Source organism: Panthera leo, chromosome A2 (assembly GCF_018350215.1).
Source record: "Panthera leo isolate Ple1 chromosome A2, P.leo_Ple1_pat1.1, whole genome shotgun sequence".
Classification (NCBI taxonomy): domain Eukaryota; kingdom Metazoa; phylum Chordata; class Mammalia; order Carnivora; family Felidae; genus Panthera; species Panthera leo.
The window spans coordinates 16,503,207-16,615,017 of record NC_056680.1 but is presented as its reverse complement, the minus strand read 5'-3'; the positions used below and the strand labels follow the sequence as shown (position 1 = coordinate 16,615,017).

General features: G+C 46.4%; 2 protein-coding genes across 19 annotated transcripts; one reads left to right on the top strand and one right to left on the bottom strand.

Moving 5' to 3' along the window:
- Positions 1–1,719: 1,719 nt before the first annotated feature.
- On the bottom strand, positions 1,720–57,640 carry KLHL18 (kelch like family member 18). 4 transcript variants are annotated; one of them, XM_042929160.1, is made up of 11 exons: positions 57,284–57,371; positions 50,756–50,860; positions 24,345–24,475; positions 21,522–21,662; positions 16,995–17,193; positions 14,008–14,168; positions 12,655–12,791; positions 11,066–11,303; positions 7,811–7,915; positions 5,694–5,805; positions 1,720–4,956 (listed from the first exon to the last, which is right to left on the bottom strand). In XM_042929160.1, the coding sequence occupies exons 3-11, from the start codon at positions 24,407–24,409 to the stop codon at positions 4,570–4,572; spliced, it is 1,545 nt and encodes a 514-aa protein (XP_042785094.1). In that variant the 5' UTR covers positions 24,410–24,475; positions 50,756–50,860; positions 57,284–57,371; the 3' UTR covers positions 1,720–4,569. The 4 variants fall into 4 exon arrangements, with proteins under 4 accessions (XP_042785094.1, XP_042785091.1, XP_042785092.1 ...); XM_042929157.1 differs by lacking the exon at positions 50,756–50,860 and having other exon boundaries at positions 57,284–57,640; XM_042929158.1 differs by lacking the exon at positions 50,756–50,860 and having other exon boundaries at positions 11,066–11,288; positions 57,284–57,640.
- Positions 57,641–57,660: 20 nt separating this feature from the next.
- On the top strand, positions 57,661–111,480 carry KIF9 (kinesin family member 9). Of its 15 annotated transcripts, none has more exons than XM_042929143.1 (22): positions 57,771–57,872; positions 58,874–59,115; positions 62,524–62,621; positions 64,374–64,539; positions 66,306–66,412; positions 68,962–69,186; positions 75,883–75,966; positions 76,096–76,188; positions 76,960–77,107; positions 78,178–78,242; positions 80,864–80,941; positions 88,247–88,315; positions 89,067–89,171; positions 90,333–90,388; positions 91,390–91,480; positions 91,935–92,068; positions 93,394–93,585; positions 95,596–95,810; positions 99,640–99,816; positions 100,256–100,371; positions 100,781–100,885; positions 111,174–111,480. In XM_042929143.1, the coding sequence occupies exons 2-22, from the start codon at positions 59,079–59,081 to the stop codon at positions 111,222–111,224; spliced, it is 2,412 nt and encodes an 803-aa protein (XP_042785077.1). In that variant the 5' UTR covers positions 57,771–57,872; positions 58,874–59,078; the 3' UTR covers positions 111,225–111,480. The 15 variants fall into 15 exon arrangements, with proteins under 15 accessions (XP_042785087.1, XP_042785077.1, XP_042785076.1 ...); XM_042929142.1 differs by having other exon boundaries at positions 58,871–59,115; XM_042929148.1 differs by lacking the exon at positions 57,771–57,872 and adding an exon at positions 57,903–57,925.
- Positions 111,481–111,811: the final 331 nt, after the last annotated feature.

Below are 111,811 nucleotides of genomic sequence, written 5' to 3'. Positions count from 1 at the left end.
CCTGGTGGGATACAGCGGGGACAAGCACAGAGAAGGGGCACCAGGCTGACGAGAGATGCTTTCCTGCAGGGGTGACATCTAAACTGACACCCTGAAGGACGATTTCAGGGAACCTGGTGAGAAAAAGTGCCAGATCACGGTGGCCTTCTGTGCCATGCTATGGAGTTTGGGCTTTTATCCTGAACTGCAAAGCTAGTAGAAAAACAGAATAGGGAACTGAGCTCCATTACAGAGAAAAATAGCTATGTACCACTAAAGATGAAATTGGGAACAGCAAGTCTGGGGTAATCACTATGAGAACCCCCCATTGTCAGTTTTTGGTTGTGTCATGTTACGTGATCGGGAGCAGCAGCAGAAAACAGTACTGCTTGCTTTGGGGTGAAGAGGGGCAGGCTCTGCTGTTGGCTGTGAGGGGAGAGGAGTCCACGGAACAACGAAAGGACATGGGAAGTCAAGCAGATGAATCTAGCTGAATAAAGGTCACAGTCCACTCTTCACCCATGGGCGCTTTGGTTCTGAGCAAGAGGGTGTAGATTACATGGAAAGGGCAGCTCTTATTTTAGAGACTTTTCTCCCCTAGCACAGAGCCCACAGATAGTCTGGCTTCCTCTGCTTCAGCACAAGGGTGCTTGCCTCTATAATCCGATGAGTTCTTCCTTTTCCCTCACTGCCCAGTCTTCTCCAAGGTCCGTCACGGTACTAGGCAACCACCCTCCACACACAGCACGAGGCCGGATGGACTAGCTGCTTGCAAAGGTCAGACGCTGTTCCCTTCCGGCAAGCTGGACTGAGTGGAAATCCGGTCTCAATTCTTGAAAACACTACAAGTTAGCTGATGAATCAGGTCAGTTACTCGGCCCTTCTGAAGCTCTTTCTTTATGCTAAAATGAGCCACGCAACCTACCCTGTGGGGATTCCTGAGGGGACCTGGTGAGAATCAATAGTGTTTATGTGTGAAACGTGCTGGTGGGATGTACGTGGGAGAGACCTACCCTTCTAAAGTCTTGAAAAATAAAAGTTGCCGTTCAAGCATAATCCTTACCCACTAGATAGGACTGACTGTAGCTGGCTTTCGGGAAAGTGTGAATGAAGTTTCCTGACATCCACAACCACAGTGACCAGGGTGTAATCTCAGGAAGGCAGCTCTGGAATGTGGCTGTATTTGGAGAAGTGGAAATTAAACACAGGAGTCCACTTTGAGTGGGTCTCTCACACTTTGAGGAGTGGACAAACCACCATGGAAATCTGCCTGTGCCCGTGTGCCCGAGCTGCACCCCAGCCGTTGGTCCCACAGGAGGGATCTGTGAATCAGCGTGTGGTTTAAGAATTTGTTAGGGACTTTTATGTACGCCGAAGTTAAGCACCTCTGGCCCAGAGTTTTAAGGAGCCGTCTGGGTTCTCGGCAGTAGACAGGCTAGCCGCACTCTGCCAGGGAACTCTGGAGTTTTACGGCACTGAGCGAAGAAAAGGGGAAATCCAAGAAGAGTGCTGATCTGCACAGCAGCAAATACGCAACATGCTAGCGAAGACTTTTGTGTATTTTTCACCCGAACTCATTCTTATAAAACATACATGTGTCTCTCCAAAGACTGATTTTGCTATACATCTGGCTCTTCCCTTATTTTCACAGGAATGTTTTTACTTTGTCCAATATATCTTTTCACTGAACTTCAATAAAAACATGATTTACTTCTAATATTTAAAAAATACAACAAGAAAGGACAAGAAGATATTAGGAGTGTACTTTTTATTTTTCTTTGGTTTCTTAACACAAAAGACATGCGTTCTATAAATAAAAGGAAATAAGATTTTCTGGGAAAGGTTAAACTGCCGGGGGGTGGGGGGGCGGGAAGAATTTCTACCTACTTCCATCTCTGTGACCAAAAGGCTGGTCTTCAGCTCCCATCCTGGCTTTGATCTCAGGTGAAACCCAGAAGGCTCTGTGTGTTATCTGAGGAGGGGAAATGCCCAAGGACGTTGAGTGCCACAATCCCGTGCTCACAGCTGGGCTGGACCCCAAGGTCCACTGAGCATGACATCTCTCCTACCTCCTAGTTACACGCTTTTCACAACATCCTTGGGTGAGGACTCTTCTTTTCACAGGGCTACTGGAAAGGCTCCAACCCCAAAGCAAAGAGCCAGCCCAGTCATTTGCAAACACCCCCCTCAGACTGAGGAAGCGATGGCTGGAAGAGTGTGAAAATGTTGGTGTTGGCTCACTCGTGCTCACAGCCCACCCAGATCAAAGCACTGGCCTCGGGTGCAGCAGTGTTAACTTCCACACCAGGAGGTGGGAGTGGACTCAGGAAGGCCACTACAAGAGCAGCAGATGGTGGGGAAATCATCTATCAGCCTCAATGGCAACATTCGTGCCAGCATCCTGAGGGCCCGGGAGGCCCCCTCATTAGCCCACTGACTGATCCTTAACCCCTCCACAATCTGGGATAGCCAGGACTGCTTCTAGTTCATAAAAGGGCTTCTGATAATAAGAGGAGCACTGACACACGCCTCTCTAACAGGAAACGCAGACCCAACCGCCTTCCGAGTCTACTTCTGTAGGCAAACCCAGAGGGAGTGAGAGAGAAATGCTGAGGCTCCACCACGAGCCCAGGTGAAACTACATCAGACTGTTGGGTCTTTTGAAATAAAAACATCATTTTCAAGTGCTTGTAGCAGAGGCCCGGCTCCTAAGTGGCAGGTAACAAAGGTACATCCTTCTGGATACGTGGCGATTGCACACACTCGTAAACCTTGTGGTGTGGGGGTGGAAAAGACGTCTCAGGATCCACACTGTGCCTTTCTGAACAGGCTTCCAGGCCACCCTAGTAGGCAGCAAGGGACAGGAGACCAGCCAGGCAGAGAATGGGATCCTAAGACCCAGTCTTGCTTTAAAGGAACTGTGTCCTCATTTAGTCTGTGCTGGAAGCAGTTTAGAAAACCAGGTTTTGGCAGCAGCAACTGAAGCCCAGCCCCACTGCCCAGTGCACTGGTAACAGAAGTGTCCTCCTGCTCAGGCCCTGCTGTGTGACGTCAAGGTCCTGTTCAGGGAGGAGGAGGAAGGAGCATGGAGTCTCTTCAAGAGGTCATTTGCTAAGATCAGAAGAAGAAATATAAAATCTGTTCTTTGCAGCAGCAAGAGATTCTTTCGGCCTTTAGTTCTTTGCCATAAAGTCAGCTTTGCTTGAGTGTAAAGGTCCACCTTGCTGGTCAGTCTGCCAAGGGCTGGAGGGAGGCCAGACCCCTGGAATTGGCGAGTGGATGGAGAAGCAGTAGACTGGAGGGTAGACGAGGCTACTGGACCAAGCCAGCCATGGCTGGTGGAAGGACCAAGTCCCTGGTTAGGTTCTAGAGGTACAAATGGTCAATGTGCCCCAGAAGTATCGCAATGAGGAAAACTATCCGAGAATGATAGACGGGCGAGAATCTGGCCAGACCTGCTGTCTCCTTGCTGGTCATATGAGGAATGAAAGTAGGGGCGGAGAGTCTGAGTGAGCGCCATGGTGGCAGTGGGAGGTGACCACAGGGGCACCCTGGAGCCTCTGGCGACCAGCTGGAAACTCTCCCCTAGAAGAGTGGCCGTAATTGAGCCGATTCACTAAGCCTACGATTAAAAAAGTCCTCTGATGGTGAGTGTGAGTACAAACCCCATGAGCACCTTGCTAGAGGACCAGTGGAGAGCGTACTGACCCCAGACACGTGAGGGCTCAGAGGCAACCCCAAGTGCTGTGCGAGGCCTCAGGACCCTGGGACCCGAATGTGGGAGTGGATGCCGCCCTTTTTCGTGGTGGGCAGTTTTCCATTTAAACTCACATTTGCCTTTAGTGTCTTCTAATGCCTTCTACTCGCAAAAAATGTTCACTTAAAAAAAGGTATTTTTCTTTCCAGTTTCTTTCAACTGTTTCGTTGTTTAAATATCTTTCGGTTTCTTTCAAGTATCTTTTTTCTCCTTCTATTTCTCCTGAACAAGATGAAAAAGACCTCGTTAAAATTCCAAAATTCAGGAAAAGCTTCTGCTCTCCCTGGTCACCCAGCAATGAAGACGAAGTCCTCTGTGCCCTAAGATGGAAGAGGGAGGTGCTTGTGTGCAACGGGCATGTTGCTGTGGCTGCACCGCCACAGGCAACGAGAGCCCCTGGGGCGTGTCCTTCCTCCCCTAGCCACACCCCAGCTTCCAGCAGTCTTGGCCACTGCAGCTACCCCATTGCAAGCTGGCCACCGCGTGGCCAGAACAGCAGGAGCGTCAGATGGCAGGCTTTCTGCCAAGTGGCAGGTAGGAGGCCGACTTGGATGGAGCCTGTGTACGCGTGGACCAGCAAAGCAGTCCCATGCCACCAGCTGTGGAACCCGGAGGGGCTCGGTCCCACGCTGTGCATCTTGGTGACCTAGGCTTGACGGTCACAAGGGCAGCACAGTGAGGGAGGCTGTGAGCACTTGGAAAGGCTGTACCTCCAGCAAGCTCACATTTACCCCGTCCCCTGGTCTACCACCTCTCCCAAGGGGGCCTGTCCCTGGAAGGGAGTGCCTGTGCCTGTACCAGATCCCTACCCCGCCACATCCCCTGCCTCTGCCTTAGATGGTGAGGAGGGGGATGCAGCCCACGCCAACCCCTCCCTCGTGACACGCCATGGGGGCCATAAACGTCCAGCGGTCCGTCTCCGGGTCATACATCTCCACCGAGCTCAGGTTTGACTGTCCATCATAGCCCCCGACAGCGTAGAGACGCCCACAGCTGGCCACCAGGGAGACCCGACTCCGGCGCGTGTGCATGGGGACGATCAGGCACCACTGGTCTGCCACGGAGCTGTACACCTCAGCGATACTGAGGAAGCCCGAGCCATCGTAGCCCCCACAGACGAACATCTTGCTTCCCAGGGACGCGGCTCCGTGCCGGCAACGCTTGTTGAGCATGCTGGCCGCTGGATGCCAGGTGGCTGTGTGGTGGTTGTAGTGTTCCACCTGCATTTGGGACAGAGGTACGGGGGTCAGAGCCGAAGCTCAGTCCGCAGGGCGACCTCACAGGGCACGGTGACCTGCATGGTGTCAGACTCCAGTCAGAGGCCAGTGTGTGCCCTGGCTCCCATGCCCTGCTTCCTTGGCTGCGCACCTGCTCTGGGGCTTATGGGACAGGAGAGAGATCACTTAATCTGACCCCCTCTGTCTTACATCTCAGGGAACAAAGGGGTTGCCCAAGGATACACTGCTATGTAGTGACAGAGCTGGGATGAGAGCAGGGTCTCCCGAAACCTGTCCAGAGTGCATTCCGCCACAGCACCGAGCAACTCCATGGATCTACCACTAGATGGCGGTTGAGGGTTTTTTTGTTTGTTCGCTTTTTAAAGAATAAATGTTTATTTTAAAGAATAAATCATCCAGAATACAACTGTTTGAAACTTCACACTGTGTATAATTGCGCCTACTCTGGGCAGGGATTTTGCCAGGTCTCATGAAGCATTTGTGAACTGGACAGGGTGGGGGTGGGGCTGGCATGGCTATACTCTACCCCTCCTTTGTGTGCACTGGCTCCCATTCTCAGAAGAATTTCAGAGCACGTGGCAGATGGCCTGAAACCTCACTAGATGACGCTTTACCCAGCTACGGCAAGGCTGGAGTTTCTCCCAAAGAACTGCCTTTCAAAATCATTCTCAAAGATGGAAGGAGTGGGTACCCTTAACCCAGGGGGAGCCCAGACTTACACTGTTGAAGATCTGCAGACCGTCGTGGCCACCCGACACATATATCCTCCCCTCAAACACCGTCACCCCAGCAGCACTGCGACTTGAGCTCATCGGGGTCACCACCGTCCACCTTCAGGGAAGAGCCAGAGGAGGAGGGGGCGCCATGAGATTCGGCGTTGCTGTCCTCCCAGGACAGCTCAGAAGGGCTGGGGTGAAGCGTGGAGTGTTCCTTCTCACCCCACACAATCTCCCCACCTCTGCAGGCACTCAAAACCAGCACGTCCCAAACAAGGCCCCTCTCCCTTACAGATCTGCTCCTCCCTTGCACTGCCGTCTTGTTAATAGGACCACCAGCCACTGAACCGCCATACTCAGATTCAGTGTTTTCATGGTCTTTTCTCCCTCATCATCAACATTCCTGTGGTCACCAAGTCCCAGCTGGTTTGCCTTGGTAGTCACTGCTCGTTCCCATCCCTGCTACCGCTGCCCTAGCTCGGGCCTCTCACCTGGTGGCCTGCCACCAGCCTCCTTACAGGTGGCCTGGCTTTCAAACCCTCCCCATCCCAACCCTATGCAGCCCACCCCGGTAGTGGCTCCTTACTGTCTTCTCCATGGCAGAGTCCCAGTTCCCTATGCGGTTCTTTATCTCTTGGTCCCCATCTACTTCATTTTCATTTCCTGCCATGTGCCATGCATGCTGGCTGCTCGGTCACACTGAGCACTCGCTGTCCTCTGGGCCTCTATTTTTGCTCCCTGCCTACAATGCGCATCTCCCACTATCCATAATGGGTCTCCTCTCAGAAGTCAACCCTGACACCCTGCCTCTCCCTGCCAGCCATGGTAAAGATCAAGGTGCTCCCCACCCTGCACCCAAGAGCTCCAAACAGACGCCCCCAGGGTAGGATAATCACGATGCACCTGTGGCCCCTGCAGACCGGCTGCTAGGATCTCAGACACCCAGCCTGCTGCCTGATACATAGTAAGTTGGTTAAGTGAATGGAACATTGGCTGAAAAGCATTCTGATGAATCAACTAACTGGCTTATGAGAAGATTCAAATACTGAAATGAAAAATTTGGGCTAACCTTGCCAGTTGTTTTCCAAAGAGTATTCCATAAAGGAAGATGGTGACAGGCATTGTGTAAGATGAGATTGAACAGACTTCTTCACTGCAGAATTTTTCAGTCTTTAAAATGTTAATATGTTTTATGGAAAGATAGGAACTCTAGCGGTACATACATCAATGTCATCTAAGCTTATTTGACCATATAACTTTTTTTTTTCTCTAAATCACATCCTACCCGAGTCATACCTATCCTACTTTGGAAAGTGTTGTGCATTTATTTCTTATCCCCTTTCACCTGCACTTCCATTAAATGGGCTGATTCAGGGGCGCCTGGGTGGCTCAGTCGGTTGAGTGGCCGACTTCGGCTCAGGTCATGATCTCATGGTTCGAGCCTCACGTCGGGCTCTGTACTGACGGCTTGGAGCCTGGAGCCTGCTTCGGATTCCATGTCTCCCTCTCTCTCTGTTCCTCCCCTGCTCGCACTCTGTCTCTCTCTCAAAAATAAATAAAGATTTTAAAAAATGGGCTGATTTAACAAAGAGGTATAGATGATTAAATAAACATTTCCAGCTATCTACACAGGCTTATCTGTTTTAAAAATTTATTCAATCAATGGGTGCCTGGATGGATCAGTTGGTTGAGCGTCTGACTCACGACTTTGGCTCAGGTCATGATCCCAGGGTCGTGGGATCGAGCCCCATGTCAGGCTTTCATGCTGAGTGGAGCCTGCTTGGGATTCTCTCTCTCTCCCTCTGCCTCTCTCTCAAATCAAAAAAATTAAAAAACTAAATAAAATAAGCCTGGCTGGCTCAGTTGGTACAGCTTGCAACCCTTGACCTCAGGGTCATGAGTTCAAGCCCCACGTTGGGTGCAGAGCTTACTTAAAAAAATAAAGTAAAACAAAATTTATTCAGTCCTTCATTCATTTAACCAAAAGTTATTAAATACTTATTATATGCAAGGTACTATACAGGCTGAAAAGGCGACTAGGATATTCTCTATCCTGCAGGTCTAATTCTTTATACTCTGTTTAACAAGTTTCAGTTGTCCCCAGGAGCTGGAGTCCTTACTTGTCTGTCTCGGGTGAGTAGGTCTCCACAGAGTTGAGAGAAGAGTTGCCATCGTAGCCCCCACAGACGTAGATCTGCCCGTCCAGCACGACCGTCCCCATGGCACTGAAAAAGACAGAGCTGTCATCCAGATGGGCCTCCGACTTCCAGGGCCAGCCTTCATGCTCCCTGGGGGATAAACCTAACCATCAACTGCCTCTTTCTAGAGCAGACCTAAATCCCACACGTGTGACTAAGTAAAGGTGTAAAATTGAGGGGGAAAGAAAGAAGCTGCCGTGTGGTACCCCCTGCCAGGGTTCGCTCTGGGGCCCCTTCTCAGTCCTTGATCTGTCTGAAATGCTCACCTTCCACCTTGCTATGCTCAGGGTCTCAACACCTTTGAGGCCCAGGTCAAATTCCTCTTTCTCCTGCTCAAAAAGCCATCTTGGATCCTTCAGCAAGAGTCCATCCCTCCCGCACCTCGCTGCCAGGGACAGCTTCTTTATCACAGCTTGGTTGTGGTCACTCATTCACTCCTCAGATCCCATGAAGTACTCAGGAGGCTCGCATCCCAGGCACTAGATTCACAGTGCTGAGCAAGCCAAAGCTCCCACCCACAGGTGCTATACTCTGGCACCTGTCACCTCTCAACAAGTGGGGACCTCCTGGAAGACAGGGGTCTTCCTCTGTGTGACTCTGACAGTGCTTAGCATGGTGCTTTGTACGTGATAGGCCTTCAACATGTTTGTTGTGTTAGCCTGATTTTATTTAATTCGCTGTGAAGTTTGACAGATGTCTTTTCATGACAGATGTGGCCCCGATGGCCCCTACTTGTCTCAGTGGGTGACGCTAGTCTCCTGTTGTGCACTTATGACATAGGGAAGGTACTCTAGGCTTGCTATCTCCCACCCTCACCACACCCTGCAAGGAGGCACCACCATCTTCACCGTACAGATGAGCAGCTGCGGCTGGGGAGGTCGGGTGCTTTTCCAGACTGCCCAGGGAGAGGCATGCTTCTTATCTAAATGAGACAAGCCCACTCCCCTGCTGTCTACCATGCCCCACTCCCCTCAGATTAAAGATCCGGTGGTCTGGCATAATCACATAATCTTCCGTTCTACATAAAGCCTCATGAGAAACATGAGTGCCAAGCTGCCCGATTCACATTTTTCAAATCTGATGTTGGAGAAGATTAAAAATGAATTTGGGTGGCTGACAAACAGGAAAATAAAATATACCGGGCTAACTGCCACCTTTCCAATGTAAAATCAAGCTGATTCCATGCAATGTCCCTTTGAGGGACTCGGTAACAGACCCCCCCCCCCCACCCCGAACCAGCCTAGAAGAGGAAAAGGACTCTTGCCTCAGGCAAGGACCGTGGGAAGACCACAAATTCACTAGACACATCACTATCTTGCTAGAAGCAGACATACATAACAACACAGGAATGAGCTCAACAGCAATATGAGAGAAGAGGTGCCACAAAACTGCGTCAGGTTAACTGTCAACCAAATGGTAGAGACCAGCGTGAAGGGGGAGGGGGGTGGGGGGCACGCAGACCAGCATGGACTAGAATGGGCCACAAGAGAAAGCCTGAAGGGGAAGGGCTGACAGCAGGGAGGAGTTTGTCACCAACTGGCAAGACAGACTGCCATGTGGGGTGTCAGCAGGCAAGGGACTCAGAACATTTTTAGGCAGCCTGTAATTTAAAAGGGAGGAAATGGAGCTGGATCCACGCTACTAATAACAGGGCATTAGCCACAGTGAGGGAAGGGGATGCCCAGGGGACTCTCCTGCTGGACAACACTCCAAACCCGGGGACGTCAAGGCAAGGCAGTTGCCCAGAGCAGACACACAAGGAAGAACAAGTAGTTGCAGTGAAAGCAAAAAAGGCAGTCAGGGGTTGGGGAAATGGAGCGATGAGTCATTCGAGGCCACAGAAGGCCACAAAGCACCCAAGGAGCTGAAAAGGGAAGCACTGAGGCAGGGAGAGGGAGAGAAAGGAACCACAAGCCTGTTAGCTCAGGGTCTCGAGAGGAACAGATCGTGTATAAAAACTTTATTTTTCCCAAATGAGCCTAATTTGACCCTTTGTGAATCTGGTCTTATCGGTACAGAAGCAGATTCCTTCCGGTTCGAGGCCACGTACTAACTGCACGACGGGGCACATGTGCCTCCCGGCCCAACACTTCCACATGGTAAAGGTCTCCTACCCCGATTCTTCCTCCTCACCACATATGCAGTCACTTGATCTTACAAACAGAAAACCCAAAGCACAGCATCTGCCCCAGTGGATTTCAAACTGTCCCTTTCAAAAATAATTCATTTAACTTTCCCCCTAGAGTTGGGCTTCTGTCAAGGAAGCTCAGTTTATGAAAGAGAAATGCAGAACTGTTCTGGTTATACGGGTAGGGACAACTTCCTCTCCTCTGTCAGCCCCGGAAGAGAAACCTGAATGCCACTTGAAACTGCTGATCCGGGTGGCCCCATGGAGAGCAGAAGAACTTGTCCAGTTATCCCCTCCCACTCCAGAGCTCCCACCGCCCAACTGTGCACATGCTCCACACATGCCTGGTGTAAGGGAAGAGGCTGCCTGCGTCTTCAGCACTAAGAAGGCTGAATGGAGGTGCTATTTGGATGCCCTCGAACCCTTCTTCAGGAAATCTGAGCAGGCAAGCGATGGAGGAAACAAGTATCTGGAAGTTGTTAAGCGACATAAACTTGGTCCATTTCACAAATACCTATGTGCTCACACCTGGGGGTGGGGGCCCTGAAGTAAAGTGCATTGCTGCGGCTCACATACTCCCTGGGGTAGTGGAAGCCTGCGTGTGGCAGAGATGTGGGGGGGAAGAGAGTATAAGGGACAACATCGCTCATTTCCTTTTATCACTAATATAGTGAAATCCTACTCATTCTTCAAGTGTCGACTTTCATCCCACCTCTTCCCTGAAATCTTCCAGAGGTTCCCATCCAGTTTTTTCCCCTTCTCGAATCTTCCATAACGTGCATTTTCAGTCCTTATCTGACACTTAAATAATAATACAACTTCCACATGTCTGTGTCTCATCTCCCCAGGTTCCTCAAAGGACAAGGCAGGGATTTTAAAGCAGATGCAGGGGCTGGCTCCCGGGAGGTGCTGGCTGTGGCTGGCCTGGCCGCAGGAAACTCCCAGGCCAGCTTGTGTTTTACATTATTATGTGCCTCTGCTTGTCTCTCATGGTGCTCCCCAGATGTTCAGTGTGTGTGCTCGGGCTGCACAAGTGGCTTCCAGGATACCTTCTCTTGCTATTCATGCTCCCCACTCTGGTCCATGTGTCCGTCTCTGGGTTGTAGACCTCCACAGTGCTCAGCCGTAGCTGGCCGTCATACCCTCCGATGGCATACAGAAGCCCGTTCACCACAGCCACACCGACACGGCTGCGGGCTGTTGTCATGGGATGGCACTTCTCCCAGCGGTTGGCGATGGGGTCGAATACTTCTACCACATTCAGGGAATCACCTGCATAAAAATTTGCTACTCAAATTAAAACAAATGAGACCACGTGTTTAGATCACGGCTGTTGGGCATTGATTATATGGAACGTTTGACCTGACTCTATCAATTCTTCCCACAGAATTACTGGAGCCAGATGGCCCCACTACGACATTCCAGCTGTGTTAACCTCAAACCTAATTCTTCAAGGAAAATCAGAATCAGACAAGAGGCATGTACTTTCTAGAGAGGGCAGTTTTACAACTGCAGTGAGGTATTCCACCTGCTTAAAGCCAAAGATGGGAAATGGGCACACTATCCCCCCAGGGCAGGAAGCATGCCTGGAGGGAAGGGGTGGGTCCCCTGCTGACTTTCACTTACTACCATGTGACTCTGGGCAAGTTGCTTTGTATTCTTATCTTCTATTCTCACACATGAAATGGGGATAATCTCTGTGGCAGCTTTGTTGTCAAGATCAAATGACAGAATAGGCAAAGCACCTAGCATAGTTCTAAAACATACTAAGTTCTCAATAAACAGTAGTTACAGTAGCCAGGAGTGATTCCAACCCTATCTTTATACAACAGGTTTGTTTGTTTGTTTTGTGGATCAAATAAGAAAATCCACCTTCCCTGTGTTATTCTGTTGTGGGGTACCTCATACCGTCCACACTTCAGTGTGTACTAGTTAAGGACTTCCCTTCTCCAGGTCACATGGTTAACAAGCAGCAGAGACTTGTACCCACCTCTCATTAACCTTCAATTAAAAATGAAGCTGCCCAGGATTGCCCACCAACTCCCCACCTCCACAAACCGAGACTGACACTGTGAACCGGCCTGGCCTTCACCTAGATGACAATCTCACGCCACTGTACCACAAAGATTCAGGCGCCACGTTACAAATCTCTCCGGCCCTGCAGCAGTGCCTGGGTGGGCAGGAGGGCAGAGGGGCCCACAAGCTTTCCTGAAAACTTGACTGTGTAAGAGCTGCCAACAACATACAGATTCTGAAGCATGTGTGCTTTTCATTCCAGGTAGGAAGTGAAAACAGCATTATTGATAGTGGCAGAACCTGTGTATATGGAGAATTTTCCTTCTCATGGGGACATGGTCATAGTCTAACTCCAGAGATCCGTATGACCAATGTGATTAGCTTGGTAACAGAACTGGGTATTTAACTGAATTCTACCCAGGGCTGTATTTAGCTCTGATATTCTGATTCAACGGTATTAACATCCGACATGCTTTAACTGCAGTACAGTTATACAAAATCAAGAGGGACCAGGGTGGTGACACACGAGGGAGGGGAACCAGAGGGCCGGGCTAGGTTGTTTGGGTGCCTTTTCGTCCACAAAGTCCAAGACAGGGCGCTGCAAAGAGGAGCTGCAAGATACCTGCTGAGTTGAGGCCCCCCACGGCGTAGATAAGGCCAGTGATGGATGTGCAGCAGCGAGGCCTAGTTCTGAAAGCCGGCAGGTGGGGCCGGCGCTCTGGCATGAGGTGATAGTCCTTCGCTTCGTCTACCAGGTCCCTGGAACAAGGCACAAGATGTTATGACAGGAGGTACTCTCCCCACGTGGTCTACACGTGTATTTCCAATCATGGCTTCCCCAACCGAACTGCAGGGGAAACATGGGAGGAGAAGCCTTCTGGAAGGTTTGGTCTTGAACCCAGGTGAGTCCAGGGGAAACCATACACAGCTATTGAAACATGCTCAAAATTGGAGAGGCAGGGTGAGCAGAGCCCATGTCAGCAGGTGTAATCAAAATGAGTATCTTCTAACAAGCACACACCTGGCGGAAGAACAGGGTGACGGCCACAGCAGTTGGCATTGGGGAGGTTCAACAAGCAGCCTGCATCCTGTCACAACGGAGACCCAGCCCTTCCTATACCTATGGCTCGCACCCTGCAATTCGCTATTGCTCACCTAGACTGTGGCAACAGAAGCCGACTGCTCCTGGTGGATTTCTCTGCCTCCAGTCCTGCCTCTCCATTCCACCCTCCACACTATAGTCCAAGCTGTCTCTGTAAGAACCTCCGATAGCTACCCATTGCCTACAGAATGAAGTTCAAATTTAACAGCACCGTTGAGATTGCTGGTTGAGGGGTCCCACCTACCCGTAGCCACACTTCCACCCCTTGTCAAAACACACCTTCATACTGCTCGCACACAGCCACTGACCTCCCTTGAACCCGCTGGGAATATGACAAGCAGTTTGGAGGAAGGTGAACATTGTTCTTTGCTGCTCTGCTTTTATAATGATCCTCCTAAAGGGCTACCGCCTTCTGAGCTGTTTTGGGAGCTCTGCTGTGCCAGGTCAGCACTGATTTACCCAGGGTAAAAGTTTCAGGTGCCACAAACATGTCCCCCCACCCACTTGCCCATCACTTAGATGGGCCCAAACCCACCCAAGGCCAGTGCCCTAATGTTTACTGGAGACAGTAAGGAGCCCCAGGGAGTCGCCACCAAGTGAGCTCCTGGAGATGCTAGGAAATCTTCAGGCAGCATGGGGGAGGAAGCCCCTTCTGCCTTGATGCTCCCTCATGGCACATTTCTTTGCTCAAGAGGTCAGACTTGGGCTTTTCCAGGCTCCAGACAGAAGACAGATCAATCTGCGTGCTATAAATTAGGACTGATCACTCAATCCTTCCTCCCCTGAGCTGGAACATAAACAGCCTAAGTGGGGCCACGTCCTCTCCTCTGCCTGGACCCCGGCAGCATCCTGTGCAGGCTGATCCTCGCTCACCTGCATTTGTGGCAGCAACGCACCATGTCATCTTGCTGCACACGGTCCGACAGGAACTGGGGCCGGCAGAGGGGTAGGCGGATATTGGACAGCAGCTCAGGCAGGCAGGGCCCCCTCTGCTCCCGGTCGTATCTGACCCAGGCCAACGCAGCTTCAAAGACCTGCCGCGGCAGAGATGCAAGCTGTACAGTAACTCCTCTCTCCCCGGGCCGTACCCCCAGGCACCTCACCCAACCACCCTGTCTCCATCCCTCCACTCCCTATATTCAGCTAGTCTCTTGGGTCCGTCAATCTTTCCTCCTCCTTGTTTCCTGAAGCCACTGTTTTCTACCTCCCCAAGCTGCCCCATTTGGCCATCTTTTGAAACACAAGCCTCGTGACTATAACAGGCTCCTGGCTTTCATTATACCTTCCTAATGAAAAGCTAGCTGCCGGGGCACCTGGGTGGCTCAGTCAGTTGAGCGTCCAACTTCAGCTCAGGTCATGATCTCACAGTTCATGGGTTCGAGCCCTACATTGGGCTCTGTCCTGACAGCCCAGAACCTGGAGCTGCTTTGGATTCTGTGTCTCCCCATCTCTCTCTGCCCCTCGCCTGCTCATGCTCTGTCTCTCCCTCTCAAATTAATAAACATTAAAAAAAAAAGAAGAAAAGAAAAGCTGTCAATGGTTCCTTATTCCTTTCTGCATTCCACCCTGCCTGCTTTCCTCCTTAGCCCCCTCCCCCACCGCCTCCCAGGCTGGCTAGTTCTCTGTTCATACTGCCACCTTCACGTCACCTCCAAGTCCCCTCACCTCCTCCTCTTCTTCTAAACCCACTCCCCTTTTCTTAACGCCTGGCTCCAGATCCACGTTCTCTGGAGGTCTCCCTAACAGCTCTAGCCACAAGGGTACGTCCCTCTAAAACCCCTGAAATGTACCACTTGTAACTGAGCTGCCCCAGGTCACGCTCATTAGTGGAATGGCTAGAGAGGGGCTTGCTCTTGGGACGGAGATCTTCCCTGTGAATCACAGGGCCCACATGACCACACTCAGGGCCCACTTTCCCCCTGCTTTTCTGACATTAGGGAAATAAGCAGCCTCCTGGAGCCTGGGGCTCCTCCTGCTGAAGCAGAACTTCACGACAGGCCAGGACTCTCCACTGCAAATACCCCAAGCTGCTCTGCCCTGGACTTTGGTTAGGTTTCCCAACGACTGAACAGGTGGAGGCCTTGTCGGGTGGTGCTCCCGGTGTCCGGAGGGCCAGATCTAAACACCTCACCCCTGCATTCGAGCCCTCTGCTGTGCAGCCCTCGCCCCACTCTGTTCCAGGTAATATCTACTCCCAGTCCTCTTCAGGCACTTACACCCACCTCTGCTCACCTAAAGGGTCACCCTTCGCTCCTCTGCTAACACCCTGCACTCCCATTTATTCACATTCTTCTTGACCATTCCGATAAGAGGTCTTCTTTGTCCTTCGAGGACCCTCTGATCATCCAAAGGCTCCACCTCTTCCATCAATTTCAATCTCCCGGCACTGATCACCGCCTCCAATCCTTTCTGCTCGGTAACTGATGCCAATGAGCCTTTGACAGTGCTCCCTCTCCCCCAACCTCCCTCTCAGGGCCCCCTGCAGAGCCTCTTTCCTCCCCACTGTCATCCAGCACCGGCTCCATGAGTTATGATGTGGGTGCCCTCAGTGCCCATGCTGAGCCTATCTCCCTTAATCACGCCCACCTGGGAAAAAAGTCTCTACTCTAGTGAGGTCCAGCTCTTTAAGCTCACCCCCACCCGAACTCTGCAGCTGACAGAGTTGGCCCACCCATTCTTTTTTTTTTTTTTTTTTAAGTTTATCTATTCTTTTTGGTAATCTGTACGCACAGCATGAGGCTCCAACTCACAACCCCAAGATCAAGATGAGTTGCATGCACCTCCGACTCGGCCCAGCCAGGCGCCCTTTGGCCGGCCCATTCTAAATATGTGACTGCTAATCTCATCGGGGCCGCTTCCCACCAAGCCCTCTTCCTTCCTCTAGCTGCATCTCTTTTCCAGCTCCCACAGGGCTGGTGCATGCCTCTTCATCTGACCTCACGTTTTTACTACTCCTCCTGATCCCCATTCTCAGCTGAGAAAACAGAACCAAGCCAGAAGAGAATGTCAGTGGAATCTGCCAGCACCTCCCTTCTCACCCCACACCTCCCCCTTGGGTGCGGGGGTTCTTCCTCCTGTGGTGGCGGATGAGAACGGCTGGCACTTCTAACAGGTACACGCCTTGTGCCCTCTGCTCTGCCTCCTCTCGCTTACTGAGGACATTGCTCCAGCAGTCATTCTCCCTTTTCTCCTACATCACCAACTCTTCCCTCTCTTCTGGAAAATTCCCACCATCAGCCAAATGTACCCGTCATTTCTCTCACCTTAAAAAACAAACCAACCCCTCCTGACCTCATACTCCTCCCCAGCGACTGCCCCGGTGCTCTGTTCTCCTTTAGAATAAGATTCTTTCATGGCAGCATTACTTCCAATAGTAAATGCTGGAAATAACCCGAACATCCAATAAGGGATGCGATGTTGAAAAAATCAACTGAATGTTAGACACTAACATGGATACAAATGTTCATGAAAGATGTATGTAGTATAATAAAACAAACCCACAATCAACAAGCTGCACACACATCATGATCTTCATTAAAAAAATAACAACTGGGGGCGCCTGGGTGGCTCAGTCGGTTAAGCGTCCGACTTCGGCTCAGGTCATGATCTCGCGGTTCGTGAGTTCGAGCCCCGCGTCGGGCTCTGTGCTGACAGCTCAGAGCCTGGAGCCTGTTTCAGATTCTGTGTCTCCCTCTCTCTGACCCTCCCCTGTTCATGCTCTGTCTCTCCCTGTCTCAAAAATAAATAAAACGTTAAAAAAAAAAAAAAAATTAAAAAAAAAAAAAAAAACAACTGAAAACAAAGATCAGAAAGAGCAGTAGCCCCGTGTCACCTGCAGACCGCTGCCCTGCTCTACACACCTGCTCCTCAGATTTTACATTCAGCTCATCCCGAGACACCAGCTCAAGCACGTCTTCCAAGGGCAGGGCCAGGAATTCTTCTGACATGGACACCTCCACAAAGTGCTGGTGGATGAAGCTGTTGGCCGCATCGTACAGCACCGCGCACATCATCGTCTCAGCAAACTGGCGTACACCCAGGCAATTTTTGGGGTGGAGGCTTTTGGCGTAAGAGAAGATGAAAAGAAATAATTTAGAGGAAGAATGTTCTCTTCGATCATTCTCAGGCTGGTTCCGGGGGGTGGGGTGCTACAGAATGGAAAAAACCCCAGCTTTGCTGGAAACTCCCTGTGTGATCTCAGGGGTGCCTCTCAGCGCCTCAACTGTACAGGCTTAAAATTAAGACAGTTTATATCCTCAGAGGGCCCTGCCTCTTGGGCCTCGTGCTCAGTGTGTCTAGGTGGAATGAGTTCTCCGGGAAGTCCCGTGAAGCAGCCCTGAGGAGAGAAGAAGAGAGCACATACTGGAAAACCTGTTTGCTTTCCTTCAGCCGCTGGCATGCTTTGGTGAACATCTACCTCTGTTCCCCAGGAGGGTACTGAGGTTGTAGGATGAGACTTTAAACCACGTGGGGAGACGACTTCTCTAACATCGGGACCCTTCCACTTTTTCATCTTTTTAGTTGATCTAAAATCTTATTCTTTTACTTACTTTTTTCATCTTTTTTCTTTTTTTTCTTTTCTTTTTTTTTTTTTAATTTCTTTTTTAACGTTTATTTATTTTTGAGACAGAGAGAGACACAGCATGAACGGGGGAGGGGCAGAGAGAGAGGGAGACACAGAATCGGAAGCAGGCTCCAGGCTCTGAGCCATCAGCCCAGAGCCCGATACGGGGCTCGAACTCACGGACCTCGAGATCGTGACCTGAGCTGAAGTCGGACGCTTAACCGACTGAGCCACCCAGGCGCCCCTTTCATCTTTTTTAAATAGCAAGAAGCTCTATGGGTCTAATTGTTCAGACGCCCAGAAGTGACAGCAGCAGCTACTACTCAGCACCATCGGTGAGCCCAGTACTTTGCCAGGCCAGAGTCTCCAACCGCACTGCCAAGCAGTAATCGCCTCCATTTTTAGACGGAAAACTGAGGCTCAGAGAAACTAAGAAATGTGCCCACAGCCTTCTACAAGCAAGTGGCGGTGCCAGGCTGAACCCTGTGCGCGTTCCCGTGGCCCCAAGGCAGACTTGCCCTCGCTGGGGCCGTCTGGGTAAATCCGGGCCTTGCATGGCACCAGGTGACAGGGGAGGATCCCTCAAGTGCCACTAACAGCCTCACCTGGAAAAAGCCTCACCTGACAACAGCTACCCACCTCCTCAGGCTGTGGCCATGATTAAGCAAGAATGTGGCAAAAGCACTCAGCATGGTGGCTGGCATGAAGTCGGGGCAGCTGCCTTCATTTTTATAATGGTTTTCTTACTACTGTTGCATCTCAAATGAGCCCAAAGTGGTGCTGAAATCTTAGTGACAGCAGGAGATCCTGGGGGGATGGGGCTTTTCTTATTTTGACTTTGTGACTGATAATCCATGGAGGGAGAGGGTATGTATCAGAAGGTTTGCTCCCCCCACCCCGCCGCCATGTTGTTTAAAGTTCTAGGCAGAGTTGTACTCACCAACAAGTACCCCTGCCCCTCATCAGCAAACCTGAAGGGCAATCTCAGGAGTCTGGCTCTGGGATAGTCTAAACTCCACAAGATGTTGTTTCCCTTCCAGACTGAACTGGCTCTGTCTGTCCATTGCTTTGGAAACCTACATGCATTTCCACAAAGGCCAGGGAAGCATGAGCACTGAGCAACACTTAGGCAAGGCAGCATGTCCAGTGAGGAACACAGGGCTTAAGATCAGAATGTCAGCTCAGTCATCAAATAACGCCTTTCTCCTGCAGTGCTCACAGTGACTGAATGAGACTTGTGCACGTTCCCATCCGCTCCCTCTCGGGCTAGGATTCCTGCACCTCACCTTTGCCTTTCACTGGCTTGGCATTAAGAACAAAACACATCTTCAACTGAACTGGGCTTTGACATCTAAAAGGATGGGATGTGGGCAGCCCGCTTGTGAGGCAGCAGGTGGGGAAGGAGGAGGGAATGCTGGCACATAGGAGATGGCCCCGTTCAGGAGCAGGAAGAAGATAAGAGGGAAAATGAACCCAAAGTGTTGATACAGACGCACATCTTTCAGTGGACACTTCACGACCTCCTTCCTTGCTGGCACAGCTTGTAAGCAAGGAGGCCACAGTAAGATGTAATGCTTTATCAAAGTCAGGAAGCAATGACTTGAATTAAATAACTTACTGGCTTGGTTCACTGATGCATTTGATGTTCTGAGACGAGTGTTTTAGAAAATACACAGCTCCAACGCTCACCTAGACACAAGGAGGTCCATACATCTGAAGACTTGGAAAGGGGCCACAAGAAAAAAAATCAACCCAGTCTCATGAAAGAAAAAAAATCAGGAGAGGCTGAAGACCCAATAGGTGGAGAGACTTCAGGAACGACTGCTCTAAGAACTCTGATGGCTTTGCAGCTTCTCTGTGCCCTGGCACATCCTGTCTTTTCCACCACTGCTCAGAATGGTTTCTCTCAAGTCATTAGCAATCAAAACTTGAAAATGGAAGGTCCACATGCTTCCATAGGAAGGGGATACATAGGAAGGGGGCAGCTGGGACACCCTAACACACTCTGCAGCCAGGCTCAGGAGAACCACCCCAAGGAACAGAAGCAGTGATGGTAACTACTGGAAAGAAAATAGAAAGCAGGCCAAGCCTCTGGGGCCTGTGTGGAGGAATAAAGACAGGCTTCCCACATCCCATTCTTTTAGATGTCGAAGCCCAGTTTAGTTGAAGGTGTGTTTTTCTTGCAGGGCTGAATGGAAAAATGTCAAAAGACAGACATAACATCAGGCTTTGTGTTTAAGTATGTCTTCCTAAAATGTCACTGATGCATGTAAAAATTCCACTGGTCTAAAAATCACTTTTTAAGCATCTTTTGGACGACACTACTTTATAAAAGAGGCTGGTCCAGTATTGATAGTGATGACCTCAAAAGCCCCTAGGTGGAGCTGCTGTCCCCTTGTGAGAGTGGCCAGCCTTAATTCTTTCCAGAGTGCCTAATTAATCATTGAGTTCTGTGGGGACAAAGAGACAAACAAGAGTCTCATCTGTGTCCTTAAAAAGCTCACAAATGAGGGGAGCCTGGGTGACTCAGTCTGTTAAGTGTCTGACTCTTGGTTTCAGCTCAGGTCATGATCTCACGGTTCGTGGGTTCAAGCGCTGCATCTGGCTATGCAGCTGGCAGCACAGAGCCTGCTTAGGATTCGCCTTCTTCACCCCTCCCCCACTCATGCTGTCTCTATCTCTCCCAAAATAAATAAATAGACAAAAAAAAAAAAAAAAAAAAAAAAAAAAGGAAGAAGAAGAAGCAGCTCACAAATGAGTAGGAAAGACTGTGTGCCCCACACCCCCAGCATTCCGGGGCAAGGTCAGGCGGGGCTCTGGGGCTGTGCTCTCATTATGTGGTCTCCATCTATAAAACCTAAAACAGACCATCTACCTCATGATGAAACCACTCACTCTGAGCCCAGCAGAGAGCGCCTTGCATGCTAAGCATCATTACCACGGTTATCAAGACTAGGTGCACACACAGCAGTGCTCAGTGACATCCAAGAACACCGCATGGGCAGGACATGGACAGCAGGTGGGGTCCACAGAGCTGCTAAGTGAACTGGTCTGGTGGAGCAGGAATGGGAGGGGGCAGCTCTACGACGCAATGAGGTTCAGGAGGGCAGATCTGAGGTGGGAAGAATGCTGGTTTTCAGGTCAGGGACCTGTGATCATAGAAGCTCAGGCAGAAACGTTCTGCTTTCTCCCTGCCTATGTGGAGCCCAGTGCTAACCTGCATCCTCAAGTCTCTAGTGGTGAAGGCGCAGCTTTTACCCTGTGGCTAAGAGCTCTGCCTCCTGAGGGGGAGGAAGAGCCTTCTTATCTGCTCTGTCATCAAAAGGTCATTGCCAAATGCTGGACTTAGGTAAGGATACAGTCCATGATTGCTTCTGGGAGACGGAGGGAGACAGAGAATTCTAGGAGGTGAAATCTGGGTAGGCTCCTCAAGAGATGAAGGGAAAAGAAGCCAAGACACTCAAGGAGGGGGCAGGATCTACACAAAGATGGAGACAGGCTAGGCAACAGGTAGCACTGAACCAATCGGCTCGGTGAGAACAGTCAGCTAAATTAGTGGCTGGTCAAACTGAAGAGAGAGGACCAGAAGAAGAGGTACGTGTCAGGCCAGGGGGAGTGCAGGCGGGGGTCCGTAAATCGTGTCCCCTCAAATGTTCACCCCAAATAACTGGACACTACTTGACAGAGATCTGAAGAAAGGTTATTTCTGCAGAGTAAACTCCCTGGCTCACTCCCTTTGGAAAACTCGGCATGCCCCAAAGACTCAACAAATTCACAGGGGATTCCAGGAACGAAATGGGCCAGGTCCATCGCACGACCTCACCGTTCTCGGAGGAACGTGCAGCAGGCGTCTTTGATGCTCTGCAGCTGCAGGAAGCTCGCCCCCATCAGCAACGACTGCACATTTTGTTGGTCAATGGCAAGGTGGCCGTTGTAAGCAAAGTTGATCAGAGCCTCCAGGGCGCTAGAGGAAACAGAAAAGATACTCTTCAGAGATTCTGGCCCTAACCAAGCTGACATGCTGACCTGGCGAGTGTGTGGGCTCCTCTCTAAAATCCATTTTGCCCATGCCCTTTGAGAATCTATCTGAAAGGAATAATTACTTCACCAGGAGCCAAAGATACATTCTACTTCTTAAGCTGTCTTTATTGCTTAATTTTATTCAGAAAATTCTGAAAAAAGAAAGCAAGTGCCCATTATCTTACTACTGAATGAGTCAACGGTGGTTATTTTTCTAGGTTCATTTTCAGTCCCCATTTGCCTGCATGTAGAGATGGTATGGATATAATCATGTAACTTATCAACTCCTTTCCCATGTTGCTATACTGTCCTCATGTTTATCATTTTTAGTGACTGCTATATAGTATTTCAACACATAAACAAGCTATAATTTATTTCCTTTATTGGTAGGCATAATAGCTCATAGCATTCATTGTATTGCAATCATAAATAATGTTTCTTATTATTTCTTCGAGATAAATTTCCAGAATGAGATTCCAACAAACTTTTCTGCCTTTCTATTCCCACTGAGCATGAAATCCAAATTCTGTTTCTAGGGCCTTATGTGGTCTGACCCCTCTCCAGCTCTCTGACCTCATCACCTTCTACTCTTAGCCCTCACTCCATTCTAATATGCCAAACACACTCTCACCGCAGGGCCTTTGCACTGGCTGCTCCTCTATTTGGAGGTCTCTTTCCCCAGATGGCTCACTCCCTCACTTTAATTAAGGTCTCAGCTCAAATGTCACCTCATCACAGAAGCCTTCCCTGATCACCCTGGAACAGCACAGAAGCCCACCTTCATTTGCTTTACTTTTCTCATATCACTTTCACTTGCCAGCCATATGATGCATGTGCATGTTTATTGCCAGATGCTCACGACTAGAAAGCTGGTACAATAAGAGGTGCTGTCTTCTCAGTGCTATTCCTCAGTGTCTACAGCAGCACACATAACAGGTGCTCAGTCTACCTCTTTTAAATGAAGCGCGTGCGCTGTGCGTGCTGATGAGCACAGCTCCTTCAGACACAGACCTGAGAGAAGAGAGTGCATAGCTGCCCTTGCACACCCACTTCTGTGTCTTTCCTTAGAGGGAGCTGGCCTGAGATTTCTGCCTTGCACTGGGTATATAAATCCTCCCCATGTGCTGGGGCAGATCACCTTCTATCAGTCAGAGCGTACTACAGTTTCCTGGCTCCCTTACCCCTTCTTTCCATCACTGTGAGATTAAGAAGGTAGGCAACAGGGGCGCCTGGGTGGCGCAGTCGGTTAAGCGTCCGACTTCAGCCAGGTCACGATCTCGCGGTCCGTGAGTTCGAGCCCCACGTCAGGCTCTGGGCTGATGGCTCGGAGCCTGGAGCCTGTTTCCGATTCTGTGTCTCCCTCTCTCTCTGCCCCTCCCCCGTTCATGCTCTGTCTGTCTCTGTCCCAAAAATAAATAAAAACGTTGAAAAAAAAAATTAAAAAAAAAAAAAAAAAAAAAAAAAGAAGGTAGGCAACAAATGACAGGTTACTGGCTGACGTTTTAGAGTCCCTGTTTCGTTTATTATTTCTTCTCCAACAAGAATGTCATGGCCCTGAGTCACCCTGTGTGTTTTGTTCACTACTGCATTTCCAGATCTCAGAACAGTGCCAGGCACATAGTAGGTGTGCAGCGGGCCCCTGGATACAGCCTAGGTTATAAACATACATTCTCAGTTCATAGACTTGCATAGAATCAGTCACATAAACATCCATTTCCCTTTCGAGGCCCAAAAAGGCATACTATGGGATATGTTTACATAAAGTCTGCATGCAGTAATCAGGAAAGTATTTCCATGTAGAGGGTCCAGTAGTAAGCAACTCTACATGTAAGGACAACTTTAAGTAAGTGCCTAAATGGCATGATTTCAGGGGTTATGGTACTGCCTTCCGTCCCCAAAAATTCATCTAGCACAAATTCATCTAGCGGCAGTACTGACATTTGAGGCCAATAACTGTTTGCTAGGAAGGGCTGTATTGGACAGTGGAAGAAATTTAGATGGGATCACTTTTGGGCCTGACCTCTTTGGACATCAATGTTCTCAACCATCAAATAACCACAATCTTGCCATCTTCTGAATCTGTGTTGTCTCAATAGAGTAGTCACCAGTCACACGTGGCCATTTAAAAACTGTATTAATTACAATTAAATTTAAAACATTTTAAATTCAGCTCCTTTATCCCACTAGTTAAAATTCAAGTGCTCAGTAGCTATGTATGGCTAGTAGCTACCACTGTAGAGAGTACAAATGCAGGAAGTTCTGATGGATAACACTTCTAGACTGGTAAGGAGGGTAATGAATGAAGACACTTATTTGAAAAACTGTTTTGCCAGCTACAATGGCTGGCACAAAAAAGCACACAGAATAGTATTCCAGCACCTTGTACCCAGTCCTAGTTATAAAAAATATCTCGGTCTAGTTCCTATTAAATGTGTTACTCTAATAGAGTAAAAACGCATCAAAAAAACTCTCCTCAATTTAACCCTGTCTCGGGCCACTGGGCAGAGGTTCTAACTGGTTTACCAAATCACCTACTGTGTGCGCACAGCTGCGCTAGATGCCGCGTCCCGCTGCAGGCCCCCCAGTGGCACTGCAGGCTGTGAGACCTAGCGGAGACATGGAGTACCTTGGGTCCATTCCTTGCATTACAATCTCATCCTGCTTGCACTCCATCATGTCATTTGTAAACATAGCGTGGAAGTACGGGATTGAGGCCGCTAGGACGATCCGGTGGGCACTGAATTTGTGGTCCCCAATCTGTGGGCAGAGTGAAATATAAACAGAGACACTGAGGAACGCACATCCAAAACCCAAACTGCCCCTTCCCCCGCTTAAGCTTCTGCCCCTTGCAATGGTACTGGAGGCATCCCAGTACATGAGAGCTGAGCCTGTCATGGAGACCCTGAGATTTTCAATTCAACACACTCAGTTATAGTAGAAGAATGTAAGCAATACATCTTAATGAGGCATTAAAATGGTTAAAAAGTTAGAAGCCTGAATGCTTCCAGTGGTAGTTTTTACTTATATGGCAGTCTCACTGCACTGTTCCCAACTCGCCGCCAACTCAAACACCTGATTTCTCATGTTATCCTGATCCCGATTAAAGGCAGATGGAATTGACAAACTGTCCAAGAACCCTGGAGCTCCTGACAGCAGGCTCGAGAAGGGTAAATACACAGTGACAGGAAGAGATAAGGAGAAACAAGACCAGACTTGAATAGGGGCACATGTGGGGATGAAGGACAAAGCAAGCATTGTGGGCACAAATGTTGGGGGGTCCTGGGACAACAACCAGCTCAAATGGCTGGTGCTGTGTACTGGCAGGGGCTCTGCATGGCCCACAAGGCTCAGGCCACACAGGGACAGAGACTCTCTCCAAAGTGTGTCAAACCCTCACTAAGGAGACACATCCTTAGCCTGGGGAGTCCTATAAAGAGCTTTCCAACTATCTGTCAAAAGGATAGTCTTTTTCACAAGCTTTGCCATTTATAGCTTCAAACCACATAAACATTTCCACTTAAGAACTTTCTAGTCTTCAGAAAGAACAGTCTCCCCCCCACCCTCCCTGCCCAGTTCCACATTAGAGAAATGCCAGAGCATCTCACTACCCAATGCTCTTCCCCGGGTCACATTTATTTAAGGGTTCTAGTTCAGGTTCTGTCACTATGGCCTCTTTTGTACCACTTTAGGTTTATTATCTGGAAGCTGTTCTTTAAGATCACACCATCTTCCAAACACTGAAGGGGCCTCACTGATTCAGATTCTATGAGTTCCTCACATAATCTACGTGTTGCTCTCCTACTGGTGTTCAGGGGCATTAAATGGCTGTGTGCTCTGGGGCGGGGGGTCAGAAATTAAAAAAAAAAAAAAAGGAAATATATATATATTTTAAGTTTACTTATTTATTTTAAGAGACAGCACGTGGGATGGGACAGGGGCACAGAAAGAATCCCAAGGAGTCTCTGCAGGGTCAGCGCAGAGCCCAATACAGGGCTCAAACTCCTGAACTGGGAGATCATGACCTGAGCTGAAGTTGGACGCTTAACCTACTAAACCATCCAGATGCCCCTGGAAATATTTCTTAAAGTTGTTCTACAAGGTTTTTCACACCAGCAGTTTCTGGTTCCCTGATTCCTGCTCTCAGGGACAACTTCTTTCTTCTGGTATTTATCTCACCTTTCTTTCTTTTCTTTTTTTTTTTTTTTTTAATTTTTAATGTTTATTTACTTTTGAGAGAGACAGAATGTAAGCAGAGGAGGGTCAGAGAGAGAGGGAGACACAGAATCTGAAGCAGGCTCCAGGCTCTGAGCTGTCAGCACAGAGCCCAACGTGGGGCTCACACTCACGAACCATGAGATCATGCCCTGAGCCGAAGTCCGACCCTTAACCGAATGAGCCACCCAGGTGCCCCTATCTCACCTTTCTAAGTAATATCCCTATAATAGTTCTTGAGTTTTCATTTCTAGTTATTACTTGTGGCAGCCTAACTACAAACAGCCCCCAGTGATCTCTGCCTCCTGGTGCTCACACCCTTGTGCTGTCCCTCCTACACTGTCTCAGGGTTGGCTTGTCTGGCTGGGCCACATGTACTTCTGAGCAATTGGTGATAAAGTCGGGGCAGGGTTGAGGGGGGAGTATTCCCCACAACCCACTTCTCAGGTGTAATAATTTACTAAAATGGCTCACAGAACTCAGGGAAAATGGATTACCTACTGTTACTGGTGTAATCATAAAGGGATACACCATGAAGGGACAGTGTAAAGGGATACAAAAGAACAGCCAGATGAAGAGGTACATAGGGCAAAGTCTAGATGGGTCCGGAGCACAGGAGCTTCTGTCCTTATGTGTGCCACTCTCCTCACACATGGCTACCTTCACTAAGCTAGAAGGTCCCCAAGGGTCAAAGGGTGGGACTGAAATTCCAACCCTCTAATCACATGGTTGTCTCCTCTGGGAACCAGCCCCCATCCTGAAGCTATCTAGGGGCCCACAAAGAGTCACCTTATTAGCATAAACCCAGGCGTGGCTGAAAGAGATTTGTTATGAATAACAAAGGACACACCTATCACTCAGGAAATTCCAAGGGTTTTAGAAGTTTTTGTGTCAGGAACTGGGAACAAAGACCAAATATTATAACAAAAGATGCTTTTATCACCCCTATTCAGGAAATTCCAAGGGTTTGAGGAGCTCTGTGCCAGAAACCAGGGAAAAAGACCAAATACATATTCTTATTATATCAGAATATCATAGGGCATATGCACAATATGTTTGAAAACGTCTTTATTAGCCTTAAACCTGGGTGACAGTTTAGCTGGCTATAAAATTCTAAGTTGGGAATATATTTTTCTATCAGAATTCTGAAGGCATTGCTCCAATGTCTTCTACTTTGTTGCTTTTGAGGAATTTAATGCCCTTCTGATCACTAACCCTCAGTATGTGACTGCTCTCTCTAGAAGCTTTTAGTACTTTCTCTTTATTCTCAGAGTTCTGAATCTAACAGGATTATACCTTGCTCTTGGTGTCCTTTATTCAGCGTGCTTTATCAATCCACAGACTTGATTCTAGTTCTCAGAATACTTTTCCATCCTATTTCTTTGATAATTTCCTCCTCTCTATCGTCTATTTTTTCTTTTCCAAAATTTCTATTAGTCGGATGTTAGGCCTCTTGGAATGTGCCTATATTAAAAAAAAATTTTTTTTTAATGTTTATTTTTGAGGGGGGAGGGGCAAGGGGCAGAGAGAGAGGGAGATACAGAATCCGAAGCAGGCTCCAGGACCTGAGCTGTCAGCATAGAGCCCGACATGGGGCTCAAACCTATGAACCGTGAGATCATGACCCAAGCCAAAGTCAGATGCTCAACTGACTGAGCCACTGAGGCACCCCATGATCCTCTATTTTTTTCACCTGTTCCCCATTTCCCATCTCTTTCATTTGGTCAGTCTCCTGAGAATCTTCTTCAACTTTATCTTTCAATATTTCTGTGTTGTAGCTTTTTATAAGGCTATGGTGTATTTTTAATTTCCAAGAGGCCCTTCTTGTTTTCTGAAGGTCTCCCCCATCCAGCTTTTTACTGAAAGAATCTTATTCATCTTTCACAAATGCAGTATTTTCTCTAACCTCTCTCAATATTATAGTTAGGGGCACCTGGGTGGCTTATTTGGTTAAGTGTCTGACTCTAGACTTCAGCTCAAGTCATGATCTCATGGCCATGAGATCAAGCCCTGTGTGGGCTCTGCACCACTGGCGTGGAACCTGCTTGGGATTCTCACTCTCTCTTCCCCTCCTCCATGCTCTCTCTTTTCTGAGACTCTGAAAATAAATAAATAACCTTTTTTTAAAATGTTAAATTTTTTTCTTCTTTTTTTCTTCTTCCTCCCTGCTTTTACTGTTATTCCTCTGAGTTCTTTTCTCCCCCATTTGTTTTGGTCTCTGTCTTTTATGTTAGAGGCTTGCTTTAAATGCCTCGTGACAGTGGCTATCTGCTGATACTTTAAAAAAAATTTTTTTTTAATGTTTAAATTTTGAGAGAGAGACAGACAGAGTGTGAGCAAGGGAGGGGCAGAGAGAGAGAGAGAGGGAGACACAGAATCTGAAGCAGGCTCCAGGCTCTGAGCTGTCAGCACAGAGCCTGACATGGGCTCAAACCCACGAACCGTGAGATCATAACCTGAACCGAAGTCAGATGCTCAACCGACTGAGCCAACCAGGCACCCCTAACTGCTGATATTTTTAGAAACTGTTTGAAAGTTCTGTGTGGGAGAACAAGGCTTATCAACTTGTGGACTTCACATTGGGGTGACCAAGCAAGACCCTGCCATTCTACTGAGGACCCCTAAAAATAGTATCTTTGGAACTTTTTCTCTGTGGCAAACTTTATCAGAGATGGATCTTCCAATCTCTTGGATGGGAGTGCCCGCCTGCAGATATTCTGAAAAGTAGGTTAGAGAGGTGATGGTCCTACCACTCACTATTTAGACCTCTGCCTTAAAGCCTTTATTTTCAGTTTTGTACCATATTCCATCCCCTCTTCTATCCTTGGTATGCCTCTGGTTCAATATGTAAGACTGAAATTCTGGTCTCCTGGGAGAGTGGGGGAGGAGTTGTAGGCAACTAATTGCTTTTCACACAGACTTTCAACTAATCTTCCTGTTTTCAGTATTTTGTTTCTCTAATTCTGGAACTATTCCAGGGTTCTGCATTACAAATCCTCTTTCTTCTTAGTCTCTCCCCCTGGCAGGCACTTTCAGTTCCTCTGGCCCTCAAAGCTCACCACACTTCCTACTTTCTGGTGTCAACATTCCATTGACCTCTCAACTACTGATACCTCTTCTCCCTCTTACTATCATTTTAATGGGATTACAGCAGAGCACGGGGGTTAAAATGTGTGTTCAATTAGCTGTGTTAAACTGCCATGCATTTATTTTTCATCTGGGAAGTAGACAGAAGACAAAAGAACAAACGGTACATGTATAAACTAGGTGACCTGGTTTCCCCAAAAAGCTCAGGTAAAGAGAAGGCAGGCCTATCTTGGGATACGTTAGCCAGATTACAACTGAACTCTGTATTTTGTTAAAGGGGACAACAAATTTGTCTTTATCCAGAAGAGGGAGACCAAGCTGGGGGAAGGTCTGGAAGCTACATCTTAAGAGGAATGGCTAAAGGATAGCCCATTTGTAAAAGATAATTTGGGAAGGGGGACATAGCAGCTGTCCTCAAACCCTAGAAGGGCCATCACATGGATGAGGGCAGATCCAGAAATGACAGGGAGGCAGATTTTAGTTTATTACAAAGAATAAGGTCCTATCACCTAAGAATGTTTAGGGCGGTTCTTCACCAGTCCCAAACCTATTAAGGGATCTTCCAATTCTATAACCCTAAGATACCACATTTTTGTGAAAAGCTTTAAAAAACCCAAATACTCTCATTTGTAATCTCAGTTTTAAAAAATCACTTAAAAAATGAGATGATCAGGGGTGCCTGTCTGCGTAGCTCAGTCGGCTGAATGACCAACTCTTGGTTTTGGCTCAGGTCATGATTCCACGGCCATGGGATCAAGCCCCCTCAGGGCTGTGTGCTGAGTGTGAGCCTGCTTAAGATTCTCTCTTTCTCTCTCTCCCTCTCTCTCTCCCTCTCTCTCTCTCTCTCTCTCTCCCCCCTCCCCACCCCCCGCCTGCTTCTCTCTGCAGCTTGCGCACACTTTCTTTAAAAAAAAAAAAAAAGGAAAAGAAAGAGAGACAGAGATAGAGAGAGATGATCATTTACTGAATTCCTTTTTGTTAAGTACCCATTATGCATTATTTTCTCATTTTGGCCCTCATAGCAACCTGTGCATTAAGTAGCTATTGTGAATTCCATTTTGTAAAAGAGGAAACGAAGATTTAGAAGTTAAATAACTTGCCTGAAAATTAAGTAGCTATTATGTAAAAGAGAAGGAATTATGCTTGAGCTGTTTACTAGTGGAGTTTGAGAGGGACCCAGTAAATAAACACCTCCTCCCAGCTCAAGTTCTCAGCCATGTGGGAAATTTTTGAAAAAATAAAAAAACCTACACACGATAAAAAAAAATTAGATAGAACTAAACACACATATACACACCAGTGAATAAAAGTAAAGCTGGGGTTATCTGAGTAAGAGTGGTGAATTATATCAATGTCAAAATCTTAGTTGTGATGTTGTACTGAAGTTTTGTAAGATTACCATGGGGGAAACTGGGTAAAGGGTAAACAGGATCTCCCTGTTATTATTTCCTCTTTTCACTTATTTTTATTTTAGAGAGAGACAGCATGCATGGGGGAGGGGGCACAAGGAGAGGGAGGGAGAGTGGGGGAGAGTGGGGGAGAGGGAGCGAGGGAGGGAGGGGGGAGGGAGGGAGGGAGGGAGGGAGGGAGGGAGGGAGAGAGAATCTTAAGCAGGTACCATGCTCAGTATGGAGCTTCATGTGGGGCTCTATCCCATGACCCTGGGATCATGACCTGAGTCGAAATCAAGAGTAGGACGCTCAACCGAATGAGCCACTCAGGCGCCCTGCACTGTTATCATTTCAAATAACTACATCCAAATCTACAATTATCTCAAAATAAAAAGTTCATTTGAAAAAAAAAAAAAGGAATAAAGCAAGGGTGCTTTGGTGGCACCACTAGAACGGAATCAGACCATTAATTTAAAGTATTGGAAAGAGCTAGGTTCCAAGTCCAAGCTAGGGCAGAAGGAAAAAAGTAAATATGTGGTATAATGAAACACTCTGAACTGAAAGAGTTAAATGCATGACCACATATGGAGCTGCCTGGGTTGGATCAGGACATCAGGTCTTTGTGCACACAGCACACTCCTAGTGCCTGTGCTCACACTACTCCTTAGTAAGCGCATGGATCAGCACCAGCCACTTAACCGCTCTGGAATGGTATGCGATGACTAGCATCTACAAAGCAAATTAGGGGCAATCCCAGGACTCCCTAGGTACATAAGTGTGCTTCTGAGAAAAAAACACCAATTCCAACTGAAAACCCAACCAACTTCCACTAAAACTGCAGCAAAGACTCGGCACTCAGGCCATCTGGCTTCTACAAAGAGTGGAATCAGAACCTCTTTCTAAGCAGGGGCTCTGCACAGTAGGATCTGAAGAGACTGAAGCTCACCTATAGAGTTCCTCTGCATGGTGTTTTTTTTTTTTTTTTTTTTTAATTATGAAGCCCCTGTAACTTATAATGTCTGTTAATAGCTTTGTTGGGAAAATTAAGAGCTAATGGGGTTAAATGAAGGGGAAGAAGGTAAGGGTAACATAAATCCACATGTATTGCAACTCCTCTATACTTGGTTTTAAAAATCATGAACACACTATTCCATCGATAGTCGTTAAAAATCAAAGTGGCCTCCATGATGCAAGTACAGATATGAAAAGGAAAGTGATGTGATGTGAAGCTGGAAAAGTAGATAGGGCACTCAGAAATTCTACATTTTACTTTAAGAGTGTTAGGAAACCAGGAAACAGTACAAGGAAGGGTCTCTAAGGCCATGGGGCCATTCTCTGCAGGCAGAGCATGAACTGGGAGTTGCCATTCACTTAGATGAGAAATGACACAGAAGGGCTATGTTAGGGGTAGAAGATGGAGTCAAGTTTGGGACAAGCTGCCACTGAGTGCCTGGGAGGCATCCGAACAGATACCGTGTAGTAAGTGGATGGCTACATCCGGAACACAGAGAGATGGAGTCTAGGCTCAAATGACACTTTTTGGAGTTGTCAGTGTAGAGACAAGAAGAGGTCACTGAGGGAGAGCTTAGAGCGCAAAAAGGGTATAAGAAGCCTTGTGGAACTCTGACAGTCAAAGCCTACCTACTGGGGACGCATCTGCAAGGCAACAGAAGGAAAGTACAGGAAGGAAAAGAAAAGAAGAGAAGCAAGGAGCCGCCTGAAGGAAGAGAAGAGCGTGGGGGCAGCGGTGGCTCATGATGCCATGTAACCATAACACATGGCCACGTGACACAAACGTGCAAGCTAGAAGGCCCAGCCCGTGCTAGCAAGGTCACCTCATACAGGCCTCCTCCATGTTTGGCTTCTCAACTTATGAGATCGTCCCTATTCATCTGACTTATTAAGAGTTTTTAAGAAGATCAAATAGAAAGATGTACAAGAATGGCTGCTGCGAACGTCATTCGACCAAATCAGCAGGGTCACTCCAAATTCCTGAAGTTCTAGTGGGAAAAAAGTGTTGCCCTGTGCAGACCATGCTGATGTTACTGCCAATCCTGAGTCTTGTTGGAGGAATGGATCTGTGCTGATTTGTCCCAGCTTGGCCACCAATGGGACATGACTCAAGCGCACATTTGCAAACCTGATGTTGGTGCTCCACAACAGTAAATAGATGAATAAATCAATGACTAGATGGATGGGCTCTGGAGCAGATTGAAGCTATTTAGCTTTTTCTGAGCAGAGCCTCAGAATTGCAACACTGGTCTTATTAAATTAAGTGATAGTAGGTAATACATGTGAAAATACCCTAGCACACTGCCAGGCACTTAGCAGAGATTTAACAAAAGTTTGTTTTTACACCCAGCTGAGAGTAACAGCCATAGAAGGCTAAGATATAAATAACTAAAATCCTCACAAGTTCAGTCTGATTCATAGAGATTAAACCTTGAGTTTTAGAGCCAGCTCTACTACAGACATAAGCAAGCTGCCCAATTCTCCTATGCTTTGCTTCTAGGTTGGACTGGATTTCCAGGTAGGATTACTACTTAATGCTGGTATAGCAAGGAATACAGTAAAAACAAACAAACAAACAAAAAAACCCCCCAAAAAACACATTAAAATTCTCAAGAGAAGCACTATAAATACTGGTAAATGTTACAGTGATCAACCACTCTATTAGAAAGTACAGCGCAGTATGAAAGGTCAAAATATTTACCAATCGCTTTATCTGATCATCCCAAGGGAGACAGCACAAGCCATATGGTACATACAAACCGTGCCAACTTCCAGGCCAGCTGTTCTCTTTCTGTGTGACCAAGGCAAATCTCTTCCCTTCACCCCTGAGCCTCAGTTTCTTCATCTGTAAATAAGGGGCTCTAACTGGATCGGGTGTCTCAATAGGTAGTAACTGTATTAATAACAGCCATCTAACACGAATTCAGCAAAGCTTTGCTTTTTGCTCATGATGGTACCTACATATGTTTGAAAAGTAATTACGCCCACCTCTTAAACGTATCATTTATCTGGCTGACAGACTGGTGCACATTTGGATATGAGACCCCCTGGCAACAACTCTGCTGAGTCCCTGTGGCACAGGAACCTCTTCATCAGAGGTTAGTAGAATCTGAGACTATAAGCAAAAAGAACCAGAAGACCTGAGCACCTCATCATTTACCTAAATTTTGACTTGCTTTAACACACACACACACACACACACACACACACACACACACGCATGCATTCACACCTAGCTTCCATTTTTTTCCTTGGAAAGACTGGGAAATTTTCCATTCACAGCCCTGCTTTGGTGGTATCTTTAGATCAACAAGGATAGTGTAGCATGACACCACAAATTCTGTTTCCTATCAACAGACAGGTGGGGCTCAAGATTCAACCAGCTGCTTATTCAAGCAGGAAAAGCATCAGGGCAAAATCTGAGTTGGGAGTAATCTGAGACAGGTGTTCCCAAAGAAAGCAAAAGATATGCCCAGAATAGATTTCCCTTTGATGGAAAGCATTTTGATACTTTTGCTCCTACCTTCAAACATCTCACAAGGAACATAAATAAAACACTAAGGGAACAGTTAAGTGCCCAGCCTGTGCAGACAGATTACCCTTGGGATAAGCGGGATTTAAGACTAAGCTTTTAGGCAGTCACAAGAGATGCTGAAAGTGCATAAGTGGTAATCCATGATTTTACTGAGGCACAAATTTGAATCATAAAGGCTATGTAGGAAGCTGGTGCGTGAGAATGTGTCTACAAAATGGAAATGTAGTAGGGATGGATTAATCTCTAAAATTCCTTTAGGCTAGAAAATCAACAATTATAAATCCTTTAAGACAGATAGCATATCATTGTAGATAAGAGCAAGTACTCTGGAGCTAGAATACCTGGGTTCAGATCCAGGTTCTGCCATTTGCTAGCTGTGTGACTCTGGGCTAGTCACTCAACCTCTCTGTGCCTCAATTCACACATCTGCAAAATGTTATTAAACAGTACCTTTCTTGGGGTGCCTGGGTGGCTCAGTCAGTTAAGCATCCAGCTTTGGCTGAGGTCATGATCTTGCGGTTCGTGAGTTTAAGCCCCACGTCAGGCTCTGGGCTATCAGCTCAGAGCCTGGAGCCTACTTTGGATTCTGTGTCTCCCTCTCTCTCTGCCCCTCCCCTGTTCACACTCTGTCTCTCTCAAAAACAAATAAACATTAAAAAAAAATTTAAACAGTACCTTTTTCCTGGGGTTAATTGTGAGGATTAAATTAATCTCTGTAAGGCATTTAAAATAGTGCATGGCACATATTAAGTGCAATATAACTGTTAAATAAATAAAATGTCCTCAAATATAAGACTGTATAGAAGTTTTCTTAACTATTTATTTATTTATTGATTGATTGATTGATTTTGAGAGAAAGAGAAAGAGAGAGAGAAAGCACGAGTCAGGGAGGGGCAGAGAGAGAGGGAGAGAGAGAGAATCCCAAGTAGGCTTCGCACTGCCAACACAGAACCTGATGCAGGGCTTGAACTCACAAATAGTGAGATCAAGACCTGAGCCAAAGTCGATGCTTCACCAACTAAGCCACCCAGGTGCCCCTTTTTTTAATAAATATTTTATTTTTAAGTAACCTCTACACCCAAAACGTAGGGCTCAAACCAAGATCCAGAGTCCTTTGCTCCCAGCCAGGCACCCCCGATAGAAGTTATTTTTAAGATCTTTAGAGAAGGGGTCAGCAAACTATAGTCTATGGGCCCAAATCTGGCCTGCCTCTTGTTTTTGTGTGGCCCATGAGCTAAGTGTAGTTTTTCACATTAAAAAAAAATTTTTTTTAATGTTTATTTTTGACAGAGAGAGAGACAGAGCATGAGTGGGGGAGGGGCAGAGAGAGAGGGAGACACAGAATCGGAAGCAGGCTCCAGGCTCCGAGATGTCAGCACAGAGCCTGACGCGGGGCTCGAACTCACGGACCGCGAGATCATGACCTGAGCCAAAGTCGGATGCCCAACCAACTGAGCCACCCAGGTGCCCCATTCACATTTTTATATATTGGGGGGGGTGGGGGGTGGGAGGGAATCAAAATGAGACTAATATGACATGTGAGAATTATATGAAATCCAAATTTCAGTGTCCACATACAGTTTTATTGGAACACAGACATGTCCATACAATCTCAAAGTTGAGTAGCTATGACAATGACCATTGGCCTACAAAGCCAAAAATATTTACTGTTTGGACCTTTATAGAAAAAGTTTGCAAGGGGTGCCTGGGTGGCTCAGTTGGTTAAGCATCTGACTTCAGTTCAGGTCATGATCTCACAGTTCGTGAGTTCGAGTCCCATGTCGGGCTCTGTGCTGTCAGCTCAGAGCCCAGAGCTTGCTTCAGATTCTGTGTCTCCCCCTCTCTCTGCCCCTCCCCTGGCTCGTGCTCTGTCCCTCTCTCTCTCTTAAAAATAAATAAACATTAAAAAAAGAAAAAATAATAAAAAAAAAGTTTGCTAATTTCTGCTTTAGAGTCACAGGGAACACATATTATGAAGAGGGAATACATTCTCTAGAAAGGAGAAGATACCAATTGTAACTTAAGAACCCCCTCACCTTACATCACACCTGATTTGCTGGTATTCACAGACTCACTGAACCAGTATGAACTGTCTGCACTTTGTGGAATTCAACACTGAGATAAACAGTATCTTATACAAAATGCTCCTTTTAAAAAAGGAAATGAGCTAAGCCCGATATAGAAGCATTCACACTTGAGCCATTAATGGCCTGTTATAGGCCTACTCACCACCAATGTCATTTTTTTTTAAACTTCAGTTTCTTAATCATAGTTACACAATTATTCTCTCTTTCTGCCCCAACCCCCACCCCCATGGAGTTTAAATGCTAATCAGTTTCAGCAATAAAGCAGCCTTGTCCATTAGAAATGGAAGAGGTGGACTGAATGGAGATGCCTTGAAGCATCTGTTTTCCTACCTCAGGTATCAACCAAACCCCTATCTTATGCAGCAACTGCCAAACACAAAGTCAGCTCAACCCAGCTCTCTACCCCTAAACAAAATCTCATTCAGATTTTAGACAAGTAAGGCTATTTCATGTTGGAGATATGAAGCCTCAGTCACAAGCACTGTATTTTTGTTTTTACCCCCTTAGTAGACTTCAGACTCTTTGAGGGCAAAAAGGGTCTCCTACATCCCTCACATAGCTCAGTAAATAGTCATTGGTATTAAAATACCAACTCTATCCTCAACAGCGACTTAGAAAGTCAACAAACAATTCCCTGTGAAAATAAATTAACTGCACATTCAGAAAGATGGCAGTTTCACTGAAGGTTATAGTCAAAATGGACAGCAGGTTCTCTTGGTTAAATTTAGAAAAGCCTATCAAAAATTGAGCAGGAGGGGCGCCTGGGTGGCTCAGTTGATTAAGCCTCAGACTCTTGATTTCGGCTCAGGTCATGATCTCACGGTTCGTTAGGCTCCACGCTGACAGTATGGGGCCTGCTTGGGATTGTCTCTCTGCCCCTCCCGGGCTCTCTTTCTCTCTCTCTCTCTCTCAAAATAAATTAAAAAAAAAAAAAAAAGATTGAGCAGGAGGCATTATGATTTTCTATTCATGTCCTTCAAATTTTTCTTACATATATAAATAGGTACAGTAAGTCTGCAAATAAGTGTAACACTTGAAGGCTACTGCAATGACAATATGTTTATTATTATTATTTACCTTTAACTAGATATATGTCACTAAATAGCCATATAATTAGGTAACTATGTATACTAATAACATATATTAGCTATCAATGATCTGTAATATAACGATGATTTCTTACTAAACTATTTTAGGTTACTTGAAGGTTAACAGAAAACACTTGTGGCTTCAACACATGCCACTAAAAACCTTCCAAAAACATGACTAGCTATAGACTCCGTCTCGTGTCAGCTTTGTCTAGTGCTCCTTACCTTCTGGGAACTTCCACATTCATTCCAACCACACTATATAACATATGATTTAAACCCTAACAATGAGGCCCTTCCTCAGGACTTTTCAAATGAGAAAGAGGGACAATCCCCTCCCAGGATAACAAGGGCCCATCAGATGCTCCACCACCCTCCATGTATGAAAAACCAGTCTGCAGCGGGAGGAGCGCATTGAACATGCAGGGAAAGTATCTTGACAGCATTTCAGTCCCCGGCACATCATCAATACTGTCTTTTCTCCAGTTGGATTGCATGGAGCCAATAAATGGTTGGTCTTGCTGAGGGTAGTTCTGCTATTAAGAGCAGAGTTCTGAGCACTGTGATCCAGAGAAAGCCCTGGGGAAGATCAGAAAAGGCGGACCTTCTTTCCCGGCTTTAGTAGATGGGTGGCTTTAGCTCTGACTGGGCCCTTGTCGTGTCTCAAGGCCCCCATTCTGCTCACCAGTCAGGTCTTAAGGGATTACAACACTCAACACAGTAAAGAGAGGTCATTTGTCCCCCCAACTGATGTGTGGATCTGATGCAATTCCTAACCACAGCGAGATTATTTTTATAGATACAGACAAGATCCTCCCAAAATTCATATGATGGGAAAAAGAACTAAAATAATCTGAACCAATTTCAAGTAATAAAGTGCACGCAAATGGTCAATATGCACATGAAAAAATGTTTAAAATTATTAGTCATTAGGGAAATGCAAATCAAAACTACGATTAAGATACCACTTTACACCCACAATGATAGCTATTACCAAAACAAAACGAAACAAAACAAAAAAACAAAATAACAAGTGCTGGTGAAGATGTGGAGAAACTAGAAGCCTTGTGCACTGCTTGTACTGTTGGTGCAAATATAAAATGGTGGAAAAGTTTGGAGGTTCTTCAGAAAGTTAAACATAGAATAATAATATGACACAGCAATTCTACTCCTAGGTATATACCCAAAAGGATCGAAAGCATAGTCTCAAAGAGATATTTGTATGCCCATAAATTCACAGCAGCATTATTGACAATAGCCAAAAGGTGGAAACAGCCCACCCAGGTCTCCATCAATAGATGAACGGGTATACAAAATGTGGTACATATACATACAATGGAATATTAGTTAGCCTTAAAAAGGAATGAATCAAGAGAATGAGAAGATAAGCCATAAATGGGGAGCAAATATTTGCAAAGGACCTAACTGATAAAGGGCTGTTAATCAAAACAAAGAACTTTTTTTAATTTTTTAACATTTATTTATTTTTGAGAGACAGAGAGAGGCAGAGTACGAGCAGGGGAGGGGCAGAGAGAGAGAGAGAGAGAGAGAGAGAGAGAGAGACACTGAATCTGAAGCAGGCTCCAGGCTCTGAGCTGTCAGAACAGATCCTGATGCGGGGCTCAAACCCACAAACCAAGAGATAATGACCTGAGCTGACTGAGCCACCCAGGAGCCCCTCAAAACATACAAAGAACTCTTAAAACCTAACAATAAGAAAACAAACAAGTGAATTTAAAAAACAGGCAAAAGATTTTAACAGACATCTCAGCAAGAAGATACACAGATGGCAAATACGCATATGAAAAGATGTTCCATACCATGTCATCAAGGAAATGTAAATTAAAAAAAAAGTATCTCTGTGCATCTATTATGATGGCCAAAATCCAAAACACTGAAAACACCAAATGCTGACAAAGATGTGCAGCATCGGGAACTCTCATTCGTGCTGGTGGGAATGTAAAATGGTATAGCCACTTTGGAAGACAATTTGGCATTTTCTTTAAAAAGAAAAAATTTTTAAATCTTTATTTATTTTTGAGAGAGGGAGAGAGAGACAGAGCGTGAGCAGGAGAGGAACAGAGAGAGAAGGAGACACAGAATCCAAAGCAGGCTCCAGGCTCCGAGCTAACAGCACAGAACCCGAGGCAGGGCTCAAACCCACGAACTGCGAGATCATGACCTGAGCCCAAGTCGGACGCTAACCGACTGAGCCACCCAGGTGCCCCTAATTTGGCATTTTCTTATAAAACTAAACATATTCTTATCATACAATCTAAAATCACACTCCCTGAGATTTCCCCAAAGGAGTTAAAAACCTATGTCCGCACTAAAACCTTCACGTGAATGTTTATAGCAGCCACATTCATAATTACCAAAAGTTAAAAGGATATCCTGAAGATATCCTTCAGGAGCTGAATGGATAAATAAGCTGTGGTCCATCCATCCAGACGTGGAATATCATTCAGCGCAAAAAGAAATGAGCTATCAAGCCATGAAACGATGTAGAGGAACTTTAAAACGTATATTGCTAAGTGAAAGAAGCCAATCTGAAAAGGCTACATACTACAGGATTCCAACACTCAGGAAAAGGCAACCTATGGAGACAATAAAAGGATCAGTGGTTGCCTGTGGGTGTAGGGAGAGAGAGATGAAAGGTAGAGCACAGAGGGGTTTTAGGGCAGTGAAACCATTCTTTATGATACTATAGTGGTGCTTACATGTTATTATACATGTCAAAAATCACAGAACATACGCGACTAAGAGGGGACCTTGATGTACACCATAAGCTCTGATCATGATGTATTCGTGTGGGTTTGATTATGACAAGTGTACCACACTCTGGTGCAGGAACTGATAGTGAAGGGTGCTGTGTGTGCTGTGGGGGTAGTGGGTATACGGGAAATTTCTACACCTTCTGATCAATTCTACTGTGAACCTAAAACTACTCTAAAAAATAAAGCCTTTTTTAAAAATTTTAAGTAAATGCTGCCCCCAATGTGGGGCTTAAACTTATGACCCCAAGATCAAGAGTTGCATGCTCTACTGCCTGAGCCAGCCAAGTGCCCCAAGTCTTTTTTTTTTTTTTTTTTAAGGAATTAAATTAGAATACATACTACAATGTGGATGAACCTTCAAAACATCATACTAAGCAAAATAAACCGGACACAAAGGCCAATACTGTATGATTCTTACAGGAGAGGTCTAGAATAGGCAAACCAGAGACAGAAAAGGAGGCTCAAAGGGACAGGGGAAGGGGCAACGGAGAATTATTGCTTATTGGTTACAGGGTTCTGTTTTGGGTGATGAAAAAGGTTTGTAATAGACGGTGGGCGAGGGTGATGGTTACACATTTTAAGTGTATTTAATTGAGAGAGGGAGACTGAAGGATTCCATAAATATCTGCACTTTACTCCTTTTCCTACTTCTATTCTTGCTAGGACCTAAACGTCCACCCCACTTTACACAGGCCTTATAAAGCAAATAGTATATGTCCTCTTGTAAGTAAGGGACAAGGAGTTAATAATGATTTCTTTAGAATAGATAACATCTAAGGAAGGACCAGATGAGAATGGCTGGGAAGCCCTCATACGCACATTTCAGACCACCACAGCTCTGGACATCTTGACACCCGGGCCCTATGGCTCCTGGGAATAACACCTGGGCCCTCCTCTTTGTTCCAACCAGTTCCTGGATGCGTGAGTGGACACGTAATCCACCACACCACAGTCTTCAACAAAAACCCCAAGACCATGAGCAAAGACGAGACTCCCTCTTTTTCCTTCTGAGTCTCTGGGATTCTCTGTACCTGCACTCTCTCTATACCTTCAATAAACTCTGCTTTCACCTCCTGCTGGCTTACATTTTTTTTTAATTTTTTTTTAATGTTTATTTATTTTTGAGAGAGAGAGAGACAGAGCGTGAGCAGGGGAGGGGCAGAGAGAGAGGGAGACACAGAATCCGAAGCAGGCTCCAGGCTCTGAGCTGTCAGCACGGAGCCCGACACGGGTCTCGAACTCACAGACCGTGAGATCATGACCTGAGCTGAAGTCGGAGCTCAACCGACTGAGCCACCCAGGCACCCCCTGCTGGCTTACATTTAAAGTCCATCCATCCTCTGGGTCTCTGGACCCAACTTGCTGGCATCATAATGACAAATGAATTATACATTTAAAAATGGTTTAAAATGTAAATAATAATAATAATTAAAATAGTATAATAAAAGGATAATGTGGGAGGAATCACTCTCTCCATTTCAAGATTTACTATATAGCCAGAATAAGTGGTGTAGGGATAGGGACCTTGACCAATGGAAGAGAACTAGGAACCCAGAAGTAACCCCACCCAAGTATGACCAACTGATTTTTTTTTCTTAGTAGGCTCCATGCCCAGCATGGAGCCCAAAGCAGGGCTTAAACTCACAACCCTGAGATCAAGACCTGAGCTGAGATCAAGAATCAGATGCTTAACCGAATGAGCCACCTGAGCATCTCCCGCCGCTGAATTCTGACAAAGGTACGAAAACATCTGTACCTAAAATGGAGGAAAGATAGGTCTTTTCAGCAAATAGGGCTGAGCAATTGGAAATCCACAGGCAAAGAAAAGAACTTCAGCTTACACCTCAGCACACACAAAAATTAACTCAAAATGGATCATAGATTTTTAATTTTTTTTTAAGTTTATTTATTTATTTTGAGAGAGCAACCAAGCACAAGTTGGGTAGGGGCAGAGAGAGGGTGAGAGAATTCAAAGTAGGCTCGGCACTGTCAGTGCAGAGCCCAACACAGGGCTTGAACCCACAAACCAGGAGACCCTGACCTGAGTGGGGACCAAGAGTCGGACGTTTAATAGACTGAGCCACCCAGGCACCCCAGATCATAGATTTTTAAATGTAAAACTTACAAATATAAAACTTAGATGAAAACATAGGAGAAATTCTTCAGGACCTAGGGCTTGGTAAAGAGTTATCAGATATGAGACTGAAAACTACAATCCATAAGGAAAAGATTTAATAAATTAGACTAAATCACAATTTAAAACTTTTGTGCCATGAAACACCCTCTTAGGGGAATGAAAAGACAATCTACAGATGGGGAGAAATATTTGCAAACTTGCAATATAAATAAATTTTATTTGCAAATTAAATACAGGCCCAATTTCCCTGGGCCTCAACTTTATCTGCTATGAAATGGGGAGACTTATATTGTCTTTAAGAAAATATTTTGGGGGGGCACCTGGGTGGCTTAGTCAGTTGAGCATCCAACTTCAGCTCAGGTCATGATCTCATGGTTCATGGGCTCGAGCCCCACTTCAGGCTCTGTGCACTGACCTCAAAGGAGCCTGCTTTGGATTCTCTGTCTTCCTCTCTCTTCCCTCCCCCACTTGTGTGCACTCTCTTGCACACTCTCTCTCTCTCAAAAATGAATACACATTTAAAAAAATATATGTTTTTCAAAAAAGAAAGAAAATCTTTTTTTCAAAATTAAATGACACAAAAGAAATAAAAGCATTTTTTAAATTAAAAAGACACTCAGGGGTGCCTGGGTGGCTCAGTTGGTTAAGTGGATAAGTGTCCAACTCTTGATTTCGCTCAAGTCATGATTTCAAGCTCCACTTTGGGCTTCCCGCTGACATCGTGGAGCCTGCCTTGGACACCTGGGATTCTGTCTTCCCTCTCTCTCTGCCCCTTCCCCACTCGGATGCACATGTATGCACTCTCTCTCTCTCTCTCAAAATAAATAAATAAACTTAAAATACTTTATAGGGATACTCAGCAGGATCTCACTTAAGAGTTCAGATCTTGGATCTTGGGTCTTGTCCTTTCTCTGCAGGAATCCAAGGACAGGGGATCAGCAAAGAGTATGTTTTCTGTATGGTAGGAACAGGTTTCCCCAGAACTGAATAAGTGGCAAATTATCAGATTCATTACAAAGGCAGACTAGGCTAGTGTAGAAATCCTCTCACTCTGAGAGGTGTGGGATTGAAAGAAAAATGAAAGTATTGTTATTTGCAAATTACACTTGTAAATTTGTATTATTACTTGCAAATAATACTATTTAATAATAGGACTTGATGCTATTTAACACTGTATTTTTGACCTATTTGCCAAATGTGAGTCCATCTGACAAAGGACTCCTACATTTGCACAACAGTTGTCTAAATGCACAACAGTTGTCTAACAAAAATAATCCAACGAGAAAATGGGCAAAAGACATGAAGAGACAGTTCATCAGAAAGAATATACAGCTGGCAAATAAATACATGGGATGTTCAACCCTACCACCCGTTAGGGAAATGCAAATTAAAGTCACAATTAGATATCACTATATATTTAACACAATGGCTACTATTAAAAAAGTGGTAACACCAATTGCTGGTGAAGATGCAGAACTCAGTCACTCATTATATTAGTCAGGGTTCTCCAGATAAACAGAAGTGTTGTGTGTACGTATGGGGAGGGAGCCAGAGAAAGGAGGGAAGGTGGGAGAGGGAGGGGAGGTTGATTTTAAGGAATTGGCTCACACAATTACAGGGGCTGGTAAGTCTGAAATCTATATGGTGGGCTGACAGGAAGGAGATTCAGATCAGATTTGATGTTGCAGTCTAGAGTGTGAAATCAGCAGGGCAGGCCCCCAGGTGGGAAAATCAGACAAGGTTTTTATGTTACAATCTCGAAGAATTGTTTCTTCTTCAGGAAACCTCAGTTTTTGCTCCTGAGACCTTCAACAATTTTATGAGGCCCACCCACATTATGGAAGGTAATCTGCTTTACTCAAGGTCTACCAATTTAAATGCTAACCACATCCAAAAAAATACCTTCACTGCAACATCCAGACTGATGTTTGGCCAAACAACTAGACACCACAGTCTAGTCAACTTGACCCCCAAAATTAACCATGGTATTCATACATGCTGGTATGAATGTAAAATGGCACAGCCACTCTGGAAACTAGTTTGGCAATGTCTGCTAAAACTAAAAATCAATTTACTGGATGACCCAGCAATTGTACTCTTTGGGCATTTATCCCAGAGAAACGAAAACCTACCTTCGTGCAAAATCCCGTAAATGAATATTCATAGCAGCCTTATTTGTAGCCCCAAACTGGAAAGAACCTAAATGTCTTTCAATGAGTAAACGGTTAAACAAAACATGGTACATCCACACTATGGCATACTAGTCGGAAATATTAAGTAAAAAACTATCAGTACATTTAACAACCCGGATGGCCCTCAAAGGCATTATGCTGAGTAGAAAAAGTCAATCTCAAAACGTCACGTACTTCATGATTCCATTCATACAGCATTCTTGAAATGAGAGAAGCAGAACAAATTAGTGGCCGCCAGAGACCAGGGATGGAGGGTGGGAGGGGGATGGGTGTGACTATAAAGGGGCAACACAAGGGAAATCTTTGTGGTTACAGAATAGTTCTATACTGTGGAGGTCATTCTGTATGTGGAGGTCACGGGCAACCTTGACAAGAGCAAATGGTGGCGGCCTGACATAAGTAACTTACCTATCTTACTAAATCACGAGGTCTACCAAGGGAGCAATCTTTGTATGTTTCCTGGACTAGTTCTGGCAATGAACGCTCAGTATTTGTTGAATGAATAAAGTTTCTGAATAAATCAACTCAAAATATAATGGAGTCTGTCATGTCAGTCCCCATTTTGTTGGGCTCCCTATTGCCTACAAGTCAGATCCAAATCCCGAATTAGCCTCTATCTACCCCAAATCCCCCACCATGCCTTTCTTCTCAGCTCTTGGCAATTCCCCTAAATCACCCTATTTCCTCTGCTGGGATCCTTATCCCATATTTTTCTGCCTGGTGAATTACTGCTCATCTATGAAGATCCAGCTCAAATGCTCCCTCTTCTATGGGGCTTCCGAGACTCCCAGGCAGTGGGCATCCCCATCCTGTAGTGCCTGGTACAAGCCTCCAGCATAACTTGTAGCATTTTTATATTGTCTCTAATGAATGTCTCCCCATCCGGAACGAATGTTCTTCCCGCAGAAAGGAAAGGCTATGATGTCCTAGCACTTAACACAGTAACTCATTGCCAAGTGTACTTAATGAATCCCAGAGCCCATTTCATCTAAGAGATAGCTCTCAGTCTTTCATCTGAGATACAAACAAATAACAAAACTTCTGATGAGTGCCTCTCTTCTTTTAAACCTTCATCTTTTGGCTCAGGACTGACAGAGCTGGTGGGAGGAAGGCACTGAAGCATCAAGAGGGTTACTATCTAGGAGCCCCTGGGTGGCTCAGTCGGCTGAGTGTCTGACTTCAGCTCAGGCCATAATCTCACAGTTCGTGAGTTTGAGCCCCGCATCAGGCTGTCAATGTAGAGCCCGCTTCAGATCCTCTGTCCCCATCTCTCTCTGCCTCTCTCCTGCTCACACACTCTCTCTAAAAAATAACCTTAAAAAAAAAAAAAAAAAAAAAAAAGTTCAGTGGGTTACTATCTAACCTTATCTGGAAATTCAGTTAGCTGAAGTAAGAGGCTCAACAAAAAGATGGTAAAGCTTAGGGACGACCAGAGGAGGACCTGGTGTCCAGGCTGACAGTGCAGTCCCAACCCTAGAAGAAATAAACAAGCCACACTATGGTTGCCTTGTTCAGGTGCATTTCTAACAGGGTGGCATGTAAGGAAATGAAGGTAGGGGTGTGTCCTTTCATTTTGAATGCTGGATGACCTGCCCCCAGCCCAGAACATGGGCTGAGGGATGCCAGTCCATCCCACCAAAAGGAAAAATGATTAGTATCCCAAACCCACAAGGTTGAGAAGCAGACAGCAGGCATAATAAAACACACTGGGTTCAGTCTGGGGTTTTGATGGCATCTTAAAGCTCACTGTGTGAAACCCTCTATTGATGAGCTATAGGGAGCCCCCACTGGCTAAGTGACTCCGGAAGGGGGTGAGGGAGGAAGTGGCTGACCAGCTAGGACTAAAAAAAGACGTGGGCCATGGTCCCATAAAGAGCCAGTAAAGAGCCAGCTACAATATTCAGGCCTGTCCCACTGCTTCTAAACCCTCCCCTGCCTCCCACCATGTCCAGCAAGGTAGAATGGGAGAGAGGGAGAGAGGGAGACAGGAGGGCAGAGTCCCTAGAAACCACTGAACATCTAACTGCAACAATAGCATGTGATTTTCCAGTTCCTCACCCGTCCAGACTCCTCACCACTAGAATTCCAGGAGTTCAGTGCACACGCACGCACCTCCCCAATCACACCTTCCACCTCTACGTCTTACTTGTTCAAGGAACATCCTGTCTGTGCACTTTCATGCCTAGGCCCTTAAACAGGCTCTCCCCAGCCTGGAATGCCTCCTCCCACAAAGTCTGTTTGTCAAAGTTCTATTCATCGTGCAGGGCACCAATCGGACACTATCCTCTCCATGAAACCATCACAAATCCTATGAACTGGAAATAGCTGCCATTCCTTTGGCATTCCCTTAGGCCTCTGGTAACAGCTGGGCACTTACAGAATTTACCACACTCCACCTTGTCTCATAATTAATTATGGGTATCCATCTCACCCACCGACCTCTCAATGCCAAAGTTAGGGGCTGATGCCCACTCAACAGCAGGGTGCCTCGTGCACTGGGAAAGCAGCATGCACAGTTAGGCACTTCATTAATATGTTGACTGAAGGAGCATCTCAAACATAACACCAGGGGCCCTTTCAGATAATACAGCAAACACTTTTGAGCGCCTGAAACATGCTAAGAAGTATGCTGGATAATAGAGGCTTCACAGGCCACAGGAGCTCAACGTCTGGATGGGAAGAGTGAACACTCAAGCACGTCTACACTGTGTTCAGTATGGTAAGGGGTGCGAAGTGTGAAGGCAATGCTTCTCAAATTTTCATGTGCACAGGATGTAAGAACCACCAGATTCCGGTTCAGCAGGTCTGAGGTGGGGGCAGAGAGTGTGCATTTCCAACGAGCTCTCAGGGGACATGGAAGCTATCAGTGCAAGGGCCATATTGTCAGTAACAAGGGGATAAGGTACAACAGAAGAGGGAGAGATTGACTGCACCTGGAGGGATATGAGAAGACTCCAGACAGACGGGATTTCACACCACCCCCCACCGCAACAGGGCAGCGCAAAAGAGAGAAGGTGGCACAGGCCTGTGCCTCACAAAAACACAGATTGGCAGGGAGGCAGGAGTGCAAACTTGTGACCACAAGACAATGCTGAACAGAAACAATGCAGCGTGCCTTAGGAGAACAGAGGAAGGAGTGTTTGGCCACTTCTTTCCCCTTAATTGGGGAAAAAAAAAATATGAAAGGAGCCTTGCACACGGGTAAGAATGCTGGCAGATGTGAGCGATACTCTAAGCCAGAAGAATGCGGGAGCAAAGGCTTGGAAGTTGGAGAACACAGATCACAAAGACACAGTCGGCAGGAGGAGCCTACAGACGACTAGGAGAGAAAGGCAGAGAAGGGCCAGTCTGGTGGAATGTGTATATCAAGGATGCCGCTGGTGGCCCTAAAAAAGTCAACCAGGAGTAGCGGTCAGCACCAACAGGGCATGCTTAAGCTTCTCTTACGTCTCACAGGCACAGTGGCAGATTTCTGTGAGCAGCTTAGAATAATCAGAGAAGCATTTAAATCAGCAGTCTTTCCTCTAATCCCACCGAAAACCAGCCACCACCTGCTGCTCCTGCACTCCCACCAGCCAGTGGCTTTCCCCAGATGTCCTGCTGACTTAAAAGTACAGCCTATGGACAGGGGGAGAAAAGACAAGCTTTCCCAAACATGGGTAGGAGCACCTTTTAAACCACCAAGAGTTCTACTTCCTGTTCCCCTGACAAGTTTCTAACTTCTGATGTTCTCTGTGGTGAAGAGAAGTTACTTCAAGAACAAGCCAGGGGCGCCTGGGTGGCTCAGTCAGTTAAGTCTCTGACTTCGGCTCAGGTCACAATCTCACAGTTCGTGGGTTCGAGTCCCACATCCAGCTCTGTGCTGACAGCTGGAGCCTGCTTCAGATTCTATGTCTCCCTCTCTGCCCCTCCCCTGCTCATGCTCTCTCTCTCTCTCTCTAAAATAAATAAACATTAAAAACACACACACACACGCCAACATTGGTCTCTCTAGCTCTGGCCAGAGAGCTCATGTCTCCTGAATGGGAGAAGGGAAAAGTCCAAGTGAAATCCTGTGCTCTCTTCACCAGTGAATAATTCAGTCACAGTCCCTGCCCTCTCCCTACGCTTCTTTTTTTTTTTTTAATTTTTTAATGTTTATTTATTTCTGAGGCAGAGAGAGACAGAGCATGAGTGGGGGAGGGTCAGAGAGAGAGGGAGACACAGAATCAGAAGCAGGCTTCAGGCTCTGAGCTGGCAGCACAGAGCCTCATGCGGGGCTCGAACTCGCGGACCGTGAGATCATGACCTGAGCTGAAGTCGGACGCTCAACCGACTGAGCCACCCAGGCGCCCCTCCTACGTTTCTTATGTGTACCCCAAACACCCTGCCCTGATTCTAAACTCATAAACCAATAAACGAATAATTACTGTCTAGCTTCATTCATTCATTCATTCATTCATTCAACAAGTACTCACTGAGCCACACAAGGAACTATGTTGGGCCTGCAGATCTACCTCTCTAACCTTATGGTCTTCCACTTGTCACCCAGATCACTCTGTTCCTATCACACCAGCTGCCTGGTGTGTCCCCAAATACCAAGTATGCTCCTGTCTCAGGATTCTGTGCTTGCTATTCCCTCTGCCTAGAATACTTTCCCTTAGATATGCTCATGGGTCATTCCCTCATTTCATTCAGACCTCTACTCAGCAAGGCTGGTTCTGATCCCTCTGACAAAAACACCCTCAGTCCCCTTATCGGGCTTTATTTTTCTCCATAGCACTTATCACCACGGGACATTTTATACCTATTTATCTGTTTATTGTCTGCCACTCCACCTCCCACCAGAACGTGAGCTCACACTCACGGAGGCGCTGCCTACCCTGCCTAGGGCTGCTTGCTCAGCAGATGGAACAGTGCTTGGCAGGCGGAAGGCGCTGACATATCTGCTGAGCACACTGCTGAATGAGAATGGAATGGGAGGTCACTCACAACAGGAGAACGAATGATCAGACCAGAGCCTGGGGAGAAACAATCCGGCAGCTGCACAAGGACCATTCCCTAAAGGGTCTGTAAGAATTCTCTCAACACACTACTCCAGAAATCCTGGGTTTAGGGAAAAGATGAAGAGGACCTGAATTAGGACAGCGGCTTACTAGACACATTACATAGACACATCAGTGAATAATTCAGTCACAGTCCCTGCTCTCACGGAGTTATGATATTGTAAGTAATGTCATTATTATTGTGATAAGTGCCATAAAATATACAGAAGAGAGAGAGGATGAGCCAAAGCCAATTCCAGAGCTTCCCTTCTACCTGACTACATGGATAGTGTGCCATCCATACACAAAATGAACAAAAGGAGAGATAGTTTAGGAGGGAAAGAGCCTTCATTTGAGACATAATTAGCATGAGGATCAACAGGACAGGTGAAACGCAGGTCTAGTATTTAGAAGCAAAATAAGCAAAACAGAGATATTGATGTGAAAGCCACTGTAATTTACAGATTATGCCAACAAACCTTTAGTGGGAAGACAGGTTAGCACAGTATGTTTTGCTGGTCCTCAGAACAGCTCTGTCAAGGTTACAGGACATTTAGATTTTACAAATCAGCACAGGAAAAATAAGCTTACGACACGTGTGCATCACTTTACTATGTATCTCTCAGAAATCGATTCCTTTTAAGTGACCAGTTGAAGTGCAGCTCCAGGGCTGAGCTAATAAAATGTGGCTCTTAACAGCTGAGGCAGCACAAGAACAGGAGAGATCACCCCTCAGTATCTGTGTTTCTCCTCGGTGGGTCTGGACACAGAGCCAGATTCTATCTTCAGTGTCTCCACAATCACAGCACTACAAGCAGTCTCACGTGCCCACCTGGTAACAAGTCTTCTTGAGCTTATTAGCTTTTTAAAAAATTGTGGTAACATACACATAACGTAAAGTTTACCATTTTAACCATTCTTAAGTGTCCAGTTGAGTGGCGTGAAAGACATTCACATTGGTGTGCAACCAGCCCCACTATCTGTCTCCAGAACTTTTCCATCTTCCCAAACTGAAACTCTGTCCCCTCCTCCCAATCCTAAGCAGCCCCCACTCTACTTCCTTTGTGTACTCTGGTTATGTCATTCAAGTGGAATCTTATGGTGTTTGTCCTTTTATGAACGGCTAGTTTTCACTCAGCATAAATAAAGTCTTTAAGGTTCATCCATATTGTAGCAGGTGTCAGAGTTTCTTCCATTTTTAAGGCTACATAATATTCCATTGTATGTATGGAATATTATTCCATCGTGTATATTTCAACAAAATGGAGTAAATTTTATCCATTCAACAGTCGGTGCCCCTTGGGTGGTTTCCATCTTTCAGCTACTGTGAATAATTCTGCCGTAAATATATAAAAATATCTGTTCTTGAGCTTGTTCTTTGGAAAGCATTTTTGTGTTCTGATCAGATATGCAGCACACTCTGCCCAGATGTATTGGGCCATATGTGAACTGTCTACTTTGCCTGCCGGCGGGCAGCCCCAACTCTGGCCCTTACCTTCACGGCCCTGAACACAGCCGGTCAGGTCCACTGGAACACAGGAGCCATCACGGTCTCCTCTGGCCTGCCATTCTGCAAGCAGCTAAGCATCCTCAGCTTCAACTGAGACAGAAAGGGAGCATGGTGTCTTTAGTTAATGCTTCAGAAACAGTCTGGTTCAAGCTCCAGCAGAGCTAACAAGACTTTAGAGATGCAAAATTTAACAGTAACTTCTCCTATGTCAGTTATTCAGTCACCAACCAGGATAGTCCCATGATCCCCTGCAGTGAGCTGGAAAAAGAAAGTGCTTCACTTCGGGCTCATTTGTACTCTTTAACAAGAGATGCTTCCCACTGCTAGATACTGTGTTGAAACCACAGAAGTATATGCTGGGGCAATAAAGCAAGTGGAGCCTACTTCAAAAGCCTTTAACTTTACAAAGGCCATATCACTCTACAACAGGGGTCAGCCAGCCACAGCCAATGGGTTAGGCCTACACCTGTTTTTGGCAGATAAAGTTTTAACAGGACAAAGCCATACCCATTTGTTTATGTATTCTGTACAGCTGCTTTGGTGCTACAACATCAGAGTTGAGCAGTTGCAACTGAAACTGTATGACCTACAAATCCTAAAATATTTACTATCTGGCTCTTTACAGAAAATGCTTGCCAACTCCTGGTTCACACATCTTGGTTCATTCTCTTCTCCCCCGCTGGAAACGGGTGATGTGGTCAGTGGTTTGTGCGGAAGGGGCCTCCCCAAACTGACTGTGGGGAAACTGGCTGGCTCTACACCAAGGAGGCAACAGGAGTGCCAACACGCAACAAATCAAGAGTAGGAAGGGACACGCCATGCTTGCAATTTAGAAGGGGCGAGGAACACACCTTTAGAAAGATGTGATCTCATTTTCCATCAACCAGCCTCTAAGCTGAACCAGGTGTGGCCAAGGGGCAAACGATGGAGTCTCATGTACAAAATAATAAAGGAACCACCTGCATTAAGAAGCATCCCCAAAATAAGCTTCTTAAATTCACACAGCCGGCTGGCCAAGCTCCAGAAGCCTCAGGGTGAACCCCAGGAACACTGCTTGGGTGGTAACTGATTTTCCAGGATGCCTCCAACTCCCTTTCCCTCCCTACATCAGGCAGCAGCAAGTTCTCTCATCCTCTGCCTGGTGTCCAAAGGTAACAGCATTACCCACCACATAACTTGAGGAAGAAAGAGCAAAACTGACTTTTCGATGAATATGAATTCATATCCCAAGTGCACACGTGCTCTCAAGGAGCACACTCTTCCTCTGAGGTCTAACTGTTCACTAAAAAGAGGAGAGGCTGGAAATGAACACAGACGCCTGGAAAAAGTCAGTAGAAAACACCAGGAATGAACGATATTCAGAGGCTCAAGTTTTCCAATACAGTGTCATTTCAAATTCAAAAGAGTTCACAATCCATACGTCCAAAAGACTAGCAGCATACCCATCACTGTCCTCCCTGCTCAAAAATGACACTGCAGATGGTGTTCCCTGCTCTGCTGCATAACACCAGCAGGGCAGGTGAGTAATCTGATAGAGGACGCAAAGGCATTCCTTCCACCAACAAACAGCTATGTTGGATCCCAGAGAATATAGCTTTGTGCCTTGGGCAGTCCCTTAATATCTCTAAGCCTCAGGGTTTTTTAATCTGTAAAATGAATGGCTTTGATAGAGGATCTCTATGGCTCCTTTTCATAGGATTCCTCCAGCTCTGTAATTATACCTGTGTAACACCACACACAACATAAAAGTGGCATGTATCAACAAGTTCTTACTTCACTTCCTGATATCCTTCTCCACATACTCCTTCATCACAAAATCAGTGTGAGAGAAACTTAGGCAAGATTCCACTCAAATGTGTGGCTTTTGAAGCCAGTCTCAATGAAAATTGCGTACTTGGGTTTAGTGGGTCAAAAGGAAATATTCTAATACTGTGCCTTTTACCCATGGAAAAGACATTTCTTTCCAGAGGATAAATTCTCAGATCTGGGCTCAAAACTTTAGCAAGGGCCTTGGGAAAATGCTAGAAGACTGATGCCAGAAAACGGTTGGAGAACCATTCATTAGTGGTTGCAAATCAGGGTGTGAGAGTGTGTGTGTGTGTGTGTGTGTGTAGGAAGCTGTTCTCCTAAGCTGATGGATCAGTGAGTAATATTCAGGTTTGGTGACCCCATTCTGTCTTCACAAATAAAGAAAAAGGAGTATGTGAGGTGAGAGGAGAACAGACAAATGTTAAAGTGGTGGGTCTAGATCTTATGAATAACAACCCGTGGTGAGCACTCACTGAATCTGCTCAACTCGCTGGACGCATGTGAGCCTGACAGATGTGGCCTGAGCACTGGGCAGCTGGTGGCCCAGAGGAAAGGACATGAAACCAGCTGTTGGAAAGAGGGGCTAAGAGCCTTGACCGGACGCAAACCCCTCTACCCAGACCAAGCCTTCTGCTATATGTTGCCGAGAAGTCCTGCACTGCTATTCTCCGTACCTTCAAGATAAAATGATTTGCCAAGTAGATGGACCATGGGTTTTTCCTGATAGGAGAACAATACTCATCTGGATTCATGACCCATGATCCAAAGATGGGCTTCAGGGGAATTGCGCCTATGACTGAATACAAAATTTTGTATGCACATTTTTCTGGGAAGAGGGTTCATCATGTTCAGTTTTTAAGAAAAAGGTTCAAGTCAACATAGATACAGAATATGGTTTTAAAAATCCAGCATTATTACTCTTTCTGTTATGCCTCTTCTTAATTGTCCAACAGGTGCCCAAGGAATTTAAATTTCAAATATTTCCAAAAACAAAACTAAGAAAGGTTTAGGAGTTGGCAGTGAACTTACAGACTGCATCATACCTGCTAACGCTAACTTGCACACTCTCACTAAAACTCGGGAGGACAGAAAAGATGACATGTTGTTAAGGATGAGTGAGGGTTGACCTGAGGTAGATTAATCCACTTTGAATCAGCAGCTGGAATCAGTTCTGCCACTGTCAGTGACAGAAGAGGCAACAGGAGAGCACGAAAGAACACTTGGCCAGGAGAACAGAGACCAGGAGTCCAGTCTCTAGTTCTAGCTCCGCCTAACTCAGTCTGTGACCTTGGACCAGTCCCTTCTTCTGGGCTTGGGTCCTCATCTGTAAAATGCAGGCTACTGAAGCAAAGCAGTGGTTTGCAAACTCTTTTAAGGCAATGAACGTTATGTTTAGATAAAATCATCCAGAATTCATCAGAAGCTAAAACAAATTCAAAATGGCAGGTTGAACATACCCATTTATTTCCCCTCCCTTCTAGAAGCGCCATCAAATTATTATTCATAAATATCTACTGCTTACTGAACATTTACTACATGATTGTTTTAAGTGCATTAACTAATGGAATCCCTAACACACTTACTAGGTAGGTGATGACACCCATTTTAAAGATGAAGGAACTGAGTCACCAGTGTTTAAGGAACTTGCCCAAGCTGTCACAGCTAATAACTGGCAGAGCCAGGGTTCAAACCCAGGCAGTCTGGCTTGAGTCTGTACTATATACTACCTCTCAGACTGAAAATCAAGAAACAGCAAAGCTCCCAAGGAAAAAGAAGCTGAAAGAAAGAGGATATTAAAAGCATCACCAAATTTTGGAAGATGAGTAGTAGCTGATTTAGATGGAGAATACTGACTGCTACAGACGGCAAGTCCCTGCAGAGCCCCCTCCAAAACTCAACTGTTGGAGACTCAGGCTTCCTCTGAAGGTGTGGGGATAAGGGAGGCTGCAATCAGACAGTACTGCTCCCCTCCACTAGGCAAGCAACTGTTCCGTTGCTGGATAAACGCTGGAGGTTTATCATCTGGACAGGATGAACTAGACTCCAAACTTGGGCAGCCAGGGAACCACTGAAGACAAGGAAGTGGCACCATTCAGGGGACTAAGTGAAAGTCTGCACACAGAAGCAAGAGCCCCCAGTCCCCTCCCATCACAAGGCTCCTCAAATGGTAACAGCCAAGGTTATTCCACTCAGGCAGAAGCCTGAATGAAGATCCATGGACTCTGAACACATCGCATTGAAAAGGTCAGGTCCATCACCCTACAGTTTTGGCTCTCAGAATGCAGCTCCAGGCCAGCAGTAGCATCACTGGAGAATTTGTCAGAAATGTAAATTCTTGGGCCCATGCCAGACGAATTGAATAAAAAATTCTGGGGTGAGGTCCAACAACCAGTGTGTGAACAGGCCACCGAGTGATTATAATACCTGCTAAAGATTGAGAAGCACTGCCCTATAAGGAGGACCACTAGTCAGTAAACCCATCCCACACCAAAATGCTTCCAACCAGCTTTTCAGTACCCATTTATTTGGAAGACAGTCAGGAAACATCAGAAGTTTCAGGAAAGACTCTATCTTGAGGGACAGAGAGAGAGAGAGAGAGAGAGAGAGAAACCAAAACAGATTTCACAGGGCAGCTTTAGTGAAGGGGAGAGAAATGAGAGAGAGCCTGGTTTGTATGACCTTTCCCTGGCCTCTGACCTCACATTGCCACTGAGCTACTCCTAAGGCTGTACAGAAGAGTTAGAAAACCAATGAAGCAAACGCTCTCTAGGTCCTGTTCAGTTCTACTCTGTGCCTTTATACTTTATCCTTATGTGCCGGATGCTCGAAACTAACACAGCAATTTAGACTGACACTCTGGGTTGGAACTACCTCTGGTAATTATCTTGTCTCTTTGAATGAATAAATAGCATTTTAATGGAAAAAAATCACGCGAGCATTGTTATGCCAAAGGCTTGTTATATTCTGTGTTTGCATTACATGCAGAGGCAAACTGCACTGCTTTATTTTATGTAGAAATATCTGTAATCATCCCCCTGTATCATACGCTTTTGCTTCTCTCTCAGGCTTTCCATGGCTCACCCTTACAGCCTAAATCTTAATCCAAAAACCCTCCCCTATTACTGCTTTTTACCAGTCTCTACTCACCCTAAGTGTCACCCCCACAACCAGATCATTCTTGTGCTTACAAACCTCTAGTAGCCGCGACATCTACATGTAACCGCCTCATTTATATTTACTTCCTCTGACTCCTTTAGTCCAGCTCATTTTTCTCAAACCCCTTGGTTCCCCACTAAAGATCCTTTTCCCTCTCAGGCCACCTCATGCCTCTCCTGGAAAACTGACCTCCCTCAAGGGATGAAAACGCAGGCCAGGCCTCATGCAAAGAACACCACAAATGGTCTCATTTAATTCTCACACTAATAAGAAAGCATCCCTATTTTTACATTTGGAACACTGATGTTTAGAGACATTAAGTAACTTGCCCAAGGTTATGACTAGGATTCTAATCCAAATCCTTCTATCTCCACACTCTTAAATCTACTCTCATGTCTCCAGAGGTCTGACTCAAATATGGGAAGAAAAAAAGTTTCCTTAATTCTGCAGAAAATGAGAAGAGCAAAAGGAGCTCTGCGTGTGTGTGTGTGTGTGTGTGTATACACATATATATGTATATATATATACATATATATACATACATATATATACGTATACGTATATATACGTGTATATATATATACGTATATATATATACGTGTATATATATATATAAACGTATACACACATATATAAATATAGATACATATATATAAATATGTATATATACATATACATACACACACACACACACACACACACGTTTTAGCGTGGTCTTCCACAGATGCTCAGAGCCTCAAGTCAAAGCCCAACAGGGAACACAGTTCACAGCAGTCTCTCCCCACCTGGAGGGCTCCTGAGGGCTCAGGAATCTGGCCAAGGAGCAGCACAGCATGCCTCCCCAGCAGGAATGGATGCAAAGCACAGGAGGAAGGCTGGCTCTTGCGCCCAGAATACCGGTAGGAAACAGGTGGTTAAGAGATCCCTCTCCCCACGCAGACCCAGTCCATCCTCAGAGACCCTTGTGGAGGTGGTAGTGGTGGTGTGCCGTCCAGTATGGGGTGGGGGGCAGAGTAGATGCCCACCTCAAAAGATGTCCAGATATGATTTTAAAAGCTCTTAGGAAACAAGGTAGTAATCTAACGACCAAGGGCAAGCAATGACTCCTAAGGCGTAGCCTGCGCCTCTACAACAGAACAGCTAACTTCGAGGGGCACAAAGAAATGTCTATGGTGACAAGAGAAGGTGCTTCACTGGTGCCCATCAGAATGTGGAGGCGGCCACCGCCCCCTCCTCCAAAGAGGCTGCAAGTCCATTTTCTCCTGTCTGACAGAAAAGGGAGGCGGCACCCCAATGTCTCCCACGCCGAGGGCCTCAGTCGCGCACCTTTCAGCCTTGCCTTCCAAGGGCTAAGAGGCTGTTCCTGTCCGTCTCCCCATTCAGCCCCAATCCCCTCTCCCACTCGGCACCTCTCTCTCCCCTACTCGGTCTCCAACCTTCTTGCCCCATCGCTCTGCCCGCTAGACCTCTCTTCCCCTACCCCCCGCCCTTCTTTCCTCCCCACTCGGTTCCTTATCCCTCAGCCTCGCGCTGCCCAGCCCTCGGTACCTTGAGCGTCACGTCGCACAGCTTGCCTTGCCGCCGGATCTCCTCCATGACGCCGTAGCCGCGACTAGGCAACTCGGACACGGAGAAGTGCACCAGGTCCTCCAGCTCCTCCGCACCGTCCTCCACCATCTTCCCCGGCCGCCGCGACTGCGCAGGCCTGGGAGGCCGGCTAGAAACCAAACGGGGCGGGGCGGACTGCCGCCGCGAGCACACGGCTAGAAGTAGACGGACCTGCACGGCCGCCGTAGTCTCGGCTGCTCTGCGCCGGAAGCTCCGCTGCCCCGCTTCCTGGTGCGAGCGCAGCCTTCTTTCCCTCGCTTTCCCGACCGTGCTGTCGCGCCTGCCGTTGCCGCAGTCTTTCTGGATTAACCGGTCCCATCTCCCGCCTTTCCGATTCGGCCCTGACCTTACTCGTGTCTCCACCCAGGGCCGCGGACTTCACTTCCGCCACTACCCGACACTTCCGGCATCTGCGGAAACGGTCCGTTGCCATGGCGGCTATGTACACAGTTCTGCAGCCGCGAATGCAGGGCTGCGGTCGCTGCTCCTGCAGCGGTCGCGCGGCGGGAGGGCCTCTGCCTCGGGAGCGGTGAGCAGCGACCACGCGCCGCACGGATGGGGAGAAGGGAGGCCCGAGACGGGGTATACGCCCAGGCGGTGGGCAGCGGCTGGGATCCGAACACCGCCCTACCCGGGAGTCCCCCAGCTTGGCTCGCTGATTTGTGAAACCCGAGCGGAGGAGAGGGCGCGGCATCGTGGGGGCTCTTTCAGGCTGGCTGCAGTTTAGGGTCTTCGGATCTAACGTTCCCTGGCCCCACGAGACCTCTGCGTCTCTGCCGAGGTTGAGAGGGCGTGAGGTGGGGGACCAGAGGTCTGTTGGACCCTTTCATACACGGCAGTTTTCGAACTGGAGGGGGCTTCGGGATCGCTAGGTAGAGCCCTTCGCTTTATGGATGAGGAAGCCGCTCCAAAGAGGGGCAAGAATGGTCCCAAGTTCCACTGCCTCCCACACTCCACACAGGGGTCCGGTATGTTGGGTGAGGAAAAGGGAGACCAGGTCTGTCGGGAATCGAGTCTTTGGTTTAGCCTAGGGCCGGGTGCGTTTGGACCCTGTTGTTTCGGGGTTCAGGTGCTGCCGCCGCTTTAAAACGATGAGGGTTCCATATGAGAGCGTCTGGTCTGGGCAGGAGCGCTGAAAGGTAGGGATTCACCTGGTGCCCACCATTCCAGCAGACGCTTCCTCTTCTTTAATCCAGCTTTCAGAAACGCTTGGTAGCAAATTCTGTTCATTCCCACCACTAAAACGAATAAGGAAACCACGAACCTTCAGGGAGATCTGCTGGTGGCCACTCCGAGGTTCATTTATTTACACAAGAAATATCTAAGGGTGGTGCCCATGAGAGAGAAGCATTTCCCATAAGATCCTGAGGGAGGAAACCCCTGCTAAAAGAGAGGGCATGGTGAGGGGCTGAATATGGCTTGTTGTAAGTGGTTCCTGGAAGCTAAGCCCTTCTGGAAGGTCTGTGGGCTCAGGGGTTGGATGTGGTGTGGGAGGGAAGTGACATATGCCCCTTGGGACTTTCTCAGTAGTGACCGAAGATGGACCCACATGTGGAGATTCAGCCAGCCACCCTCTGACTTCCAGCCATGACCATCACTACCAACCACCATTTCTTGAGTACCTGTTCTGTGCTGGGCACTGTTCTGGACATTGGAGGGGGATTCAAAAGAGAGAAAGCACAGTTCTGTCCCACAAGCAACTTGTAATTTAATTTGGGAGCGGAAACCCACTCAAATGATGTGGCGTAAGAATGGTAACAAGCGTTATTTCAGTAAGTGCAAGATGGCATGGGGTCTCTGAATGTCTGGGTGTTGAGGGGCTGCTGAGTAGGAGCCTTATAGGAGGAGTTAAGTTAATAGAAAAAGCTTGCAGAGTGCCTGGCTGGCTCAGTGGGTAGAGCATGCAGCTCTTGATCTTGGGGTTGTGAGTTCGAGCCCCACATTGGGTACAGAGATTACTTAAAAATAAAAAAAAAAAAAATCTGAAAATAGAGAAAGTTTGTCTTAGGTGGGTATGACTCCTGGCATACTTGAAGCTATGGATGTGAGCACGGGGAGGGTCTGGGGAGGATAGGGGAGCTGCATGTGCATGTGCATGTTGGCAAATTACAGGCCCCACTCTGAGGGGAGGGCGATGCTCAGGCTGTCCGTGCTGTTCCTGTGCTTGGTGGGTGGAGGCTTCCAGGAGGGAGGCCTGGGCACCTGCCACCTAGGCTGGTTCCTTTCAGAGGGCACCCTGGCCAGGAGGCTGGGTCCTCAGACCCAGAGCTATTGACCTTCAAGCTATTTGTGGCTCTTTATCGCTCGACCTCAATGTTGTAGACAAAAATTTTAGGACTGAAATTGGATAAGCCATCATCCTTGATCACCTGAATACTTTTCAGCTTCGTTTTCTAAAAATTGAAAGGTCTGAATGGTCCCATAGTGGCTGGGAAAAGACTTCCATGAACTAATTACTTGAGGAATGTAGCAAGCGGACACGCAGTTCTACAGTTGGCAGATGTGAAAGTGTCATGTTTGCTTATTTGATTTTACATCTGAAGGGCTTGTAACAGGGGTTAGAATTTCGTTTGTCTACATCATTGAAACTGTAGACTGAAAGGGCAGGACCTGTCTCTATTTAATTTACTTCTATAGAGATATTTCACGCCACTGATGATAGTTAATATAATTGTAATAGGAAATCTACCGGTCATTGCAAGTTGTGTCTAGAAATATGTTTAATATCCTTAAAATCTATCAGGTAACATTCAGTGAGCCTGTCTTAGATAATACAGGGAAAATGTTAATATTCTTTATTTAATGTGCTTTAATTTTTTTTTAATATTTATTTATTGAGAGAATGAGAGACAGAGCATGAGCAGGGGACGGGGAGAGAGAGAGGGAGACAGAGAATCCAATGCAAGCTCCAGGCTCCAGCTGTCAGCTCAGAGCCCGATGCGGGCCTCAAACCCACGAACCATGAGATCATGACCTGAGCTGAAGTTGGCCGCTTAACTGACTGAGCCACCCAGACGCCCCTTAAAGTGCTTTTTTTTTAAAAAAGTGAAATAATTAACTGTATTTCAGAGAAGAAATCCCTGTCATGCATGATTTTTTTCTTTACAGTACAGGTCTTAACATTTCGTTTTTTAAAAATATTAAGCATCATAGCAGTTTATTAGAGTGCTTTGCAGTAGTTCAAGCAAGCTATTTTTCCTTAATTGCTGTGTTATTGCTCTTTTCCAATTTGAATATGAAATTGAATCAGCTCCCTATGTCTCATGTTTCCCTAACTCTTCCTAAATTCAACAAATTCCTTTGCTGGTTGTTGTTGTTGTTGTTGTTGTTGTTGTTGTTGTTTACAAAAGCATACAGGTGATTTCTTTGGCCTTAACTCCTCTTTCCTGCCCTATGAAGATGCAAGTTATTTTAGCACCAAATGCCTCATCTCTTATTCAACTGATTCAACCCCAATAGGAAGGTCAGAAGAGAAGTGTACCAAGCAGCATACATCCTGACTGACCCTCAGGCCTTGTCCCTATTCCAAATGTGTTTGGTACATTTGGAACATTAACGCTAAATGAGTTTTTAACATTCTTTCTGTGTATTCATAGTTCCATAAAAGTGAAATTATTGAAATGTGAGAGCCCAATGTTAGGACTGCATGACCATAGACCACTTGATGATACTGTTCACATCATTTGAAAAAGAAGGAAAGAAAAAATATTAGGTTGATATTAGGAAAACTTATATGTAAAATTAGAAATGTTTCCCCTTTGAACAAATTAAAATTGTATTATGTTAATTTCCCTAATAGTTTCAAATAACGAAGTTTAGTACATTTTCATAGACTTTCATCTTGTTTAGTGGTATTACTTAACTAGGTTAAATGTATTGATGATGATTACAGGTTGATTTTTCCTTAGCTCTCCTTAGAGCTTTTGACATTTTCTCTCAATATTTAATCCTTTGTCATCAGGGTATAAGAGGTACCTAAAGAACTAAGTTTTGTTTTTTATTTTTATTTTTTGAAGAACTAAGTTTTAAGTTCCCCTTAAAGCAATAAAAATAGCACAATTGTTACTTCTGTTTAATAACCCTCTTTGCTTTTCCACTCTATGTCAATGTTGGAACCAAAATTTACTGTCTGATTAGTATTCAATATTTTTACACAGGCACTCTCAGGAAAGGGCCTAGTGTGATTTCACCAATGAGACTAATAGCCGATAAAATACGAGATTTCTTGGTTATCATTTGATTGTGCAATCAATTTTTTTAAATTTTAATAAAATACTTCAGTTGGACAGGATCTTAGAAATTAATTAACTCTCCCCTCAGTGCAACAGTCCCTTTGGTAGCATCTCTGCTAGCTGGCATCTTGACCTTGCTTGAGTCTTTTCCATTATAGGACAGCTCTACATAGTAGGAAGTTCATTTACCTAAATCTCCCTCCCTAAACACATACACCTATATGCTTACATCCTATTCCATGAAGCCACACCAAGCATTTATTTTGACATTTTGTTATACACGGTAATTATTTGTGGTAGTATAAATAAAGGAATACAGATTAAGTGGATCTACCTGAAAGAAAATGATGAAACTCTAGTTAGGTTGACGAGAAGACGAGGAGGTAGAGGGCTGTTTGATTTTTTCTCAATGGACTGTCAGAAAAGAAAGAGTATCTGATTGTGGACTAGATTAAATACACTTCTAGGGAATCATTTTCTGATCTAAGCTGGTCAAACGGAGGTAAAGGAGGGGCTGCTGCATCTGAAATAACATATGTTCGTGAAGACAAGAAAATTAAGTTTAAATGCATTTCATAGTAAGTATTTTAGATGAAAGCATAATGAATGAGGCAAAGCATAAGCGGACATTTTTAGGTACAGAACATTTTTAGGAAACACGTCTAAGATTAGGCCACTAAAGGGAGCGTTCTTCTTGCTTCGTGTTTCCGTCTCTTAGGGGCCCATGGCGGAAAATGGTGAGGCAGCCTGTAAAGTAGGAAGTGCCTGTACTTGTTGAACAGCGGGTCCTGTGGGTAGAGCACTGACACGAGAAGGGGTAAAAAGGAAGACTGGGTCTCATTGGGATAGAAGAACACAGACCGAGTGTCAGTCACTCCATTCTGATCTTCTTAATGTGTTGCCACTTGATGATAACTACTGAAAGCTGTACTGTTTTCTTCTTTTTAGCTAGAATGGGTACTAGGAAAAAAGTTCATACCTTTGTCCGTGTCAAACCCACCGATGACTTTGCTCACGAAATGATCAAATACGGAGATGACAACAAAGTAAGTGGGATGTGCTTGCTTTCACCAGCTTGGTCCTCTCTGTCCCACCTTGCTGCGGTGGGACCCTGTGTCCAAACAGCCTTTAAGGACCAAGACAGAATTGATAAAAGTTCAGATGGAGTCCAGACTTCCAACAAGTCCAAACCACTCCCCTTGAGTCACTTTTGATAAGGAAACTCCTGAAGCTCCCACTTTTTTTTGTTTTAATTTTTTTTAATGTTTATTTTTTTTTGAGAGAGAGATTGAGACAGAACGTGAGCAGGGGAGGAGCAGAGAGAGAGGGAGACACAGAATCCAAAGCAGGCTCCAGGCTCCGAGCTGTCAGCACAGAGCCCGACGTGGGGCTCGAACTCATGAACCGTGAGATCGTGACCTGAGCCAAAGTCAGGCACTTGACCGACTGAGCCACCCAGGTGCCCCGAAGCTCCCACTTTTAATTGTATTTGTGGTTAATAAGTTTGCCTTCATCCTTGTGTCTGACACAGAAAAGCTGACATTTGTCCACACTCATAAAACTCTGTGGGGATCAGATCTGCTGTTACATGATCCCTCAGGGAGGGGGTCAAGTAAGATGTCTTAAGTTGATAACTGTTCAACTTACCAAACCAGTGAGAGAAACTCTTTTCGAAAGAACTGGAAAGATGTATCCATCCCTGTGTCCCGACCACTGTCCTGACAACCTTTCTGAAGCCCATGACAGGCTTAGGACAGGTTGAGAGAGTTCTATGTTTTCATTGAGCAAACATCTGTGAACCTACATGGGCAGCATGAGGACATTCGTTAAGGGAAGAATCCGAGAGCAAACTGCCCAAGCTTTGAAAGTCTTGACAGTCAGAGAAAAGCTCATGTGCAGCAAATCCTGCAGGACATGGTCTCAGTGAGCACAGAAACACAGAGCATTTCATGTGTGAATGGACAAAGCCCCTCCTCTTGCTTGATCTTACTTTTTCTGCATGTGGCTGTGTGTTGGCTCCTGGATTAGGACAGCCAGTGTAAAATTCTGACAAGAGTCTCTTTACATCAGAAGGCCCCACGGTGAAGATTGGAATCTCCCCTTGACCTAACCCAATATGTTCCTAAACCAGCTGTTGCCTTAGTGGCTTGCTATGGAGAGATCTAAAAGTCTAAAAATGTCTTTAGGAATCTTTGCATCTAAAAAAAAAAAAAAAATGAAATCTTTGCACCTGAAGATATGCTAATTACAAGTGATAGGCACCCTTGATTTGCTATAATACCAGTGAGGAACTGTCTGAGAAGCCAAGAGCCATTTCTGTGGTTATTAATTCATCATTCCTCACAATGCTCCGTAGCATGTAAAAGATGTGGCTCAAGCCCAGGTCTCTGTCACCAAGCCCAGTCTTCTCTCTGGCCTAAGTCAAGGCCTCCCTGTGCTTATTAAATGTGTCTAAAGCTTGTTTAATAAAAAAACATGATAAATGTGCTTGACCTCGTATCATAGATGTGGGAATCAAGCCAAACAGCACCCTGTAACCTAGGGTGACAAGGCCTGAAACCAGTAAGTGCTCCAGTCTCCTGATCCTTCCACCGTAAAGGTGGTGTGGCCTCCCTTCTCCTCTCCCATCCCAAAGAAATCATCTGAATATCAGCCCATGTGTGAGAATCCCTGTTCTTCCTAAAGTTTGCTTCCTCTTATTTTCTCCAGGTCAGGCCTCAGCTATCAGTGAGTTTTTCATACCAGTTTCCTAATACCTAACTAGCTGGCTAACTCTCTCTCTCTCTCTCTCTTTCTAGAGCATTGATATTCACTTAAAAAAAGATACTCGGAGAGGGGTTGTCAATAACCAGCAGACAGACTGGTCGTTCAAGCTGGATGGAGTTCTCCACAATGCCTCCCAGGACTTGGTTTATGAGACGGTCGCAAAGGACGTGGTTGCTCAGGCTCTCGACGGATACAATGGTAATTTAGTTAATTGTTATTAATTGACTGTAAGAACCTGCAGAACCCTTCCTGGAGGAAGAGGTGCAAGTATTTTATGGTGAATAAAATAAAATATAACCTCTTGTGCTAACTTTTGTTTGTTTATGTGTCTATCTCATATTCTTATAGTAGAAAACTTATTATTTGCTTGGTGGTATTGTGGGCATGACTTGATCCAAACTTCTGGGGTCCTATTTTCCTAGGAAGACTAAGTGACTGTGGCTCTCTATAGGTCATGGGGATTGAACTATTATCCTGTTTCAAATCTCTCAAATACTAGTTTGAAGATAATGTCCTGACGAATTTGATGGAGTCCAAATACTTCTCTCTTGACTACCTGCCAGGAGTTATTTCCGTCATTTTACCAGCAAAATAAATCTACTCTTCCTATTTTAGCATAGAGTTATTTACATATAGCATGAAAAAATGGAGTAGAGTTTGATTTTCTTAACAAATGGAAAGCAGCTTTATTGGGAGATTTTTACAAACTAGTTTGGTCTAAGGTTGCTTTAAAATCTTAAGATTTGAAAATCTGTAGAAAGAATCTATCACAGTTTGTAAACTTTGCCCATGTGACTAGAATGACCCCTGTCTGCAAGTTTTAGGTCTTCTGTTTAAAAGTCTCTTTTAAAGTCTGTTTAGTGTTGAGAACTAAACATTGTAATGTATCCCACTTGTGAAACATAGACGTGGTCCTTATTAATCCTGAGGGGATATGGCCCTGAGGAGGTAGAGACAGAGGAACTAAGAAGGCCAAGGAAGTTAAGAGTCTTGGGCCCTGGCTGCTATAGAATTACAAGTGGGCTCTGAGTCCCAGCTGAAGTGACTCCTTCCTGCACATCTGTGCTAATCGGCACTGTTTCTGACCTCAGCTCACAAGCTGAGTTTGAGCCCCGTGTGCAAAACCTACCAATCCCAGGAACTAGAGCATTGGTGTGAAGGCAAATGCTGATTTCCATGGCCCAGTGTTGCCCAGAAGCGGCATTTGGGATGGGGTCTGGCTCAGGTTGGCCAAGCCAGGAGAAAGACCGGATGGGAACCAGAGTCCAGGGTGACAGCATTCTTCGTGTCCCAGAGCCTGGTGGTGACAGTAGACCTAAGAGATGTGAGAAGTGCAAGTGGAAGTCTTCCCAGAGAGGGCCGTGGGACCAGATCAGGACCTGTCATGGTCTGTGTTTGGAAGTGGCTTGGGGCCAACTAGTAGCCCTGTTTGATCCTGTGGGAACTTGCAGTCTGCAAAGAATCCTCACCATCAACAGGAAATTCTCTCCCCACTCCCATCTCTTCCTGGGGATTTTGAAAGCTCTCCTTGTCTCCTGCCTGGCCAGCCCCTGGGAGGCCTACCCCGAGACTCTTGACAGTTCATGGCCTTGCTAAAGAAGGGCTGGAGTTCAATGTTCTATCTCCCTCCTCACCTGTCTAGAAAAATTCCCAGTTCCTCTGTTCCCTGGGATTCCCCACTCTGCTCAGCAGCCCTAGGGTCTGGTCTCTTGGCAGAGGGATCAGTAGAGCACTACCTGGGCCACACATTCAGAGCTGCAGTCTGTGTTTTGACCATTTATGTCCTGTTTCCTTGCCCACTCACCCTGCCCCCCAAGGCAGGAATCCCTCCTGTCCCTGGCTGCTCCTGATGGCCACCTTCGCGCCAGGGTCCAGGCTGGCACCAGGCATGCTGGGGGATAGGAGAGCTATCCTTGGAGCTATTTTCCTGGACATCACCAAGACACGCTTCCAAATGTTTGCAGGTACCATCATGTGTTACGGGCAGACGGGAGCCGGCAAGACATACACCATGACAGGGACAACTGAGAATTACAAGCACCGGGGGATCCTTCCTCGTGCCCTACAGCAGGTAGAGAGAGGGCCCACAGGCAGGGTACCACACAGTTCCCCTTTCTACCACACCTGCTGCTAACCCTAGGCCTGCTACTGGAGACAGGATACACATGGTGGCGGGTGGGGGGTGGGGGGCAGGGTAGTGCAGAGGCCTCAGGAAACTAGGAAACTGGGACTTCAAGTTTCAGGGTCTGACCCAAGCCCATGAGGCACCTATTTCCTCATTGCAAAAGAGGGAGTTGGACGTGCCAACCAGCTTCTTGCTGCTGTGATGGTCTGTGAACCTGTAATTGAGGATTTGGAAGTCCTAATCATGTTCCTGCCTCATTTTAATGAGGGGGATATGGCCTCTTGCAAAGCTTCCTCCCTGGCCTGCTCTGGCTTCTTCCACTGCCACAGCCCCAGAAAGAACAAAGGGAAGAAGCAGGGCCCAACATGAACTTTCAGGATCGAGTGAGTCCTGGGGGTCTGGGAAGTATGACTAAAGACAGTACACAAGGGCCTTCCTCTGGAGTTCTGTGAGGACCTTCTGTTGGAAGGTAGGAGGCAAAGGGCCTTTCCCCAAAAGCGTCTTGAGGTTTTATAGCCCTGTCCTATAAAAAACATAGATGACTGTCTAGTGTATAAAGCATCCATGCTCTAATTTATGAAGCAGTAGCCTTCACATCCCACTGTCCAAGCTTCAGTATCTCGGTATCTTAGATTTCAGTAGTCGAGCCCAGCACTGCCCAGTAGAGACACGGTGTAAGTCACACATGCAATTTTGAGTTTTCTAGTAACCACAGTTTAAAAAGTAAAACAGGAAGGGGCACCTGGGTGACTCAGTTGGTTGGACGCACGACTTTGGCTCAGGTCATGATCTCACAGTTTGTGAGTTCAAGCCCCACATTAGGCTGTGTGCTGACAGCTCAGAGCCTGGAGCCTGCTTCGGATTCTGTGTCTCCCTCTCTCTCTGCCCCTCCCCGGCTCACACTCTGTCTCTCTCTCTCTCAAAAATAAGTAAATATTAAAAAAAAATTTTTTTTAAGTAAAACAGGTGAAATTGATTTTAATAATATATTTTATGTAACTGAGTATATCCAAAATATAATTTACACATATAATCAATATAAAAATTCTTGAAATATTTTACATTATTTTTCTCACACTAAGTCTATGCAGTGTGTATTTTACACTTACGGTCCATTTCAATTTAGACACTAAGTACTTATCAGGAATACTCAATCTGCATTTAGATTTCATAAAATTTACAGTTGAAAAAGTAGATTTATAAACTCAAGTTGTTGCCAACATTCTGAAAAGTTTACCAGTAATTGAACTTAGTGGACATTTTTTAAAGTTTATTTATTTATTTTGATAGAGAGAGAGTGTGTGTGTGTGTGTGCGCACGCATGTGCATACACATGCTGGGGAAGGGCAGAGGGAGAGGGAGAGAGAGAATCCCCAAAAGGCTCCTTGCTGTCAGCTCAGAGCCTGACGTGGGACTCAATCCCACAACCGTGAGATCATGACCTGAGCCAAAATCAAGAGTCAGATGTTCAACTGACTGAGCCACCCAGGTGCCCCTTTAGCAGCTAGTTTTAACTTTCAATTCAAATTAATTACGATCAAGTAAAATTTAAAATTCCATTCCTTATTTGCATCAGCCACATTTCAGGTGTTCAGCAGCCACCTGTGGCTAGTATCTACCGTGTTGGACAGCACTACCCTCGACTGTTAGAGCCAGGTGGGGGCCTCAGGGATCATCCAGCCCAACCCCTCCCTTCATGTGGCAACTAAGAAAGTTAAGGTCCAGAGAGGGGAAAAGACCAGTCCAAAGTCACCACCTGCTCAGAAGTACCAGGAAGGATATTTGGAAGTTATTAGTTGGGAAGGCTGAGTTTTGGCTTGGCTTCTTCTCTTACTAGCTGAGGCCATAGACAAATAATTTCATTGCATGGGCCTTTACCCAGATGGGCATTGCCCCTATCCTTCTTCAATCACAGGGGAGTTGTAAGAATAGGATTAAATAATGGATGTGTAAGAGGCTTATATATGGTGAGACTCCATAAAATGAGGGATCTTCACTCCAGAGTCCTTTCCATTCATCATGGCTGTACAATCTGTTAAGTCAGTCTTCAAAATTCTACAAGATGTGGGGCACCTGGGTGGCTCAGTCAGTTAAGCGTCCGACTTCAGCTCAGGTCATGATCTCACGGTTTGTGGGTTCGAGCCCCGTGTTGGCTCTGTACTGACAACTCAGAGCCTGGAGCCTTCTTCAGATTCTGTGTCTCCCTCTCTCTGCTCCTCCCCCGCTCACACTCTGTCTCTCTCTCAAAAATAAATAAAAACATTAAAAAAAAAAAACTCTACAAGATGATAATAAGTGCCACTCAATGAACTATTAATAGTAATTGTTGATGATGATGACCATTATGCCAGCTAGACTGTAAATTCTTTTAGGACAGATTTTTTTTTTTTTTTTATTGTACTTCTTGATGTTTCCTGCTGAGGTAAAAACTCTCCTAACACTGGTTGGTCATTGGAGTTTTGCTCTTGGTGACTACCGTCCAATATTCCATGTAGGTTTTTAGGATGATTGAAGAACGCCCCACACATGCCATCACTGTGCGTGTTTCCTACCTGGAAATTTACAATGAGAGTCTGTTTGATCTCCTGTCCACTCTGCCCTATGTCGGACCATCAGTCACACCAATGACCATCGTGGAAAACCCTCAAGGGGTCTTCATTAAGGGCTTGTCAGTCCATCTTACAAGTCAGGAGGAGGATGCATTCAGCCTCCTTTTTGAGGTGAGATGACCAAGTCTAAGGATGCCTTCTGCCCTTTCTTCCTTCCTTCCTTCCTTCCTTCCTCCCTTCCTCTCTCCCTCCCTCCCTCACATCCCCCTCCCTCCCTCCCTTTCTCCTTCCATCTCTCTCTTCCTTTGTTCTTTTTTTTCTTTTCTCCCTCCCTCCTTAGTTTTTTTACTTACTTTGATAACCAGAATAAATGTTAATATATGCTCGTTTAACAAGTTCAGATAGTAATGAAAAAATACAGGAACAAAAATTAACATAATTGAAATTGTCAGTTGAAATTTTCAGTTAATGTGAAATCATGGCATTTGTGGTATAGAAAAAAAAGAATTAACATTCTTAGTATATAAAAGCTCTTATAAATCTATAAATTCCTCAGCATATGTTATTCTTTTAAAAGTCATATAGGGGGCACCTGGGTGGCTCAGTCAGTTAAGCCTCCGACTCCGGCTCAGGTCATGAACTCACAGTTCGTGGGTTTGAGCCCTACGTTGGGCTCTTTGCTGACAGCTTAGAGCCTGGAGCTGCTTTGGATTCTGTGTCTCCTTTTCTGTCCCTCCCTTGCTCGTGTTCTGTCTCTGTCTCTCTCTCTCTCTCTCTCAAAAAAATAAACATTAAAAAAATTTTTTTTAAAGTCATATACATTGGAACTCTTATACCTCACTGATGAACTATAAAATGGTGTGGCCATATTGGCAGTATCCTAAAAAGTTAATTAATTTTATCATAGAACTTAGCAAATATCCTAGGTATTTTTCCAAGGGAAATGAAAGCGTATGTTCACAAGCGTATGTTACACAAAGGCTTGTAAGCAAATACTATAGCAGAATTATTCAAAATAGCCATAGACTGGAAATAACCAAAATTCTATCACCTGGTGAATGGGTAAATAAAATGATGCAAAACTATTTAACAATAAAAGAAATGGAGTACTGATATATGCATGCTACAACATAGATGAATCTCAAAAAAATGCTAAGTAAAAGAAATACAGAAGATCACATCCTGTTTGGTTCCATTCATTTGAAATGTTCCCAGTAGCCACATCTTTAGAGATACAAGTAGATTAGCTGGGAGGACGGGGTGGGAAATGGCTACAGATGAGCCCAGGGAACTTTTTGGGTGATGTAACATTTCTAAAACAGGATTGTGGTGATGGTTGCATAGCTCTAAATTTCCTTTAAAAAATCACAAACTGTATACTTAAAACAGAGAATTTTATGCCATATAAGTTATATGTCAATAGAGGCACCTGTGTGACTTGATTAAGCCTCCAACTCTTGATTTCAACTCAGGTCACGATCTCACTGTTTGTGAGGTTGAGCCCCGCATAGGGTTCCACACTGACTGTGCAGAGCCTGCTTGGGATTCTCTGTCTCCCTCTCTCTCTGCCCCTCCCCTGATCCTCTGATCTCTCTCTGTGTGTCTCTCTCGCAAAATAAATAAACAAACAAACATGTTAAAAAATTATTAAATTATATGTCAGTAAAAGTTTATTTAAAAAGTCACATAGGTGGAGCGCCTGGGTGGCTCAGTTGGTTGAGTGGTTGAACAGCCAACTTCAGCTCAGGTCATGATCTCACAGTTGGGAGCTGGAGCCCCACATCAAACTCACTGCTGTCAATGCAGAGCCCGCTTCGGATCCTCTGTCCCCTCTCTCTCTGCCCTTCCCCCCTCCCCTCCCAGTCAAAAATGAATAAACATTTACATATTAAAAAAAAGGTCACATAGGGGTCCTCAGGGTGATTTAAACCTGGAGCCCTTGGATCTACAGGGAGGAAAGAGCATCCCAGGAGGCAGCAATAGAGCATTAAAAAAAATTTTTATTACATTTCTTTATTTTTTGAGAGGCAGAGACGGAGTGTGAGTGGGGAGGGGCAGAGAGCGAGAGGGAGGCACAGAATCCAAAGCAGGCTCCAGGCTCTGAGCTGTCAGCGCAGAGTCAGATGCGGGGCTCAAACTCACGAACTGTGAGATCATGACCTGAGCCGAAGTCAGACGCTCGACTGAGCCACCCAGGTGCCCCCAGCAATAGAGCATTCTTATTGTTGCTCCTGACATTTCACCACGACTAATGGTATTTGCTGTGGGGCTTTGGTGGCTTAAGGTTAAAGAATGTCCAAGTTTGGGAAGAGTTTTTACCATTAATAAGTATTTATTCATACCCTTAGTGGTAACCACTCTCCTGATTTGTAATCATTTCATTGGTCTTCTTTATAGCTTTACCACTTCTAGCATACCATGTATGTTTCCTCAAACAGCATAGTTTAATTTTTTTGAAAACTTTTATATAAAAGGAATCATGTAGGATGAATTCTGATTACTTTTCCCTCTTATCTACTTTTTATGTGAAATTCATCTATGTTCTTGCTATATATTTTTCATTGTCATCATCACTGTATTACATTGGGTGTTAGGTGAATATACTACAAGTTAGTTATCCACTCTCTTTCTTTCCTTTTCTTTTTTTTTCTTTTTCTTTTTTTTTTCTTTTAGAGTGAGTGTGCTCATGAGCAAGGGAGAGGGGTAGGGGAAGAAAGAGAGAAAATCTTAAGCAGGCTCAATGCTCAGTGCAGAGCCCAACACAGGGCTTGATCCCACGACCCTGGAATCATGACCTGAGCTGAAATTGAGTCAGATGCTGAGCCGACTGAGCCGCCTCGGTGCCCCTATCCACTCTACTTCTGATGGACATGTAGGTTTTCCTAGTTTGAGGGATATTTCGTACAATGCCACTGGGAACATTCTTGTATGTCTGCCTCGTGTACATAAGCATGAATTTTTCTAGGTAAAACCAAGGACTGCAGTTATGGGTCATTGAGTGTGTCTTAAACTTTCTTAAGCAATGCCAACTCTTTCCCATAATGGTATACTCCCACAGTGGGTTAGACCTTAAGACCTTAAAATTTTGACCAATCTGGCTGGTGTGTGGTTTTTCCCACTGTGATCTTTGTTTTCTTCTCCCTAATTACTAATGAAGTGAAGGGCCTTTTCATATGTTTATTGACCATTTGGATTTCCCTTCCCATATTTTTTATCTTCTTTATAGATGTCTTTTTTTTTCTTTGTCTTGTTTGCATGAATTCTTTATATACTCTGAAAACTAATACTTTTTCAATTATATGTATTGTGAATATGTTATATTTCCCATGGCTTGCCTTTTTTTCACTCTTTATGTGTTATTTGATGAACAAAAATTCTTGATTTTAGGTTAATTGAATGTATGTAAATTTTTTGTTTTGACTTTCTGTGTAAAGAGCACATAAGAGGATTTTCTTTTAAAAATCCACAGGTAGAGGGCCACCTGGGTGGCTCAGTCAGTTGGGCATCTGACTTCAGCTCAGGTCATGATCTCACTTTTCGTGGGTTTGAGCCCCATGATGGGCTCTGTGCTGACAGCTCAGAGCCTGGAACCTGCTTCAGATTCTGTGTCTCCCTCCCTCTCTCCCTCCCCTGCTCGTACTCTGCCTCTCTCTTAAAAATAAATAAAACATTAAAAAAATTTTATTTTTTTATGTTTATTTATTTATTTTGAGAGAGAGTGAGCAAGCAGGAGAGGAGCAAAGAGAGAGGGAGAGAGAGAATCCCAAGAAGGCTCTGTGCTGTCAGTGCAGAGCCTGATGTGGGGCTCGAACTCATGAACGGTGAGATCATGACCTGAGCCAAAGTCAGATGCTTAACCGACTGAGCCACCCAGGTGCCCCACCCCCAATTTTTTTTTTTTTAATCCACATGTAGAATTCTCCAGTTAAGTCATCTGACCTTGGACTTTTATTTGTTGAGAGGTTTTTGATTACTGATTCATAAATTGGTCTGTTTAGATTTTCCTTTTCATCATAATTCAGTCTTGGGAGTCTGACAGTCTTTATCTTTTAACTGAAGCATTTCATTGCATTTGCACTTAATGTAATTACTGATATATTGGGGTTTACATCTGTCATGTTATTATGTGCTATCTCGTTGTTCCATTTGTTCTACATTTATTTTTCTTACCCGTTTTGCCCCTAATTTAATTTAATTTCATTAATTTATTTTTTTTAATTTACATCCAAGTTAGTTAGCATCCAGTGCAATAATGATTTCAGGAGTAGAATCCAGTGATTCATCCCCTACATATAACACCCAGTGCTCATCCCAACAAGTGTCCTCCTTAATGCCCCTTACCCATGTTTTGCCCCTTTTTTATTGGATATTTTTTATTATACTTGTTTTCCCTTTTACTAATTTAGAAGTTGTATGTTCATTCATATTTATATTCTCTCACTCTCTCCGTTTAGCCCAGAAATAACAACTTGGCACATTTAGTTAATACATACACACCCAAGTGAGTGTATCTAACTAGTGAGATGTGAATAAGCTCTATGGATTATCCAAAGTCAGCTTCTTGGTTTTGATATTGCGCTATAGTTTTGCAAGATATTATCTTAGGGAGAGACTGAGTGAAGAGTACAGGGGACCTCCCTGTACATTTCTTCAAAACTCCTGTGGATCAAAATAAAGTGTCATTTTATCATAATTTTTATTATATTTTACTATAACATTATCATTTTAATTGTGTTATAATTACGTTAAAATGTTTAAAAATAGGGGTGCCTGGGGGCTTGGTCATTTAAGCGTCCGACTCTTGATTTCGGCTCAGGTCATGTATGATCTCACTGCTCATGAGTTCAAGCCCCATGTCAGGTTCTGTACTGACAGCTCAGAGACTGCTTGGGATTCTCTCTGTCTCTCCCTCTCTCTCTGCTCTTACCCTGATTGCTATCTCTCAAAATTAATAAATAGACATATATATATATTTAAAAATAAAACCTCTGTGGTGCGCCTGGGTGACTCAGTCAATTGAATATCTGACTTCAGCTCAGGTTATGATCTAACACTTTGTGAGTTTGAGCCCTGCATTGGGCTCTGTGCTGATAGCTCAGAGCCTGGAGCCTGCTTCAGATTCTGTATCTCCCTCTCTCTCTGTCTTTCCCAGCTCATGCTCTGTCTCTCTCTCTCTCAAAAATAAATAAACATTATGGGGCGCCTGGGTGGCGCAGTCGGTTAAGCGTCCGACTTCAGCCAGGTCACGATCTCGCGGTCTGTGAGTTCGAGCCCCGCGTCAGGCATCTGGGCTGATGGCTCGGAGCCTGGAGCCTGTTTCCGATTCTGTGTCTCCCTCTCTCTGCCCCTCCCCCGTTCATGCTCTGTCTCTCTCTGTCCCAAAAATAAATAAAAAAACGTTGAAAAAAAAAATTAAAAAAAAAATAAATAAATAAACATTAAAAAATTTTTAATAAATAAAAAAATAAAACCTCTAAAAATCTAAAGTTCATGAAAACCTTTTACTTCCTCCTGCATTCTATAAGAACCTTAGGATTGCTACCTTGTCTTTTATGTTTTTGTTTTTTGACTCTGCAGGGGCATCATTATTAATGTTTTATATAGTACACATTCTTTTACGTTTACCCTCGTATTTACCACCCTCATTGCTTTTCCTTTCTTTTCTCCATCACCTTCCACTGGAGATTGTTTTCTTTCTTCTGTTGTATATCCTTTACAGTGAGCATGCTGGTGACAAAGAGTTTCTTGTTTTTTGAAATGTCCTTATTTTACCCTTAGTCTTGAGAGATATTTTTGCTGGGTATAAAATTCTATTTTCACATTTGTTTTCTTCTACCATATTTAAAAAAAATTTTTTTAATGTTTATTTATTTTTGAGAGACAGAGAGACAGAGTGAGAGTGGGGGAGGGGCAGAGAGAGAGGGAGACACAGAATTTGAAGCAGGCTCCAGGCTCTGGGCTGTCCACACATAGCCCGACATGGGGCTCAAACCCAAAAACTGTGAGATCATGACCTGAGCTGAAGTCGGATGCTTAACCAACTGAGCCTCCCAGGTGCCCCTGTTTTGTTCTACCATATTAAAGAGATCATTGCAAAGTTATGGTTTCCATCACTAGTAGTGAGAAGTCAATGTCAGTCTGTTCAATAGTCCTTTAAAAGTATGTTAGTCTGTGCCTTCTGAGAAGCAGATGCCAAGATGGGATTAAATGTGCAAAAAAAATTTTTTTTAATGTTTTTAAATTTATTTTGAGAGAGAGACAGAGAGATTGAGCAGGGGAGGGGCAGACAGAGAGAGGGAGAGAGAGAATCCCAAGCAGGCTTCCCACTGTGACCACACAGCCTGATGCAGGGCTCAAACTCATGAACCATGAGATCATGACTAAAATCAAGAGTCAGACACTTAACTGACTGAGCCACCCAGGTGCCCTGGTACATGATCCTTTTAATGTGCCATTGAAGTCAGTTTGTTATGATTTTGGATTCTGCATTTCTCTATTATTAAAAAAATATTTGTCAACATTTTCCTGGCTATATAACATTCCATTGTACAGATAGACCTAATCATTGGGTATGTAGGTTAATTGTTAGTCAATATTCATGAACATTTTTAAGACTTTTTCATTCTTATTGCTACTTGGCTTTTCAGAAAGCTCTACAAATTCACACATCCCTAGCAGAGGGTGAAAGTCTAGGTCTGGACTCCAATTGGTCTCCCATTCTACTAGTGTATAAATGAGATATCTCTGGAAGGTCTGATTGCAGTAACATGAAATCACTTGTATACCTGTCAGAATAGTTGAAAATAACCCAAATGCTTTATTGTTTTAATTCTTCAAAATGCTGTCTACTTTTCCTCTCCTCTTCAGGGAGAGACCAACAGGATTATAGCCTCCCACACAATGAATAAAAACTCATCCAGGTCGCACTGCATTTTCACCATCTATGTGGAGGTGGGTCTGAGCTCCTTGAATAGCCCAGTGATGGGGGGATGGGGGGGGGCACAGCCCAGTCCCACTGGATCTGCTGCAGACTAGAAGCTTCTCCCTGTGACATCTAACCTCTGTTTGGATGTTTTGTAGGCTCATTCGAGGACCTTATCAGACGAAAAGTACATCACTTCCAAAATTAACTTGGTGGATCTAGCGGGCTCAGAAAGGCTGGGAAAGTCTGGGGTAAGTGGGAGCAGGACATCCCTTCTCAAGCCACAGCCCTGTTTCCTGCACAGTGCCTATGCACATGGGACGTCCCTCATGGGGCATTTGTGCGCCCAGCCCTGAGCTGGGCACAGTGGAGCATGTGGGCATGACCCCATGGAGCTTTGAGGGATGGAATTAGTGGAGGGGAAACAGCTGCACCATAGTTGCATCCTACCTAAGAGGATTTTTGTAAATATTAAATGAGAGGACAGCCCCTAAATTCTTAGCCAGGTGCCTAGCCCCCCATAAGTACTCAGAAAATGCTTGGTGCTGGTAGTAACATTTGTCTGCATATGAGTAGGAGTGTCCACATGAGTCTTTCCATGAGTATTTCAGCTCAGCTATTCATGGGCTTGGCCATGAATTAGTATAAGTATTCACAGAAGTATGCAGTGAGCATTCCTATGTGCATTCAGCTAAGTGTTTGTATGTGTATGATAGTCACAGGATGATTTGCCCAAGTGTCTGCACAAACATTCCTGTGCATATTCATATCGATGTGACTCTTACATGAGAATTCACGTGAATATTCACAGAAGTATTCATATTCCCGTGAGCGTTCCCCTGAATATTTGCATGAGCATTCCTGTGAGTATTAGTATTAGGCCATGATGGAATACAATCCCATGATATTGAGAAAAGAGCTGGCTCTGGAAAGGAGGCTCCGGCCTGGCCACCCACCCACAGTGTTCCCAGTGAGGCAGCCTCCCCATTTGGTGTGAAGTGGAATTGACCTTTGGTTTGTAGTCTGAGGGCCGAGTCCTGAAGGAAGCCACCTACATCAACAAGTCGCTGTCATTCCTGGAGCAGGCCATCATTGCCCTCGGGGACCAGAAGCGGGAGCACATCCCCTTCCGGCAGTGCAAGCTTACCCACGCCCTCAAGGACTCATTAGGTAAGGGCAGGTGAGGGCGAGGTCCATGCACAGGGAGGAGGGCCAGGCCGGGTCTAGCTGCTGCTGGTGGTAATGGAATTGCTCCCTTCCGGCAGCTGGCACTTCCCTGCAACCTTTTCACTGTGATCCCAGACACAGCTGAAAAGGCAGAGTCATGCATGGTCCCCTCTTTCACCCACAGCACACAGTGCTGCTCCCTCAGAAGCTTTGCTTAAACTTTTGCCTCTGTTGGGACTACCTTCTCACTTCCCCTCATCCCTAACCTGGCAGAATCCTTCACAGCCTTCAAGGTGACCAGGTGGAGGGTCTCTGTCATGCCTCCTTCTCTTCCCCCACAGCCTCCCTGACAGAGGAACAGGGGTTGTGTTTGTCATATTTGTGTCGCCTGATGGCACAGTCTTGGGTGTCTGATTATTGATTGAGAGCCACCAGTAGCAAAGCCCTGGCCCACAGCCCTCTCCCCTGCCCCATGCCATCTCTCCTCTGCTGTTCCCCCGGCTCCTCTTTTAGGTACATCCAGAGGCCTCTCCCCTTCCCTGCCCTCCTCCAGTCTCACACATGCTTGGGCATGTCCCTCCTGACTCTGTCTGAGTCAGCTCAGGTGGCTGTAACAAAACGCCACAGTCTGGAGTGCTTCAACAATAGACATTTATTCCTCACAGCTCTGGAGGCTGGAAGTCCCAGATCAAGGTTCAGCATGGATGGTTCCTGGTGAGGGCTCTTTTTGGCTCATACACAGCTGCTTTCTTTCTATGCCTTCACACGGCAAAGAGCAAGAAAGAAAAGAGAAAGGGACCAGAAAGAGAGACAGAGTTCTGGTCTTTCTCTTTCTCTCATATAAGGGCACTAATCCCATTATGCCGGCTCCACACTCAGGACCTCCTCTAAACCTGATCACCTCCCCCAGGCCCCATCTCCAGATACCATCACACTTGGGGATAGGACTTCAACATAGGAATTTTGTCAGGACACAAACTCTCAACCCATAGCAGACCCCTACCAGCCTTAAAAGAATCTCTTGGCAGAATACCCACATGGTTCATGGCCCTTCTGTGTCCTGCTTTCTGCAGGGGGAAATTGCAATATGGTTCTCTTGACAAACATCTACGGAGAAGCCGCCCAGTTAGAAGAGACGGTACGTAAAGATAGCCGAGGCGGCCTGGTTGGAATCCCTTCTTGTGGGTTCCAGGGCTGGGTAAGGCTGGCTCCGGGCTGGCTAAGCTGGCATACTGGGCCATAGACATTGTCAAGAGGGAAGAGATCCGGGGACTGAATCAACCAAAATTGTTGCGGGATCCAAATACCAAGTACCAAGGGGCAGAGGCTGTGTTGAGGAAGAGGCAAGGCAGGGAGCAGGCGCACCGTGGGAGTCTATGTGAAGAGGGTTTTGTGGGGGCAAGGACCATGCTTCCCACGGTGCTGCTCCTGTGAATTGGGATCTAGGGCAGCTGATTTCTTGTTCTTCATAATTACACGCTGAAAAATCTTAGAAGCACCACAGGGTTCCAGGCTGTGGTTATGAGGCTGGTGCAAACTGATGGGCATTGAGCACGTACTGTGTGTGCGTGTGGGGGGAAGAGCAGCTCGGTAGAGGTGAATTATACGTGGCCTCGCGCCTCAGAGTTCCTTGCCATGGCCCTGAGTAATGTGAGAGGTCTGGACAAAAGAATCCTTCAGAGGAAAAGGTACTTTTCCTGAAAGTGGGGTGAGGTAGGTGGGCACCGAGCTGGCTGGGTTTAAAGGGTTGGTGGTACAGAAAGCAGAGAGGCGGGTTGCCTGGGTGGCTCAATTCGTTACGTGGCTGGCTCTTGGTTTTGGTTCAGGATTAGGCTCTCATGGCTTGTGGGTTCAAGTCCCACATCGGGCTCTGTGCTGACAGCACAGAGCCTGCTTGGGATTCTTTCTCTCCCTCTCTGCCCCTTACGCACGTGTGCGCGCTCTCTCTCACAATAAGTAAACATTTAAAAACAAAACAAAACAAAACAAAACAAAACAAATAAAATAAAATAAAATAAAATAAAATAAAAAGAAAGCAGAGATGCTTCTGGCAGAGGCAACTGTGGGCCTGATGGTGTGGCCCATGCCGGGAACACCTGGCTGCTGCAGGGGGAGTGGGGGGTGGTGTTCAGGAAGGAGAAGGGGGAGAAAAGACTCCAGAGTCTGCTCGGGTCCTGGCGGCCAGGGTGCCGCCTTGGCTGTTCTGTTGGTTGCTGGGGTGTCATGGGGTTTGAGCAGGGAGGGCTGTGGCCAGAGTTGTGACTCAGGAAGATTAACCCAGCAGCAGGACCCAGGGGACCTGGGAGGGGACAAGCTTAGGAGACCCAGAGGCAGGAATATGGGCTCTAATGGCTGAGGCAGTGACACAGGTGAGCTCACACAACTGGGCATTCCGGCTGAGGCTTCCCTTCTTCCTCTGAAGGGCCACTCATCATAAATAAGACAGATTTGGAAAGTGCTCCATAGACATTTTGTCAGGTGTTTAAGGCAAGCCTCAGTCATCTGGCGAATCCACTTAGGTGAAACAGGTCCTTTCCAGGCACGTTGCAGGGCAAGATGCTCCTGCAGGGCCTCCCAGTTTCTTGCATCAGGGACCATTCCAGCTTCCAGAGAGAGCGCCCTGGGGCTTGGGAGGCCGGGGAGGGAGCTCCCACTGACGTGCAGGCAGCATCCCCAGGGGGGGAAGGCTTCAGGAACCGCATAGTATAACAAAGCACGAGTGAACCCCGAGAGGAGCCATATGAAAATTGGGCCTCCTGACTGCCTTGTTGAGCAATGCCCTCCAAGACGGTGGAAGGCCCCTCTCTCTCATTCCCACCCCTGAGATGGTCACCGCATAGAAAGCCATTCTGCTGGTACCCCGCCATCCCGTCCTGTGACCCAGGACGGTGCCCATGGAGCCCAGAGGAGCTGCTGGAGGGGCCTCAGGGGGTTGGGACGAAGGCATATTGGGGTGTGGAAGCTAATGAGTCTCTTCTCCAAATGCTTTAAAACCTTGACAGTGTTCCTGTCGTGGATCACATTGCTTTATTCAGGGCCGCTGCACGTATGTGTGGGAGTAAACACAGCAAGGGGGTCGTGGCCACACTCGCTGCTGTGTTTGGAGCAGGAGAGTCCGAATCCACCCCACACAGAAGCAGCTCCGACTAGTGACAGGGGCCTCCTCCGGAGGACCTCCTGCCAGCTCCATCCAGAGCACACCACCCACCTCTTCATGAAGTCTCCCTGACTTTACAGAGAAGCTACAAAACCTGTTTGAGGTCGCGTGGTGGGTCAGCGGTAGGGTTCTTAATCACCAGGGTGGACTGAAGAGCGCTTTCGGGCCTTCTTCTGGGCCACTTCTGGGTGGCCCTCCCCCAGGCCCGCCCCCCTGTTTTGGAGCCCTGCGACAGCCCGCCATCGTGTGAGGCTGGGATCTCAGGGCCCGCCCCGTGCTACCACTGGCAGTTCCTCGTTGCCAAGGGACAGTCCTCCACCTGTCGTGTAACATCGGTGCAGTGGGGCACAGTGCCGGGGCTGTTTCTCAAGTGCCTACTTATGTGGCTGCCTCCTGGGCCTGCGGCCATAATTACCCCTGCCTGGCTGCCCCTCCAGAGGGACTCGGGTGGAACCCCCAAGGAGACCCCACACTTCACATTGGAGTAGACTTATATGCAGAAATTCGTCTTTCCTAGTGGACTCCTTTGGCCTGTTTTGAAAATATCTCTATTCATAAGCAATTGGCCAAAGACATAGAGGGCTGTCTGATCTGTTTTTCAGCTGTCTTCACTGCGGTTTGCCAGCAGGATGAAGCTGGTCACCACTGAGCCTGCCATCAACGAAAAGTATGATGCTGAGGTAGTAAGGGGTTTGTGGGCAGATGTCTCACCGTGGAGGTGTGTGGGTTTGCTGCCTGGGTCACACAAGCCTGGCTTCCCTTCCTGCCTCAATGAGATCCCGGGTCAGTCCCTTTCCACTCTGGGACAGGCCAGAGTCTTCAGAGCCCCTGGAGACCCACCCCCCCCACTTGGGGGTCACTGCACAGGTGAAAGGACTAGGTCAGGTCCCCACCCAGTTCATGTGTGAGGCTTCAGGGCCTCTGACTACCCTGGGCTTCTATATGAGAGTTCCTTAGAGCTGTTTCAGAGTTCAATCAGTGTGGACCATCTCTCAGACTCCTCTGGTTAGAACGCTACGGAACCTCTTTGCTGCCGACTTGTGTGATCCCTCTCAGCAAGCACAGCTGACAGATCAGGAGCGCTCAGCACCACCACCAGGGAGGTGTAGGTTGAAACCTTAGTGAAAGTCCACCCTTAGACTAGCAAAAATTAGCACGTTTCCACAATGCAGAGTGGTGGCGAGAATGTGCAGAAACCAGAGCCTTTGTCTGTTCCTGGCCAGAGCATAATCTATAAAATTGCTTTTGAGAGCATCTTGGCAAGTTCTTGTAAAGTAAAAACTCATTTACCTCATTTTCCTTCAGGATGCTTGTGGAATCATGGTTACCAGAGACAGGAGCATGTACGTGCCCTGAGCTCATGACAAAGTAGTTAAACCTTCCAGATTCCAAATCCTAAAGGAAAATAGTGGTCCCCGTGGCTCTGTGTAACTAACCCATGGTTTGGAGGTTGAGGAGGGGGGTGGGTTAGAGCAGTGGCTCTCAGACCGAGCTGGTAGCAGAACCCCAGGCCGGCTTCTTTTTTTTTTTTTTAATGTTTGTTTGTTTGTTTGTTTTGAGAGAGAGAATGTGAGGGGGCGACAAGCAGAGAGAGAGGTGAGAAAGAATCCCAAGCAGGCTCCATACCATCAGAGCAGAGCCCCACACAGGGCTTCACCTCAGGAACTGTGAGATCATGACCTGAGAAGAAACCTGGAGCCTGTCGCTTAATCGCCTGAGCCACCCAGGAGCCCCTCTAGGCAGGCTTCTAGAACCGCAGGTCACTGAACCCATTCAGAGTTCCTGATTCCATTGGCCAAAGGGTGAGGCCTAAGGATTCACGTTTCTAATAAGTTTCCAGATGCTGCTGCTGCTGCTCTTCCGGGGCCACACTCAAGAACCACTGGCACAGTAGTTAAGAGCCATGGCCCCCACATTGGGGGTTCAGCAACCTGCTCTTTCCTTCCATCAGCTGTACAGCCTCAGCAAGATACTTATTCTTAGTAAGCCACCATTTCTTCAATAGTAAATTGGGGGAGTGGCAGAATCCACTCTCTAAGAGAGGCTGTGGAGAATCATACAATGGGGAGAAACCTCTTCCCACAGTGCTGTCGTGGAGTGAATGCTCAGTAAATGTTAGCTAGCGCGCTGCTCACTGTATGGGTCAGCAGTGTTCCCTTTCCCGGTGGACAGTCTGGAGGCAGTCCCCACATATGTATGTGAAGAGCCTCGAGGCAGAACGGTGCCTGTGCTGCTCATTGTACTAGTGAGCAGCTGGGCACGGGACCGCTAGCCCTTCACCAGAGAGGAGCTGAGTGAGTCAGGGAGGGAGAGAGCCAGGGCTCGAGCTGCCAGCTGGATAATCTCAAGCGGGATTGAAGCGGGCCAAATGGTAGCATCTGTCTAAACACATGTGAAGCATAGCTGAATATCGTTCATCGATACATGTGTGTGCATTAAAAAAAAGCAACAACAACAAAACACAGGGGCGAAAAGACCAACCTGAGGCTGGGGGTTCCCTCTGGGATGTCGGGGGGGGCGGTGGACTTGGAGAGAGGTACATAGGGGCTGCATATTTGTCTGCAGTGTTTTATTTCTTTAAAAAGGTGGGGGGGGGGGCACCTGGGTGCCTCAGTCGGTTAAGTGTCTGACTCGATCTAAGCTCAGGTCTTGATCTCAAGGGCTGTGAGTTCAAACCCTGCAATGGGCTCCATGCTGGGTGCGAAGCCTACTTAAAAAATGAAAAATTTTTTTAATTAAAAAAATGTAAGGGGCGCCTGGGTGGCTCAGTCGGTTAAGTGTTCGACTTCAGCTCAGGTCATGATCTCGCAGTCTGTGAGTTCGAGCCCCGCATCGGGCTCTGTGCTGACAGCTCAGAGCCTGGAGCCTGCTTCGGATTCTATGCCTCCCTCTCTCTCTGTCCTTCCCCTGCTCATGCTCTGTCTCTCTCTGTCTCAAAAATAAATAAAAACATTAAAAAAAATTTTTTTTTAATTAAAAAAGAGCTTATCGGGCTCTGCACTGAAAGGGCAGAACCTGCTTGGGATTTTCTCTCTCTCCCTTTCTCTCTGTCCCTCATTCTCTCTCTCTCTCTCTCTCTCTCTCTCTCTCTCTCTCTCAAGATAAGTAAACTTAAAAAATGATAAGCATTTATAAGCATGAGTTCTTGAGAGAGGCATGGAAAATTACCTGGGCTGCCGCCTTCCATAGACCACAGCCAGTCTGCCTGTGTTATTTCTAGCGCCCTCTTCAGCATAGATGCCTGTTTTCTGGACCATGGGGTAGCTTCTGTGGAATTGCCTCAGAGTTTTCACCTATGGACTAGGAGGCTGGACTGATGACCTCCAGGTGACCCTCGTACTCTGTCAGTCTGTGATTCTGTGAGGTGGTGTAAAGGTTGTGAGCCTTGGGTGTAAACAGGCAGCAGACAAACACTTGATATTCTGCTCTGCTGAGAGAAGATCATACCTGCAGGCTGCAGTGGGGTCAACCAGGGAAGTTTCCCGAGTGGAGAGGTGCTCCTAGCCTGGTGTGCTGCTTAAACAGAAGGTGCTGAATTATCCTCATTACGTTTATGATGAAAACCCCTGACCGTCAGGGAACTTACTTGAGTCTGTGCTGTTTCCAAGGCATTAGTTCCATCCAGAAAATGTCCCTGGTCTTTAAAGGCATTGGTCAGGTTCGTGTTCCATCTGAGATACAAAAAAAAAAAAAGGAGTTGGTCAGCCAGGAGGTGCTGCCAGGCCCTGTTCTGTGGGGTCTGGTGCCCCAGCCCTGTGTTTCCAAGCAGCTTCTTTCCATTCGGTACAGGAGGGCGAGTCTGCCAGGCATGAGGAGAAGCACCTATGGTCTCAGGATGTGAATGGAGGCTGGTTACAGGGGGAGCCAATGACCCATTTCCTCACATCACCTGATTGGCCCAGAGATCTAAGCCTGGCTCCCCGCACCACACTGGACAGTCATCCAGCTGGAGGCCCTCAACAGCCCGACTTTCCCTAGCGGCGGCATGATGTATTTTTTAGAACTGAGATCCCTCAGCTGAGGGGAGGGGCTTGCTTCGCCACCAAGCCTCTCCCGTTGACCTCATAGGAAGTCTACCTGAAGGAGAACCTCTTGGGGCTTCCCAGAGGGGCAGAGCCGGGATTTGGACCCTGGTCATGTGCTTTGAGTCTTAGGCTTTGTGCCCTGAATTGCCACAAAGACACCAGAATGCCAGGGTTCTGTCACCTCTCGCTGCAGACTGGTCACAGCCCTGGTCACCAGTACCAGGATGCAGTTGTCAGGGGCTCCCTCCAGTGGCCATTTTTTGACAACTGAAGAACGCCCTGTTGTTCACAGAGAAGGTTCTCAGCATAAAATCCCTTGTGCCTCTCATTTGAAAGACAACAGGACAGCATCCATCAGATGTAAAATGACTCAGCAATTCTGTTTCTAGAAATATGTCATTTATCCATTCACCTAAAATCTATAGAGCACTTACCATGTGCCAGGCACTTTTTGAAGCACCTGGAGTGTGTTAATATACAAAAAACACAAATCTGTGTCCTCAAAGAGCTGACTACTGGGGGTGGGAGAGAGAGATACGATAAATATAAGAAATAAATGAGCCTGGCTGGCTTAGTTGGGAGAGCATATAATTCTATTTAAAAAAATTTTTTTTTATTAGTTTTCTTTATTTCTGAGAGGCAGAGAGAGACAGAGCATGTGTGGGGGAGGGGCAGAGAGAGAGGGAGACACAGAATCGGAAGCAGGCTCCAGGCTCTGAGCTGTCAGCATAGAGCCCGATGTGGGACCCGAACTCACCAACTGTGAGATCATGACCTGAGCTGAAGTCAGACGTTCAACTGACTAAGCCACCCAGGCGCCCCAGGGAGAGCATATAATTCTTACTCTCGGATTTGTGAGTTTGAGCCCCAGATTCGGTGTAGAGATTACTTAAATAAATAAACTTAAAAAAAATAAAAGAAGTGAATCTAGATCCTGCCATTTGCAACAACATTGATGAACTTAGAAGACATTATTCCAAGTGAAATAAACCAGATACAGAAGGAAAAATACTGCAAGATTTCATTTACATGTGGAACCTAAAAAGTCAAATTCACAGAAACAGGGAGTAGAGTGGTGGTTACCAAGAGTGGGGGTAGGGGCTGAGGAAAGGGGAAATGTTGCTCAAAGTACACAAATTTTCATTTATAGGATGGATAAGTTCTGGGGATCTTATCTTATCCCCAGTTCAGTACAGCATGGTGACCATAGTTAATAATACCATATTGTAGGGGTACCTGGGTGGCTCAGTCGGTTGAGCGTCCGACTTCAGCTCAGGTCATGATCTTGCACTCTGTGAATTCAAGCCCCACATTGAGCTCTGTGCTGACAGCTCAGAGCCTGGAGCCTGCTTCGGATTCTGTATCTCCCCCTCTCTGCCCCTCCGTTGCTCGTGCTTTGTCTCTCTCTCTCAAAAATAAACATTAAACATTTTTTCAAAAAATAATACCGTATTGTATACTGTATTTAAAAAATGCTTTATTGCTCAAAAATGCTAACCATCATCTGAGCTTTGCTGGGAAAGTAGATCTCAGATGCTCTTAACCACACACAAAAAATTGTCCCTAGGTGAGGAGATAGATACATTAGCTAACTTGACTATAGTAATCATTTTACTATGTATGTGTATATCATGTTGTACACCTCAAATATTCAGGCATACCTCCAGAGATATTGTGGGTTCAGTTCTAGACCACTATAATATAGTGAATATCACAATAAAGCAAGTCAAATGAGTTTTGTGGTTTCCCAGTGCCTGTAAAAGTTACTTTTATGCTATACAGTAGTCTGAGGCGGGGCAAAGAGAGATGGGGAGAGAGAATCCCATGCAGCCTCTGGAACTGTCAGCATGGAGTCTGATGCAGGGCTCAATCTCACAAACTGTGATAACATGACCCGAGTTGAAATCAAGTGTTGGATGCTTAACTGACTGAGCTACCCAGGCACCCCTATACTGTAGTCTGTTAAGTGTGCAATAGCATTATGTCTAAAAAAACAATGCACCTACCTTAATTTAAAAATACTTTATTGCTGGGACACCTGGGTGGCTCAGTCAGTTCAGTGTCTGACTCTTGATCTCAGCTGAGGTCTTGATCTCAGGGTCATGAATTCAAGCCCCGTGTCAGGCTCCATGCTGGGCATGGAGCCTACTTCACCCCAAGTCTGAGCTTTCAGTGACTCATAATCCCTGATCACAGATAATATAACAAATAAAATAATAATGAAAAATTTGAAATACTGCAGAAGTTACCAAATGTAACACAGAGACAGGAAGTGAGCAAATGTTGTGGAAAAATAGTGCCGATAGACTTGCCTGATTCAAGGTTGCCACAAATCTTCAATCTATAAAAAACAGTATCTGAGAAGCTCAGTAAAGCAAAGAACAATGAAATGAGGTATGTGTGCCTACAATTTTTCTTTAAAAAATGTTTAAAGGGGTGCCTGGGTGACTCAGTTGGTTGAGCATCTGACTCTCAATTTCAGCTCAGGTTATGATCTCATGGTTTGTGAGTTGGAGCCCCACGTTGTGCTCTGCACTGACAGCGTGGAGCCTGCTTGGGTCTCTCTTCCTCTCTCTCTCCCCCTGCTTTCTCTCTCTCTCAAAATAAATAAATAAATTTAAAAACAAATTAAAAAAGGGGCGCCTGGGTGGCTCAGTCGGTTAAGCGTCCAACTTCGGCTCAGGTCACGATCTCACGGTCCGTGAGTTCGAGCCCCGCGTCGGGCTCTGTGCTGCCAGCTCAGAGCCTGGAGCCCGTTTCAGATTCTGTGTCTCCCTCTCTCTCTGCCCCTCCCCTGTTCATGCTGTGTCTCTCTCTCTCTCAAAAATAAATAAACGTTAATAAATAAATAAATAAATAAATATAAAAAAATAAAAATATTAAAAAAAAAAAAAAAAGAAATAGGTAAGTTCTAGAGCTCCACCATCCAGAATAGTAGCTGCTACTCGCTTGGGGTTATTTAAATTAGTTACATAAAATTAAAAGTTCACTTCCTTGGTCACCCTAATGACATTTCCAGGGTTCAGTAGCTACATGTAACTCAGGGCCCAGATAGAGAACATTTCCATCATTACAGGAAGTACTGTCAAACAGCACTGCTCTAGGGTGTGTTGGTGATAGGTGCTATAAAGAAAATTAGAGCAAGATTTGAAAAAAGAGTGGTGTGGGAGTGGGAGTGTGTAAAACTGCAGTTTTACATAGAGTGATTGAAATGTGCCTAATTTAGAAGCTTTTGAACAAAGACTTGAAGGAGGTGTGGGGGTGTGCCAGGGCAACACCTGGGGGAAGAGTGTCCTGGGCAGAGGGGACAGGCAGTGCAGAGGCGGGAGTGTGCCAATTTGGTAGGAGTGGAATGAGCTTGGAGGAGAACGGTAGGGAAGAGTTAATGGGGGCAGATCACAAAGAGCCTGTGCTATCCTACAGAAACCTATAAAGACACAAAGATGTAAGTACAAAAATGTTGTGCAGCCTTGTTTATAACAGCAAAACTTTGGAGGTGACATACATGATTATCAGCAGGGAATGTGACATGTTTGTGCAGTGGTTGGGAAGGATGAGGGTAAAAGGTACGACTGCGTGGGGAGCCTCCTGGAGGCAGCGGGCTGCAACGAGAAGGCCTTCACCCCGGTAGACTGGAAATAACCCGAAGTTCCTGGAAGTTGAGGTGTGAGGTTGCCCTGTGGGTGCCTGTGCTCACTCTGTTAAATCTCCTCTGTCTGCTGAAAGAAGCAGAGGCCAGGGACTTGTGAGGCCCCCGAAGGCCCTAAACTCACCCCAGTTGGGAAAGAGTCACTGGCGGGGAAGGAATTGTCCAGATGCTGAGATCACACTCCATGGATTACCAGGAGGGGCCAGGATGTCCGGCCACAGGTTGGGGAACTGTGGGCTTGATGTGGAAGAGGCAGAGTGGCCTCTCTGACTGTCCTCCCTGCCCCGTCCCAAACTGTGTTTCCCTGGCAGCGAATGGTCAAGAACCTGGAGAAGGAGCTGGCACTGCTCAAGCAGGAGCTGGCCATCCACGACAGCCTGGTAAGGGGCTGGAGGCAGGTGGCTGGGTGAGGGGCTGGCCGGAGTGCTGGAGGGACTGCGGTCACAGTACCAGGTGGGCAGAGGGATTGGGTAGACAGGCCCCAGGAGGGCCAAGTAGGCAGGGAGACTTTGGGGTCAGAGGGGCTAAGGAGCCAGGGATGCCTGGTGGGCAGGGAAATTGGAAGAGCAGGAGGATGTGGGCAGGGGTGTCAGATATCAGGGAGCAGAGGCAGACAGTTGGCAGGAAGATGAGGGGCAGGGGGCCAGGTGCCAGGCAGGTAGGGCAGGGATAGATAGCATGATGGTCAAGGTCAGAGGAGGTGGGGCATACTGGGCAGTGGGGGAGGGGCAGCAGCATAGAGCCCTGAGGGCAGAGGGTGGGGACAGGAGACCTCTGGTGGCTTGCCTGGGCCTGCTCATGAGTGGGGGGGGGGGGGGGGGTGTCTCAAGGCAGAGGCAGCCACCTCCCACCCATGGCTGTCATCCTAGAGTCTCCTGAGACTCGGGCAGCAGAGCCCTTTGCTTGGAGTGGCAAGCTCATGACAGGTGGCTTTCCTTCCCTCCAAGACCCAGTTGTCCCTCTGTGACCTGAGCACCTGGCCAAGACCTGATGGTGAAGGGAATGGAGCTGGCTTAGGTGGCCAGGACCTGTGCCCAAACCTCTCCACCTTGATTCTCAGAATGACCCCTCCTGCCCCTGTCAGGCTCAGGTATTTGGAGCTCATTGACATGTTCTTCATCCTCCTCCAAGGCCAACCGCACCCTTGTGAACTACGATCCCATGGATGAAATCCAGATTGCTGAGATCAACTCCCAGGTGCGGAGGTACCTGGAGGGGACACTGGACGAGATTGATGTAAGGAGCATCTCCTTGGGACCACCATGCCCAGTGGCCTGGGTCTCCCTATCCTGGGCATACCCCCACTTGTGCTGTGCTGGCCTTAGAACCTTACACTGAGTGGGTGCAGTGGGTGTCGGGTGGGTGGTGCTGGACCCCCGGCCTCGGGCCCTGCAGCCCACTGAAGCCTCAGCATCCATGTTTAGGGTTACAAGCATGGGTGTGCCCCACAGAGTGGCCAGAAGCCTTGACCGGCCCTGACCACACAGGGGGTAGTCCATCACAAGTGCAGGCCCTGGAGCCAGGCTGCCCTGAATCACGTCCCAGCTCAGCTGCCTCCTTGCTGAGTGATGTCAGCAAAATGCTTAACCTTGTGGACTTTGGTGGCCACACTTGTACAGTGAGGAGGGAAAGCAAGCTGGAATTAACTGAGCTGTAGGAGCTCAGGTGCTTGGCTCTGCCACGTGGGGTGAGGCCATTCAAGGATGATGGTCATGCTGGTTTACAAGGCAGACACCCAGGGCCTGAGTTGGAGTAGGCCAAGGAGGAAGAGACGGCAGCCACATGGGGAAGGGCCCTCAGGAGGAAGGTTGCATTCTTTTTTCACAGTGCAGGCCAGCAAACCCTTCATCAGGGAGCTACGTGACAGACACCTCCCCATCCCTAGCCTGTCACTGTGGCAGCTATAACTGGCAGGCCTCAGACGATGGAGGGGCAGGCCCTTCTGGCATTGTAACAGTGCTAGTCCTAGACTGACCCTCAGGGGTAATGCTTGTGGTCCCTAGGGCTGAGAGGGAAGCCAATAGCCTTCCCCCAGCCATAGATGTATGTGTGTCTGTAACCACACAAAAGTTCAACAGAACCTTTCAGCAACAGGAGAGAGCTGAGGACAATACATTTTATTAAAATGTTTTTTCTTAGTATTTTCAAGTACTAGAGACATTCTAATTTTACGGAGGAGATCTTCCCTTAGAAAAGGTCATTTTTATAGCCTCAATAAATGCTTAGCTTGAAAACTATTAACCAATTGTTTCTTTGTTCTTGAGGAGAACAGATATGCCATTCTCAAGACAGAGGATCAAAGGGTTAGTCAAGGAGTCCTGGTTTCTCTATGAACAGAGACACACCCTGTGCTGCGCTGCCAGAGGCCTAACCTCTGCCTTGCTCTCTTCCCTCCAGATAATCAACCTCAGACAGATCCAGGAGGTGTTCAACCAGTTCCGGGTGGTTCTGAGGTAAGGGACCCTCCCCACCCACTGGATTCCTACATCAGGCGGCCATTTTCATTTCCCGTGGTCAGGGCATGGCCTCTAAGTGCACTGCCTCGTCTCTCGTGTGTGAAGAGCCAGATCAGAGTTCTTGGGGTGTGCCCAGGACCCTGAGCTCTCAAATCCTCCAGCCCTTCCCTTCCCCTGGGGGAAGCGGGGAGGACAGACATCCATTTAAGGACAACACAGAGAGGAGTCCCTGGTAGTCCCTGGTAGATGTTTCTTGAGTTCATTAACTCAACAGGAGGTCCTTATGGAGTGCCGACCCTGAGTGCCCTGAGCATGGCCAGAGCAGGGCATCGTGAATATTCCCTGCTCCCCACCCCCACCTCAAGAGGCATTTGTGGTTTATATGGGTACAGGCATACCTGTAAACTGAGTGGCTTATGCTGGGTGGATCACAGAAGTGGGTCACGTGATTCCAAAGGGCCCTTTTTAAATAATTTTTAAATGTTTATTTATTTTTGAGAGAGAGAGGGAGCTTGAGTGGTGGAGGGGCAGCAAGAGACAGAGACGCAGAATCCGAAACAGGCTCCAGGCTCTGAGCTGTCACACAGAGCTCGATGTGAGGCTTGAACTCACGGACCGTGAGATCATGACCTGAGCTGAAGTCGGACACTTAATCAAGTGAGCCACCCAGGCACCCCCCAAAGGGCCTTTAAAGATAGCACCTAGGAAAGCATGGTCCTGAGGCAGGCTTACAGTCCTTGTTAAAGTTATCTTGGAGCAGAAGTGCCTGGCAAGCAAGGGTGGCCATTACAAATTTGGGAGGCTGGACAATAGATGTGTGCACTGAGAAATCGGGATGTGGCATGAACTTGTTTTGTCTGGTCTGGTTCATGAGGAGGGTGTGGTTCCATCACAGGGGGGCCACACCCACATGAGGTCTACCTCCAGTACTTGGTTCTTGCTCCAGAGGGTTCAGCATGGCCCCAGGTGTCAGGTGTTCTCTCATTCTCTCTCTCAAGCCAACAGGAACAGGAAGTGGAATCTGCTTTGCGCAGGAAGTATACCCTCATAGATAAGAATGACTTTGCAGCCATTTCTGCGGTCCAGAAGGTATGCATGGTTGCTTCTTGTTGACAGCATTCATGTCAGATGTTTCCATCCCCAGACCTTTTCAGAAGCAGCAAGTGTCACATTAAAGCAGATCTAGGGTTGCAACAGGTAAAGGTAACACCAGGATGAGTGTGACCCATGCAAGAGTCTGCCATACAGGAATTTAAAATGGTCTCCAAAATTAGAGACGTGACCACAGACAAGACCGGTTCCTGGAGTCACGTTGGCAACAGGACTCGAGATTCTCGGTATGGCGTGGTGTTGATGTGGAAAGTGGACATTTGGTAGAATGGCCAGAGATAGTGCTGTTGGGGGCAGCCTGAAGTCAGCGGCACTGGCGACAGCTATCTTGGTGTGTGGGGTCAACGTGCCCACCAGAGCACGTATGCACTTGGGTCCCCCACAGGCCAGAACCCTTCAACTAACTCCTTGCCCTGTGGCTGGCCTCTTCCAGGCAGGGCTTGTGGACGTTGATGGCCACCTAGTAGGTGAGCCTGATGGACAAGGCTTCGGACTCGGGGTCACCCCTTTCTCTGCCAAACCTGGGAAGAAATCCAAGTCCAAGAAGACCTTCAAAGAGCAGCTCAGGTGAGTAACCTTCCTGCTGCTCTACCTGCTCAACACCTGGCCCTCCTTGGCTGGTGAAAGAAGAGAGTAGCTAAGCTAGTGTCTTAGCTACTGGCTGGTCACAGTTGCTCCCATTACTGCCAGTACTAGCAGTATCCACGGGACTCAGGTTGGGCTGGTTACCTCTTGTCCACACAGCGACCCCATGAGGTGGGCATTAATGTCTCCATCTTACTGATGTGGAAACCAAGGCCCAGGGGTGTGGTCCAAGGCCACACCACTGATGAGTGGTAGAGTAGAAGAGAGAGGCCAGGCTAGCACTCCCCACTCTAGTACTGCACACGGAAACCACCTGTGACCCAGCTGCCTGGTGCTCATGTCCCCTAAAAACCACAGTTCACCTTTCAGGCAAAGATCATTTGTGGATGCAAGGCTCACTTAATGAGACGCTCTCCCTGGGAGATGCTCGTAGCAGTGGACAAAGAGCATAGGCTCTAGGAAGCGCCTTTCACCCTTGTGCGAGGCATGACAGCCTCTCTGTGCTTCCATTTTCTGGTCCCTAAGTTGGGACTCATAATAGTAGCATCAAAATCATGGGGGTTGTGAAGATGTGGGTGAATGCAGTCCCCGTACCTAGAAAGTACACAGTGGGAATGTGTTGTTGTTGTTACTATCACTTGGTAAAGGACACAGTCCAAAGCTGATTGTGCAAAACCATCACATGCAGGACAGGAGTCAGGTAGCGGGGGTTGCCGAGGCCCCTCGCATCCTCCTGATGATTCAGGCCTGCTCAGACATGCCTCTCTGAGAAGGAGGACGCTGGGCACCGTCACTTGGAGGGGAAGGGCAGCTACCTTCCTGGGAGCTGGTGTGGGCACCCATGTAGGTGGGAGAATGCAGAACTCATGGGCTGGTCAAGGCATCAGGGCAGACATGTCTTGCTTTACCTTCGGTCCCCAGACCTAACCTGGATGGGGGCTCTGCCACTCCTTTCCAGGGGTGCCTGTGTGATAAGTGCCTCAATGGCCAGGATATTCCCGGGAGCCTGTGGCCCACCCCACAGGTGCACCTGCTTCCAGACCTGGAGACTGCCATTTTCCCAGGTGTCTCCTGCTGAGGCTGCTGAAGGGGGGGCTACGTATTCTGATGAGGAGGAGAAGGATGCTCTCCTCTTCCTATCCATAGGGTCTTACTCTTTGCGTTTGGGCCCACATGTATGATCTAAATAAGACTGAGTGGGATGGGGCTTCTGATATAACAGGGTTTGGAAAGGTCACTCTCCTCAGCACCAGAGACACCTTACTGCCCATGACTAAGCCTGGGGTCTCCCTGCCTTCTCCTTCTAGCTCCTCAGCAAGAAAGGAAGGTGCCAGCAGCCCTGTGAGTGGCAAGGAGTTGGATGTCTCTACGTCCAAGACCCAGCTGACCCCATCCTCCAAGGAGGGGGATGTCAAAGACATGACTATACGGGAACGGGAGACCTCCAGCCTTGAGCCCCTTCCTTCGGACTCCCCAAAGGAGGAATTACGCCCACCCAGGTGACCCTCTAATGGTAGTTCCTGCTCCAGATCTTTCAAAACCAGAATGTGATCCTCAACATGTGAATAGTACCTGTAGATACATGAGATAAAACAGGGGATAACAGGCAAAGACTAGGAGTACAATCCAAAAAGAAGTAACAACAACAAAAAAAAGAAGTAAGATGATGGCTTATACACATGCAAAATGGTCCCGCCTCAGAACTCCTCCAAGATATGCAGTTACACATGGAATCATTTTAGACCCTTCAAATAGCCATTATTTAAATAAAAATTTTTAGGGGCACCTGGGTGGCTCAGTCAGCTGAGCGTCCGACTTCAGCTCAAGTCATGATTTCATGGTCCGTGAGTTTGAGCCCCACATCAGGCTCTCTGCTATCACTGCAGAGCCCGCTCGGTTGCTCTGTCCCTCTTGCTCTCTACCACTCCCCTGCTCGTGCTCTGTCTCTCTAGAAAATAAATAAGCATTAAAAATTTTTTTTTCTTTAAATAACTAATGCATTTAAAAGGCCCCTCAGGGTGCTTGGGTGGCTCAGTCAGTGTCTGACTCATGATCTCAGCTCAGGTCTTGATCTCAGGGTCATGAGTTCAAGCCCCACGTTGGGCTCCATGCTAGGTTTGAAGCCTACTTAAAGACAAAGAAAAAAAAAGGCACCAAATTCTCAAGGTATGAGACCCCTTCCTCTGGCTACCCAGTTTCTCTCCCTGGTGAGTCGGTCATTGAGTGTTCAGTAATCCATCCTGAGGAAATAATTAGAGATGTTTGCACAAAGATTTGTGCAAACAGATGTTCATTGCATCATCAATTTAAAAAGGTGACAACAGTTTTTTGTGAAATACCTTCAGGAGCTAATGTGATGGCAAAGGCACTAAATGAGTTATTATCTCTGCCCTTGGGATGTACAAGGATGTGCATGAAGAATTTTTTCCCCAGCAGGTGAACAGTTCTAAGCACTCAGAGAAGTTGGAAGTACTGGACAGTGAATACTGTCTTGAGTCTACATTTAACATATTACTATACTTATTGCATCACACATCCATCTTTCTCTCCATCCCTCTTATTAAAAAAAATTTTTTTTAACATTTATGCATTTTTGAGAGTGAGAGAGACAGAGTGTGAGCAGGGGAGGGGCAGAGAGAGAGGGAGACAACAGAATCCGAAGCAGGCTCCTGTCTCTGAGCTGTCAGCACAGAGCCTGACGTAGCGCTCAAACTCATGGACCACGAGATCATGACCTGAGCTGAAGTCAGACGCCTAACTCACTGAGCCACCCAGTCACCCCAATCCCTCTTATTTTTTCGATGCATTTCATAGGAAGTTGCAGACGATCTGCTTCTCCCTGCCCCAGCACTTCAAATTATATCTTGTTAACCAGAGTTCTCGGGGCTCCTTATAACACGAAAGAATGGTTCTCTGAATGACGTAAGATGTAAAATTACATCTACTGTGTGGCCTCAAACATTAAAAAAACTTTAATTATTTATTTATTTTTATTTTAGAGAGAGAGGGAGAGAACATGTGTGAGCGGGGGAGAGGAGCAGAGGGTGAGAGAGAATCCCAAGCAGGCTCCATGCTCAGCACGGAGCCCGAGATGGGGCTTGATCCCACAAGCCTGGGATCATGACCTGAGCCGAAATCAAGAGTCAGATGCTCAACCGACTGAGCCACCCAAGTGCTCCTCAAACATTAAAAAAATTATTGAAGAGATCCCTGAAGTAGAGACACCAGAGTGTAATTGCTAATAGGCAGTGAGTGGTTTTTTGTTTTGTTTTCTGTTTTTTACACTTTTCCTTGCTGTCCTCACTTTCTGCAATGGTCATGTGTCCTTGCTTGCTGAGTGAGACAGACACAGGTGAGCGGTTCCCACACAGGGTAGCTCCAGTGCAGGATAGGTGGTGCCTGGGAGTTTGGGCCTTCTGCCCACAGAAGCCCCGGCGAAGAGAGGCCAAGTGCCTCTAGGCTCTAAGACCCTGCCCCACTTTCTCCTTCCCCTCCCCCTCTGTCTTCAGGCCCAGTACCCCACCCCCCAAACCTGTGGCCTTCGAGGACTTTAAGAACGAGCGAGGCAGTGAGATCAACCGCATCTTCAAAGACAACAAATCCATCTTGAACGAGCGGAGGAAAAGGGCCAGTGAGACCACACAGCGCATCAATGCCATAAAACGGGAGATGGACGTGACCAAGGAGGCACTAAATTTCCAGAAGTCACTCCGGGAGAAACTAGGTAAATATGATGGGAAGATAGTGGGGTGGGGGGGCGGCTGTGGGAGCTGAATATCCTGCGCTAAATGGGGCAGCCCTGGGTACTGGAGGACTCAGATGGGAGGGGGCCTCAGGGCATGTTGGGGTGCAGTCTTCACCCCTGGGTCATCACGTGGCTCTAGTCAGCCCTGGGAATCACAGGGTCCTTCCCTGTCAGTCAGCTTCTGCCTGTGGGCCCCCCATTATTTTGTTATCTCAGACCTAGGTGCTTCTCCCAGTGGAGAAGCAGGCCTTGGTCTTATAGAGGCTTCCCCAGGAAGATGGGCAGCTGGCGTCCCCCACAAGGCCCCGAGATCCTGGTGTGGTCTCCTTACTACCCAGGGTAGTCTGACTGACATGAGGATGCTGGTCAAGACACAGGAAACTGAGGAAGGAAAGAGAATATGGATACCAGAGAGCCTGGGGATTCATTGTCACTAGGACCATTCCTTATGCCAAACCCTCAACACCCAATGCTGGCCTGGCAAAATCTCGTCCCCTAAGCCAGGTGGTGTGGGGGCCCTCAGGCTCAGAAAGCAGGGACCTTACTGTGAGGAGGGTGCTCACCTGGTTACCCTGACCTGGTGCCCTTGTCACAGTGGCAGACACTGCCCACACCTGCACTGTGGGCCAGGGACCCTCAAGCTTGAGTATTCAGAGAACTCCTCTGGGAGGGCTAGTCAAACACAGGTTCCCAGGCCCGGACTGCTGGTTCTAACTCAGGGGATCTGGAGCAAGGCTCAGAACCTGCATTTTAATGAGTAACCATCCTGACTCTGAGGCCAGAGGTTCAGAAACCACATCTTTGTTCACACCCCTAGCTTGGTCCCATTGTCCTTTCAGCAGGACACACCACAGGTTACTGGGCTTTATCTTGCTAAATCACAACCTTTTTCCAGGTGATTATCAGTGGGGACATCTCTAGATGTCATCTGTTTTATTTCTGCAGGCCAGGTGGATCATGTCACAGTGAGACACGTACCTTGCTCATTTACTTCTCAGAGGACACCTCCAAATTCTTGAGGCCACTCTGCTCACACCCTACAGAGCAACTGTCACACACTATTCCAGAGGGCAAAGCCTCCAAGGATCTGGGGACAGGGAAGGGCTGGTGACGGTGGCTCTCATGCCCCCGCCCAGAAGCTCCAGGCGCCGCCAGAGCCAAGTACTTCTTTGTCTCTTCTGCCCACACCTTCTTTGAATATACAATTTCTTATTACATATTTACATACCTTAAATAATATATACTCATGCTGTGCTGACATATCACCTATTCCTAAATATACCTGAAAACAGTTGTTTTTAAAGGATGAGATGAAGAATAAATAAACAGTACTTTAACATATTTCAGGGGCACCTGGGTGGCTCAGTCAGTTGGGCGTCTGACTTCGGCTCAGGTCATGATCTCATGGCTCGTGAGTTTAAGCCCCGCGTCGTGCTCTGTGCTGACAGCTCAGAGCCTGGAGCCTGCTTCATGTTCTATGTCTACCTCTCTTTCTGCCCCTCCCCTGCTCATGCTGTCTCTCTCTGTCTCTCAAAAATAAATAAACATTATAAAAATAAAAATAAAATATTTTAAATTAGGGGCACCTGGGTGGCTCAGTCAAGCATCCAACTCTCGATTTCAGCTCAGGTCATAACCTAACAGTCGTGACATTGAGCCCTAAGTTGGGCTCTGCACTAGGCATGGAGCCCACTTAGGATTCTCTCTCCATCTCTCTCTCTCTGTCCCTTCCCCGCTCATGCATGCACCCTTTCTCCCAAAATCAATAAACATTAAAAAAATTACATTCAATTGATTAAAAAAATAGTAAAATAAAATATTTAAAATTTTATCTGTCAGGGGCACCTGGGTGGCTCAGTTGGTTTAAGCATCCAACTGTTGATTTTGGCTCCGGTCATGATCTCGTGGTTTGTGGGTTTGAGCCTCGCATCCAGCTCTGCACTGATGGCACAGAGTCTGTTTAGAATTCTCTCTCTCTCACTCTTTCTCTGCTCCCCCTCATGGTCCTGAACTCTCTCTCAAAATAAATAAACTTATAAATAAATAAATGAATAAATAAATAAATTTTATCTATCAGTACCAAAGAAAACATTTTTGCTCTTACCCCCAACATCACTTGTTTTCCCATTGGTTGTTAAAATACCAAATAAAATATTTTTATCTTGAGGAAATAGATCAACTGAATTCATTTTTTGATTCATTTTGATCGATAGCCACTTATTGGCCCAGAAGGTCAGCAAATTTGGCATGTTGATTAGTGTTTTGTGAAAGAAAAATGAAAAATCATTTTAATTTTTAAAAAAATGTTTATTTTGAGAGACAGAGAATGTGCAAGCAAGGTAGGGGCAGAGGGAGAGGGAGAGAGAGAGAATCCCAAGCAGGCTCCATGCTGTCAGCGCAGACCCCGACACGGGGCTCTATCCCATGAACTGTGAGATCATGACCTGAGCCATAACCAAGAGTGGGATGCTTAACTGACTGAGCCACCCAGGTGCCCCTGAAAAATCATTTTAGGTTGAAGTGTTTTCCTTGCAGATAATCAGAGAACCCCCCTCCCCTGCAGTGGGACACAGGGTGCTCACAGTCCCTCCCCATGTCAACAGAAAACTGTAAAGACTCTGTGAAATAGAATACTGTAAAGACTTTATAAAGGATTTGTGTCTGTCACAGTGACCACACTGGGGACTGCCCACAGTACACGGACCAGGTCACTCCACACTGTACCCTCCAACTCCAGACTCCTTGAATTGGGACCAATTCAAGGTCCCAGTTGCCTTTCCATATGTGGTGTCTGTGACAGCGTCTTAACTTTTCTGCAGTAAACTTCAGCGGAAGGGCACCTGGAGACTGCCTCGCACACCCCCGCCACACACCTCAGTCGCACGCAGGACTCACTCTCCAGGGGTCCTGGGGTGGAAGCCCCACACTCCCTGGTGGGGGGGGGGGGGTTGACATGATGCCTATGTTGAGCTTTCAAGGTGCTGCGGGCAGTGGCAGTGGCTGAGGTGCGTGACTCCACAGACCATGTTATGTTGTCTTAACTCAGCAACGCTCATCAACTGACAGACCTTCGAAGGTCATGCAGAGACCGTGAGTAGAGCTGACGAACAGCGCAACTGACCCCTCTCCTCCTGGAGCTTCTGAGAGCCACTCGACATGATACAGATTTACAGCCACTGTTATTAATAGGGAACCTTGCCCAAGTGCTGGCAGTTCATGTATATAGCTTACAAAAAAGGAAAACATCCATTTAATCCAGGTGCTTACTAAATTATCTTTGGCCACTGAGGTTTAAGATCAACATAAATGTGAAACATGGGCCATCTCTACCCTCTCCTCTGCCACCCCTCTTGTTCTTTTTTTTTTTTTTAATGTTTATTTTTTGAGAGAGAGAGAGAGACAGGGCATGAGCGGGGGAGGGGCAGAGAGGGAGAGAGGGAGACACAGAATCTGAAGCAGGCTCCAGGCTCTGAGCTGTCAGCACAGAGCCCAAGCGGGGCTTGAACCCAGGGACTGTGAGACCATGACCTGAGCCGAGGTCGGATGCATAACTGACTGAGGCACCCAGGCACCCCCACCTGTTCTTAAAGGTGCCAGTGTGGCCCCTCCGGCCTGAGTTCCCTCTTCCACATATGTCCTTGTCGCCTGGCAAGTCCAGGTGCTTTGCCCACCCGCACACCACACCCCAGCCTTTCCTCTGGTTTCTGGTCTTCGGGCTTTGCCAGCACTTTGTTCTGTCCTTCCAGAATACCTTCCTCCCCACACCCCAAGTGAGTACCTCATTCTCTGACCTCCTGTGTCCCTGCAGGTGAGTATGAGAACAAGGGGCTGATGATCATCGATGAGGAGGAATTCCTGCTGATCCTGAAGCTCAAAGACCTCAAGAAGCAGTACCGTACTGAGTATCAGGACTTGCGAGACCTCAGGGCAGAAATCCAGTACTGCCAGCACTTGGTGGATCAGTGTCGTCACCGCCTGCTCACAGGTGTGCCATTTGGGAAGGTCGGCTGGCCACTTGAGGTCCTGGGAGACAGAGGGCAAGGCCACCACCTGGGTTCTAGAAGTGGCTTCAGAGCGTCTCTCTGACAGAGGCTGGGGCTGGACAGGGGCTTCAGAAGTGTTTCCAAGAGGGGCGTCTGGGTGGCTCTGTCAGTTTTTGGCTCAGGTCATGATCTCGCAATTCATGAATTTGAGTCTCTCATCAGTGGGGGACCTGCTTGGGATTCTCTCTCTCCCTCTCTCTAAACAAACAAACAAACTTAAAAAGAAAACACTCCGAGGGTAGGGGAGGGAGATAGGAAAGGGTGAGACCCCGGGACAGGAAGTAAACAGAGGGCGAGCCTGTGACCTGCACACATAGGCTGTAAGTGCTCCCTCAGAGACGCCCCCACAGCTCACAGTGCCGTCTGCCTGCCTGCTTGCAGAATTTGATATCTGGTACAACGAGTCCTTCTTCATCCCCGAGGACCTACAAGTGGCACTGAAGCCAGGCGGCAGCATCCGGCCAGGCATGGTGCCTGTCAGCAGGATCATGTCCCTGGTGAGTGGCACAAGGGCAGGAGTGGGGCTAATGGACAAGCACGGGGTAGTGAGTGGGCAGCGCCCTTCATCCTCTCTTTTCTCCGCGAACATGGCAATGTACAGGCTGCTCCTGGCCTCGCCCATGGCGGACCCAGGCAAACAGACAGGTATAGGTCTCTCCCCAGGTATGGAGAAGATGGGGACCCAGGAAACATCACTTGCTGCCGTCACCTCTCTGGGGTGGCTCATCCCGCCCCGAAGGCAGTTGCAGAGTGTCTGGCAAACTTGGGGCTGGGGGTCGTGAGCTACCCTGCGCAGGGGTTTGCCAACCCTGCGAGGGGCTGCCCTGATGCCCCCCACAGGCCGTGTCAGGGTCGATCTCGACAGTGCCAGGCTGAAGGGACTGTACTGAGTTGAGCCTCTTCTAGGGAGAAGATGCCCAGGACAAGTTCAGCCAGCTGCAGCAGGTGGTGCTGCCCGAGGGCCCTGACTCCGTCGCCTTCTACAATGCCAAAGTCAAGACAGAACAGAAGGTAACTTGGGGGTTCATGTCTCCAGGAAGGTGAGGCCTCGGGGGCCACATTACTGGGACACCCAAGATCACACTTCCTACTTTGAAAAGACAAAGAAGGAATATGCCAGCCGCGGGAAATACAGAGTCACCTGGAGTCACTGGGATCTCCTGCTGACACCAGAGTCCTGGGAACCAATAGGAGCCCCACAGACCATGGCCAGGCCTGGACATGGCTATTGGGAGCTAAGCTGGTCCATGTGTGGTTCGTAGCCCAGGACAGGGTCTGCTTGCTGGGGACAATGTCTCCAATGGGGGCCACCATGAACAGGAGGCAGGGGACAGAGGACCACATGCAGCTGAGGCAAAGCTAGACCAGGTGTTGGCCATGGGGTGGGCCTGCACTCTCCTCCCTGAGCAGCTTGGGCTGGAACAGAAGGGTTCGGTCTACTGAGGCTCAGTCTGGAGCCAGAACACAGAGGGCCTGTGTGCTGTGTACTTCTCTGTGCCCACAGGCTCCTATATGCAAGTGGCAGGTGCACATGGGGGACTGCTTAAGAGAGCTCATCATGTAAGATATATAAATACAGGGCACCTGGGTGGCTCAGTTGGTTAAGTGTCTGACTAGATTTCAGCTCAGGTCAAGATCCCAGGGTCGAGGGATCGAGCCCTGTGTTGGGCTCCACGTCCAGTGTGGAACCTGCTTAAGATTCTCTCTCTCTCTCTCTCTCTCTCTCTCTCTCTCTCTCTCGTTGTATTCTCTCTCTCTCTCTCTCTCTGTCTCTCTTTCACCACCCCCAGTGCCCCTCCCCTGCTCACACTCTTTCTCTCTAATATATATATATATATATACAAATATATATATATATATATATACAAAATATAAATGTAAATACAAATACCCAGTCCCCATCCATCCAATTCCCACCAACCCGCTCTGACAGGGAAACCCTGTCACTTATTTCTACTGTTCCCCTTGCACATTGTGCTATATCTTTGCTTTTTGCACTTAACCGTGTATCCTGAAGATCATTCTATGTCAACTCATAGCTGCTTGTTTTCTTCTTCTTTTTTTTTTTTTTATAGCTGTATAGTGGTACTCCATTGTGAGGATGTATCAAAATTTATTTAACCCATCTCATATTGAGGAACATTTAGGTGATTCCATTTCTTTACAATACAAATATTGTTGTGATGATTAACCTTGTAGAAATGTGAATTCACATATGAGTGAATATACGTGAGAGAGAAGTTTGTAGAAGTGAATTTCTTGGTCACAAAGACGTATACTTTTTTTTTGTTTGTTTTTTTGAGAGAGTGCCTGTGCAAGCTAGGGAGGGGCAGAGGGAGAGTAAGAGAGAGAATTTTAAACAGGCTCCACACTCAGTGCAGAGCCCAACACAGTCCTCGATCTCATGACCTGAGCCGAAATCAAGTCAGGCGCTCAACTGACTGAACCATCCAGGCACCCCAAGGACATGTGTACTTTTTTCAAACTTTTTTTTTTTTTTTTACATTTATTTATTTTGGAGAGACAGAGAGAGACAGAGCACAAGTGGGGGAGGGGCAGAGAGAGAGGGAGACACAGAATCCGAAGCAGGCTCCAGGCTCTGAGCCATCAGCACAGAGCCCGACGCGGGGCTCGAACCAACAAATCATGAGATCATGACCTGAGCAGAAGTCAGATGCTTAACCGACTAAGCCACCCAGGCACCCCAGGACATGTGTACTTTTAATGGATGGTGCTAAATCGCCTGCCTAGAGCTGGACCCATCTGTACCCCCACAGCCTCACTACAAGATGTATTATCCTGCTTTTTGGTTTTTTTTCCAGTCTAAAAGGTGAAAAATGGTCTCTCAGGTACTCTATTTTACATTTCTCTTATTATAAGTGAAGTTGAGCTTCTCCTCATGTATTTAAGGGCCATTTTAATTTCTTTTCCTATAAATTGCCTGTTCATATTTTTGCCTATTTTTTTTAATTTTTGAGAGAGAGAGAGAGAGAAAGAGGTGAGGGAGGGGCAGAAAGAGAGAAGGAGACACAGAATCTGAAGTAGGCTCCAGGGTGAGAGCTGTCAGCACAGAGCCCAATGAGGGGCTCAAACTCATGAACCATGATATGACCTGAGCCAAAGTCAGATGCTTAACCGACTGAGCCACCCAGGCGCCCCTATTTTTCCATTGTATATTGGTCTTTATTCTTATTAATTTGTAGGAAGTCTTGATATACTGGGGAGATTGGCTCTTTATGATATGAATTGCAAATATTTTTCCCTGTTTGTCATTTGTCTTTACCTTTTTTTTTGTAGTTATTCTGTTGATTTTTATGAAATCAAGTGTATTAGTCTTTTCTTTCTTGGCTTCTGGATTTTGTGTCATAATTAAGTCCTCTCCTTATTGAATTCATTCTCTTTACACTTATAGTTAAGCTGACATCTGTACTGACTTGTTAGATTGCAGATTCAGACATAGCATGTCTAGGGTGGAGCCTGAGATTCCGCATTTCTAATAAGGCTCAGATGATGCGTATGCTGCTTGTCCGAGATCACACTTTGAGTAGCAGGCCACAGAGCTCATCTGCAGGAAACAGCCTCTGGCTCCTCTCCCTCCAGGCCTCTCTCTGTCCCTGAGCTTCTTCCTGAGGTCTACTCCTTCCCCTATCTGTTCTTCCCACTCACTTCTCGATTTTAGCCCCAGTCTTTGCCCCCAGTCTGGCTATTTTCTAAGACTTCCCAGCTCCAATGTCCAGTATATCACCTGACTACTTACTTTGTGTCTCTCCAGAGGGAAAGCCTAGGTGACTCTTCTTGGGTTAAATGTACATTCCTGGCCTAATTAGTGGTGGTTTGGAGCAGGTTCCCCTGCCCACTCCAGCTGCCTGGTCTAATTCCCTCAGAGAAGAGAGGATGGGAGCTAAATTTAGCCATTTAGCTTTGTGCTGTGAACATCAAGCTTTATTAACCCTGGCCCCTGGAGGGATGCCCAGATCAGTGGACAGGGCCCTGACTCTCTGAAAAAGTTTGCTGGAACACAACCACGTTGGCTGGGGAAGGAGACCCTGGCCAGGCTGTCCCCCTTGACCCCACTACCTGACTCCAAAGAGCTCACTCAGGGTTGTCCATGAAAATCTCTCTGTGGGGAGGCAGGGCTCTCCCAGAACATTTGGCAGAGAATGGAGTAGGGACAAGTAGGCCTAGATAGCCCAGCCTCAAAGATCATTTGACTGTGACCATCATGTAGGAATTTCCTTCTTTGGCCATAAAGAGGCCTGCCCCTGCTGGGCTCAGTGGAGGGGGCACATGGTATGAGGCAGGGATCCAACTTTATTCTCTTGCAGGTGGATATCCAGTTTTCCCAGTGCCAATTATTGAAAAAAAGTCATTCTTTTTTGAATTATCTTGTTACCCTTGTTGAAATTCAATTGACCAGAAATGTGAGGTTTTAATTTTTGGACTCTCAGTTCTATCCCATTGATCTATATGTCATTATGCCAGTACTATACTGTGTTGGTTGCTGTAGATTTGTAGTTAGTTTTGAAATTACAAAGTAGAAATTCTCCATCTTTGTTCTTTTTTAAGATTGTTTTGACTATTCTGGGTTCCTTGTATTTCCAAACAAATTTTCAGACCAGCTTGTCAGTTTATGCAAAGAAGCCAGCTGGGACAGGGGTTGTGTTGAATCTATCAGTTGCTTTGGGGAATATTGACATCTTAATATTGTCTTCAAACCTATGAACATAGGCTATCTTTCTATTTATTTAGGTCTTTAATTTGTTTCAGTATAATTGTACTTTTCAGAGTGTAAGTTTTGTACTTTTAAAAAAAAAGTTTATTCCTAAGTATTTTATTCTTTAAAAAAAAAATTTTTTTTTTACATTTATTTATTTTTTGAGAGACATAGAGAGACAGAGCACAAGTTGGGGAGGGGCAGAGAGAGAGGGAGACACAGAATCCGAAGGAGGCTCCAGGCTCCAAGCTGTCAGCACAGAGCCCAATGCGGGGCTCGAACTCACAAACCGTGAGATCATGACCTGAGCCGAAGTCAGATGCTTAACCGACTGAGCTACCCAGGTGCCCCTAAGTATTTTATTCTTTTTGATGCTATTATGAATGGAATTTTGTTTATTAAAATATTTATTTATTTTTGAGAGAGAGTGAGAGAGCGGGGGAGCGACAGAGAGAGGGAGACAGAGAATCCCTTGCCTGCACTATCAGTGCAGAGCCTGAATCAGGACTTGAACTCACAAACTGTGAGATCATGACCTGAGCTGAAACCAAGAGTTGGGCACTTAACCAGCTGAGCCACCAGGCACCCCTATTATGAATTGAATTGTATTTTAAATTTCACTTTTGGATTGTTCATTGCATGTGTATAGAAATACAATTGATTTTTTTTCTAAAGTTTTTTTTTTTTAATGTTTTTTTGAGAGAGAGAAAGAAAGCATGATCAGGGGAGGGGCAGAGAGAGAGGGAGACACAGAATCCGAGGCAGGCTCCAGGCTCCCAGCTGTCAGCACAGATCAGCACAGAGCCCAACACAGGGCTCAAACTCACAAACCATGAGATCATTACCTGAGCCGAAGTCAGACACTTAAGCCGAAGTTGGACACTTAACTGACTGGGCCACCTAGGTGCCCCCGATTTTTGTATAATGATGTGGTATTCTACCACCTTGCTAAACTAATTTATTAATTTTAATAGTTCTTTAGTGGATTCCTTAGGATTATCTCTATATAGGAGATCATGTCATATACAAATACAAATAGTTTTACTTCTTTCTTTCCAATCCAATGCCTTTTATATCTTTTTCTCACCTGCTTTGCCTGGCTGGAACCTCTAATACGATGTTGAAATAAGAGATGAAAGTCGCCATCTTTGTCTTGTTCCTGATCTTAGGGGGAAGGTGTTCATTCCTTCACCATTAAGTATAATGTTGGCTATGGGGTTTTCCTAGAAAAAAAAAAGAAGAGCCTTATAGCAGAACTTCTCACTCTGCGCAGTACACATGAATCACCAGGCTGTTAGAATAGAGTCTGATGCAGCAGCCCTGGGGTGGAGCCTGAGATTCTGCATTTCTGATAAGCTCCCAGATGATGCTGATGTGGCTGGTCCAGGGAACACACTCTGAGTAGCACACTTTGAAGTTTATTCTTAGAACCTTTCTTCTATCAGGATGAAAAAGCTCTCTTCTGTACCTAGTTCACTGAGTATTTTTATCACGAAAGGATATTGGAGCCTTATCCTTTTTTTAAAGGGCATGAAATAAGAGTTTATTAAAAATGACCAAGCAGATTTTAAGAAAAACCAAGTGCAGTTTTTAGATATGGCTGACTAGACACAGCTGAAGAGGGCATTAATAAACTGAAATAGGAATGTAACAAAATTACCCAAATTACAGCATAGAGAGGTGAGAGGCTAGAAGAAATGACAGACTTTAGGAGATACACAGGACATAATGAGAAAGTCTAACATACATCTAATCATAACCCTAAAAGAGAGAATAAAAATAAAAAGAAACAAAGGGGGTCATCTGGGTGGCTTATTCAGTTGAATGTCTGACTCTTGATTTTGGCTCAGGTCACAATCTTGTGGTATGTGGGGTTGAACACCACATAAGATTTCCTATTGATGGCTCAAGGCCTGCTTGAGATTCTCTCTCTCTCTCTCTCTCTCTCTCTCTCTGCCCCTCCCCCGCTGACACTCTCTCTCTCTTTCTCTCTCAAATAAATAAATAAATAAATAACCATTAAAAAAACTTTGAGATATAATTTAAATACCATACAATTCGCCCATTTATAGTGTACAACCAGTGGTTTTTTCATATATCCACAGTTAAATGCAACCATAACCACAGTGAATTTTAGAACATGTCATTCTCTTGGTTTTTTTACTCCTAAGTATTTCAGTGTTTACTTTTTAAGAACAAGTACCTTCTCAGGGTGTCTGGGTGGCTCAGGCAGTTAAGTGTCCGACTTCAGCTCAGGTCATGATCTCACGGCTTGTGAGTTCGAGCCCTTTGTTGGGCTCTGTGCTGACAGCTCAGAGCCTGAAACCTGCTTCAGATTCTGTGTCTCCCTTGCTCTCTGCCCCTCCCCCACTCACGCTCGCTCTCTCTCTCTCTCTCTCTCTCTCTCAAAAATAAACCCTAAAAAAAAAAAAAGAGCAAGTACATTCTCCTACATAATCATGATATAGTAATTGAAATCAGGAAAATTAACAATGATGCAACAATATTATTTAATCCAAGGTCCATATGTAACTTTCGACAGTTGACCTAATGGTGTCCTTTATAGTTGTTTTCCTCTCACACCCTGGCCAGGAGGATCAAGTCTAGGATTATACATCATATTTAGGTGCCATGTCTCCTTTAATCTAGAACAATTCCTGGGTCTTTCCTTGTGTTTCGTGATTTTGATTTTTAAAAACATTTTTTTTTATGTTTTTATTTTATTTTTGAGAGAGAGAGAGACACAGTGAGAGCAGGGGAGGGGCAGAGAGAGATAGAGACAGAATCTGAAGCAGGCTCCAGGCTCTGAACTGTCAGAGCAGAGCCTGACATGGGGCTTGAACTCACAGACTGCAAGATCATGACCTGAGCCAAAGTCAGACACCCAACCGACTGAGCCACCCAGGCGCCCCATGATTTTGATATTTTTGAACAGTACAGGCCAGTTATTTGGTTGAATGTCCCTCAGTTTAGGTTTGTCTGATGTTTTCTTGTGATTTAAGTTCAAGTTCTGCATTCTGGGCAGAAATACCACAGGAATGGTGTCATGTTCTTCATGTACATCATATCAGGACATGTCTTATTCAGCCTGGGATGCTATAACAAAATGCCATACATGAGTGTCTTAAACAACAGACATTTCTTTCTTATGGTTCTGGAGGCTGGGAAGACCAAGATCAAGGTGCTGGCAGATTTGCTTCTTGGTGAGGGCCTTCTTCCTGGCTTGTAAGCAGCCATCTTTTTGCTGTGTGCTCACGTGGCCTTTTCCTAGACATGTATTTGTATAGAGAGAGTCTTCTCACTCTTCCTCTTCTTATAAGGACACTAAACCATCATGAGAGCTCTACCCTCATGATTTCATCTAAACCTAATTACCTCCCAAAATTTCCCACCTCTAAATACCATTACAGTGGCGATAAACAAATGTGTTTTGAGGTGGTATAAACATTCAGTCTGTAACAAGAGGCACAAGATGTTGCTTTGTCCCATTATTGGTGAGGTTAATTTTGATCAATTGGTTAAAGTCATCATATATATTGAATAAGAGGACCAAAAGGTCTTTGGCTTTGAGGAAAGAGCTTCCAAAATTTTATTCCTTATTGTTGTGAACTTGTTTTGACTGGCATAAATTATTTCAAGATCACAGAAAAGATGGACCAAAGTGATTTGCATGGCTACCACCCTGAATTTCTCTCTTGACATTCCAGGCAAACCTTCCTTTTTCTTTTCTTTTTTTTTAAATGCTTATTTATTTATTTTTTGAGAGAGAGGTAAGTGCGTGTGCACAGGGGAGGGACAGAGAGAGAGAGGGAGAGAGAGAGAGAGAGAGAGAGAGAGACTCCCAAGTAGGCTCTGTGCTGTCAATGCAGAGCTCAATGTAGGGATCGAATTCACAAACCATGAGATCATGATCTGAGCCAAAACCAAGAGTTGGAAGCATTAGAGATTGAGCCACCCAGGTGCCCCATAACCTTGTGTTGTCTTTACTTCCAAAGTCTCAGATAAACATTTAAATTCTAAACCATTCAACAGGGGAATCCTGCATTTCTATAGGTCAGTATTATATTCTCCCACCATCCCTCAATCTCTAGGAGAACTCTGCATTGGACAATTTTTATGTTTAAGATGTGCCCACATGGAGCGCCTGGATGACTCAGTCAGTTAAACACCTGACTCTTGATCTCAGCTCAGGTCTTTATCTCAGGGTCATGAGTTTAAGCCCAGTGTGGAACCTATGAGAGGAGAGGAGAGGAGAGGAGGCAAGCGGAGGGGAGGGGAGGGGAGGGGAGGGGGGAGGGGGGGAAGAGAAGAGAGAAAGGAAAGAAGAAAGGAAAGAAAAGAAAGAAGGAAGGAAAGAAAGAAGAAAGGAAGGAAGGAAAGAAAAAGACATGCCAACACAGAAATTTGATATGTAAATGTTATACTTGAGCCATTCCATCTTAATATTTAAAAAGGTCAAAATGTTTTCCATCTTGCTAAATTTCTCTTATGGTGGCTTTTATCTGTGTGTGTGTGTGTGTGTGTGTGTGTGTGTGTGTGTGTGTGTGTGTGTGTGATAAGTTCATGTTTGATTGAACTGAAGGTGTAGGAGTCATGAGTGCATAAGTGCATTCTTTCCCCCTGATGGCATTTGCACTTGATTTTGCAGTTAGCCACAGGGCATTGCCAACCCAGGACCGTTTTAACTTCCCTTCAAAAATTCCAACTTGATAAGGGATTAATATCCTGAATATATAGAGAACTTCTTTTTTTTTTTAATTTTTTAATGTTTATTTTTGAAAAACAGAGATAGAGGGGTGCCTGGGTGGCTCGGTCGGTTAAGCGTCCGACTTCGGCTCAGGTCATGATCTCACGGTCCGTGAGTTCGAGCCCCGCATTGGGCTCTGTGCTGACAGCTCAGAGCCTGGAGCCTGTTTCGGATTCTGTGTCTCCCTCTCTCTCTGCCCCTTCCCTGTTCATGCTCTGTCTCTCTCTGTCTCAAAAAAATAAATAAACGTTAAAAAAAAAAATTAAAAAAAAAAAAAAAAGAAAAACAGAGATAGAGTGCAAATGGGAGAGGGGCAGAGAGAGAGGGAGACAGAATCTGAAGCAGGCTCCGGGCTCTATGCTGACACAGGCTCAAACCCATAAACTCTGAGATCCAACCCGAGCCGAAGTTGGATGCTTAGCCAGCTGAGCCACCCAGGCCCCCCTCTAGAGAACTTTAAAACTAAAAAATGGGCAAAGAGTAGACATTTCTCAAAAGACAATATACAGATGGAAAGTAAGCGTATGAAAAGATGCTCAACGTCACAAATCATCAGGAAAAGGCAAATTAAAACTACAACATACCTCCTTATACCCATTAGGATGGCAATGATCCAGAAAAAACAAAACAAAACAAAACAACAACAACAAAATAACAAGTATTGGTGAGGAGGTGGAATAATTGGAACCGTCGTGTGTGTGCTATTGGCGGGAATATAAAATAGTCCAGCCACTAAGTGAAATAAGCCAGTCACAAAAAGGCGAATTAGCTATATGATTCCATTCACATGAGGTGCTTGGAGTAGCCAGAATCATAGAGACAGTAAATAGAATGGTGGTTGATAGGGTCTCGGGGGTAGGGGAATGAGGAGTGAGTGTTTAATGGGTATGGAATTTCAGTTTTGCCAGATGAAAAGACATACGGAGATGGGTGATAGTGGTGGTTGCACATTATCAGTACATCACCAAACTGTACACTTAAAAATGGTTAAGATGGGGGGGCACCTGGGGGGGCCCAGTTCGTTGGGCATCTGACTCTTGATTCTGGCTCAGGTCATGATCCCAGGTCAGGGGATCGAGCCCCCACATCAGCCTCTACACTGAGCATGGAGCCTACCTAAGATTCTCTCTCCTTCTCCCTCTCCCCCTCTCCCACTTGTGCACGCACCCTCTCTCTAAAATAATAATTTAAAAAATTTAATGGTTAAAATGGGAAATTTTTATGTAAGGTAGGTATTTTGCCACAATAAAAACATTGGGGGTAGAAAAGAATTCTGGCTGAATACGGGAGCTTCAGTTTCCGTTCCCACGTTGTGGGGGATCGAGGATTCATACCTACATTTCAAGTTGGTTTTAGGACTTGCTTGCTTACTGCCCACTGTTTCTGTTTCAGCGCACCTTTCCCACCTGCTTTCTGAGGGCCTAGAACTGCATTAAAAGGGAAGAATTTGTGAACATCAATCTGGTTTGCAGAGGGAGGGCCCTTCGGAATACATGTGTGCCCACCCCTGTGGAGACAGAACCCTCTTCTTTTCTTTTTGAACCTAATTCTTGCCAGAAACTTTCAAGTGGGCCTTTGAAGCATACACATCTGCTTTTAAACATGCCTGCCACACCATTTTAAAACAGTTTTACACACTTTCTTTAGGATGAAAATATGAAAGGGGATGAATGGAACATTATTTCTCAACAGAATTGGGGCTGGTCAGTGGGCATCCTCGTCCCCAGAATGTGATGTTTGCAGGATGAATGGTGGGGTGGGTGTAAGTGGCATGGCTTCTGGTTCTTAATTCCATACCTGCTAATCAATTCCTGTTTTCTCCCCCTTTCTGCGTCCAGCACAATTACTTGAAAACCATGATGGGCCTCCAGCAGGCACACAGAAAATAGGGATTCATCGCCAGTGCCTTCAAGGACAAGACCCCCAGTAACTCCTGCTGCTCTGGAGTGGGGCTGCCAAACCCCTTGCCCAGAGTTCCAGACAGCCTGCTCCAATGCTGGAGCCCAGCCCAGAGGACTCACAATGGCCTGCCTCCCAACAGGAACATCCTTCACAGGACACTCATCTTCACAGACCACTTTTGGTTTCAATTCACTGTTTTATATGCAGGGACAGGATAAAATAATTTTCTAGCTTGGACGTTCAGTGCTCACTCAAGAGCCTGATTTTATTTCCCGTCCAGGAGGATGCTTCCCTATGCACAGGTGGGGTCAGAACCGAGTCTCCGGTAAGAAAGGGAAAAAGTAGCTCAGCCACCTTCCTCTGGCATGCCTTTGTCCCACTGGTCACCCTCTTTCCTTCCTTGGATGGGTATTCTTGGGGGGAGCTAGTTCTGAGGAGCCCTGGTTCTCTCAGTCCCTGTCAGACTGTAGGTTCTCTTGGGACATCCTCTCTGTGATCCTGAGCCAGTGAAAGCGGGAGGCCCTCCTTCCTCAGCAACCAGCAGAGGAATGGGTCTAGGTGGAAATGGCTGAAA

Excerpts from the sequence above, each read along its gene's own strand:
- KLHL18 (XM_042929157.1), bottom strand. The coding sequence starts at position 57,412 with ATGGTGGAGGACGGTGCGGAGGAGCTGGAGGACCTGGTGCACTTCTCC. Across the intron at positions 12,792-14,007 it reads CGTTGCTGCCACAAATGCAG|GGACCTGGTAGACGAAGCGA; the intron begins GTGAGCGAGGAT and ends GCCTTGTTCCAG. Across the intron at positions 11,304-12,654 it reads GGGGGGCCTCAACTCAGCAG|CAAATTTTTATGCAGGTGAT; the intron begins GTATCTTGCAGC and ends TAATTTGAGTAG.
- KIF9 (XM_042929141.1), top strand. The coding sequence starts at position 58,233 with ATGGATGAGGAAGCCGCTCCAAAGAGGGGCAAGAATGGTCCCAAGTTC. Across the intron at positions 80,942-88,246 it reads ACGAAAAGTATGATGCTGAG|CGAATGGTCAAGAACCTGGA; the intron begins GTAGTAAGGGGT and ends TTTCCCTGGCAG. Across the intron at positions 95,811-99,639 it reads GTCACTCCGGGAGAAACTAG|GTGAGTATGAGAACAAGGGG; the intron begins GTAAATATGATG and ends GTGTCCCTGCAG.